The sequence below is a fragment of the Thamnophis elegans genome, chromosome 7 (assembly GCF_009769535.1).
Source record: "Thamnophis elegans isolate rThaEle1 chromosome 7, rThaEle1.pri, whole genome shotgun sequence".
NCBI lineage: Eukaryota > Metazoa > Chordata > Lepidosauria > Squamata > Colubridae > Thamnophis > Thamnophis elegans.
Window position 1 is genome coordinate 23,805,812 of NC_045547.1, and position 144,179 is coordinate 23,949,990.

General features: G+C 40.0%; 1 protein-coding gene across 6 annotated transcripts; it reads right to left on the reverse strand.

Annotated features, from left to right (window-relative positions):
* Positions 1 to 24,177: 24,177 nt before the first annotated feature.
* IGF1 (insulin like growth factor 1) lies at positions 24,178 to 97,602 on the reverse strand. 6 transcript variants are annotated; one of them, XM_032221675.1, is made up of 5 exons: positions 97,385 to 97,602; positions 90,930 to 91,092; positions 42,501 to 42,682; positions 36,787 to 36,842; positions 24,178 to 25,847 (listed from the first exon to the last, which is right to left on the reverse strand). In XM_032221675.1, exons 2-5 carry the CDS (start codon positions 91,084 to 91,086, stop codon positions 25,808 to 25,810), a joined length of 435 nt encoding a protein of 144 aa, XP_032077566.1. In that variant the 5' UTR covers positions 91,087 to 91,092; positions 97,385 to 97,602; the 3' UTR covers positions 24,178 to 25,807. The 6 variants fall into 6 exon arrangements, with proteins under 6 accessions (XP_032077566.1, XP_032077562.1, XP_032077565.1 ...); XM_032221671.1 differs by lacking the exon at positions 97,385 to 97,602 and adding an exon at positions 94,848 to 94,951; XM_032221674.1 differs by lacking the exon at positions 97,385 to 97,602 and adding an exon at positions 94,304 to 94,385.
* Positions 97,603 to 144,179: the final 46,577 nt, after the last annotated feature.

A 144,179-nucleotide genomic window follows, 5' to 3' on the forward strand; every position in this document is an offset into this window, starting at 1 on the left:
TACTAGTCTCCCTTTATTTATTTATCAGCACAAATGCAACACACACACACACACACACAATCCAAAATAGTTGTTGAATAATATTAGCAAGGTAGCATCCAATACTGGCACATAGGATATAATAGTTTTATCCCAGAGGTCTAAATAATTATTATTTAGCATAATTGCTTTTCCTGTTTAAGTTTCATAAATATTTTTTAGCATGAAGAATTCTAACGTTAAATATTAAACTAAAATTATCCAGTAAAAGTGAAGTTGGCATACTTTTTTTAAAAAAAAGGAGTGACCGTTTTCCTAAAATAAACAAGTAGGGAAAGATCAATATTAATAAACATAGTGTTTAAACAAATGTAGTCTGCATTACCATCTATAGTTTTGTATTTTTTTGTAATTCTTTGCAATTCCCTTTTCTCTGATTTAATCATTTATAGCCTACAACTCTTAACAGGCAGTTAGTACTTTGGAAAGTAAAATATTTCCAAAGTAAGCCCGTTTGTTCTAAGAATTTCTGTCTATGTGCTTATCACAAGTCATTCTTGGTAAAAAAGAAAAAAATCCCGCCTCTATTTGAACCTAAATTCATGGTAGCAAGATAAATTCTGAGTTCTTCTGTTGACGATTTCAAAAGAAACAAATCGGCACAAATGTCATCTCAAGACATATTTTAGGGCTCACTCTCCACCCCCTCCATAATTTAAATATCCATTTTTCTTGCAGTTACTTTTGAGAAGGTGTATTGGAATATGTAACTTATCTTGATCTTGGGCCAAACTGAAAACTGTCTTGCAATCAGTGAAAAACAAGCACTGCTAAAAAAGTATGTTCAGTTTCCTAAAAGTACATGGCAACTACTAAACAGTTGTGGCTAACTATAGTCATTAAGCAGGTCACCATATGACTGCATCCAGTTTTATGACCTTTTTGTGGTGGTCATTAAGCAAATCCATTGTCTGCAATGGGTGTTTTCTTTCCTAGAAACCAGAAGTAAGCATAGCTTTCTAGCCAAAAATTTTGTAATTTGCAATCATATGACACGTAGCAAAATGAGGGCTGGTTGCTGAGCGTCCGAAATGTGATCATGGGCAGCTGTCAGAGTTTTGAATTCAGGCTATAAGTAGCCCTGGTTCTGGTGGATTCCTCTGTAACTTCAAATGGCCATTAGGTAACCTGTCATAACTCAAGACCTACTTGTAGTCACTGCCTATTCCTTCCTGTTGGAATATAGACACACAAGACACCTTTCATATGTTATAACATTCACTAAAGGACAGAGAAAATTCCTTTCTTCAAATATCTACCTTTCTTTAAATATCTTTCTTTAAATATATTGGAATTAGTTTCCAAGAAACAATGGATGGAAACTAATGAAGGAGAGAAGCAACGGAGATACTTCCTAACAGTGAGGACAATTAACCAGTGGAACATCTTTGCCTTCAGAAGTTGTAGCCGCTCCATCACTGGAGGTTTTTAAGAAGAAACTGGACAGGCACCTGTCTGAAATAGTATAGGGTCTCCTGCTGGAGCACTGGGTTGGACTAGAAGACCTCCAAGGTCCCTTCCAACTCTATTCTGATTGAAATACTTGTTCTTTGAGAACTCATACTAAATTTCATATTGCTAAATGACTGAAGATAGGCTAATGTTGGGATGATTATAAGGAAACCTCAAGACGTCAAATTTCCCCACATAGTTTAATATTGCAAAAGCTCTGCTGAATTAAAAGCAAAGATACAACAGCATATTTCATTCTGGGAAGGTCACAAAAAATACTGACTGCAATTCCCTCTTCAGGCTATTGTCACATGCAACATATACTGAAATAGAAGTTTGTGAATTTACATGGCATTCTGAGGTTATGGTGACTCATTGGACCAGGTTTGTATTATATTTACTTTCTAATTAGGGACAATTCAAGAATCCATGTTTGATAAATAGGTCCGTATATTTTGGAGTATAAGACACACCTTTTTCCCTCAAAAAAGAGGTTGAAAATCTGGGTGCATCTTATACACTGAATACAGCATTTTTTTTTTTTTTGCCTCCTGAAACCCCGCTCCTTCACCAAAATGCCGTGCATAGCCTTTAGGAGGCTTTCAGAGATATCCTGGGGGCTGGGAAGGGCAGAAATGAGCGAAAAATGGGCCTTTTTTTGCTCAAATTTGCCCCTCCAGCCCCCAGGAGCACTCTATAAGAAACCTAAAGGTTATGCATGCCATTTTTTGGAAAAAAATAGGCACATTTTCACAAAAAACGGACCATTTTTTGCTCCTTTTTGGACCCTACCCCATCCCCCAGGAGCATTCGACAAGCCTCCCAAAGGCTATTCATGCCCTTTTTTTGAAAAAAACACAGCCCAGTTTTTGCAAAAACGGGCCATTTTTGGGAGGTCTGCAGAGTGCTTTTTTTTTAATTTGCCTCTTCAAAATCTTGGTGCATCTTATACTCTGGTGCATCTTATACTCTGAAAAATATGGTAAATGATTTGATTTTAATTAGGTCAGGAGACTCTCACATCAGAAAGAAGGAAGCAGGGTGAGAAAGGAGAAAAACAGTTCTTACAGACATGTTTTTCTCCAGCATGTTTGACCTGATAGATGTGAAAGTGAGAGACAAGTCATGATGGCAGAGAAGGTGACAATAAAATAATTTAAACGAGACCTAAGGGAGTATTTACAATTTGTACAAAAACTTCTATTTTGGCATCAAGGTTTCTAAGTGCCCACTGACAGAATCACACTGATTTAGCTGAATAGGAGCCATTGCAGATCAGGTCCATTACTAAAGCATTGTTTATTAACCTAGCTCATATGGCTATCCAAGTCGCACATGTCTCTGGCCAGTTTACAACATTAAAAAATCCATAATCTAAAACCTCTAAACCCCAACACCGAAACCAGCCACTTGCTCGGCCTGATGATAGAAACATGTGTTCAGGACCTTTAAGATTCAAATATATAGAAGGGACATTTTTATATCAGAGCTGTTGGTGTTGGGGCAATTTTAAGATTATTATATGTGGCAATTTACAGAATTCAGTCCTATAGTGATTAAGAAGGTGCCTTTTTTCTGTTTAACGTGTAAATTGTGTAATTATATTATTTAATGTATAAAATGTGTAAATTACAGAAAAATGTACAAATATACCTGCCACCAATACTGATTAATCCAGGACTACTTTGATTTGGAAGATGCAGTTCTATATAGTCAAGTCAGGATAAATCTGGGAATCAGATGTTTATCTCATTCCAAGCAGCTGCATCATACAGTATGTACAAAGGCAGTGACTAGCATACTGGGAAAGCTTTGATGAGACAAACATTTGCGGATGGGATAACACCAGTGGTGGGTTCCGGATCCCGTTCCATACTGGAACGGTATCTGGTGCTCCGGGTAGGCTCCGGTATGCCTGTACCAGGGTGTACCCCCTGCAACCCACCACTGGATAATACTGTCACATGGGCCCCCAGCTGTTTATTCTGTGAGGCACATTTGAAGAGGCAGCAGGACAGGGACGATCTCTTAGGATCTCTGTGGAGGTACATGAAAGCCAAGATTGAATTAGAAGTTGAAGGAATGCTTAACTTTTGCAAAAGCAGAAAAGGAGGGAAACTTCTAAGAAGTATAAATAGCAGATGCTTCATTTATTAAAAACTTATGATTCATGGGCATTTTACATGTTTCTCTGCCTGGAATTAGACTATCCTTGCCCTCACCAATTTTGGACAATTTTGAGAGGTTCACAGAATGGTTTTGTCTGCCAGTTACAAACCCATCTGATGGTCATGCTGTCTATCCCACATTTTTCTTGGTAAGCTAAAAAATATGGGATAGACAGCATCACTACCAGATGACTTTGTAATTGGCTAACATCACCACTAGATGGCTTTGTAATGCTCACAAATCATACTCAATGAGCAGTCCTACATCTACATGGAGGGAAGTAAGCAGTGGGATACCACAAAGTTCTATCTAAGACTCAGTACTCTTCAATATTTTCATAAATGTCTTAGATGAAGGAATAGAAGGGAAGCTCGTCAGATTTGCAGATGACACTAAGCTGGAGGGAATAGCCAAAACCCCCGAGAGGCAAGCTCAGGATCCAAAAATATCTTGACAGACTTGAACAATGAACTCTATCCAACAAACTGGAATTTAATTTGGAGAAAAGCAAGGTTTTACATTTAGACAGGAAAAACCAAAGCTACAAGTACAGATTAAGTGAACCCTAGCTCAGAAACAATAACTGTGAGAGGAACCTTGGAGACATAATAGATGATCACTTAAATATGAGCTAGCAGTGTGCAGCAGCAGCCAAAAAAGCTAATACAATCCTTGGTTGTATAAACAGTGGCATAGAATCAAATCATGTGAAGTATTGCTACCATTTTATAAATCCTTAGTAAGACCACACATGGAATACTGCATCCAGTCTTGGTCACCACATTACAAAACAAACTCTCAGACTTTAGAAAAAGTGCAGAAAAGAACAACTGAAATGATTAAAGGCTTGGAGACTAAAACACATGAAGAATGGTTGTAGGAATTGGGTATGTCTAATTTAATGAAAAGAAGGACTAGAGATGACAAGATAGCAGTATTCTAGTATTTGAGGGGTTGTCACAAAGAAGAGGGGGTCAACTTATTTCCCAAAGCATCAGAAGGCAAGACAAGAAACAATAGATGAAAACTAATCAAGGAGAGAAACAAATGGAATTAATGAGCAACTTCCTAATAGTGAGAACAATTAACCATTAGAACAGATTTCCCTCAGACATTGTGGGTGCTTCAGCACTGAAGGTTTTTAAGAAGAGCCTGGACAGCCATTTTCTGAAATGGTATAGGATCTTCTGCTTGGAGGCTGGAATAGAAGACCTTGAAGGTCCCTTCCAGCTCTAATCTGATTATAACTCTTTTTTTCCTTAACAATTGTGCTGAGGAGGATTTCACTGACCCTACTTTCTATTTCAAAATTAGGTTTCATGGCAGAATTTCTGTGCTGCCACAAATTTTGTATCAGGATTTCTTGACTCTGCTAGAGACAAGAGGTGGAAGTAGATATGTAGGAAAAAGCACCGACTATGAGGCACTTTAAAAAAATATATTTGGCAGTGAGGATCAATACTGTCTGATCCTCACTTTGATCTCTGATCTCAGACTCTGGTTTTCTACGATTTTCTTCAGAACTGATATCATCTATGTTGCGTATCCAATTTTACAGTATTTTCAAAATGTTATTGTTCTACTACGTCAAAACAGAAACATGATATATCACGAAATTCTTCATAATCTTCAGAGGATGTAGGATTTATAAAGATATTAAGAAAAAGAAAGGCACATATTTTTTGTGAAATATGTTCCATTGACTTCTCAGGAATCAATGATGGGAATTCAAATTATAAAACATATTTTTCTCCGATTCAGGATATTTAACCTAGAGAATTGTGTGGCTTTACTCTCAAATTGTGCTTAAGTAATGATTGGCAAGTAAAACAAAGTTCTAAAGCTGTTATAGAAAAAACAACATGGGAAAATTTATAGTGCTAGTTGTATATTTCATTTAGCAGATCCAGCAGCAAAATACGTGGCAAAGTTTCTTTCCTTTGATCCATTTTTTTTCTATTGGATCTTTATAAAGATTTTGAAATAAATGCTAAACAAAAATAATTTCCCAGAGAAGATATTTCCTTTTATAATGGTCAGAAGAGTTCTGAAAAATACTGCAACTTAATAGGTAAGTATGAAAGGCTTCATTCTTGGAAAGACTATTTTTCTATTTTATTGTGTTGAGGAATGAACCTATAGCACTAAATCTTCAGAAAATAGGAGAAATGGATACATATCATGGTACTATAGACTAGCAAATGTATCCAGGTTAATCTAGACTTAGTACCTAAACTAAGGTACATTTCTGAATGCAATTATAACTGATTTAGGAGCTTATACAACTTACGCACTACTCTATTTTCAGAACTGTCAGTACAGTATTATGAAAATCTCAAGCTCCATATGAGAAGACACTACCCATCCAGAATCAAAGAAGAATTATCTCTGGACACATATTGTTTCAGAATCTAAAATTTTAGAAGATGTTTCTTGTTTCTTCATATCTAGACCTCAAGATGAAGGCACCAAGTTACACCTTCTGCTTTATTTGGGATACTGCATTTTTGCTGCATTTTTTATCTTGCCAATGGATAACTTCCTTCAGAGGCCTCATGTAGATGTTAAACAGCAGCATAGAGTTTCCCTTGTAGCACCATGTAATATAATCCAAGGTCTTGATTTTTTTCACTCACCAAAAACAACTGGAATTGGCCATTCAGAAATGAAAAGAACCAGAGTGCAGTCTTCCACCCAACACATACACTTATCTAACTCTCGCATTTCATCCAGGACAATACCTTGGCTTATGGTATCAAGAGGTCCAGCAAAACTAGATCAGTCACACTCCATCCTGAGAAAAAGCACAAAGTAAGAGCAACCAGGTCTGAATCCTGACCATATTAGTTCTAGAACGGGGGACTGACTGACTAGAGAGACAAGAAAATAATTTGTAGAAGAAGATACAGGCAGCCTTCTAATTAATGACCAAAGTTAAATTGGATCCCTCCTTTCAAAGCTGCCTATGACAGGGGTCCCCAGCATCCAGGCTACGGTTGACTAATAGGCCAGGGCCTATTCAGAACCGGGCCACGCAAGAGGTGGGTGAACACACACGCCGCGTGTGTGTAGCCCCAGTTGACCGAGTGATGGGTGCTTGCACTTGCAGCGTCTCTCGTGTGAATGGTGGACAGTTGCTCTTGCACTTCCACTTGCCCGTCTGCCATGTACCCCATTGAAGCTCTGCACACATGCAAAACCATTCCCTCTCCCTCCCCTGCTGGGCCACCAACCACTTATGACACAATTACAAGGGCTGTTCCCCTTGCTGCGGTCATGTGATTGCATTTTGATTGCCTGACAACTCACCAACCTTTATAGCCATTTGCAGTGCCCTGCGGTCACATGATCATGATTTGGGGTTTTTTTGAGGGGGAGGGGTTTGCCAGTTTCTGATGTTTGCTTCCAGTTTCCAGCAAAAAAACACCTATTGGGAAAATGTTCAGGCTATAATTTGGAGTGTCTTTACATATGATTTAAGAGTAGGTTTTATTTTATGCCTCCCAGACACTTTGTGTGAAATGAGTGGCCTTAAAAATGTGACAACTAAGTTGGATCAAAGCTCCAGTTGGAAATAAAGTTATGCTTCAGGTACAGCTAAGGGGTTACTTGTCTCCCATAACATGTTTCCAGCTGATTTGATAATCTGCAAGCTTGGCTCACTTCAGATTCCTTCAGTTAAACAGTGTCATCTCTTAGAACCCTGGAAGCATGTCTACATCTGCCCTCTGAAATGAGATTCAAATAGAATCTGAATAGAATAGAATTCTTTATTGGCTAAGTCTGATTGGACACACAAGGAATTTGTCTTTGGTACATATGCTCTCAGTGAACATAAAAAGACAACATAAAAAGAACAAACTCCACTGTTGTTTAGCAGAGTCCTGAAGACCTGACTCTTCACCCAGACCTTCAGTGGGGGAGAATGACAACCTTCATTCAATTTTTCGTCTTTTTTTCCTTATTTGTTATTATGTTTTTATTATAATTTCTTTGATTGTTGTGAGCCACTCAGAATTGTTAAGAGTTGAGTGACATACACATTTAATAACTCCTCCTCCTTCTCCTCACCATCATGCGATCCAACATTGCTTTCTCAGGTGAATCTATGAGCAGAGGGCAACTGATAGTACTTTGTTGGGCCCTCCTCATAGCTGCCCACGCTGCAAGTTCCTGTTGGGTTACATGATATGCTTCCAGGTCATGTTTATGCATTTGCATGAGCATTGCAAACTGATCTGATGCTTATGGACTTGCATAATGTTCTTTTTTTAGACTATGCTAATTGTTCTATCTTTCCTTCAACCTGCAGCTTCCTTGGGCAGACACGTTCTCAACTGAATATTCATCTTCACAAACTACTTCACATGTTATCTTACATGTTACCTTGAATATTCTTTTTTTAAGATCTTCATACTTGCAATTCTTGTTGTATTTTTATTGTACTGAGCAGCTGTTTACATCTTGATCTCTGTAGTAAACAAACTTCAGTGTTATTAGATGATAGACTCATCACCTAGGAAAACTCATCAATTTCTAATTATCAAAATGAGTAAAATACATATATTGTACAAATACAAATACATATATCGTAGATTTCAAACATTTGTTCCAGATTTTAGTTATCATTCACTGAATGTAACTAAAGGCAAGTTTACTTAAAAGTAATTCCATGTGCAGAAACAGAACAGATAGAAAAAAATCTGGATCTTTTCCAGCTGAATTTTCTTTTTCCTCTACAAGGCCATCTACTACTTTTGATATAATTAAAGAAAGGAGATAAATGTTTAATAATTTCATGAAAATCTAAGCTGTTTTTTTTTAAAAAAAAGGAGGTCTGGTAATGTTAATCTGGCTGGTAGTCAAAGCTTCTCTATAAGCCAAAAAGAAAAGAAAGACCTGGCAGGAGTATTTCATTTTTCTACCAAAAACTCTAAAGACTAGAGTTGATTTTTTACAGATGATTTGAAATTGTGTTGAGCATTGCAAACAGCAAAGGGCAGCTGGGAATAGGTGAACAGTCCAGCTTCCAAACATAATTTATTTGAAAATTCAGCATTACTATGAAGAGTTCTTTGTCCTAAAAGCAACACTCTGATTTTAGTAGCTGATGAGTTGGGCTTTTCAACATTTTACATACTTAATTTATTCAGAACATAGGGGAGAGATTTTAATGTAAAGGCTTGCTACTTTTTTCACACCACATTTTAGGCAGTAAAATCAGCATTTCATAAGCGACTATGTAAAATTGCAGCTGACAGCTCATTTCTAACATTTTGGAACAGCCTCGTATTTTTCAGCAGTTTTGGGACATATTTTCTATTGGTCTAAATTTAAATGGCAAGAAACAGTAGCTTCTGTCTGCGAGAATAGGAATAGACAACGGAAAGAAGCAGTGGCATTATATAATTTGCCCAGAGTTGTCTGAGACTTGGGTGGCCTTCAAATTTAAATAAATAAGAAGCAATAGCACACATTTTGCAATGGAATAGTATAAGGATGGTTGAGCTTGAATATCTGCCATTCCAGTTATGTTTTAGGTAGAATAATAAATTGCAAAATTCTCATTTTAGTTGTACTTAGCCTGCTTCACATTAAATGAGCAAAGAAAGCCCATAAATAGAGATAAGTTTCTCAAAATTGTTAGATCTAGCATGAAGAACAAGATACCACCAGCAGGATAGTAAGTTACATATAAACATGCATTTGTAACATGTTCATTTTTCACTGGTTTAATGTTTTCTTTATATAGTTACATTTGTGTATGTGCAAAAACATTTTATTTCTAATATGTTTTTTTTTAATTAGGGTTTATAGATAACTTGCCTATCCTAGTATGTCATGATATGTGTACTGACTTAGTATCTTGGTTTTCACTTAAAGATAATGCTGAAGGGTCTTTTCGTTATCTTTAAATATCCATAGCTTTTTATAGAGATATGCTAATAAATAATTGTGTTTTGGAAGAAGTCTACTGTATGCTATTGTCTTCATATAAACAAAGCCTTCATTCTCAGGTAACAAAATCACAATTAAAGCCATCCCAGAATCTTCTGGTTTTGCTTAACTCCTATAGGTATCAATGTGTCTGCTGATATCTCCTGTTTTACTGCAAAGTTCCTGCCCCTCTCAATTTCCAAAGAGATTCACTCTAGACCAGGTTTTTTTTTCCAATTCTCTTTAAGCCACAGAAATACTTAGGAAAATATATATATATCAAAATCCCTGATCAAGGGGGTGGATTTCTGAATATTAGATGGCAAGCTATGCCTTTTCCGCTGTAATTTAAGGGTTAAAAACAAACAAAAACAAAAGGTCCTTTCTAGAGAGGTTTGGTTTTTTCACCATTTACTCACAAAGAGTTCATTCAAATCATCATGGAATCCCTGTGTGTTTAAACTTTGGCTATTTTGAGTCTGAATAGCTATATTTACACTGAACTATAAACCAGCTAATCACATTTTAGCCAAGTCTACTTTGTAGATTCAACCTTTGGCAGTTAGGTTCAGTGTGTTAATGAATACAGAAAATTGGCTTTAATTGGATAAACTAACGTTTGGCTACACACGGATAGTCATTCTGTGTAAAGGTAACTAATTGTTGTACAAATGAAATCAACAAGGTTAATGATGTGGTGTCACATAGATAATAATAATCAAAAGGAATTCACCTTTTGGATAGGAAAACAGTACAAAGGAACTTGAGTCATGTGGGATCATAAATCATCTTGTCTCAGGAGTTATGGAAAAAGTCAGGAATTTGGGGCTTTTCTCTAGGGCAAAAGACTTGAAATGATATGGATTTCAGGGGAGATATAATTTCATAAGTCATGACAGGCCATAGAGGAATAAATGTCTCTGAGATTCCCAAAATAATTTTGCTCTAATAGTGCAATATGAAGTTTTTGGATGTTAAGATAGAGCAGAACTGGGCAGAAACAACCAGAGAAAGTAGTTCCAGATCAAAGCTGTGAAAGACTTTACAGATGACAAGCAACACCTTGAACTGCACTCAGAAGCCAACAAGGAACTAAAGTGGGTTGAGAAGTAGAGGTGTCACATCAGTAAAACAACCATAATTGTGAACTACTGAATTCTGATTCATCTGAAGCTTCAAAGTGGTCTTCAAGGCAACCCCAGGTAGAGCATGTTGCAGTAAATCTAAATAAGAAGTGACTAAGACATGAGTGACTGCAAAAAGGGCCTCTAAGTCCAAAATCAATGAACCACGTGTATTTGTGCGAAGGCACTCCTGGCCAAAGTTGTACTTCAAAGTTCAACAAGAATCCAGAAGGACTCCTAAACTATGCACAAATTCCACCTGACAACCAATACTGGAAAGTTTCTGGGAACCAAGGGCCTTAATATTCCTAGCAACTCTTCTATGCAAGAACTTTTGTTTCTGCTCAAGATAAAATTAAAGAAGCTGTTGTCTGATCATGTTCAGCTCAGACTGAGATCAATGACACTACCATCAGCTTTCATCTCCTCCTCTGCCATTAACCGCAAAAAAATAATCTGGAAGCAACGGAAAACCTTCTGTTCAGAATTTTTACTTGGCACACTGCCTCTTGAGCCCCATAGATGCATTGCCGATTATGACTTCAGTGTCAGATGATGCTAATATAAGTTCACATGTTACATTAAATCACGAGGCAGTTTGCTTCTTTATGGCATATGTGTCTGTGTGTGTCCTGTATACAGGCATTGTGATTGATTGATCACAGTTTATGCTTAGAAAGTTGGGCACACTGCCAGTTACACTGAAGTTAAACAAATGAAGGCTTACATATAAAAAAAAATTAAAATTTTACCACCAAAGATAACCATCAAAGCTTTCAATTTATTCCTAGCTATACATCTACATCCTCGGTCCGTGATGGCAAACCTATGGCACATGTGCCAGAGGTGGCACACAGAGCCCTCTCTGTGGACACTTGCACCGTCGCCAGCTGCTCTTCTGGTTTTTTGGGCAGCTGGTCTTCCTGGGTTCCAGACCACCTGAAAATGGCCCTTTTTGGGGACAAAACCAGCCCCCAAATGGCCTGAAAACACACCCCAAATGGCCTGAAAATGGCCTAGAAAACGGCCTGAAAATGGCCTAGAAAACGGCCTGAAAATGCTCCAAAAACAGGCATGCATTCACCGACTAGCTGGCCTTTGGATTTCCGGTGCTCTCCTGTGCATGAAAACTAGCTGGCTGCACGCATGCACATGTCAGAAACCTAAGACCACCTTGCACATGCACCGGTCAGCTGGTCTTCGGGTTTTTGGTGCTCGGGCACATGCACATGTGTGCACGTACGTTCCAGTTAGGGCATTCGGTGCCAAAAAGGTTCGCCATCACTGTCCTGAGTACTGTATACATCCAACCTAATTCATAATAGCTGTCGTTTGTGCCTATAATGTATTATCTCCCTTTTATTCTAGTTATAAAGAAAAAATGCTTTGCTAATTGTTCAGGTTAGATTCCTCCTGCCCGGACAACGCATACAGTATATTCTCTAATAACGCACACATGCTGGATGCTTTCACCTTCAACAAAAGGTGCAATTTTATTTTTGTAAGTATAATTTAATCAGGGAAACCACAATGAATTTACTGGGTAGCTGAATCTTTCTAATATGTGTCTAGACACATTTCTGCTCGGTCCAAGCTTGACCTGAAATAACAATACAAATGGGCTGAAGAGGATCTGCAAAGACTTTACAGCTAAAGTTGCACAGGTAAAGCACTTTATCTTGGGGTTTTTTTTGACTCATGAGTTGAAATGCAATGAGAATAATCCTATAATCTTGAACTGAAGGGTTTTTAAAAATCATAAATGTACACTTTAACAAACTGTAGCCAGATAATACAATTGCTTAGTTTTGAAAGTAAGGTAATTAAACAACAGGAACATAGAGCTTGGTTTATTCTTTAATAGCAGCAAAGAAATCTCATTTAAAAGTTTGCTTTTCTTTCCCTAGGTGACTCAGATGACCAGCCATTTGAGGAAGGGAGAACATACAGATGTGCTATTGCACAACAACATTTCTGGACAATGGCCCTAATTTAAATTATATTTGGCAGGACCAAGATGTGTTTCCTGTTTGGTGAATGCAGAACATAGTGATGCCAGAGTTCTCAGTCAGCACTTTTCTAGCAGCAGTGGATTCTAGAGTGAAATGGAAGTGGCAATTGGCACCATAAAAAACAGGAATTTTGAACACTATTATTCCCTTGGTGCATCTCATCAGCAGACTACATGATGCAAATGAGTTTCTGAGGACCCATCTGCTGTAACCTTGTTGGGAAGTCAAAAGCATGAGAGAAGCATCTGGTGGAGTTTCCACCCCCACAATGGTTTCTTCCCAATTTTTGTATAGGGACATTGTTTTCTAACTATACTTATATTAATCTACAGTTTATAAACCCATTTTAATCAGAGTTACAAATTGCAGTTTGAGGTAAACCATGGTAAAATTGCTGGCACACAAATAATGATCGCCTTCTCAAAGAAGGTGCTATTAAAGTCCTGCTTTTCCAAAACAGTCACTTTGAAATCTGCTATGGAATCTCCTGGAAGGATGAAATGTTCTGATATTCAGATGTCCTTGTTTTGAAGGCTGATTTCAAATGTTCATCCTTTAATTCTTTGGTGCAAAGTTCACCCCATTTGTTCTATGCAGAACTCAGAGGGACATCGATGGCAGATGATGGTATGTTGAAGGTTCCTCTAATCTTGCCTGTGTATTTGTTGGGGCCTGAGATGGCACTGTGGGTATAGATGTGAGGCAAAGTAGTGATCTGGGCTTGTTGCTTACTCCAGTTCCCATGTTGGTATCATTATCCTGTTGTTGCTTGTTGCCAGGGGTGGGCTGCTGAGGGTTCGGAGGGGTTCGGGAGAACCTCTAGCTAAGATTCTGTGCAGTTCGGATAACCCCAAATCCCTCTCCTGGCTGTCCCCCCTGTTCCCCCTTCCCAGGAGTCCCCAAGCGGCCTGTTTCAGATGCAGGTAAGTGCAGGATGTGTGCGAAGGCTCAGGGAGGGCAAAAAACAGACCTACAGGAAGTTTGGGAAAGCTGAAAACAGGGCCATTTCTGGTCTCCAGAGAGCCTCTGGAGCTTGGGGAGGCTGTTTTCACCCTCACAGAAGCGAGGAAAGCTTCCGGAGCCCGGGGAGGGTAAAAAAGCCTCCCCCACCATGGTGCAGGAGGCTGACTAGGCCACGCCCACCATGGCCACACCCACCCAGCAACCAGGCAGAGAACCCCTTGCTAAAATTTTGAAGCCCATCCCTGCTTGTTGCTTTTGAGAATCTGCTTCAGTTTGTTTTGATGTGATATTTGCCTTCGTCTCAATGCTCAAGAAAGTGCAATGTCATTGCCCAGTATGGACTGTAGCTTTGAACTGTCTGAGCTGTATTTTTTTAAAAAATGCAGTACGTTAAAAAAGAAGATTGATTCAGTAAACCTTAGCTAATCAAATAAGAGTTTGACTTAATGTGTGGCCTATGAATCCTGATTCCCTGTAGCCATCTAAGACCATCTGCAACACTTAGGGACCTGGGAGATGTTCTCCTTCTATCCAAGGCAAACACTAGGCAGGAAAGAAAAAGTGGATAAACCAATGATTCAGAACAATAGTTATCAATGGTTATCATGGCCAGTGAGAAGCTTTAATTTGATTTCAGTTTGATTTAATTATGGCAATTTTCCTCTACTTTGTGTTCCCCAATTGTGATGAACTCTCTCTCCCAGAATTCCTGACCAGTTTTCCTTGTGGAAAGTTAAATCAAGATTTCTTAGCAGATATTTAAGGACGTCAATGCTTGTTGCTGTGGCTCTCTTGACAACCATTCTTTCAACCTCCTCTCTAGTTAATCTGGAACTGGCTCAGTTTGGCTCCAGTTGCAGAAAATAATATATGGTCATAATGCTTTGTGAGAACAACTTCTCTGAACTTATAGCCAGGTCAGTTTGACTTTGGCCACACACCAAATTGTTAAAAGCATTCTTATTACCGTGACAACTTCTTATAAACTCCATCCAAAGGAGAGAAATGGAGGGGAAAAGTAGGATAGCTAAAATAATTTTAGAGTTTATAAAAATCTCTTACTCGCCAAATAATGATGGTTGATGTCACATAGGCAGTTTCCAAAGTACACTGGTTCATTGGGGGAAGGCTTGACTTTCTAGGGATGCAGAATATTTTCTGAAAAAATAGATGAGGGAGAGGAAAACTGAAAAACCCTTTCTGCAACTGTTGTGGCCTGTCGGCCGCTGTTTCCCCCCTGGCACCCGAATCAGATGAGGAGGAGGCGTGGGAGTCAGAGTCAGCATCGGTAACCTGAAAACTCCGAGGGGGAAGAGGGAATGGAGCTGTCAGAGACAGAGGCAGAGCCTGGGCCGTCCATCAGCCCTCAGATGGAGAGTCAACAGCCCCCAGGTCTGGAGCAGGGGTGGGATTCAAATAATTTAACAACTGGTTCTCTGCCCTAAAGATTTCTTCCAACAACTAGTTTACCAAACTGCTCAGAAACTTAACAACTGGTTCTCCCGAAGTGGTGTGAACTGGATGAATCCCACCACTGGTCTGGAGGTAGCTGATGAGGAAGTGGGGGAACAGCTGGGTCCAGTGCCTGATGTGCAGATGCACAGAAGGCAGAGGAGAGGAGAGCAATGGAAATCTGTGGGCCGATCCTTGGGACGGAAGAGCCAGTGCTGCTAGAGAAGCCCCACCCTAGCTCTGGGGATAAAAGCCAGGGACAGAGATGAATAGGTGTGGCAGACAACTATTCATCTCAATGCTGGACAGACTTCAAGCCTGCGATGAGGACTTGCCGGGACTGCTGATGCTTCTAATAAAGCAATCATTGATTTAACTACAGAAGGTTTGTCATTTTTGGGGAGCTGGGTCAGAACAACCTTATAAGCACTTTGAGTGCAAAGAAATCCATTGACAACGAGATGACGGGAATAAGATATTTAGGTATGAAAGAGAATAGCATGTTTTAGTTTAGGTATGCCATTTTCTAATTAGCTTTGAGAAACTTTTTTACTTGCCATCTTCTTTTGTGTTTTTGATGGTCAAGCTAGGATTGTTGCAGAAACAGGCAAGATGGAGACATTTATGTACAACAAAATGCTGAGTCTCCTCCTCAAGTGTGTGTATCAGTGTGTATTTGTGGGGAGGACGCAAAGGATTTTCTAGCTCAGACCCGAGGCAACTGGGCGGAGAAATAAACCCCCGGAGACGAAACTCCACACGGAACACTTCCTCCCTCCCTCTGTCTCTCTTTGAGATTGATCAGATTGTTGAGCTGCAAAACACCACTGGTGGTGGAGAGAAAGTGATAAAAAGATTGGAAGAGCTTCATCTAGAACATTTCCAACATTTTGCTGGAAGACTAGGAGTTTCATCTACCCGTAGCCTGAGGCGTTGTGCCAGAAGACATAATAGAAGGAGGTCTATTTTTCTTTTTTTTGTAATAAATGGCACCATGTTAAAGCATTAGCATATTCTGGAAAAAATAATGGGAAGGCTAAGCGAACATTTGGACTTTCTACTAAATTGCAAGGCTCCCTAATATCAAAGCAGAAGGCTTTGATTTCCAAGCAGACTGCAAATGCTATCATTACAATCAGCACCAATTGTTTCTGGCTTATTCTGCAATTGTTCAATGACAGCTGGTTGTTCCCATTCCTCTACAAATAAGCATCAAAGTCATTTTAAAGACGATTCAGCAGTTTGTCTGCAAAGTGAACATGTCAGGCTTGAATGTCTGGGTGAACTCAGGGGAAATTAAACAGAAGAGCTAACAAAAGAGCTAATAACAGAGTAGGTCATTTAATCCAACCCCCTGTTCAAGCAGGAGACCCTTCACCATTTCTGACAAGTGGCTGTCCAGTCTTTTTTTGAAAGCCTCCAGTGATAGAGCACCCACAAATTCCTCTTTAAGGCATCAAGTCCTGACAGTCTATCTTGGAGAGGAATTGATAGTGCTTAAAAAGTACTTTTTCAATCCAGAACCTGGGCCCTGAAATCTTGCTAGCTAATGGCTACATGACATTAGAGAAATTAGGTTACACATGTTGAGAAAATTTAAATCATGACAGAGTTGGGTTAGAATGGCACTTTTAATTATGCATATTCTCCCTCTCTCCCTCTCTCTCTCTTCCTCCCTCCCTCTTTCTCTCTTTATCTAGATCTATACTATGTCTGTCCGTCTGTCTGTCTGTCTGTCTGTCTGTCTGTCTGTCTGTCTGTCTGTCTCTCTCTCTCTCTCTCTCTCTCTCTCATCTACCTCCCTCCCTCCCTCCCTCCCTCCCTCTACTTCTACCTCTACCTCTACCTCAGGGGTGGGTTTCAAAAATTGTTCGAACCTACTCTGTGGGCGTGGCCTCCTTTGTGGGAGTGGCTTGCCACCCATGTGACCGGATGGGAGTGGCCTGCCACTCATGTGACCTGGTAGGAGTGGCCAAGACGATGTTATTACTAGATATTACTAATTACTAGATATTATTAATATTACTAGATCATTATTAATGCGTAGATAACTGCGGGACATTACACACCCACCACGCACACACACAAACTATGACAGTGCCAGGAAAACACCAAAAAATAAGAATCCCCCCCCCAAGACTGCCAATGAAACCATTTTTTCCCCTAAGCCTAAGGATAGGAAAGAATACTGGAATAAAAACCATCAAGGCAATGTGGAAAATTATAAAGGACAGGCGCTCACAGAACCATCAACCACCTCAGAATTACCTAAACAACGAGGGTGAAACACAGAAAATCTAGCAAAGCTGCCTTGCACCAACTTAGCCTGCCCATAGAAAAGCAGCCACCTTGAGACACATAAACCATGCACCAACCTGTACATTTAAAACAACATATTGCATCACAAATAAAACATTTGCAAAAAGGAATAACATTTCTTGTAATAAACATTCCATAAACAATAAATAAAAAAAAATTCTCTAAAAATAATTAAAAAACCCACGTTCAGAGAACACCAAAGGACCCCACAGTCCTCTCCCTCCTTATCTTTTTCTTTTTTGTCCTAACTTTCTCCTCTTTCCTCCCCCCAACCCCACTTCCTTCTAGCACTGATGATCTTACCTAGTTTGGTAATGAAAAGCCTGTAAGAAAACCACCAGGCTCAGAAAGCAGCAAGGATCCCATTATCCCCCACCTCCTCTTTCTCCCTCTCTTTCTCCTTTTTGTCCTTTCTCTTTCTTTCCCCCCAACCCCACTCCCTTCTAGCACTGATGATGTTACCAAACTAGGAGTGCTGGAGAGGAGCTCTCACAGGGCGAAGAGCTTCCCACTACAGGCAATCTATCTGTAGCCGTAAATGACTGCAAGCAGCAGCTTCAGGCACCTGCTCGCAGATAACAGTTGCGTTTGGGAGCGGAGGTGGCGGCAGCGGAAGCAGGCACAGCACGGGATGTCCCAGAGCCCAGGCACTTTTGGAACCTTTGCAGGGCCAGGAACGACTGGAAAACAAGCCCACCGCTGCTTCCGAGTGCCACATCTTCGCTTCGCAAGTGGCAGACGCACCTGTTGCGAGGCCGTCCCATGCTCCAGCCTGGCCAGGGAAGACAGGAGCCCTTCATGCCCGCCAAGCCTCCACACGACGTGCCACCTCAGTCGCGCCAGGGCAACCTTCCGCTCACCTGCCAGTCTGCTTACTGAGTGGTGGCTGGGTGGGCGCCGGGTGAGCCCTGCTGCCCTGGCTACGTGGTGCCCACCGCTCACCTTGGAGGCAATTGTGGAACTTGCCACTGCTGCTGAGTGAGGACTGGCTGGGCAGCGCCCCCTGTTAACCATCCTCTCCTGGGCCATGCCTGCGCCCCTACCCCGCCCGCCTGCTGAGTAGGAGGCAGCAGGGATGCGTTGCTGGATGGGTGCGGCGCTGCCGCACTTGCCCTTGGGGCTTTTCTTATGGACATGTTGGCTGGCGCTGCTTCAGGGTGCCCCGGGCGCCAGCTCCTCTGAGCGCAGCCCATTCCTCTTCCCAAGAAGACCGTTTTCGTTTTAAAAATGCCTCTGCAGATGATCTTGAAAACCTGTGAGGTTGCTTTGGGAGGGGGAAGACAGGCAACATTCCCCCCACCCCATCACTGGTTGCCTGCAGCCTCAGAGCCTGCAGCAACTTGCACAATAAAGGCAATTAAGAACTTCTCTCGCTCGTGAGAAGATTTTCTTTGCTGTGCAAAGGCTTGCTTTAAGGCTGCAGGCTCCGAGGCTGCAGGAACCCAGGGAGGGGGGCATGGGGAAATGCTGCCCATCTGTCCCCTTCCAAAGCAACCTTGCAGGTTTTCAAGATCACCCGGAGAGGCGTTTTTTAAAAAGAAAATCCTGAAAAGCCACAAGATCTGGAGAGACGGGCAGCCGGTCTTTTTTTTGGAGGGGGGGGGGGAATCCCCAGAACCAGGAGCGCAACCCGCACAGCTTGTTCAAACAGCAAAAGAAGGGGACAGGAGAGGAGTTTGGCTGTTTGAAAAGCCCCGCTTGGAACTCCTCTCCTGTTCCTTCTTTTGCTTTCTGTACACGCAGTGCGGGTTGCGCTCCCTTTTCTTTCATAGCCAGCTCGTTTCCAATTGGGGGAGGGGGGAAGAAATTGACTTTTTCCAGCCCTCTCCATAGATCCCCATCCCAATTGGAAACAAGCTGGTATGAAAGACAAGGGAGCACAACCTGCACGGCTTGTTCAAACAGCAAAAGAAGGGACAGGAGAGGAGTTTGGCTGTTTGAAAAGCCCCGCTTGGAACTCCTCTCCTGTTCCTTCTTTTGCTTTCTGTACATGCAGTGCGGGTTGCGCTCCCTTTTCTTTCATAGCCAGCTCGTTTCCAATTGGGGGAGGGGGGAAGAAATTGACTTTTTCCAGCCCTCTCCATAGATCCCCATCCCAATTGGAAACAAGCTGGTATGAAAGACAAGGGAGCACAACCTGCACGGCTTGTTCAAACAGCAAAAGAAGGGACAGGAGAGGAGTTTGGCTGTTTGAAAAGCCCCGCTTGGAACTCCTCTCCTGTTCCTTCTTTTGCTGTTTCTACATGCCGAGTGGGTCATGCTGCCTTGTCGGCAAGGGCGCTTTGCAGCAACAGGGGCCAGGACCGGTACCGGCGTTCCTGGAAATTAATAACTTCTGGGTTCACCGACCATCCGGTCCGCGCGAACCGGGGCAATCTCTCTCTCTCTCTCTCTCTCTCTCTCTCTCCCTCCCTCCCTCCCTCTCTCTCTCTCTCTCATCTATCTATCTATCTATCTATCTATCTATCTATCTATCTATCTATCTATCTATCTATCATCTATCCACCCAATGCACCAAGAATTTGATCAGTTTAGGCAAAATTGTAATCCATTAAATAGATTTTATAACAAGAAAGAAGAACAAAGACAAAAATTAAATGCATAAAATGTATTTAAAACAGAAAATGTAATTTCTACCCATTCATATAATAATTTTCCTATGGGAAACTGTTTGGAGAATATGATGAATCATTGTGTTAACACCAAGATGAGTAGGGTCACTAACACTTTCGCTTCTGGGTGTTTTCTACAATTATGTAAAACGTGAAATGCTTTTCCATTTGTCAAAGAATTCTGGGCAAAGAAGCTGGACAAGGGGAGCTCAAATCATGCAGCCAATATGACCAAACACGAAGCAGAACTTACAACTTTATTTACATGGTGATGATGACGAGGGCTTACTTTTCTGATATTACTGAACCCAAGTGAACTCTCCAGCAAGGCTTTCTTGGGAGTTGTATAATACAATTATAAGATACTTTGAGAATGAAGTTGCTCGCATCTACTCCAAGTTAGTCATCACAATTGCTGGAAAATCTATTCAATTTAGGGGATTCTAGTAGGATCATTTTCAGAGTTGCCACCCAAGGAAGTAGACATGTTGCATGTGGGGATTAAATGAATTATCTCTTTTCTAGACCTTTACCCAGGCTTGTTGTTAAGCAATCATGCATAATTAGATATGTTTTGGAAGACTGCCATACTTACTTAGGTGAAGGAATTATGCCAATCAGTTTGAAAGTGATGATGATATGACCACTCTTGAAAAAAAAGAAACAAACACCTTAGAACAGGGATGTAAAACTCAAGGCCCGGAGGCTGGATCTGGCTGCGGGGCTGCCCTAGAAGCAGTGAAGGACCAGCCTGCAGTGACTCTTCCAGTGAAAAATTGAGCTTGGGATGGCTGCGTGTGGCCCTCCCTAGCTCCGTTTTCACTGGCAGAGTTTTAGGAGGTCGTTGCAGCCGAAAACGGAGCTCAGGAGCTCATTTTCACTGGCAGAGCACTCGAGCCACCACAGGTGCCCCTGACACGAGTGACATTGAGTAGGCCACACCCACCTGGCCACTCCCACCCCTGAGCTGTCTGAAGATAACATCCCTGAGCTGTCTGAAGATGGCTCAGGCCTTCACAGGTGACATGAGTGATATTGAGCAGGCCACACCCGCTTGGCCACGCCCACTCTGGCCTCCAGAGGTCAAACTGATGCGGCCCTCAATGAAATCAAGTTTGACACCTCTGCCTTAGAAGATACTGGGCTTCTGGGCAACCAATTAAAGGTTGCAAATATTTCTGTGGAAAAGAGAAAGTAGAGCTGCAAGTAGCTGGTCATCTTTAGGCTGGATATAATACTGAAGTCCTGGATATTGTTGCAGATATAATAGCCTTGTTTGTCCAAATTAATTATCTTTACTGGTGAGAAATGTGGTGAATGTCTTTTCTGGAAGCAAATTCCAGTCAATTTACCTCCCTTTTACTTACCTTCACAAAGGAGCTAATATAGTACTGCAACAAGTGGCCTGGATACAACTCTGAGGATGTATAAATAGGATCATACCCCAGATGGTCATGCTTGTATACCATTGATCACCATGCAATATTGCTAGAATAAGTCTCTGAGTTAGGAATAGGGCATGATATGTGGTGGTTCCATTCCCATCTACAAGCATCATCTTCAGAAGTAGAAAAGTTCTATTTGGAATGTTGCATTCTTGCAATATTATCCTGGGACACGTATATTTACCTTCATTTGTGACTTTTATTTGATCTCGTGATGCTTTATTGTTCCTCCTCTCCAAAGTCCTAGATTGCATATAGAGGCAGTTTCCCAAAGAGTTGAAGTATGTACTATCAGTATACTAAGGATATTTAATTCTGTCTGTCTCTCATACATGATTTTGTACATCTCAGCATGGATTGAATCAGACTGCTCTTGTAAGCTATCACCCTGAACATCTGTTCTGCTGAATTAAAAATGTGGAACACAGCTAACCCACTTGTGAAACTCATAAAGCCCTCCTGCTTTGCTGATATGGTTTATATGAGAAAAAAATGATTTTTAAGAGAAGATTCACCAATTCTTCATTAACCACAATGATTAATAAATTAGGAGCTTGTAGCCAAATTTTAGTAAAGAACAAAATAGGAATTGAGATAATTCCAGGGGTGAAATTCAGCAGGTTTTGACAGGTTCTGGAGTACCAATACCGGAAATTTTGAGTACGGTATTTTTCGGAGTATAAGACGTACATTTTACCCTCAAAAAAGAGGGTGAAAATCTGGGTGTGTCTTATACACTAAATACAGCATTTTTGGCCTCCTGAAACTCCGCCCCTTCACCAAAATGGTTGTGCATAGTGCTCCTGGGGACCGGGGAGGGAATAAATGAGTGAAAAACGGGCACCATTTTCCCCCCTCCAGCCCCTAGGAGCATCTACAAGCCTCCTAAAGGCTACCCATGCCCTTTTTTTGACAAAAAATGCCCCCCTTTTTTGACAAGAAACAGGCCATTTTTTGCTCATTTTTGCTTCCCCCCCCAAGCCCCTAGGAGCACTCTATAAGCCTCGTAAAGGCCATGGGCCAACTTTTGCAAAAACTGGTCTTTTGGGGAGGTCTGCAGAGTGCAATTTTTTTTTTAATTTGCCACTTGGTGTCTTATACTCTGGTGTGTCTTATACTTTGAAAAATACAGTAGTTTGGAGAATCAGCAAATACCACCTCTGGCTGGCCCCAGAATGGTGTGGGAATGGAGATTTTGCAAAATCCTTCCCCAAGGAGTGGGGAGGGAATGGGGATTTTGCGGTATCCGTTCCCTGCCATGCCCACCAAGCCACGCCCACAGAACCAATAGTAAATGGAAGTGCAATGGCTCAGTGGCTGAGCTTGTCAAATGGAAAGCTGACAGCCCAGGTTCAAGACCTGAGCATTGCATGATGGGGTGAGCTCCTGTTATTGTCCCAGCTCCTGCCAACCTAGCAGTTCAAAAGCATGTAAATGCAAGTAGATTAATAGATATCACTTCAGTGGGAAGGTAACTGCCCTCCAGAGTCAGACACAACTGTACAGGGGAAACCATTATCTTTTTATATGTTTTACAATTTGAAAAATGTTATCTTAAAAAATTGGGAATATATTTTAATTTTTAAAATCACATTAGGCTTCCCCCCCGTTGAAAATGTGTTGTATTTCTGCAAACCTTGGATTTTCCTAAAGCATGATGATACTTCTGAGGGCCTCTGTTTTGGCTTAAATTCTGTTGGCATTCAACCATTTGAATCTGCTTTTACAAAGAATAATGCGTTCTGATCCTTAGGAGAAATTGGCCTCAGATTAGACCTTGTTTGAATTAATTTCAAATCACTGTTGGTCACTGCTTCAACTGCACAGCTAACCTTTTCTAAATTCCAATCCCCAGTGAGTATAAATACAACCTTAGTGGAAGATGAAATTATGCTGACATAATAACAGTTCTTATCATCAGTTATTGCTTCCAGAAATGGTAAAACTGAGTAGATTAAGGTGGTGTCATTGGAACAATAGTGTTTAAGAAGAAATCTGTGCTATTTTAGAGCTTACATGAGCTGCGGTGGCACAGTGGTTAGAGCGCAGTACTGCAGGCTACTTCTGCTGCCTGCCGGCTGTCTGCCATTTGGTAGTTCAAATCTCACCCAGCTCAAGGTTGACTCAGCCTTTCATCCTTCTGAGGTCGGTAAAATGAGGACCCAAATTCTTGGGGGCAATATGCTGACTCTGTAAACCGCTTAGCGAGGGCTGTAAAGCACTGTGAAGCAGAATATAAGTCTAAGTGCTATTGCTATTTCTATTCCTATCATAAAAACCATACATTATTATGTTTATCTGCAACTTTTGATTAGAAAGGATAGGAAGCATCATACTCAACAATCACAGGTTTGGTGTGTCCCAGAAGCTGTCCTTCCTCTCACCGATAGCCAAAAGCTATGAGATCTAAATTATGTCACATTTCCCATGACCCTGTGCTTTTCCATCATCTTGAATGAAGGATTTCTAAGAATTGTTGTCCAACAGATCTGGAGAATACCAGATTAGGGAAGGCTGATTTGCAATAAAATCATAGTCTTGGCTCAGGCTTATGGGAAGCCAGAAATACCCCAAGTACAGTATGTTTTAAAGCAACCAGGTTACAAGTAAAGAGATCAAGAGTGATAGGGAACAGAAGATGCTGAGACAGAGATATTTATTAACCATTATTATTTATTCAACCTCACAGAGGTGTAAATTATACATACAAATACATTAGAAAGGTACCCTCTTACAGCAATGTTTCACATTTTGACTTTGTTCCAAGAGGGTTGCAAATATTTCCATACATTCTACAAACGGAAGATTGCTTTTGCTTTCATTCAATACAGTGTGACTGAGTCCATTTTTCTAAAAAAAGAAACTGCAGTCAATTAAAATATAGAGATACAATGCAAAAAAATAAAAAAAATGGAAATCAGAGTTAGCTTTTGAGAATGTTTGGACCTATCATGATAAGCACTAAAAAAGCATTTAAGAAGCATGAGTATGCTATTTGTTTATGGAACAATGTATACCGGGCTAAACATTTTGGACAGAGTTGGCACATGGGCTAAATGATTCTGAGTGACCTATGAAATGGTGAGATTTTTCTTCTTCTTCTTTGAACAAAACAATAAAACTTTGGTCGTTGGGATTTCCTATGTGTCTGTGTGCAACTAATGAATGCTAAATAAAGAGAATAACTGATGAGTAGTATTTGATAAGAGTCTTGGAATAGGAAATTCTGCAACATACTAATGTTACATACATAGTATGAAATATTATTTACTTGTCATGTAGTCATGACAGTTTTGTATTCTGATGGAACACAAGGGAGAAAATGGCAAACTAGAAAATCCAAAAATGAACAGCCTTTTGCACAAACATTTATGCTCATGCATTTTGCATGCACTTAGGAAGATCACCTGCACGATCTGAAGTGGAGTGGATTTAGGGGAAAAAACTAAGAACTTTTTACTGTTAAAAGACTAATAGAATAACAGAGTTGGAAGGGACCTTGGAGGTCTTCTAGTTCAACCCCCTGCTCCGGCAGGAGACCTACACCATTCTGGACAAATGGCTGTCCAATATCTTCTTGAAAACCTCCAGTGATGGAGCACCTACAACTTATGAAGACAAGTCGTTCCACTGCTTTATTGTCTTCCCTGTCAGGAAATTTCTCCTTAGTTCTAGGTTGCTTCTCTCCTTGACCACAAGGGAAATATATGATCACAAGGGAAATACATCAACATTAATCTCAACATTTAGCACCTTGGCAGTTAAAAAAATAAGTATGTTTATAAATCGGAGGGCTACTTATGATATATGCTAGATTTGTAAGAGGTCACCCATGTAGGTGTTAGCCCATCCTCAGTCATGTTAGCTTGCAGAGAAGATTATGCAGAACTTATGCAAGTGGTTAGAGGCAATTGACATTGCAAATATGCATCAAGTTTTGTTACCGAAACCTCTTGGGATGCATTAAAAATGCCTCACTTCAAACTTTCTCCAAAGTATGTAAAACATACCCCATAACATTCTGCTTTTTTCAAAAAATAAAAGAAATACAAATATTGCATTGAAGAATCTTTCTTTTAGGTAGCAATACTAATTTAAAAAAAAATGCTGTAAGACACCAGCTGGTAGTTTTGATATTCTTCTTGGGATGCAATTGAATTCGTGAGAAATGTGTCAAGAGTCACTCTGTCATACCTCAAAGTAAAAGTTGACTCTCTATTGTCAGGAAACTTGCCCCTGGGTTAGTTTGACGCAGGCAAGTTCCTTGCTTAAGGCTCTGGTCCTCAATGTGGCTTGTGTCGGTGGAGCGCTTTGGGGTTTGGGCTGCAAGGGGAAATAAACCTAAATTACAACATAGTCCGGAAACAGGTGTTTAAGTTAATGGAATGATTACAAGAAAAAAAAAGCAACAGTTCTTCAAATTAGGCACACAAAACCAAGGACATGAAGGGAGTTTTTCTTCCAAACCCCAGGCCTAGCAGAGAAATCTTCCAATTGGTATAATAACTAAACGCAATTGCTATACTTGCAGAGCAAAACATTGTAAACAAACAGCAATGATGTGTTGCTTTTTTTCCTTCTCAAGTTTTGAACAAAAAAATAATTAACCAACAGATGCACAGACTGCAATGCACAAACCATTTTTTCCAGATGGAATTTTCTGGGTTCAGATGAAACTTTCCTAAAACTTAAATACTATACAACTCCCTCTCTCCCCCTGCCCCCACATCTAGAGAATGTCACACAATTTGCAAGGTATTGACGCACAAAGAGATTAATATACTGAAGTTGCCAAATTGTCATCTAGTACTGATATGGATCAGCTTTTACACTAAATAAATTTATGTATTTGACTTAAGTAAGAGACTCAGCCTCTTTTGAATAATATTTCACTAGCTTTTTTTAGTAAATGAAATTTATCAAAGAAAGACTAAAGTAGATACTTTCATCAGTTCATTTAAGAAAGCATCCATCCTTCTTTCATATATTTCAGTTATTTCCTCAGTGTTTTTTTTCTATTAATTTTTTTAGTTTCATCTTTAGAGGAATCCTGTAATAGGTAAACACTCATTAAATAAGTCAATTTAGAAAGTTCATTGATATTGATGTTTAGTTGGGCAGTATCAACACTCGGCTATGTAGTACAGCAGAAAATAAGTGGCAAATATAGCAGAGTAACAAAAATATTCTGTGAAAAAGATATTCTATATTGTTCGTATTGGAATTTAGCCCAAGTTAATGACACTATTACAGGAAAATAGTGAATATGATATTGGTGCCGTAAAGTAAATAAACAGGGGATTGGATATATTATAGGTTGGTAGTCACAATTAAATATTTCTGAATTCAGTGGGATTTGTAGTTAGTCACAACAATCATTATTTATTTATAGATCTTTCCCCCTCTTTTTTCTATTTAAACAAGGATTCATGGCAGTTTATTGTACTGATCTCTAAGTAATTTTGCTGGGAAATACACATGCAAAAGGGTTGCTATAGCCAAGGTAACCACTTATACAGCTTCTAATGGCTTCATCAATATATGGATTTAGTATTACTGATTGACATGAGACCACATTACACTAGAAGATTAAGACAAACTGTCCTCTTCGTTTCTAACAAGATGTCACTGCAGTCAGGCACTTTTCCTAAATTTTGCATTGCTGTGTAGTTGATTTCTGTGTAATTAGGTAACACTCCTTGTTATGTCATGCTCTGCATCCAGACTGGCTAATTGTCAGCAACAATAGGTGCTACAATCATATAGTGTTTTGAATGCTAAGGATTTTCTACTCTTCATATTACAGCTCAAGGGTTATGTATGTTAACTATGGCAGTCCCAAAGAGGCTTTTTCAAGAGGCAACTGGACTTTATTGTTTTTCTTTGAAGACTTTTTGCTTCTCATCCAAGAAGCTTCTTCTTCTTCTTCTTCTTCTTCTGGAAGAGCTGAAAAAGCTTCTTGGATGAGAAGCGAAACATCTTCAAAGAAAAAACAGAAAGTTCAGTTGCCTCTTGAAATACGCACCTTTGGGACAACCATGACCTGGATGACTGAGAATCCCCATAGACAGTTAACTATGGCAAATTTTAAAATACATGTTGGAGGTATCCTGTGTGGCAAGCTAGACACCCAATAAAAGAGGCAATGAACAAATCATTTTTTGGGGGGAAAAAAAGAGTAATTTAAAATGGTAGGGAATTCAATAGGCAGACATACAAATGGGCAGAGAAGAAACTGTAAAGTTTGTAAATGCTAGGACTGATGATAAAACGACCATTTTAATGCTGTAGTACCCTGAAGCAATTGCTAAACAGTGCAGTTGTTAAGTGAGCTCTGCCGGTATATATTTTGCTGTCTTGTCCTCTTGTAACCTTTAACCTGTAGTATGGCCACGTGATCTCTGCTTCTCTCCTATAAGGGGATGAATTCTTTATTTCCAACAATTGTAGTGCTCATAGAGCCCTGTTTCATCTTCCAACAAACTTTTTATATCTAAGAAGTAATTCTGTAAAAATGTGAAACTGACATGCCAAATACATTTTCTTAGAAAATTATACTAGCATCTATAGCAGTGATGGCGAACCTATGACACGCGTGTCAGTGCTGACACGCGTAGCCATTTCGGGTGACACGCACATGCTCCCCAAACTTGTTTCAGCGGCAGCTCTCAGCCTGGGCGGCAGCGTCACAAAGGCTGTGGAAGGAGGAGGAGGAGGAGGAGGAGGAGGGAACCAACCAAAGAGAGGCTTTTACCGGGTCTGCGCCCCACAGCCAGGATTGTCCTTGCGCCTCAAGCCGCGTTTCTTCCTGCAAAGCCCTTCGGGCAACCTGAGAGTTCCGCTTGACGCCAGAAGGGCTTTGCAGGAAGAAACGCGGCTTGAGGCGCCAGGACGGTCCTGGCTGTGGGGCGCAGACTCGGTAAAAGCTCTCTTTGGTTCCCTCCTCCTCCCCCTCATTCCACAGCCTGCGTGACGCTGCCGCCCAGGCTGAGAGCTGCCGCTGCCGCTGCTGCACAACTGAGGGAGGGAGAGGGAAAGCAGAGGTAGCCTCAAATTCCACCGTTGGGACAGGGGAAAGGGCTTGTCCCTCAAGAGTGGGGGGGGATAGAGGTGGGAAGAAGGGGCCCGGCCTGTCCCCAGCGCCCCCCACAGACGGATTACGGATCGAACGCTTCTCTCTCTGCAGCCTTTTTCTGCAAGTCCCAGCTACTCAGCGGGGCATCATCATTTCCGGGGGGTTGCAGTTTTCCAGCTCAGATATCAGGATCCGCCGGGATTAAGTGGGAGAAAACGCCGCTGGCCGAGCGGAACAAACACATCCAAAGGTTAATCTTATTTTACGAAAACACAACTTCCAAAAGTCGATCGTGGCCTCCGTCAAGAAGCTCTTCCCCCACCCCCCACCCATTCTGGGGTCTTGGTGTCCCTCGGCTATGATCCACCCCGGAACGGGGGCAGCCCTCCTGTAATTCTGGCTGGGTTAAAGAGCAGGGATGGAGGAGCCATATCACACCTTCATTCAAAGGGTGGGGAGGGGGAGGCCTGATAAAGTCCCTCCCTTGGGGTGTCTGAAGTCCCAGCTGAAGCAGCCGAAGGAAAAAGGATAAGCATCCGTCGCTGCCCAATGGCGCTTGGGGTAACCCCGCTGGGCAGAGCCAGTCGAGGCTCATCCTGCAAATGAGGGTTTCCTTTGGGGAGGGCCAGGTGGTTTCAAGCACCCCAAACAGCCAATCTCTCTCTCTCCGTCCCCCTTCCTTTGCTCCTGGGGCTGCAGAACTTTCCATGGGCTCAACAGTAATTGAGTAAAATTCTAAGGCACTGCAGTAGCTGCTTTTTGGTTTTATTTTTTTTAATATTTATCAGTCTCTCTTTTAGTTGAAGAGTTGAAGTCCACAAGGCTTAAAGCTGTCAGGTTTGAAGACCCCTGGGGTTTTTTTCCTAAAGGGTTAGGGGTGCAAGGTTCTTGTAACTTGACAGCTTTAAGACTTGCACGCTTCAATGCCAGAGTTTCTGAGCCAACATTTTGGTTGCTAAGCAGGACCGTTGGTAAGTGATACTGATAATAATATCAAGGGCAACATACGAAATCGACTGATGAACAAAGAAGTTACTAAGCAGCTATGTTAAATAATTTATTTTTGGTTTATTAAATACAATTATATTGCAATTATATATTTTTGTAGTTTAAACTATAAATTGCGCAAAATTATGTTTTTGTCGAAGTGACACACAACGCGAGTTATGCTCGATTTTTTGCCGATTTTTGACACACCACGCCAAAAAGGTTGCCCATCACTGATCTATAGGATGGTGCTTTGGAAATATCTGTCCTTGGCCCAGGGCAGTGATGGCGAACCTTTTATACACTGAGTGCCCAAACTGCATGCGGATGCCCAAACTGAAAGGTGACTGTGCGTGTGAACATGTGTATGCATGCATATGCATGTGCATGGACGGACATGCAGCCATGCACAGGCATGCATGTGTGTATGTACGGACATGCACACATGCGCAGCAGAGACCCAAAGACCAGTTGGCTGGCAGGAGGCGGGCCATCCCAAGACTGGCAGCACAGCAAGAGGTAAGATCTATTTCATCATTTGTTTCATCATTTGCAGGGAAACAGAAGCTCAGAAAGAAACACCATGGGGATCTGACTTAGGGTGATGGCATACATGCCAGCAGCAGAGAGGGCTCTACGTGCCCCCTCTGGCACTCGTGCCATAGGTTCGCCATCACGGGCCCAGAAAAAGAATGGAAGCTAAAGGGGAATAATCAGCAATACTGGTAGTCCTCACTTAACAACTATTTCTTCCCAAGCATGTAAAGTTATGATCAAGCTGAACAAGTGGTAGTTCTGACTAGTCCTCAAAGGTACGGCTATTGCAACACATTAACCCCATGATCATATGATCAAAATCTGAGCACTTGCAGCCTTCCTACACTTAACAAGCACAGCATGCACTGCAAGTCCCTCAACCTGCCTACCTCTGCTCCTTTGCTTCCCCCGCTGTCACCTACTCCTGCCAAACATAGCTGACCTTCAATATCTTTCTCCTCCTGCGGTTGGGCTGAGGCATTGCTGCCCCTTCATGAGATCTCCAGTGGTGAGCAGAGTGCAAGGTGACCAATAGGGCAGGGATGGGGAAGTGATAGGCAGATGGGGGAAACTAAAGCAGAAATGAGTGTGGCGGAGCAGGAGAGTCATGAGGTCTTTGCTTAAATACAATTTAGGCAAAGGACAATTCAGTCCTTACCTAATGACCCCAACTGGAAATGTCAGCACTAAGCAGCATGGTCATAAGATGTTTTGTATAATGACTGCTTCACTTAGTGGTGGAAGTCAGGCTCCAATTAAGGTCAGTAGTAAGGACAACTTGTAGCATTAAAAATATGTTTTCTTATGGGCAATGTTACTTCCATAATTTTATCTTCACATGAAAATCTATCCAAGATGGTGCAGGGGTTTCAGCTGACTCCTAGCTGTAGTTTGGCAGTTCAAATCTCACTGACTCAATCTCAGGGTTGACTCAGCTTTCCATCCTTCCAAGGTGGGTAAAATTAGGTCCCAGATTGTTGGGGGAAATATGCTGACTCTGTAAACCGTTTAGAGAAGGTTGTAAAATCACTATGAAGCAGTATATAAGTTTAAATGCTATTGCTATTTCTATTGCTATCGTCCCAGGTCAGCTAAATTTAATTGCAACTAAATTGAAATCCACATTCAGTAAGAGGTAGCTACTAGTTCTTAGCTGCAATTTACTTGAATAGAAGGGAGACAGGAGAGATGATCTATCCATATCTACCCTTCCAGACAAATAAGAAGATTGTCCACTGTTGTTTTATACAGTAGTATCTCTCTATTGTATTATTTGTAGCCAAGTTTCAGGTAATCTTATAACTTACTTCATGTAAAAAATCAAATTAAAATGACTGTAAGATGCTGTATTTGAACAAAGGTAAAGCTTGTAGTGTGCTGATGAGCAAAAATGTGATAAAATAAAAATGAACATGGTCTGAAGATAGAGTTGCTTCTCTTTCAAGAGCAAAATGTGATGTGTATGATTTACTGAATATGATAGCAGTAGACTTATATACCGCTTCATAGGCCTTTCAGGCCTCTCTAAGCGGTTTACAGAGAGTCAGCATATTGCCCCCAACAATCTGGGTCCTCATTTTACCCACCTTGGAAGGATGGAAGGCTGAGTCAACCCTGAGCCGGTGAGATTTGAACCGCTGAACTGCTGATCTAGCAGTAGCCTGCAGTGCTGCATTTAACCACTGCGCCACCTTGGCTCTATACTGAATATGATTCAACCGAAGTAAGTTACTTCTGCAAAAAATTCACAAAGGGGGATTTGTGACTTATTATATAACTAAAACATTTTGACAACAATAAAGAATACCTGATCCCCCTTTTAAAAATAATCCCTAAACCCACAGGCACTTACATTAGAGTGCCTATTTGCAACTAAAACAATAGAATGTCTGTTTAAATAATCTTTAAAATATATATGGCATAGTTTTGCGTAGAAGTAGTGCTATTTTTAAAAGAGGAGTCAGTTTGTTGGTTTATTTATTTGTTTGTTTAATGAGTTTTTCAATTTATTTCCAGATGAAGAGAGCAATCCTATATAAACGTATAGTCACAATTCATATAAAAGGTCTTGGTCCCAAATCAGTGGGATGGGACTTCTGCTTTAAAAGTAGTTTTAAAAATGAATAAATGTTTATATTTTATACAAAAACATTTCCCTGCTTAGATTCAAATAATCTCTAATTGGGCTAACTTTCATTAAAAAAAAAAGAACAACCCTGGAAACTAAAATATTTTTTTTTCACGAGATAAAGTTTATGGAAATTACCATTTTAAATCGTATACATGGATCTAGATACAGGCATGTGCACTCACACAAACACACAAGCATACATAACTTAGGTTCCATAAAATATTAGCCATACATTTTCAACTCTTTGTCATAGAGCTGTCCCTTTCTTTCCTTATGTGTCCCTGCTTGAAGTGGAGTTCCATATAATCTTTTTCAGGACAGAAAATTTGAACTGAGAGACCTATAGATGTGGTGTCAACCGAAAACATTTCATTGTGAAATCATCTTGATAATTGATAGACCTACGTAAGTGTGATCAGAATAACAGAATAACAGAGTTGGAAAGGACCTTGGAGTCTTCTAGTCCAGCCCCCTGCTCAAGGATGATAAACAGTAGATTCAAGTCTTTCTGCTATCTCCCAGAGAAGAAATTCCATACTTGAAGCTCTACTCACACTTTATGTGCTGGTTTGGGACCTAAAGCAGTATTTTTTGCAGTGCAATATCTATTTATCCCAGATAAGTCAGATCTATACCATGTCCATTGCAACAAATGGAAGTTAAGTAAGTATTAATATCATCCTTTACCTCCTAAGAGTCAATATATGTAGCGGTAGTATTCATTCCAAATTTAATTTAATTTTCTTGTTTTAAATTAGGCTAGTCTCTCAGTTCATAAAATATTTCCTTTTTATAATCATAAAAAGTTGAAAAGTTATGGCTAAACATATTTCAATTTTACGTACAATCTCTATATGTGCAATTGGCTTATTAAAAAACCATATTTATGTTTTGTTCTATGTCTTTGTTATTCAAGTACTTTCTCAAGCAGAACAATAGCACCACTTTGCATTGTTAACCAAAAACAGTAACAGGTAAAGCAAAATTTTCCACATATTTCACTTTCCCACTCCGTGCATTTAGGCATCAACTTCATGACCACTTTCTAGGGCTGCATCCTGAATTGAGGACTCTGTAGACCAGGGGTTTCCAACCATGACAACTTTAAGCCTGGAGGACTTCAACTCCCAGAATTCCCCAGCCTTGCTTTGCAGGTTGAAGATCCCTGCGGAAGACCATAGTCTCTCCAAATTTCTTTTCGGTTCTAAGGTTTTAAAATATCGTTGGTTGAAATTAAGTTAAATTCAGTGGCTAATATTTGATTCTGACTTGCCCTAAACTAAAATTCCTGAGTATATTGCCATATAAATGCACTAGGTTGAATGCTCTTATCTTAGGGAGAATGGTGGAGGACTGTTTTCATATGACAAAGGAAGTCAAGCTACAGTATAGTGCAGTCTTCTTTTTCTATCACAACCACACTAGTTTTAAGAGTCTTGGAAATTCAATCTGCTTTTCCTCCTTGTTGCTGAAAAGGACCAATCTTTTCAAAGGTGCTTTTAAAGATGAAATCTTAGCTTTTTCACAGTACCATGAATCGTAGATGTCCCTTCTATTAGCTATTAGTACAGGTAATTGACTCTCAACCACAACTGAATCCATAATTTCTATTGTTAAGTAAGACAGTTATTAAGTAAGGTTTGCCCATTTTACAACCTTTTTTTTGCCAAAGTTGTTAAGTGAATTGACTTTCCTTGTCAGAAGGTTGCAAAAGGTGATCACATGACTCAGGGAAACTGCAACTGTCATGAATACATGCAAGTTGCCAAGTGTCTGGATATTGATCATGTGACCACAGGGATGCTGCAACAGTCATAAGGGTCACAAGCAGGGGTGAAATTCAGCAGGTTCCAACAGGTTCTGGAGAACCGGTAGCGGAAATTTTGAGTAGTTCGGAGAACCGGCAAATATGATCTTTGGCTGATCCCAGAGTGGGGTGGGGATGGAGATTTTGCAGTATTCTTCCCCTGCTACTCCCACCAAGCCACGCCCACAGAACCAGTAGTAAAAAAAACCTGAATTTCACCACTGGTCACAAGTCACTTTTTTCAGTGCCATTGTAACTTTGAACAGTCACTAAATAAACTGTTGTAAGCCGAGTACCTGTATTACTCTTTGATATTAATGTTTTAATGAATTATAAACCTTAAATCAATCGTGCATCTTTTAACAAACCCTTCTATCTCATCTTTGCCATTGTTTCCAACTCATTTCAAATGTGCTACTTTGCTTGTACCTCTTACTGTTTTGGTAAGACCTTTCATAAACAAGCTACAGAATAGCACCATTGTACCATTAAAGAGACTTTTTTTTTTTTTACATACTGTTGGTTATATGTGTATGATTAATAAATTTCTACATATTGCCTTATAGGGAAGAAAAAGACATTTATTTATATTGTTAATAAGTTATCTGAAAGAGTCACTGAGAATTTAAGAGCGCTTATATGAGCTCTCAGCTTACCTTGACAAAAATTATTATATTCTTCAAATTGCATATGCCATAATTTTCAGAGTATAAGACGCACCAAGATTTTGAAGAGGTGAATTTAAAAAAATAGTTTTTGCACTCTGCAGACCTCCCAAAAATGGCCCGTTATTCACGAAAACGGGCCCATTTTTCCCAAAAAAATGGGCATGAATAGTCTTTAGGAGGCTTGTAGAATGCTCCTGGGGGGTGGCCCCACCCCCAGAAATGAGCAAAAATTGCCTTTTTTTTTTTGCAAAAATGGATCTGTTTTTTTTGTAAAAAAAGGTGGGGCATGCATAGCTTTTAGGAGGCTTATAGAGTGCTCCTGGGATATGGGGGGGGGCAAAACTGAGCAAAAACCAGCCCGTTTTCACTCATTCCTACCCTCCCCAGCCCCCAGGAGCACTTTGTAAGCCTCCTAAAGGCAATGGACGGCCATTTTGTGAAGGGGGCAGTGTTCTGGAAGGCAAAAAATGCTGCATTCAGTGTATAAGATGCACTCAGATTTTCAGCCTCTTTTTTGAGGGAAAAAGGTGTGTTTTATACTCTGAAAAATATGGTTATGTCTATTTTCATCTGTAATGCAGGGGAATGGCATTAAAACCTAGACCCAGAAGCTTGCTGTAGATATTGGAGTTTGCACAGGGAGTTCCAATATATGCAAGTTGTTCTATTAATTTCAGTGGCAAAGACAGCTTGGCATAAGGATGAAATATGAATAGTAACATCCTCAATGGAATAAAATCATGTTTTGCACCTATGTAAGAACTCTCTGTGGATCCTGGAATATACAAGGATCTCTGAGTGAGATGAACACACATCAGGGGTGGGTTCCTGCCAGTTCTAACGTCTTCTATAGAAGAGCTTCCACAAATCTACAGTGCCGTTTAGAACTGGTTCCAGCTCCCTCCCCCCGCCCATCCGCACATCATCAAGATGAAGAGCGAGAGGAGGAATTCTGGAAGTTGAAGTCCACAAGTCTTAAAGCTGTCATTTTTGAACACCCCTTGGGTTTTTTTTCTAAAGGGTTAGGGGTTCAAGGGTCTTGTAACTTGACAGCTTTAAGACTTGCACACTTCAATGCCAGAGTTCCTGAGCCAACATGACTGGAGGAGGAATTCTGGAAGTTGAAGTCCACAAGTCTTAAAGCTGTCAAGTTTGAACACCCCTGGGTTTTTTTTCCCTAAAGGGTTAGGGTGCAAGGGTCTTGTAACTTAACAGCTTTAAGACTTGTGTGCTTCAAATGCCAGAGTTTCTGAGCCAACATTTTGGTTGCTAAGCAAGAGCGTTGTTAAGTGGGTTTCACCACATTTTATAAGTTGGTCATGCCTACCCAGTCACATGGCTGGCAAACCACTCTCACTCGGTCACATGGCTGGCAAGCCACTCCCACAAAGCACACCTACAGAAGAGGTTCTAAAAAATTTTGAGACCCACCACTGACACACGTGTGCTGTTAAAAAGCCACAACAGTAGTGAAATGAACATGTTAACTTTACTGCTGTCGCTACTGGGAATTCCAAACTATGTAAATATGGAAGGGAAATCAAACAGTGTTATCAGACACTGCAAGACAAACAATCTGTTGCTTATCTAGAAGTACAAATATTTTAAAAAAGTAAAAAAATAAAAAAATAAACTCCACTTAGATAAGGCTGGGGGAGTGACTCCCATAGCAGGGTTCATAAATTAATTTAGTGCAATTGAGTCCACTAAAGGTTTTTGCATTGGCTGCTGCCTTTGAGGGCAGAAGGCTTTTAAGAGGTGTGGGATTGGGTCTATGTGAAACATGTACAGTTTTTGTACATACTGGCGTGTGGCACATTTTATTGCAGGAAGTGAACAATTACAGTAGCAATCTACCAGTCTCAGAAACATTTGAGCACTGAGTTGGCTTTTTTTGTTGGAATGTTTAATTGCATTGTTCCTAGGGAGAATGCCCATTAGTGGAGAATTCATTAAACTTATTGAACTCTAGCTTTGTCCAATTTCTGACTATTTACAGCAAAGTATCCTGCAGGTGGCACATTCATTCTTCACTCTAACGGACGGAATTTTCTTACATTCTGTAGTTCTTGTTTCCTGTGTTTCCTCTACTTGTGTTCTTCAAGTGCACTTCCTGAAAATAAAAGACATATTATTTTGTAAGTGAGAGTGGTTGACAATCTTCGTCTCACTGAATGCTGCAATAGTTCTCTTCCTATTTTTTGAATGGAATGATGAGAAGCTAGTTTATATCAAGTAGAGGTATGTGGCCCAATTGAAATCCAGTCCATATTTAAATACTTAAAATTCTCTTCCATCATTTTCCTGCAAGTTAATAAAACACAGATTTAGAACAAACCATTCTGTTTCCTTTCATAGGTATTTCCCCTAGAATACATATGGCTTTTCTAGATACAGTCCCTATTGAATAAAATTGCCCTTTATGTACACCTTTTGGCATATAACATTTCATAATAGACAGCTTTTTGTCTGTAGTTTCAGAAATATACTCATTTGCATTAAAATTCCTTACTATCATTGATACTATGACAAATTTTGCATTGGTTGAGTATGGCATTTCATGCTAAACAGAAAGCCTTAATCATGAAACTGTAAGTTTATCTAGTGTAGAAATTTTGTTTTTCAGTTATGGTGGCTTGGATCTATGGAAGATGTAGTGGAATACATCTGCATTGCTTCAAGTTTGGGAAGAGTGTTGTACAACATTTTGTTTTTATAACATTTTTCTTGTAATGTTAATTTTTATACCTAGGTTCCCCTTCCCCAATTTCTCATTTTATTGTTGTTTGCCACGCAGAGTTGCTTTTGTGAGATGAACAGCTGTATAAATATGAGAATAAATAAATAAATAAATAAATACATACATACATACATACATACATACATACATACATACATACTAACTGGAAGCAGCTTCCTTGGTAGAGTTTGACTATATAGATCTTTCCCCATTATTTGGCTGTATGGCTAAACTATTGTCAACTCCCAATTTTTCAAAGGTAATTTATGGTATTTGGAAACACATCAACATTTAACTCAGAATTTGCGAAGGACAAGTTCCAGAATGCCAGTTTCAGTCCTATTCTGACTCCCAGATTGCAATCTAAGACGGTATAGAAAGCGTAGAACAGAAATAGATCCCTGGGGGTGGGGGGGCTACCAGACATTGCCAACAATGTGAAAAAGAATTTCTGACTCTTGTCCTAAGGAATGAGACTAGGCTGCGGTGGCTCACATGGTTAGGATGCTGAGTCAGAAGACCATTGAAAGGTCAACAGCTCAGCAGTTCAAAACCCAAGAGTGTGAGCCACATGATGGAATAAACCCCCATCAACTTATCCCAGCTCCTGGCTACCTAGCAGTTTAAAAGCATGAAAATGCAGATAGATAGATAGGGACCACTTCAGTGGGAAAATAATAGGGACATTAAAGGTATCCCTTCAGGTGTCCCATAGGCAATGGTGATATCTCTGGCTAATCCTTTCAACCTGGAAGCACTAGACTAGATGGGTCAATCTCATCATCAGTCATATGTCCCTGTGTTCCCACAAGAGATCTAAGTCCAGTTCACCTTGAATTTTCTTCTAATCTTACCTCCCACCAATATTCCTTGACCATGAGTAGTTCAGATTCTTGTAGAGAGCTTAGTCTTATAATAAATCTTTATAACTCTTTGAACTGCCTGGATTTCCCGATTTCCCTGGTGCTTAACATTAATCTGAACTACTAGAAAGGAATTCAAGGTGGACTGGTCTTAGATCTCATGCGCAGGAACTCATGATTGATGACACATTTGATTTCTCCTTTGGGCTCATCTCCTATAGTATAATAGGCCAGGAGGTAGGTAGATTGATAGAATGGGAGTTGTTTGTTAAGAGTTGGCATTTAAAAACCACTTACAGTATGTGAAAGATTTCAAGCTGCTATGCTCCAAATAAATACTATTACATATGATTCTCCCATTTCTGGATATATAGTTAAGGATTAGTTGAAAATGTGTAGAAAAATGGTTCCTTTGAAACTATGCCAATCTCCTGGTTGTTTAGCTGCAGCTATTTTTGTCTGCAATGGAAAATCTTGTACAACAAACTTTCTGACAAAGTTATAACAAGTTTAATTTGTGAAATGATATGACCAATGTGAGTCCAGCAATAACACTGTATTGAGTTTGAATGCTATTCCTTGGAGAATCTAAACTTAACCTGACAAAGCATTATATGTTAGCCACTAATAACGTAAAAGTCAGTGTAATATAATAGTTAAGGTGCTGGACCAGAATTAAAGAGATCTAAGTTGAAGCCTACCTCAACTATAGAAATTCACTGGACAATGTTCTCTCACCCCAACCTACCCCAGAGTCTTGTTGTGGGGGGAAAAAGAAAGAGAGAATGGTATGTATATCACTATATTCCTGATGGAAAGGTTTAATATAAATTTAGCAAATGTGCTTTATTTTATCCAGTGCTTTATTTTATCTTTGCCTTGGTTATCTTCAGTTTTGACACTGCAACATGATTCATCTGGGGCTGTCCTTCAAAACATGCAGAAGTTTAAATTGGTTCATAATATAGCACCTAGTTTGCAGAAGCCGAAGAAAATACAGACATCATATTAACTCTGAACTGAAATATCTTCACTGTTTACCAGATGCTTATCAGGCATATTAAGGTGTCGATATTAACTTTTAGAGCACTGCTTAAAATCTGATTGTACAAATTAAATTATTTATTTTTAGCACTTAGGAGAGAATTTTCACCTATATTAGTTGCTTTTGTCAAAATGGGTGGCATATAAGTTTGATAAATAAATCACTCCCACTTAATGAAATGAAGTCCTTTAGGTGCTTTTATCTTCACTCTTTCAGTGATTAAAAATATTGTACAGTGGCAGCTGTTTTGTCACATTTTTAATTTTTAAATAATTTAGCAATAATTTCAATTAATATTTTAACTTCCCCCTTTTAAAGAAATGTTATTGCCTTTTATTAAATTGGTAAGTCAGTTTGAGTGCTCGCTGGAATAGAAAGCAATGAGTAATTAGAATGAAGAAAGAAGCAAAATAAAAAAAGTGACTTTGGTCTAATTAAGGTGGTGCAGTGGTTAAATGCAGCACTGCAGGCTACTTCAGCTGACTGCAGTTCTGCAGTTCGGCTGTTCAAATCTCACCGGCTCAGGGTTGACTCAGCCTTCCATCCTTCCAAGGTGGTTAAAATGAGAACCCGGATTGTTGTTGGGGACAATATGCTGACTCTGTAAAACCGCTTAGAGAGGGCTGAAAGCCCTATGAAGCGGTATATACCGTATATACTCGAGTATAGGCCGACCCGAATATAAGCCGAGGCACCTAATTTTACCACAAAAAACTGGAAAAGTTATTGACTCGAGTATAAGCCTAGGGTGGGAAATGCAGCAGCTACCGGTAAATTTCAAAAATAAAAATAGATACCAATAATGTTTTTGAATATTTATTTCAAAGAAAAACAGTAAACTAGCGGTGTATTCAATGAAATACTTCACTCACCTCATGATGCTGATGTCCCGCTGTGATGATGATGTCCCGCCTCCTATGACACACGGCACAGTGATTCCTATCATTGGATCACTGTACCAGAGGAGGTGGGACATCGCTATGTGGCTGCTTGCCATAACAAGGAGGAGGTGGGACATCGTTGCAGAGCGGCAGGAGGGGGAATCGTAAGATAGCCCTGCATTACATTAGAACGTGAGGAGGGGGGATGGTGCGGTGCGCGCTGCGCGGCAAACTGACACAGAGGGAGGGGAAACTCACAGGGGCACTGGGCCATTCACGAGTGTCACCCAGCGGCATGGCCCCGCCCCTTTTTCTCCTCCATTTCGGGCAAATTTTCACTGACTCGAGTATAAGCCGAGGCGGCTTTTTTCAGCCCAAAAAGTGGGCTGAAAAACTAGGCTTATACTCGAGTATATACAGTAAGTCTAACTGCTATTGCTATTGCTATTAAGCCTGTTTCTGACTAACATTAGTACCTGAGACGGTTTGCATCTGGTTTGTTTTCTGGCATTATTCTCATCAGACTATCTGCTAATAGTATTAACAGACTACAATCCCTTCTGACCTTGGTCTTATGCCATCAGTTGATTTCCATAATAAGATCTCCTTGCACCCCAACTAATAAGTGAAGCCTTATTATAATGGTAGCCAAACTGCCCTAAAGGCCAAATCTGAAGCCTCATGAATTTGAAAGAATGCTAAAAGAAGCCAATTTATTATTTTACTAATTTAAATTAAAGACCACTCTAAAGCCTGGGGAAATGTTAAAAAGTAAAACTGACTCTAAAATGTTCAGATAAAAATCAGTTGTAAGATCAAGGCTTAATCCCCCATGTGTAGGCAGCAGAAGTAAATCCCATTGATTTTAGTGAGACTTAGTTTGAGATGACTACATTGGAGAGAAGCCCAAGAAAAGAACATAAGAACAGAGAGTACTAGGAGTTGGATCAGCCTATGTCCTTTCTAGTCCAGCATTCAGTGTCACACATTGGTCAACCACAGACATTCATAAACATGGAGGAAAGGATGGTGGCAATACAAAAATGAACAACAAAGTTCATGAAAGTTAGTTGGGACTAGAGACTTTTAGTAAACTATCCTTTGCAAAGTTTAAGGATGAGTACAAGCCATTAAGTAGCTAAAGCTGCATCACTTATACACAAAATATGACACCAACACACATATAAACCAGAGGTGGGTTCCTACCGGTTCGGAATGGTTTGGCCGAGTAGGTAGTAACTTGGCCGGATATGCACCTGAACCAGTTCTATCAGCACCGCCATAGGCGCCACCATCTGGTTTTTTGCTTCTGCCCATACGCAGAAGCAATTTTTTACTTCTGCGCATGCGTGAGTAGCATGCATCAAGCATGCCTACCCGAAGCGCAGCCCTGAGTGAACCGGCAGTAAAAGAAGCCGGAACCCATCCCTGATATAAACAATCCTTAGAGTTGAGGTTTCAAGCTCGATTTCATTGAGGGCCACATCAGTGTTGTATTTGACCTCTGGGGGGGGGGGTCAGAGTGGGTGTGTTCAGCTTGGTGTCACTCATGTCGGGGGAGGCGCCTGTGGAGGTCCAAGCACTCTGCTAACAAAAACAGGCTCCTGAGCTCCATTTTCGGCTGTGATGGCCTCCTGCAACCCTCTGCCAGTGAGGCACCGCGAGCCAGTCCATTGCTCTTTCCAGGGTAGCTCTGTGGCCAGATCTAAGAACCCCAGGGAGGCAGATCTATCCCCCAGGCCTTGAATTTGACATCCCTACCTTAGAGAGTATATCATAAGCAGAGGGCAACAATTTCTGAAGTACCCAATGACTTATTTCTCAGCAAAAGTATCAAGTCTTTTGGGATAGAAGAAAGCAAGCTAGATAGGAATATGGAAATAATGTGGCTAATTTTAACAAAGTGGGGAACTGCTGCAATAAGCCAGGATGTTTCAGAATAACATTGGTCATTTATCAGCAGCTACTAATAGAGAAAGAAAAAAAGAAGGCAAAGACGAAGATGAGATAAAGAGATGTGGAATATACAATTATCTCTATGGCTCTCTTCCTCTGGTGTCTTCTGTTCCATTTCTATTTCATATTGGAAGACTACAGTATTTTAGAAATGAAAGCTGCCCATAGATATCAAATTTGGATTTCTGGTACTGGGCAACCATATGTCCATCCCAAGCTTGGAGCAATGCTGAAAATCCTCATATGTAACAAATAATCAGATTAAATTTCATCACACTTCAGCTACCTTTTGTGCTTTAGGCATATCAGTGTGTCGCTGAGCACGTAGAGATCGTGCAGATTTAGGTGGCTTGACAGGAGCACAGTACATCTCCAGCCGTATCAGGTCACAGCTCTGGAAACAGCATTCATCCACTATTCCCCTAGTAGAAGAGGAACGCCTACTGCCTCCATAACCTGCTGGTTTACCTAAAGGGGACAAAAGTGGTCATTATAAAGGAACATAACAAAATCTTTCACATTCTGCTAATATTACAATATAATTAGGTGCATTACACTACAGAATAAGACACGCAGAGCAAATTCTATTGTATCCTTTACTGGATCAATGTGCTAGCAATATCTTACAGACCTACAGGAGTAGCCAGGTATCTTCATTTATTCACACATTTCTCTTCCATTCATCCTGGCTAGCAAAACCCATAGCAGTTAATAGCCAGAGCAACATCACTAAACTCACAGCTATAATAAAGTATCCAAATTACAATATAAAACAGGGATGTCAAACTTGATTTCATTGAGGGCTGTGTCAGGGTTGTGTTTGACCTTCTGGGGTGTGGGGCAGAGGGTGTGGTCTATGGTAACTGTGGTGGCCTGAGCACTCTGTCAGTGAAAACGGGCTCCTGAGCTCTGTTTCTGGCTGTGACGGCCTTCTGCAACCCTCTACCTGTGAAAACAGAGCTTGCGAGGGGCATGCGCTGCCCTACTGAGCTCCGTTTTTGTTGACAGAGGTGCCATGGGCCAGTCTTCTGCTGTTTCCAGAAAACAGATCTAAGCATCTCGTGGGCTGGATGCAACCCACAGGCCTTGAGTTTGACAGCCCTGGTCTAAAATAACAGATTCTGAGTATAAAGAATAAGTATTTAATGTTGTCTTCAAGCAAGCTGGAGAGGGACCCATCCTAATTGTAACAGGGAGAGAATTTTTACAAAAAATGATACCACTTTTCTCCTGGTTGATTTTTGACAATCATTTGTCTCTTGGCCACCACCATAAAAAGAGAACAATCAGACAATCAATAATTCACCACATAGGGGAAGGTTATTCCTTCGAATAGCTGGGTTCCAAAGGTTTTATATGGATTTGTATTTTTACACCAGCACCTTGAATTTAACTCAGAAATCTACAGAGGGTAATGAGTAGATATCACATATTGCTGAGAAACATCGAGCAAAGGTCCCACTGCTGCATTTTGAATTCACTATATGTCCAAGGGCAGGTCTTGGCAGATTCATTACATCAAGTTAACCTAATTTGGAGGTAATCAGCGGATGTTGACTTTATATTAAAAGGAATGATTCTTTGTTGAAGAGTAGTTCAATGGTAACCTGGTTAAAGATTAAAAAAAAACTATAAGAAGAAAAAGCAGGGCCTTGAAGTATTCAGACTGAAGTGGTATTTGTGTGGGAAAATGTGGCTATTCAGAATTCTAAATCTAAATTTTGGGAGTACGTTGGGCTCCTACTGGATCCAACACTTGTAAGACTGATTTTGTTGTGCCTGAAAGTGTTCCCACTTTTAATATAGTATGTACTAAACCCCTGTTAATCTGGCTTAGAAAATCCAAAGTGAAATAATTCTTACTTTGGGTTTGATTAGGACACTTTTTCCGAACAGCGTGAAAACACATTTTTTATCATTTTGTCTCATGTATCCACATAGTGGATTAAACTGCCATAAAGCAATCTCACTGAAAGGGTGGATATAAAACATGTTTTTGCTTAAATGATAAACAGCACTTCTTAGCAAGGGCACTGCCAGAGTACCCAAGATACTGTATTTTTGGAGTATAAGACACACCGGAGTATAAGATGATTTTGAAGAGGCAAAAATGGCCAGTTTTTCCTTCATTTCTGCCCTCCCCAGCCCCCAGGAGCATTCTGAAAGCCTCCTGAAGGCTATGCATGGCTATTTTGGTGAAGGGGGCAGGGTTTCAGGAGGCAAAAATGCTGTATTCAGTGTATAAGATGCACCCAGATTTTCAGTCTCTTTTTTGAGGGAAAAAGGTTCACCTTATACTCTGAAAAATATGGTAAGTGAAGTGGTTTTGGCCTCTGAGAATGAAAATCCCTCATATCCCTTCCCTTGGCAGTGAAAGTATGATCAAGTAAATGTTATGCTTTCATAAGACTTCAAATGGGCTAGAACAGCAAAGTTTAACAGCTTTATTGCTGCTAATGAAATGACTGGACCATGAGACAACAAACTGAGCTGTAATCATATGCGTATGTATGTATATGTGTATGTATGCATGTGCGTGTGTGTGTGTGTGTGTGTGTGTGTGTGTGTGTAAATGTATGTGTGTAGCCCTCAACTTATTGTACATCATGACCCATTGTATATCATGATGGTTGAAAGTCAAGGCACCTCTGTGACCAACTCAATTTTTATGACATTATTTTGTGGTTTTTGTTAAATTAATGCAGTGGAGGTTAAGTGAATAGCAGTTGATAAGCAAACCCATTTGCAGTGGGCATTTTTTGCTGGAAACCAGTAGTATACAATGGTTTCTGTCATAAATTGCAGTCATATAGCAATAGCAATAGCAGTTAGACTTATATACCGCTTCATAGGGCTTTCAGCCCTCTCTAAGCGGTTTACAGAGTCAGCATATTGCCCCCAACAATCCGGGTTCTCATTTTAACCACCTTGGAAGGATGGAAGGCTGAGTCAACCCTGAGCCGGTGAGATTTGAACCACTGAACTGCAGATAACAGTCAGCTGTAGTGGCCTTCACTACTGCACCATAACCACTGCACCACCTCGGCCCACATGACTATGGGATTCTGCAAAAGGTTGTAAATATGACCGCCCAAATACAATTATGTAACAACTGAAAGGAATGCTGGCGGCCAGAATTTTGAACAGATACTAAGTTGAGGATTACCTGCACATGCATATCTTTCTACCTACTCAGACCCCCCCCCCTTACATACATACATATATATACATGTACACACACACACACAAATTATGCAAACTGTAAACCCCACTGAATTGGGCAAATTTGTTGTTGTTGCCTGAACTTTGTTCGAGTTTGCACTCTTGTTGATTCATTTGTTCACATAATATGTGAACCAATAATATGTAAAGAGGGAGATGGATGGTTAAGAAATATGAAATACAAATAAATATTCCAAGAATATCTGTTGAATAGATCATAGCCTTTCTAGTAATAAAATAAACATGACCATTTAGTCAGCGGGGCCCTTCAAACTATTTGCTTGATAAATTCCAATAGATTTGAAAAAAGGTTTTCCCCAGGATATACATATAAAAAAGATATTTGTTTTGAATTTCACAAGTCAGTGAATTCCTCTAGTAGTATATAACATAACTTAGAGCAAAGCCATGCTCTGCTGTTAGGATATGTGCCATGATTATAAGAACAAAAAAATGGTATCAAATTAGTCACCTTAGCTAAGAGCCAAACAACACAAGGCATTTGGAAATCTTTCACTGGATTTGTTTTTAAAGCAATATTAGTGTGGGACTAAATCAAATTGGAAGGTCTGTTAGGAGCCACATTTTACTTCCAAACTTTCTTTGTCTTCTTCTTCCCTCCCCTCTTTCTGGAAGCTGCTATATGTCTCCAGAGAAAACTATATGTCCATTCAGCATGTTTTTCCACATGAACAAAAAAAGTAGCATGCAAAATTATTTCCAACCAGTAAACTGCAGTAGAATCTTGCTGTGACAAATCTTGCTGTTTATTGTTCCACTTAATTATGCCCTATTCCAGGATACTCTATTCCCATGATGGCACGCAGAGCCTTCTCTGTGGGCACGTGCACCATCGCCAGCTGCTCTTCTGGTTTCCCGTGCGCACATGCCCGCCGGCCAGCTGGTCTTCATGGGCACTGGAGTGCTGGAAAATGGCCTGAAAGCACCCCAAAAATAGCCAAAAAACAGACCCTTTTGGGGCTGTTTTCAGGCCATTTTTCAGGCTGTTTTCAGGCTGTTTTTCAGGTTTTTCAGGCTATTTTCAGGCTGTTTTTGGCCTGAAAAATAGCAATAGCAATAGCAGTTAGACTTATACACCGCTTCATAGGGCTTTCAGCCCTCTCTAAGCGGTTTACAGAGTCAGGATATTGCCCCCACAGTCTGGATCCTCATTTCACCCACCTCGGAAGGATGGAAGGCTGAGTCAACCTTGAGCTGGTGAGATTAGAACCGCTGAACTGCAGATAACAGTCAGCTGAAGTGGCCTGCAGTACTGCACCCTAACCACTGCGCCACCTCGGAAAATGTCCCAAAACCAGGCATGCATGCGCCAGCCAGCTGGTCTTTGGGTTTCCAGTGCATTCCGGTTTGGGCACTTGGTGTTGAAAAGGTTTACCATCACTGCTCTATTCTATGTCCCTTCCTATTCAATTCACATCTTCCCTGTTCAACAAATCCCTAAGCATTCTGTGTTCATTGTGTATATTCAAATGTCATAAATTTCATTGAACTTCCATTGGGTTAATAATATTAACCTACTGAATCAAACCTTGCAAATCTAATTCCTATTAAAACAATTCTACTTTGCAGAATTTTTGCAGCGTGTCCAGGATCAAGATCAATGGCCTTTGTCTGAGTTAATGTTTGTTATTCAAATCATTTATCTTGAAACCGGCTTTGCTGGGAAGGGCCAACTGGCTTAGGACATCACTGTCTCCGTGCCTAGAACCAATCTATGCAACTGAAAATTAAACCTGAGGTAGAAGCATGTTGGTTTAATGTTTATATGATTCCTCTGACATCTGGAGAGATCAACATTTTTATATCGAGATCAGGCACATGGAAAAACTGTTTGCAAGATGTAGTTTTGAATGATTGACCAGCTTTATTGTTCAAGGTATTCAGGCAATGGGAATTCAATATAAGATATTATATGTGTATAATTAAAGTTTTAGACTTGGATTTGGAGAGATTATACAATGGGATAGATATTCTGGTTATAAAATTGTAATACAAATAATATTTTGCAAACAACAACATGGTGTTCATGAAAATACATTAAAGTAAACTTGTTTTTTGTTCAGATTTCATTATTTATTTATTTGTGGAAAAATAAATTTCATGATGAATTTGAGCCTTTCTGTTTGTATAACATGGATTAATGGTGACAATTTTAATACCTATAGAGAATAAAAATCTTGTTAAAATGAATATTACATCAAGATTGGAATATATATTAAGAGAGACATCTATGTTAATTCCACTTAGATATCTTAAAATAATTATTGGTGTTTGGTAGGAAATCTAAATTCTGATTGTTATTCCCATGGTAAACTGATCCTTTGGAATAATTCTTATTTAAAATGGAAGGTAAAATCTCTTTTGAGTAAAGGATGAAAATAATAGATATTCTTGAGGTTCTTCAAGCTCATCCTGGAATGGGAAAATCTGGAGTAATCTGAAGGACCAATGAATATCTACATCTATGAAAAATTTGAGGGGTCCTTGGTGCTCTCTGAGCTTGCTTGCTTTCTTGCAGTTTCATTACCCAAACTAGGTAACACCATCAGTGCTAATTTTTTCATGGAACACGCATCTGCCCACTCTATCCCCCTGCCAAAAGGTCTTCCTGGGTGATCAGAAGAGCTAGTGCTTTGGTCAGCTTGATCAAGGTGTTGTGGACACTCATGGATGGAGGCCAAATGATAAAAAACCTTGCAGGCAAGTATGTAAAGGTAGAGTAGTTTTCGTCATTCTGACAACATTTCAATGTGTTGCACATCCTTTTGGAAGCTTCTAGGAAGCAGTTGTTAGTTCTTAGGATACCAAAATAATGGAAGTTCAGAAGATCCCTGTTGGCATTCACTGTCAACCATGGTATCTGTATGTCTAAGCTGACTTTGCCTGACACATGAATCCCTCTGCATATATCTTCAGAGAAATTATTTCCAGGATGGGGCTGGGGAATAGAGGAATTCCCTTGGTCATGTCCCAATAGGTGTCCTGTTATGTAAGTCAAGCTAGCTCCCAGTTTAATCTGTTGGTAGTCAACTCTCTGGACTACATTTGGACAGATTCATAAGATTGAATCATACAATTTCAGTAGCTTTGGGGAAAAAAAGAGTCAGGCTTAATATTTGACTCATTCAGTAGCTGGCTTCTGTAGCAAAGGGGCTTCACTTTAAATAGGGCAGGAGCAATGATGTAATTCAAAAGTGCTTTCCCTTGCTTGAAATATCCTCTTCACTATTGTCATCAGCTCATTTTTCTATCAGATATACGAGAGCCGAAGTTGTTTCCATAAAAGACATTTAAACAGCAGGTTCATTCTTCTGTCCACACATCTTAAATTTGCCAAGGTTGAGAAGCACTGCTCTGGAGAGTAGCTTTTATAGATTTCAGATATCAATCCCACCCACCCAAAATCTGTTTTTGGCTTCTCTTTACATCACCTATGAGAGTGCAAATGTTGACATGACTTTACCATTCATTAAAATCAGAAAGGGAAATCTGCCTTTTGAGACCTACCAGAACTGGACCACAAAAATCCAAAAAGTCACTTCATGTCAGCAAAATGTGAAAGTTTTCCATATGTCTGTGCTGTTATCCCATGGAATTTTGCAGTGCAGTTCTGGTACTCTTTATGGGGATGACTCAAAAGGATATCTGTTCAGTAGCTACTTTGGAAACAGGAATTAATACCATCACTGGTCATTAAGAAAGCTTTGAAAATACATTTCAGGCAAGCTTTTTTCATAGGGATTTTTGATAGCGTTAGTGTGCTGTATAATTTTAATATATTAAACTATTTAGCAATCCTTGATTTAGTGGATTATAGACTGTATAAGTGCGTAGGTCAATCCAATAGTACATAGAATTGAGTGAAAATGAGTAATCTGAGTATTATTTAAAAATGAGTCTGTCATCAATATCATAATAATGGTCATCTCATCATTTGAAAAGAAATACTAACATTTACTGCACACTTTTACTGCATTTTCAGTTGAACTATACTCTGAAGTATTTCTGAGAATATTTTTCCTTCCCGTTTTTCCTAGAAATGGTTATTTTGATGCCTGAGGCAAAGGGCAAACTTCAGGGAAATTTGTTTGAGAAGGGAAATGATGGCAAAGCCTGCGATTAGAGGAGCAAGGATTTTAAGAGAAGGCAACTTTGTACTTTCCAGATGTTTTGGATTTCTGCTCTCCTCAGCTCCAAACAGCAAGACCAGTGGCAAAAGATTCTGAAATCTGGAACTCTATATTTCCAGAACACATAAAATGTTGTTTATACTTTATGGTGACTTCAGTCTATAGTCTTTAAATTATTATTTGACTCCAACCGTGTGAGACATTACAGCTAATGGTTAGAATGGAGAGATGGCCACAAAGACCACAGATTGTTAACCTTTTATCATGGACTAAACAAGGCCTTTGTGCATTCAAAGAATGGCGGGTATTAGTGCCAAGATAGATAGGGTTACAAGATCTGAGCTGCAAATCTTGACCACCATCAGATGGCAGCAAAATGTTACAATTGATGCATCTTGTTATGTCCATTTTTGTTGTTGCACTCTAATGGTCATCCAGATAATTGCAACCTAGATCTGCCATTAGACAGATAGTTAGAAAAACAGGGAGACGAACAGAGATTTTATTTGAAAGTACGGAAACTGGACATTCTTCTAACATCTGACAAAACCTTGGCAATCTGGTTGTGTTACATAACCTTTTAACATTTCCATCTATCATCTATATCCATGATAGCGAACCTATGGCACGTATGCCACAGGTGGCATGCGGAGGCCTCTCTCCCAGCATGTGAGCCTCAGCTGAGCTCCACCAAGCATGGTCGTTGGCCAGCTGATTTTCGGGTCTCTGCAAAACACTATACAAGCCATCGATATGCATCCAATAGGAATAGGAAGTGCCTCACTGGAGCAGATAGAGGTAAATCCTAGAGAGGCAGGAATGCATCACTAAACAATTGAGACGAATGCTAGAAAGGAACAAAACTGCAAACAAGGCCGACATAACTCCTGTAACTGCGCCCTCCCTGCGCCCCTTTTTTTGTTCCTAGGAGGCTTCAGGGAGGCCTGCTAGGCGCAAAATGGGATGCAGGGTGGGTCGCATGCACATGTACAGCAGGAGGTGTGTGTGCGCATTGTATTATGGTTGTGGGCATGCGTACATGTGCTGTCATGTGCACGCATGCGCCTTCGGCACACAAGGACAAAAAGGTTAGCTATCACTGATCTCTATCTATCTATCTATCTATCTATCTATCTATCTATCTATCTATCTATCTATCATCTATCTATCTATCTATCTATCTATCTATCTATCTATCTATCATCTATGTAGCTATCTAGTTATCTATCATCTGTCTGTCTGTCTGTCTGTCTGTCGATCGATCGATCGATCTATTATCTATCTATCTATCTATCTATCTATCTATCTATCTATCTATCTATCTATCATCTATCTATCTATCTATCTATCTATCTATCATCTATCTATCATCTATGTAGCTATCTAGTTATCTATCATCTGTCTGTCTGTCTGTCTGTCTGTCTGTCGATCGATCGATCGATCGATCTATTATCTATCTATCTATCTATCTATCTATCTATCTATCTATCTATCTATCATCCATGTCTAGGAGGGTAAAAAATATAGGTATACATTACTTGAATGTAGCAGTTTTGAAGTTGGATGTTCAGGGTTTCAACTTGAAGAAGTTGGTGAAAGAAGATTTCCCAGTGATGTTTAAAAGTTCTCACTGTTTAAGGAATGTGGTCTCCCAGAGGAAACCTTGTAGTTTATGTTGGAATTAACTATGGTCCTTTGGAACCTGGCCTACTTTTACATAAGAATTATATCACTGCAATGTCTGCTTTAGGATTACTGTTGTGTAATTCTATGGAATTATCATAATTAGCCAGGCTTCTTCTGCAGACAAAATAATGTTTAATACATTAACCAGCTTGGTAACTTCTGAAAAAAAAATGGAGGGATATTGACGAAGAGACTCTACCAGGAAGAAAATAATCTTTCAGTGAAATCTCCATATTTGGGTGGGGATCAGACTCAACTTATTGGATAAAGGGAAGTGCGTGTCCTCAACCTTTCCTCGGTGATGGAAAAAGCCTGGAGGAAAAAACTTATGTTCACTTAAAACACAGTAGAAATTCACAGCTGGACACTTCAATTTCTATTCATATTAAAAAAAAAACCAAGTAATTTATTTTTAAAGATGTTATCCTCAATATCAGAAGGTAGAAGACCACTTAGAACAGTCTGGACCAGACTGTTTCTTTTAATCTCATGTGTAAAAGGAGGTACATTGATATTTTCTCTGATAACTCAGTGGTGGGATTCAATTTTTTTAAAACTACCGGTTCTGTGGGTGTGGCTTGGTGGGGGTGGCAGGAGAAGGATACTGTAAAATCTCCATTCCCTCCCCCCTCCAGAGCAAGGATACTGTAAAATCTCCATTCTCTCCCCACTCCAGGGGAAGGATATGTAAAATCTCCATTCCCTCCTGATTCCAGGGCAAGGATACTGTAAAATGCCCATTTCCCCCTCACTCCAGGGGAAGGATACTGTAAAATCTCCATTCTCTCCCCACGCCAGGGCAAGGATACTGTAAAATCTCCATTCCCTCTCCATTCCAGGGGAAGGATACTGTAAAATATCCATTCCCTCCCCATTCCAGGGGAAAGATACTGTAAAATCTCCATTCCCTTCCCCCTCCAGGGCAAGGAAACTGTAAAATGCCCATTCCCCCCTCACTCCAGGGGAAGGATACTGTAAAATCCCCATTCCCTCCTCTCTCCAGGGGAAGGATACTGTAAAATCCCCATTCCCCCCTCACTCCAGGGGAAGGATACTGTAAAATCTCCATTCCCTCCCCATTCCAGGGGAAGGATATGTAAAATCTCCATTTTCTCCCGATCAGCTGGGACTCAGGAGGCAGAGAATAGACTGGAGTGGGGCCAGTCAGAGATGGCATTTACCAGTTCTCTGAACTACTCTCCAGAACTGGTCAGAACCTGCTGAATACCACCTCTGTGATAAGTTAATAAATATTTATAGCAATAGCACTTAAACTTATACATTGCTTTACAGCCCTCTCTAAGTGGTTTATAGAGTGAGCATATTGCCCCCAACAATCTGGGTCCTCATTTTATCAACCTTGGAAGGATGGAAGGCTGAGTCAACTTTGAGCCAGTGAGAATCGAACTTCTGGAGTGAGCAGTGAGTTAGCGAGTTAGCCTGCAGTACTGCATTCTAACCACTGCACCACCATGGTTAGAGGGTTATAGAAAAAAGAATTCTTCCCTTCTCAATAATAAGATATCCTTTATTGACACTTTTTCTGTGTACACATTGGCGCACATTAAAAATGAAATTCTGATGCATGCTCTGAAAAGAATATACATATATGCCCTGAGAAAAAATGAGATTTTTATAACTTCTTCTGTGTTAGGCATTCAGTAGAGTTCATTTTCTCTCTATAGTTTGGCATCTTAAAAGTCATCAGAACACTTCCTTCTTGTTGCATTGTTTCTAGTCCAAGTTTTTTTGAAAGTTTAACATGAATCCCAAGAACAGTGAAAGATGTTTCTCACAGATATTTGTGATTATTATTTTTAACTGGCAGCTATCCTTTTCTCTTGCTGGATTCCATCTCTGGATTAAACAAACATAATAAATTATGGAATAGATGGATCAAGCCAAAGCCTGATCCAGAAGAACAGTTTTCACTTAATAATTGTTTTATGACTGATTTTATTTTCTCAGTCAATGTACCTATATTAAAATTGCTCAATGGTTTTTAGAACTTATCAACCACGTTAATGGAATGTATATTTTTTCAGTATGTAGAAAAACAGACAATTTCTATAGAAATGTTGTTGTTAGTTGCAAAGTCGTGTCTGATCCATCACGACCCCATGGACAACATTCCTCCAGGCCTTCCTGTCCTCTACCATCCTCTGGAGTCCATTGAAGCTCACGTCTACTGCTTCAGTGACTCCATCTACCTCATTCTCTGTGATCCCCTTCTTCTTTTGCCCTCAATCGTTCCAGCATTAGGCTCTTCTCCAGTGAGTCCTTCCTTCTCATTAGGTGGCCAAAATATTTGAGTTTCATCTTCAGGATCTGGCCTTCTAAAGAGCAGTCAGGCTTGATTTCCTCTAGGACTGACCACTTTGATCTCCTTGCAGTCCAAGAGACCCGCAGGAGTCTTCTCCAGCACCATAGTTCAAAAGCCTCAATTCTTTGGTGCTCAACCTTTCTTATGGTCCAAACTTCACAGCCATACATTACAACTGGGAAAACGATAATCCTAAAGATATTCATATTGCACAATAATGGTACAATATTTGTATCATTTTGCCATTATTACTCCATTAGTAATTTATTCTTCTATTGTTTCCCTAATCTAGTTTAATTTTCCTTCCATTGCCATTGCCTACAAAAACATTTCCAGAAAGTATGAACTGAAGTAATTGATACTTATCCATGTAGATATTAGTTAAAACAGTTATTAGAAGAAGAAGTAATACAGGTAGCCCTCAACTTACAACAATTCATTTAGGGATGAGTAGTGACCTTGAGGACACAGAGAAACCTTCAGGTGGCCTCAACGATTCTCTAAAAGGATGCAAATGACCAGCTGTCTGCAAGGAATATAAATCCTTCCATTTCCCACCATCCAGTCAGAGCCGAAGAAGCTTATTGGATGAGAAGTGAAATTTCAAAGAAAAAACAAGAAAGTCCAGTTGCCTCCCGAAAAAAAGCACCTTTGGGACGACCATGACCTGGATGATTGAGATTCTCTAACAACTGTAGTAATTTACTTAAAAAAAAACAGATTATGAAATAGGGCAAAACTCAGTAACTGCTTTGCTTAAAAATGGAAATGTTGGACTCAGCTGTGGTGCTAGATCAAGGACCAACTGTATATAATTCCTCTTTTTTTGGTCCTGGGTTCTTCTCAATGTTTAGCTTTCTTTTACTTAGAGAAGGGATCAAGTGGTCAAAGATGTTAGTTCTCATCCCTTTCACTGCAATTACTGGTGGATGTTTTCTTACCAACAGATAATGTGTGGAGTGGGGAGGATTGCCAAGTCAGAGGATGTATTGTGAGGGTACATTGCACCATTTGCAGTGAATCACAACAGATGCAACTGTGACAGGATAGGGATTGGCAATGGGGGCAACAGATGTCATGCCGGTATAGTTTACTGCTGACTCAAGCATGGGTGGATAGCACTTTAATTCAGCAATGGGGAAAGGCCCAAGGGTGCACATGTTCTTCTTGGCTCTATCTCTAGTTCTTGGAATTTATCAAAGCATCAAGAACAATGGGTCCTTTGTGCATGAGGGTGGCCAAAAGAATTATTTATTGTACAACATTGGAAGGCTAACGCTATACCTTATGTGTAGCAGTGGATTGCTGGTAAGTGTTATTGGAAATAAACCTCTGAAATAAACTTTTTTTTCTCTCCAACAGAAGGTCAAGAAAGAGAGCATTCTACTAATCGGCTTAATTTTTCTGGGGTTCTTTTGTTCATGATGCAAATTTCCAGGTTGTTTTTTTTCTGGGAAATTTTTTTAATGTGTAGTTTTGTTCAAAAACAACAAAACAACAATTCAAAGGTTGCAGAATATTTGGAGTGATAAAGTTTTCTTGAATAAAGTTTGAATCTACAGCTCTATATGGAACAGATATAAGTCTACTCCTGTTAAATTCAGTGTGTTCAGACTTATATTCACATATCACAAATTTATCTACTGTTCTCTTTACGGGCAAGAACAATGGGTCTTTTCCACCCGCTTTCTTTCTGTAATGCTAAATAAACATTTCAGAACAGGTGAGCCAATTAGGTGTAGAAGCCAAGAGACGGAGAGTTTTAATGCTGCTTTAGACATGAGAGCCCAATGGGTGATTTTGGGCCAGTCATTCTCTTGTCAGCACTCAGAAAATAACAATGGGAAATCACTTTGATGTTTATGTAGTCACCAGGAGTCAAGGCTAACTTGGATAAAATAAATTCATAGTAAGGAGGGGGAGTAACATTCTTATATACATATTTTATAGTGACTTTTTAATTATATGTTTCAGTTGGGTATATATCTGTATATTAATATTTATTATATATATAATGTATTCTGAGTGTAATGCTGTAATAAAAGATTAATGTAACAGAGCTATTATTTTTGAAAATATATTTGCAGCAGTCTTGCAAGTTTTGAGAACTCTTCAAAAAGTATTAATGCCTTTTTCACTTTAGGCAGTGGTAGAATAATACAAAATCTTTCTCTCTCTCTCTCTCTCTCTCTCTCTCTCTCTCTCTCTCTCTCTCTCTCCCTCCCTCCCTCCCTCCCTCCCTCCCTCCCTCCCTCCCTTCCTCCCCCTCCCTCCCTCCCTCCCTCCCCCCTAGATATGTGTATGTGTATGCACTCATCACTGTGTATAATAATAGCTTAGTTGTATTTCATTTTATTAGGAAAAAAAAGTTATTTTCCTTGTGTTAAGTCAGTGCCTCTTAAACTGCTGTGAAAATATAGCTTGTAAAATTCCGGCAGTCTCTAAACACCTTTTGATGTTCCGTGCACTCATAAAAAATAATTTGATTTATTTCATTTCCCTCTTGATGATTGTAAAATCCTGCCCCCTCTTGTAGAGTAAGGGTTCATCGAGATGGCTTTGCATAGAAGCCTTGAGCCCTCCAGGGTTGATTATTCCTTCTTTAAAAGGCAAATGAAGAAGATGAAAAAGGAAGAATAACAAGACTCAAGTTTAATTCAAGATTCTTAAACCTTTGTTTTGCATTCAGATACTTTTGTATCAAAGTGATAAAAATAAGAGTGTGAAGAAAATACTACCAGGTGACATTTCACATTTTGCAAGTTTTTAGGAGTCATACTCTAAATTTTGAGATATGCTACCTTAAACTACCTTTAAAGCATAATTAAAAAGGAGAAGTAAGTCTTAAAAGACATGAGAATCAGAAGTGGTATTCAGCCGGTTTGCACCGGTTTGCTCAAACCGGTGGCATAAATTTTGCCCAGTTTGGAGAGCCAGTAGCGATGGCCAGCTGCCCATGCCCCCAAACCAGTCCCCATGTCACTGGTTCTCATCCTGCCCATCTGATCACTGCTTGCTTGCATACTTTGCATACTGGCTCTCAAAGAGGCCGGCAGCTTGCCGCAGGCCACCAGAAAGTCCTCCAGTCAGCAAAAAAGCATCTGCCGTTGCCGCCATCTTCTTTGTGCATGCGCATCCCATTGCTTTACAAGTCCGCTTGCCTCTTTGAGAGCCAGTATGCAAAGAGGCGGCTAGGAGACTTCTATGCCAGCCAACTGCTTCCCAGTAGTGGCAGCTGGCTGGGGGCCACCGAAAACTCCAGTCAGCTTGCCTTCTGGACTAGACCAGCCACCACAGAAGGTAAGCAACCAAAGAGGTGGTTGATGGAGGGGGAGGAAGCAGGGAAATGTGGATGACTAATGAAGGGACGGCAGGGGTAGATAGGAAAAAAATCCTAAAAAATTTCCTACCTTTTCCTGTGGGTGTGGCTAGGTGGGGGGGATGTGACTGAGTGGGCATTCCACACCCACTCAGTCACATGCCCCCCCCCCACATAACCACGCCAACCAAACCAGTAGCAAAAATTTTTGAATCCCACCACTGATAAGAATGATAATCCACTACTGAAAGTTAGGGACAAATACTGCATCACTACATTTGATAGAACTATCAGTAAAGCCACTATAGATTAGTAGTGCAAGGACTCATGGGATACACTGATTGGCAACAATTCTCCATTATTCCAGAGAAGATTCATCCCCAACCTCTACTTAGAGAGGCCAGAGGCTGAATCTTTTATTATTATTTTCTTAAACTAGTTCTTTTGCTTCGCTACTACTTGCAAAGTGCTACAGATTTTGGGCTGCAGGTAGCACAAGTATAACAACCATGGATTGAAGCAAAGAATTAAACAGGCCTGTCAGACTGGCGACCAATGGGCCGGATGCACCATGTGCAGGCCACGCCCACCCCAGGTCCACAAAGGCAAAAAACATTGTGAAACATCACAATACGTCACGTGACATAATTGAGTTTGACGGCCATGAATTAGAGTATTCTGAATCTCTGTGCAGCATCTAGTAGTTCTTAAAATTTTTGCAGTCCAAATATGCAGCCCTTCTTGTTATCAGTGGCGGATTAAGGCTCACCGGTGCCCTAAGCTCTGACAAACCTTGGTGCCCCCCCCTCCTTTGTACGTACTGTACAACTCTTCATTGGTTTTTCTTTCTTTCTCAACTTTGTGGTGCCCCCTTGGGCCTGGTGCCCTAAGCATGTGCTTAGTCTGCTTAATGGTTAATATACACCACGGCTTGTTACACCGGCCATTTCATATTGTACTCTTTTCCTTTACTACCAAATTTCTGACAATAAAAAATGAATTATCAAATGTTTGATAAAAATGTTACAAATGTTTGATAAAAAGACACCCACGTTTTCATTTGAGCTACATGTGTCTTCATTTCCTAATAGTCTATATTGTTGAACCTCTTTTGGAAAAACTTCAGACATTCAACTCTTGAGACCTACGGGCAGGACTATCAGATTGGGGCTTAAAATTTTTGAATCTTTCTCAAATTGATTTGAACAAGTGATTGGTTTTACTCTTTAAGTCAGTGATGAAATTCAAATTTGTTTACTACCAGTTATGTGGGCGTGGCTTGGTGGGCGTAGCTTGGTGGGCATGGCACGGGAAGGATACTGCAAAATCCCCATTCCCACTCCCCCACTCTGGGGCCAGGCAAAGGTGGCATTTGCCTGTTCTCCGCTACCAGTTCTTCAGAGCCTGTCAGAACCTGCTGGATTTAACCCCTGCTTTAACTATAAGAAGTATAATAGGGATGTCAAACGCATGTTGTCACATTGTTGTCACGTGATGTATTGAGACTCCCCCCTTCGCTAAACTGGGGGTGGGCGTGGCCAGCATCTTAATTATCTGGCCTGTGGGCCGCGAGTTTGACACCACTAAAGAATAGCTATATACAAGATGCTATAGCTCAATAAATCCATTACCTTAGTGTTTATTATGTTATTCTCAGCAGTGTTTTGGATATTTGACCATTCCATTTTTTTTCCTGTAGAAACTTTTAAAACTGACATCTGATTTTGGAAGAGATTTTACCACTGGAGTCTTACTGAATATTAAAATAATGCTTGGAAAGTGTTGCTGGATGATAAGGCACTGAAATAGGGGAGACAAGTTATAAAAATTGTAATTTGTTCCTTATGTCACATAAACTCCCAGGTCAATTGTAATTTAACATGTGTGTGTGTGCGCGCGCATGTGCATGCGTGCGTGCGTTATTTATTTAATATTCTTTGTTATGAGAGATAATTCCAGTCTTTTTTCATGGTGACAAACTGATCAAAAATTAGGAAAGGTTTTATGTTGTGAGCCACAGCATTTCCAACTCTAATGCATTCGCTGTTGTAATAAGAGCCACTAGATCTTTACAAATTAATACTGGTTTTAAAATCAATATTTATTTTGAAGTGCAATAGATAAATCTTTCCTCTCTTGACTTTGGGAGGGGGAAAGGGGAGAGAAATAAAAGGGTGATCTAAGGATAAGCAAGCTTTGTGCTGCAGTGTTTCTTGCTTGCTTTGTCCCATCTGGCCAAGTTCTCTAATATTATTCAAGCTGATATGTTATAAAGTGCAACATTCGGGAGTTCAACAGATTGCTAGCATCTGAGTGCTAAAGCTGGCAATAATTACACAGCCATTCATTATTAACATTCTTTATTTCAGCTTTCAAACATCAGTTTCTCATGTCAGACATGGTCCCAAGCGATGATTTAATCCCCTTCCTTTACTACACCCAAGTATGTAGAAGATTCCTAAATGTCAGGCTGTTATTTAGTAGTCATCTAAAAGTTCTTTTGTGAACTTTTGTCTTGATGTAGCAGACTATGAGACATGTGCATAGTACAACCTGTACTTTCCTGAAGAAACCCTTGTGTGTTCCTCAGTTCCCCATAGTTTTCTTATTGTCATTAGCAAGCACCTTTGTGTAAGCGGTTTAACCTAACGCAATTCACTTCATGTTCAGTAATTGACGCCTGATTTCTGAGCCAAAGTCTCAGGGCCACCTGTTTGGCATTCTGACCATTCTGATTTGGCGGTGGAGGAGGCTTTGCGTTTCTTCGAAAAAATACCCTTGTTTTGAAATCAGAAGTGTACTTTATATTGGGAAAGAAAGAAAAAAATATTCAAGCCATCTTTCTCTTTGCATCTTATTGCTTGCAAGTACTGCTTAAATTCTGTTTCTACCCTATCTGACTCTGTCTCCAAAACTCAGCATTTTGCAAGCCATGTCAGCCCAGACTGGACAATAATAACTGGATTCTTAGATATTAGGTTTAGATTTAGATTCTAATCTAGATTCTTAGATACATATTGCCAAAAGTCACCCATCCAAATAATCAGAATCAGGTGTTCCAATCACTTCCATGGCCACATGTGTATAAAATCAAGTACTTAGGCATGCAGACTGTTTTTACACGCAGCACAAAGCTGTGGAAGAATGGATCACTCTCAGGAGCTCAGTGAATTCCAGCGTGGAACTGTGATAGGATGCCACCTGTGCAACAAATCCAGTCGTGAAATTTCCTCGCTCCTAACTATTCCACAGTCAACTGTCAGCTGTATTATAAGAACGTGGAAGTGTTTGGGAATGACAGCAATTCAGCCACAAAGTGGTAGGCCACGTAAACTGATGGAGTGGGGTCAGCGGATGCTGAGGCACATAGTGCGAAGAGGTCACCAACTTTCTGCAGAGTCAATCGCTACAGACCTCCAAACATCATGTGGCCTTCAGATTAGCTCAAGAACTGTGCGCAGAGAGCTTCATGGAATGGGTTTCCATGGCAAGCAGCTGCATCCAAGCCATACATCTCCAAGTGCAATGCAAAGTGTCAGATGCAGTGGTGTAAAGCACGCCGCCACTGGACTCTAGAGCAGTGGAGACGCGTTCTCTGGAGTGACAAATCACGCTTCTCCATCTGGCAATCTGATGGACGAGTCTGGGTTTGGTGGGTGCCAGGAGAACGATACTTGTCTGATTGCATTGTGCCAAGTGTAAAGTTTGGTGGAGGGGGGATTATGGTGTGGGGTTGTTTTTTAGGAGCTGGGCTTGGCCCCTTAGTTCCAGTGAAAGGAAGTCTGAATGCTTCAGCATACCAAGACATTTTGGACAATTCCATGCTCCCAACTTTGTGGGAACAGTTTGGAGCTGGCTCCTTCCTTTTCCAACATGACTATGCACCAGTGCACAAAGCAAGGTCCATAAAGACATGGATGACAGAGTCTGGTGTGGATGATCTTGACTGGCCTGCACAGAGTTCTGACCTCAACCTTATAGATCACCTTTGGGATGAATTAGAGTGGAGACTGTGAGCCAGGCCTTCTCGTCCAACATCAGTGTGTGACCTCACAAATGCGCTTCTGGAAGAATGGTTAAAAATCCCCATAAACACATTTCTAAACCTTGTGGACAGCCTTCCCAGAAGCGTTGAAGCTGTTATAGCTGCAAAGGGTGGACCAACGTCATATTGAACCCTATGGATTAGGAATGGGATGTCACTTACAGTAAGTTCATATGCAAGTAAAGGCAGGTGAGTGAACACTTTTGGCAATTTAGGGTATATTTTTTAAAATTCTAAAATACTTGGGAATAGCAACAATTCCTTTCTTCCTTCCTTCCTTCCTTCCTCCCTCCCTCCCTCCATCCCCTCCCTCCCTCCATCGTTCCTTCCCTCCCTCCCTCCCTCCCTCCTTCCTTCCTTCCTTCCTTCCTCTCTCTTTCTTCTCCCTCCCACTCCCTCCCTCCCTCCCTCCCTCCCTCCCAATCTTTGCTTTTCTCAATTTTATATGTATACACTTCTTAACTAACAGCTTATAGAAGAATGCACTTGGTCATTTTTAGATGCTTTCTCCTCCCCTTTGCAACAAATCTTCTCTAAGAAGCAGAAGAACCATTTAAGTTGATTTGGCTGACCATACAGGAAAAAGGAAATGACATTCCCTTGCAAAATCACCAATGGTCTCTTCATCTGTTTGGCAACTCCAGATGCTACATCCAAGCAAGTATTCTGGCTATTCTTTAGTAACTCACATACACATGCTCTGCTGAATTGAGATGGCAGTGCTTACATAGGACTAGTTTCCCTTGGAGAGGCACCACTAATTGTGCTTCTGCTTACTCAAATATACAAATGGAGTTAAGAGAATGATTCATAGCAGCAACATATTGGTAGATTAATTTTCATTGTCTAGATTCTCATTCTCTGCCAGATTTCTGGAGAATCCCTAGCATAATACAGTTTTTAGCAAGGGAAACTTCTCTTTGCCTCATACTCAAGACATCCTTCCTTCCATAACACATCTCATCTCTCTCTTTCTTTTGGTTCTGGCAGACTAGAATAGGAGTAGCTACCTATAGCTGCATAGTGGCTGCATATAGTCCCCAGAAATCTATTGGGTCATTTTAAAAAATGGAAATAGAAGCAGTTTGATGATTATTATGTATGGTTGTCTCTTTCAGACGCATTGGTAAGCACTCGACCCCTCAAAAGTTGTTCATCGGTATGCTAAGGTTTGAGTAATGTTTTATTCAATTAACTTCTCGTCCATGTTCAGTTTTCACATTTCTTAGGTAAGGGAGAGATGTTCATTTCGCAAACAAAGGCCATGGACATCTACAGGGTAATCAAGATAGAGTCTACAATTGTACAATTGAACCTTTGTCCCTATTTACTTGACATACAATGGTGGATACCCATTTCTAAGACAATTTATGATTGGCTAGTGTACCTATTTTAGCAGTTTCTATTTTCTTTTTTTAAGGGATGTGGTGGCTCAGTGGCTAAGCTTGTCAATCAGAAAGATTGGCAGTTCGGCGGTTTGAATCCCTAGCGCCACAAAACAGAGTGAGCTCCTGTTACTTGTCCCAGTTTCTGCCAACCTAGTAGTTCGAAACCATGTAAAAATGCAAGTAGAAAAATAGGAACCACATTTGGTGGGAAGGTAACATGCTCTGTGTGCCTTTGGCGTTGAATCATGCTGGCCACATGACCACAGAGATTCTTCGGACAGCACTGGCTCTTAGAGTCGGGAACGACTAGCACATATGTGTGAGGAAAACTTTCACCTTTACTATTTTCTTTTTTAACTACAAAGACTCTATTTTTAGGGGTTGGGTGGGAGTGTTTTGAGAAATAATTCATACTATTGAATAGTACCCAGTCAGATGCCTACTATAATGTTTTCCAGAAGCAGGTAAAAATCTGAATTATTCTGGGTAGTTTTGAGGAAACAAGGAAAGTGAGTAATGTTGGCTTGGTGGGTTAGATTATTTCAGTGTTATGACTTTATACTATTAATTGTGTTTCATTATGCTTTTATTTTTGTATTGTTATTTCTCAGGAATCTATTGTGTGATTAGATAAATGGATGGATAGGTAAGTAGTAGGTCGGTAGGTCGGTAGATAGGGGGTAAGTAGATAGATGATAGATAGATAGATAGATATTATCCCCTGATACTTACTACACTATTATTTATTTTCTATATTTAAAGAGGTTTCCAAATTCACCATTAGCATTCCTGCCACTAACACCTCTTGATAATCTTTGTGATACATTAGGGAAATAAAAGTTTATTCAGAAACTCACTACCTTGAACATTGATGTGATTTTAAAATACGGAATATATTTGCAAGCCTGACGGGAGTTACATAATGGTTTGATGTCAGCCTCTTGATTAGTATTGTACTATTGAGCAATTAAAGTTCAATTTGGATGAGAAAGTTCACACACGAGAACTGCCCAACAGTTCTAGGAATTTTGTATCTGTGAAGCATTAGTTTCCCCCTCCCCTGATGTTAAGGCAAGGAACAAATCTGGCTTGTTATTTTCCAAAAATTTTAGTGAACTTCAGGTCACTGAATAACTTTCTTATTGGTTGTACTGGACATTCAACTGCTTCCCCCCAGAAGATGGCATTAAAATAATTAAGTTTCATAAAAGATATTTCTTACACTTATTGCACAAGATCATCTGTCTTGGTGTAACATAGCTGGAAAGATTGTGACTTTCAAGATGTTGTAAAAAAAAAATCACTCTCAGCTCTCTTCTCTCCACTGCCCAAGCTGTCTAACACCATAGCACTAGGAATAGCACTTAGACTTATATACCGCTTCACAGTGCTTTACAGCACTCTGTAAGTGGTTTGCAATTAGCCTATTGCCCCCAATAATGTGGCTCCTCATTTTACTGACCTCAGAAGGCTGGATGCTGAGTTCATGTTGAACTGGTCAGGACTGAATTCCTGACAGTGAACAGTGAGTGAGGCTGCAATATTGCATTCTAACCACTGTGTCACCACAGCTCACGAATGCTTGGGAGCTGTCATCTTGTGAAATCTGGAGGGCCAGAATCTGGGTTCTTCATCCCTATTGCATTGCTCAAAGAGCCACTTGAGCAGTTGATAGTCCCCCCAAAAAATTGTTTGTACAACATAGTTCCCTCCAAATATATTGGAATTGCTTTGGTGTTACATTGAATATAATATTCACACAAATAAGACTAAAGAAAAATATGATGTGTTGCTGGTAAATCAAAGTATATTCACATTTGGAATTAAAGCATTATTTTCACAACTAGTAAAATCTTTGCCCGTCTAATTTTAAGATGCAAATTTTAACTGCATCTTCTGTAATAAAATTTTCCTTTTTTTTTCAAATTTCTGGCCCTGGATTTAGTAATTAACATTTAAAATCCTTCTGGATATATTCAAAGGCTATATTTTACAGTTCATTTATGCAGAATTAAAATGGAATAAGGAAACACTGAGCCACCTAAGCACTTTATATTGCGTGCCTAGAGGAGATTCAGAGTACTTTTCAAAATTTAGTGATGTGATTATTGAAAGCTGACATCTGGCAAATGCATATAATGCGTAAAGTAACCCTAACATAAACTGCCCACTTTTTAAAAGATAAAAACGGAACCGATTATTTGCCAAAAAGACAGTTAAAGAAATGATAGCTAAAGAAATGTCAATCTGCCTCATTTAAGTACGATGACTATAGCTTCCTATTGCCATCTAATTTATCAGTTAAGAAATGGAATATATACATATGCATATGTATACCTTGTTTCCTGAAAATAATGCACTAAAATAAGCCCTCCCTGAAAATATTGCAACACAGCAGCAGCCATGAGGTGACCACGCTCGCCACCTCCTGCATCTCAAAAATAATAAGATCTCCCCGAAAATAAGGCCAAGTGCTTATTTCGGGGGTTAAAAGAAAATAAGACCCTGTCTTATTTTCTGGAAAACACAGTACACACACACACACACACACACACACACACACACACAAACACACACAAATTTCCTTAGACTCTGACAAAGCAAAAAACATCTTGTCGTCTTCAATTTGTTGACTTCTCCTTCAACCAGTGGTGAGTTCCTACCAGTTTGGACCGGTTCGGCCGAACCGGTAGTGGTTTGGTGGCCTGGGTTGCTGGAACCAGCAGCGATCCAGGCCTGCCATGCCCCCGAGCCGGTTCCCCAGTCTCTTCTCCCATCGCTGGCATGTTTCTGCGCAGGCGCAGAACAGTTTTCACAAAATTTTTCCACGTGCGCAAAACACCCTTTTTCATCGAACTGGTAGTAAACCACTTTAGGAACCCACCACTGCCTTCAACCCTGCTTCATTGTTCCCATATCACCAGACATGCCATGAGACCTGGTAAAAGACAGTGGAGACCAACATTTCACATTTGAGCACGCTTTGATGATCAGTAAACTTGGTTATCCATACATTTTTAACTGATACAGTAACTTGCCAAGAGAACTCCAATCTGTTATTTTGTCTGTTACCATTTTGCATAGGAGACACAGGAGTGATCATAAGAAATTCCAGTCTTTGTACGAAGCAGTTATTTCAATGCATGGGTCGATAATCAGCCTCTGTGGATAACACTGCTTGCAACATTGCACTTATCCCTGAGTTCCTCTGGTATCTACACATACTAATGCATATATATATATATATATATATATATATATATATGTATATGTATATGTATATGTATATGTATATGTATATGTATATGTATATGTATATGTATATGTATATGTATGTATGTATGTATATATATATATATATATATATATATATATATATATATATATATATATATATATATATATATATATATATATATAAACTACATATATAAACAAAACCTTTCTGTAAACTTTATAAGTTTGGATAAAAGGGACGAATGTTACATACAATATGCAATATTAAAGCTGGAAATATATGATGCTGTTTTGCTTTCCGGATTATAATGCTTGAAAAAAATGCAGCCATGTTTGCACAATGCAATCTGCCTCTGTTTTCTGAGAATATAGCAGGGATTTCAGTACCTTCATCTGATATATTATAACTTATTTGTATTTATTTAAAATATTATAAGCTGTCATGTCATCTATGAACATCCATATTTAATATATTCAAAATTAACTAAACAAAAAAAACCCCAGCAACACAAAAATTCTCTCTAAAAATGGAAGTATAATTTGTGCATAGACATCACTTTGGCAATAAAGGTAAAGGTTCCCCTTACATATATGTGCTAGTTGTTCCTGACTCTAGAAGGCCATGCTCATCTCCATTTCAAAGCCGAGGAGCCAGCGCTGCCGAAGAAGTCTCCGTGGTCATGTGGCCGGCATGTCTAAATGCTGAAGTTGCACGGAACGCTGTTACCTTCCCACCAAAGATGGTCCCTATTTTTCTACTTGCATTTTTACATGCTTTCAAACTGCTAGGTTGGCAGAAGCTGGGACAAGTAATGGGAGTTCACTCTGTTACGCGGTACTATGGATTTGAACCGTCGACCTGTCGACCTTTCTGATCGACAAGCTCAACATCTTAGCTACTGAGCCACTGTGTCCCTTGTCATTTTGGCAATACTACCTGATATATTCATGATTTAAAAAAACATGCAAATGAAAGGAGACCTTTTATAGTAGTTTCTAATTTTGCAGAAATAGTTTAAATATACTAATAGTATATACTATAATAATAATATTATTATAGAAATAGTTTTGTAGTGATAGTTCCTAACATTTTATTTTCTATGGGACCCACTAAAGATTGCATCTCATTTGGGAGAGTGTATAAACTGTATGTTCTATGGAGAGTCTCAATCATCCAAGTCAGGCCTGTTAAAATGGCGGCCCATGGGTCGAATATGGCCCATGCAGGCTACACCCACTCCAGCTCCACAAAGGCAAAAAACATTGTGATATGTCACAATCTGGCCAGTGACATGATCGAGTTTGACACCTCTGATCCAAGTCATGCTTGTCCCAAAGGTGCTTTTTTTTTTTGGCTTCTCATCCAAGAACCTTCTTCCGTTCAATTTAGTTCAGAGCTGAAGAAGGACATGGGAAGAAGAGAACATTTGTGATACTTTAGAGACTTTAAGTTTACTTGTGATGAAGGGGAAAGTCAATTTTTATTTTTTTATATTTTTTCTTTTCTGTTTTCTTTTTCTTTACTGAACCTTTCATTTTATATTTTTTAGTTTGTATTAGATTTTAATTTTAGTTACAATTTTTAATAAAATTACAATTAAAACATAATTGTGTAAAAAAAAAGTCTGAGCAATATCTCTTCCAAGTAGCAATAAAGCAACATGCCTTAAGCATGCCTCTTAAGCAGGGCTATGGCTGAGGAAAGGTCCCTCCTCCCCCTTATACATACCTGAGTATCAGAATGGTGTTAATCCATCTGGGTTGTGGACCCAGAAATAACAGTAATATAATAGTTCTGTGCATTTCTATATTAATGGAACCAGGGAATCATGGCTGGGTCGTGGGCCACATGGAAGGGAATAGGGAAGGCAGGCAAGCGGGCCTGGCAATGGGGATTGCCAGGGAGGCCATGGGGAAGGCAGGCAAGCATTGCTGGCCCATGGGGGAGTGAAGGAAGACTCACCACACAGAGATCAGTTGGGTAGCATGGTCAAGGTAAGCAAGGGAACCAGACAGCAGCAGTAGCTATCCTGCAGGCATGACTCTAGGCAGGTGAGGTGGAGTGAGTGGGTGGGGCAGGGAGGGGCAGGGCCAGCCAGCGGTGACATTTGCTAGTTCGTTGAACTGCACATAATAGTTACTACCTGTTTGGGAGAACCGGTCCAAACCAGCTGAACACCTCCTCTGAACGGTACCATTCTAACTTCTTGATAACATTGGTTCAAAGCAAATATTATAGTTACATTTTTTTATATCTTGCCTTCTGACAATGTCCTATTTTTTTAAATACCATGTGAACTCAAAATCTGTTGTCTATTACTTAATAGTTAATATAGTTCCAGCATATTGGATTTATTTGAAATTTATAACCTTTTTGACATGTTTAGATTTCATCTGTTTTTAATCAGAGATGATCTTTGGGAAGGCTTCCATTGAAATCAATCACATAAAGCTGTGTAGTACTGCCAACATTTGTTCATCAAGACCTTAGTAACAGATCCAATGGTTTTCATGGTATCAACAACAACTACAGCTTTCAGAAATCAAGATAGGTTGCCATATGTACACTATCAAATCCAGAATACTGTTTAAAATAGCCAGGTACATTAATATTGTTGATTGCACTGCTTTTTCATGATTCTGTTTACGATATGATTATTGCCTATATAATTTGTAACTGTTCATGTACGAAGTGCCTTCAAGACTATTGTAGGGGGATAATACATCAAATATGATTTGTTATAATGTTTAGTACTCTAATAATCCAAAGGCGGAATGAGTGTATTTCATGAATGCATAGAGGTTCCTATGAAGTTGATAAGACTGTAGCAAATAAACAAATATCTAAATAGTAGTTTTTGTGCATGGGTAGAAACTTATGTGAATTGAACAGATGGGATCTTGTAATGTAATACATTTGACTTCTTAGAGCAGGGGTATCAAACTCAATTTCATTGAGAGCCACATCAGGGTTGTTTTTGACCTTGGCAGGCCAGGGGGCGTTGCCAGGGTGAGCATGACCAGCCCAACAGTCATGTTGGGGGCACCTGTAGTGGCCCAAGCACTCTGCCCGTGAAAATGGAGCTCGGGAGAGCTGAATGGGTCCCTCATAAACTCCAGTTTCATTGGCAGAGGCACTGCGGTACAGTCCTTCGCTGTTTCCCAGGCTGCATGGTAGGCCAGATCTAAGCACCCCATGGGTAGGATCCAGGGGCCAGCCATGAGTTTGACACCCCTGCCTTAGAGTCAAACATTATTTTGTATGACTACACAGACATGTCCATGTAGTTTTCTTAGTTGCAATATGGAAGTAGTCTTGTTTCAGCTTGCTAGCCTAGTCTACTGATTTGAGATTTTGTAGTAATCTGCCATCCAAATACTAACCAAGATCAATCTACCTTAACCTTTTTTCCCCTTTTATGATCAGTTAAAATCTGATAAACATTGCAACATTCCCGAATGCCTTGGGAATAATGTAAATAGAAATGTTCTCTTTGAAGAGAGACAAATCCCTTCAGCTGCACAATCTCCAGGAATTCCAAGGACCAATTAAAATAGGTTGGGGAGCTGAATATGGTTTGCAGATTTCTGTAAATTTCTCAACAGGTTCTAGAAGCAAGATGGTGAGATACTTTGTGTATGGCAGAGTAAAGCAAGTCAACATTATCCACATGTTCTGGACTCCCATCCGAATAATGCTACGCCTGAATGGCCCAAACATCCTGGAGATCACCTCCAGTATCAGACACTTCATGTGAATCTTCACTTCTCTTCTCTGTACAATATGTTGCTTTCAGGGGTGAGTTCCGGCCGGGACTATTGCGGGGTTTGCTCATGTGTGCATGCGCAGAACTGAAAAGGAAGATGGCAACGCCAATGGCGCTGACCGGGGAACCAATTCAGGGGTGTGGCAGGCTTGAGTCGCTGCTGGTTCCAGCGACCCAAGCCACCGAACCACCACCAGTTCGGCTGAACCTGTCCGAACCAGTAGGAACACACCACTGGTTGGTTTGCTTGATTTAAAATGAGGTTGACATTTATCAGATATGAAGCATATTTGAGAATGTAAGCTTGTGGTTAATAACCTAACTGAGCTCCTGGGTCATATTAGAATCTTGCAGTATAACAATTACATAGCTATCCTATCCAATGTGATTTTGGAACTGAGCGTTCCAAAAACGAAACACTATGGAAAGAGCTATGCATTGCCTTAAGAATGTGGTTTGAATTAGGAATACTTTCTTCCCATAACTGTACCTTTCGTTGGACTCCTTAGGTTCCTGTCCCATTTCATAGGTTGGGCCTAGTTCTAAAAAGGGAGGGTATGAGTTTGGATAATGGAGAAGTACAGCAGAACAATCTTATCCATCTTGGTGCCCTTCAGATGTGTTGCACTTCAGCACAAAAGTCTGGCTGGAGTATATGGAAATTAAAGTCCAATGCAGCTGAATGGCACCACAGTGGAAAATGTTTCTATTAGGAGAACTTCTGATTATATTGCTGTAACAGTAGATGGGCCACAACAATTTCCACAATTTATTTGGGGGAAAAAAGTATATGGCTAGGAATATGAGATACATGGCACCCTCAACAAGAAGTAGTAGGACAAAACCCCTTGCATACTCATCTATTCATTGCAGACATAAATCTCTGCCTTTATTTTTTCTTCATCTATTGTCATTTTTAAAACGCATCACTACCCAAACTTGGCAAAATCCACATTAAGTAAGGCTTAATGCCGCCAGTTTTGAAATTGCAACCACAGCAATTAGCTTTTCCAATTTCCAGTTCAAAAGAGGTCAGGAAATAAGATTATTCTTGGAGCAGAAGTACTCTATGTTACCTCAAAGGAAAATGTAAAATGGACAGGAGCAAGCAAAAGAGGCATTTCATTCTTGTCTTGAAATAAGCACTGACAAAGCTTCCTTCATTAGTTCTTCTCCTTTTTCCTCACATCAATCAGCTTTCTGTCTTCTGCACAAACATGGTCAAAGTTGCCCCTGCCTCTCATTTTGTTATATTTATTATTGTTCCATGAGTCATATTTAATGTTACTAATCAAAACCAGATTTTAAGGTTTAGCAAACTTGGGGAAACAAGTATTGGTCATTCTTTATTAAATGAACATCTTTTTCATTTTGTTAAAGGTCCAGGACCCATCACATCCTAGACATAAATTGTTTCAACTTCTACTCTCAAGGGCACACCAGAACAACTAGCCACAAGGACAGTCCCCCCACCCCAATGCCATCACTCTGCTAAACAACTCATTCCCACAACACTGTCAAATTATTTACTAAGACTATATTACTGTTATTCTTCTCATCCTTCCTATTACCTATCTCCTCCCACTTATGATTATAACCATGTTGCTTATATCTCTATGATTTATATTGTTTTATTTGTTTCCTAGTATGATTTGATGGCTTATTTGATTGCTTATTATGACTATCACTGTGTGTCTTATGATTCTTGATGAATGTATTTTTTTCTTTTTATGTAGACTGAGAGCATATGCACCAAAGACAAATTCCCTGTGTGTCCAATTACATTTGACCAATAAAGAATCCTATCCTATCCTATCCTATCCTATCCTATCCTATCCTATCCTATCCTATCCTATTCTATTCTATTCTACCTTTTCTTCCAATCCCCTATCGTTGTGGAAATGGGTAATGCCACCACATGGTTATACACAGTAGGTGGAGTGCAAGCGCCAGGCAACTCAATAGGACTTCCTTCCGAGTTCAAATACAAGGGATTGTGCTCTCAGTTACTTTCTGAATTGCATTAACACTGAATATGAAACGATGCCCCCTTACAACAATATTCAAGGCAAAACCAGAATCTACATGAGTACATAGCTTCAATCTACATGAATACACAGCTTCAACCTTAAACTGTCCACTGTGGACCTTACCCGATTCCTAAGAGGTCCGTAAAGGGGGCGTGAATAAGTGCACCAGCGTGCCTAACTTCCCTGTCGTACTATCCCCATCTATTTGTATTCATTTCTTTAGTTTATATTTATAACTGCTATCTTGTACATGTTTGACAAACTAATAAATACAAATACATTGACTGTGCAATCTCCATCAAATTGTAACCAGATAATCTCTAGATCAAAAAGTTCTGAATCTGTTTTCTTTCTAATGTTTAACTTTTAGGGGATATATATATCTCCCAGGGGTGGGTTCCTGCCAGTTCTAACCTCTTCTATAGAAGAGGTTCCACAAATCTACCATGCCGTTTAGAACTGGTTCCAGCTCCCTCCCCCTGCCCGTCCGTACCATGCTTGCCCCGCCCGCCGTTCACTGATTGGCTGGCTCACCAATCACCCTGCCCGCCACTAAGAGTCCTATCTAAATCTTAAAGTTTTAAAGCTGTCAAGTTTGAACATCCCTGGGTTTTTTTCCTAAAGGGTTAGGGGTGCAAGGGTCTTGTAACTTGACAGCTTTAAGACTTGCAGACTTCAAATACCAGAGTTTCTGAGCCAACATTTTGGTTGCTAAGCAAGGGCATTGTTAAGTGAGTTTCACCACATTTTACAAGTTGGCCATACCCACCCAGTCACATGACTGGCAAGCCACTCCCACCTGGTCACATGGCCGGCAAGCCATTCCCACAAAGCAGGCCACACCTACAGAAGAGGTTCTAAATTTTTTTGAAACCCACCACTGATATATCCCCTAATACACACACACACACACACACACACACACACACACACACACACAGACACCAGTGGTGCATGCATCCTTACCTCCATGCACTTGTGTGGAAGTGCCAAAGAGCTGAAATACAGGTAAGGATGGCGGGCGGGCAGGTAGGCCCTCCGGAGCACCGTACCAGAATGGTACCCAGTGCTCCCGGCAGACACCGGTACGCCCATACCAGGGTGTACCACCTGCAACCCACTACTGATACATACATACAAATATACATATACATACACACACACACACACACACACATACATATATACATATATAGACAAACACACACACATACATATGTCAAATATGGAATTTGTTTTCCCCAATTAAATAAATAAATAATTGGGGAGGGAGGGAGACTGTTTAAAGCAGTGGTTCTCAACCTGTGGGTCGGGACGCCTTTGGTGGTCGAACGACCCTTTCACAGGGGTCTCCTAAGACCATCGGAAAACAAATATCTTTGAAAAAATATAGAAAATATAAAATAATTTTATGGTTGGGGGTCACCACAACATGAGGAACTGTATTAAAGGGTCGCAGCATTAGGAAGGTTGAGACCCACTGGTTTAAAGGCTTTAGGCATTTCCCAATATTAAGGGATATGATAAAAATACATGCTTTTCTAAGCCTTTGTCACCTATTTTAAAGGTCAATTTTATTGTTGGTTTTTATTTTAATTATAATAACTTTATCTTGTTTTGTCCTTTGTATCATTATTGTACCTATATAGGAACAGAAAGGGAGGCTAAAATTCAGTAATAAAAATTTAAAAATGCTTTAAAAATCTCTCTGCTCAGTACTACTATAATAAAATCTTTGTGCACTAAGTTTGAATTATTTTTTTACTCATAACTACAGATGAAATATTGAGCTGGTGCCATACTTCATACTAAGCGTTATATGTAAAATGGAATCTTTAACAATATCCTTTCTGTACAAAATGTGAAATATACAAAAATTACATACTATTTCCCAGTCGTAAGCACTTTTCTTAAATTACAATGAAAATACTTTCATGACCATTGTTCAAGTACAAATTGCATACAGAAGCTTAAGATGTACATATTAAGCAGACAAAATAATTAGATTGGGAAAAAAATCTTACAACACATGCATTATAAGTTACTCAAGAAGGAAATAGTAACTTCTTGTTCTCTGTAATTTCCATGTAAATGTAAAACAACATTTTGCTAGATATTGGAAATTCATTGGGTATCTTTAAGATGGTGGAATAGCTTATTTCCTCAATTTTTATTTGCATTCCACAGATGTTAATGATGGCTCTTATTTCAGCAAGTTAATTTAAGACACCTCCCCCCATAGGTCTTTCAATAGCTAATTAAAAGCAGAAGGACCATAACTTAGGGCATGGGGGTCAAATTCCCAGTATCGTTTTCCGTCACGTGATTTTTCACAATGTCTTTTCCCTTCGCGGAGCTGGGGTGGGCGTGGCCTGCATGTAACGCATCTGGCCTGTGGGCCGCCAGTTTGACACCCATGACTTAGGGTAAATAGCTATGCCAAAAGCTGAGTTGTAAAGCAAGGAAATTATCTTTCTGAAATACTGAAGGAGAGCTGCTGATCAGTGCAGGCAACACTAAGATCTATGGATCAAATGAATGAATGATATAAGGCAGTTCACATATGTATGGTATAGATGAATTGAGATAGATATGCTCACAACAATGTTTTGACCTTCTTAAATTCTGTGCTCTGGAAGAAATAGATTAAAATAACCTAAAATAAGAAACTAGTAATAAAATAAAAAATGTAAGGTCACAGAAACATTAAATTTAATGGAAATTACCACTATGAATTCATCATTTTAGCAAAGCATATGAAAAGCTCTTCTTCACATTGAGCGGTATGATAAGATCATATTAGATATTGCAAGAAATAGATCCAGGCACAATTTAAGCAAAATTTAAGCAACAGCAGCAGTGGCTTTTATAATTCCACTTGTTACTTTTTGATTTTACCCAACCTGATTGCTGCTTCTTAGTTACACAAAGAGAAATTAGATACATTTTCAGTAGCTCATTCTCAAATCTTTTCTGTGAGTCACTGCTAGTGCTTTTGCCAAACTAAATATGTCTGAGCAAGGTTGGAAACATTAATGGAAAGAAACATTACACTTGCAATGTGTGTGTGTGTTGGGGCAGGGGAGTTGAGCAACAAAGGAAGCAAGTTCTACCATGTTCAAGCATAATTCAGCAATGTAAAGGATGCAGAAGTGAGATATATTTCGATATAAAGAACTATGGGAATGATAATAACTCTGAATTTGTTAAATTGAAAAAAAAAATGATGCAAGGAGTGAAGTGATATATACAGCTGCCTTATCATCAGGCAGCTAAGCTAAGCTAAGCCAAGCCAAGCATAACCATCCAAAGCATACCAAATCAAGAAAGCTTCTACATGAACAGAACAAACACCAAATCATGGATAATGCAATCAGTATTTTGGTATGATATATATATGTGATAAAGGTAAAGGTTCCCATCGCACATATGTGCTAGTTGTTCCCGATTCTAGGGGGCAGTGCTCATCTCTGTTTCAAAGCTGAAGAGCCAGCGCTGTCCAAAGACATCTCAATGGTCATGTGGCCGGCATGACTAAATGCCGAAGGTGCACGGGACACTGTTACCTTCCCACCAAAGGTGGTTCCTATTTTTCTACTTGCATTTTACATGCTTTTGAACTGTAAGGTTGGCAGAAGCTGGGATAAGTAATGGGAGCTCACTCCATTACATAGCACTAGGGATTCGAACCGCTGAACTGCTGACCTTCTGATCGACAAGCTTAGGGTCTTTGCCACTGAGCTACTGCAAAATCCTCCAAATAATGCTTAAAATTAGATCAGTGTGCCATACCTCTAATTTTGGAGGTTTTTATAATGACCAATGATCACTGAAGGTTTTGTTGTTCAGTCCTTCTTTAAACTCTTTTTACTTGAAGACAATTGCATATGTTTTGGAAATGAATCTCCTAATTTGATTATGTGAGGAAGGATTTTCCTTTGACTATCCTGAATCCTTCATTATAGGGAAATGAGACACAGAACTCTACTTTTCCATTTTATAGACAGCTCTGTTATGTCATCTCTCCATTGGTTTTTCCTTCTACACCAGTGGTTCCCAAACTTGGCAACTTTAAGAATTGTGGACTTCAACTCCCAGAATTCTCCAGCCAGCAGAGCAGAGCTGGCTGGAGAATTCTGGGAGTTGAAGTCCACAATTCTTAAAGTTGCCAAGTTTGGGAACCACTGTCCTACACTGAATGCTGTAGTCCCAAACATTTATGATTTCTTTGCATGAGAAAATTATTACACTTCCCTAAAAATTTGTTTTTCATTGCCTCCTGAAAAATAGGATGTTGATCAAAACGCATCATTGCCCCCTATGATTGCAGCTGGGAGAAGTACATTTTAAATATTAAATATTTTTTTCTTTATTCAAGGAAAGGCAATTCCAAACGGATTCTTTACACACCTATATGGTGTATAAAGACATTCTTCTAATTCCCCTATCTTCAACAGACAAGCCCATGTTCTAATAGTGTACGGTGAGAAAAAGAAAATTTGTTTTTCCCATAGTCCCCATTAGTTTACTTATCTCTTTAACTCATGATTTTTCTAAGCCAAAAAAAATATATAACTTTTCTCTTTCTTTCCATGAAAAAACGTTGTTGTTTCTGATAGCTTTGATCAATGTTTACTGAACTTTTAGCAACTGTACAACATTCTTTTTGTCTACAGGCACAAGAATTGTAGCAGGATTCTAAAGGCACAAGACCTTCCATTGGTCAAGCCTTCTGATTTTACTGTCGAAATGGGACAAAGCTCGAACAGGTTGTTCTGACTGTTGAACTGCCTAGGTTGGCAGAGGGATGAGCATTTTTTTTGGGTGAGTCTACAATATTCCAGCCAATTGGTGCTCATCTGCTGACCCCCTAAAGATCACATCATTTCTCCTTTTTCTCTGCACATAGTTTCTACTTGTTATAAGTCATGGTTGTCCCAAAGGTGCTTTTTTTCAGGAGGCAACTGAACTGTCTTGTTTTTTCTTTTGAAGACATTTCACTTCTCATCCAAGAAGCTTCTTCAGCTCTGACAGGATAGTGGGGAATGGAAGGATTTATATTCCTTGCAGACTGCTGGAAATTTTCATCCTTTGAGAGGGTCTTTAAAGCACTTGGAGGTTTATCTGTGTCCTCCGGGTCACATGAGTAATGCTCCTGGTCCTGTAGTCTGCAATTATTATTATTATTATTATTATTTTGGAATGCCATTCCTACTCCCACACCATTCAAAGGGTGTTCATCCCAAATTGTATAGCTAAAAGTCTATAGCTCTGTGGAAGTAGGAATGGATTTGCAGGGGAAACAACTGAAGATTACAGGAACCAGGAGCACTACTCAGGTGACCCTGAGGGCACAGATAAGCCTCCATGTGCTTCAATGACCCTCTAAAAGGATGCAAATGACCAGCTGTCTGCAAGAAATATAAATCCTTCCATTCCCCACTGTCCTGTCAGAGCTGAAGAAGCTTCTTGGATGAGAAATGAAACATCTTCAAAAGAAAAAACAAGAAAGTCCAGTTGCCTCCTGAAAAAGCACCTTTGGGTTCTACTTATTATGTTGGGAAGCCAAAATGCTTCTTCTGCTGTTGAAATGTTTGTTTTACCCTTTTACCCCATTCGAGAATGCTGCCAATTGGAAGGTGGCATGAACCAGATGCTTCTCCTGGCTGCCCAGACTGCTCTGGGCTAGAAAACGCTGTGGAATATTTGGATCCAGCAGCTGAGAAATGGCCTAAATATGATCCCACCATTGACGTACACAGAAACAGGGATGAACTGACAAAATGGATACTGAATTTTGTCCTTCATACATTCTAGCATAAATTGGCCTTTGAGTAGCTGGCACAGAGTTGATTGATATTTTCATTAAGCTTCCCATCATAATTGCAATATTTCAAGGGCTCCCAGTTCAATCCCAGTTATATATCAAAGGGTTTGATGTGGTGTTCCAGTTTTTATCACTTGTTTTGCTTGTACTGCATTTACTGCCCACTCACTCAATTTGGATGGCTCATTTTGGTCCTCTTCAATGTTCCTTGTTTAGTTTTATAATGTTAAATGATTTAATATAACTAACAATTTTAGCTACATCACTATGCAACCCCACTGTTTGATCATTCATAGCCAGGTTATAAAATATTAGTCCTAGTATAAAGGCTTGGTACAGCTTTGTAAAAACTCTGTCATTACTACCAGCCTAGTGCATTTTTAATAAGATGCCAATCTATAAAAGGATCTATACTTAAGACCTTGGTCAAAGGCCAAAGTTACTGTGTTAGTCATACCATTCCCATTCACTTGTTTCTTGACTTCCACAGACATTCAAGACTACCTAACTAGTCTCAGACTACAGTTACTATATAGTAACTGTATAGTAAATGTTTTGGGAAAAGGTTTTGATTAAGAAACTGTGTGGTCTTAGTTGACTGTATGATTTGCCCAAATGATTCTTGCTATCCATGCTCAAATATTGCAAAGCCATTAATAATATTAGGGCAAATAAAGGCAATCATGTGCAAACATTTTGGATGATTGCATAATGGAATATGCCAGAAATAAAACAAGTCAAGGATTTCTTGGTATTTAAGGTTTCATGAAAAAATGAATTGGGGCAGTAATGCCAAGAACTGATACTGGGCTTGCCAAGTGCTTTTTAAACTAACATTTGCCAACATGACATTAAACAATGGATAAACATGTGCACACACACGAACACACACACACACACACACACACACACACACACACAAAGAGAAAGAGAGAGCGAGAGCGAGAGAGACAGAGACACACAGAGAGAAAGACTATAGTTAAACATACCAGTGTTAAATAATTCTTCATTTTCCCTTTCTTTTCACTAAAACACTGATAAAATACCAGAAGCTATTGCAATGACTTGTCTAAAATAAAGGACAAATGAATTTTGGCTGTAAAACTTCTCATTTTCATTCCCTCACAAAGGCAGAACGTGAAGATTTATCTGTCTGAAATGTCACTTGGGACCAAGGCTCCAGTTCAAGCCATTTTTGGTAACTCATTACCTCTGTTGTGGCAGTGCTAATGTCACTAAATGAAAACCATAATTCTTGTCAAAAGGAGATGTGGCTGAGTTCAGTTTTATCTCCTTCAGATGTTGTCTTCTGCTGTGGCCAGCTGGTGAGAATTAAATGAGCCTTCCGCATTCTCCGAAAGCTAGTGATTTCCAGATATTTGGTCATGCTGATTGGAGACTATGAGAGATGCAATCAAATATTTCTGTATCGTGCCAGGTTGGGGGAAATTGAACCAGATTGCCAGAAAGTCATTTTAAGTAATTGGCAGAATGGACACCATTTAGATGGTATATAGGTATGAATGGTTGAAGGATACACATTCATTCATGCATATAGTATAGGCATAGCATGCTAGTTCTTACTAATTGTAAATGTACTTTTAGTTCTAAGCCATGATTACTAGGCTCACACAATATATGAAATCAAAACCAAACCAACCACATTGTTTAGTATCTTGTGTGATCTAGACAACTGGCTATTTATGAGAATAAAAAAGAAATGGGCTATCAATGCTTCACTTATGCATATGAAGGTGTCAGGTTCAGAACACTGAGAACTTTTATCCTTTGAATGTTATGCTGGAGGCTCTGTTCCTAAAATTAGCTATGCTGATAACAGAGAAACAGACAGAGGCAGTGATATTGTAGGGATTATTCTAGGCACCTGATAGAGGAAATCTTCCCAGAGTTGCATTCTGATAGGGGAAAGTTCCCACAAATTGACAAAGATATCACCATGCCCTATTATATTTTTGAAAGTGTTTGATCCTTGAAGAAAGAGATAGAATTCTTGGTCTTCTTGATCCAGCCTTATTCCCTGTCTATTTAGAGAAGACTTTCTGGGAGATAAACCTGAGGTTGGACCTGTGGTAAATGCTTCTTTGAGTGTGGAGACGATTTTGCTTGCCTTGAAGGATGGTGTAACACCTCTTGAAGCAATCATCACTGGGGCAAACAGTTCTGCCCAATTTTGTCCAATCTTTCCTTTCTGAAGAAAGTTATTGAGAGAATTGTTGGAGTTTCATAGGAAAAAGGAAGCAGATTATCTGGATGCTTAACAGTCCGGTTTCACACCAGGACATAGTACAGATAACTTTGTTTACACTTGTCAGTGACCTCTGGCACAGCCAGGATGGAGGTGATGTAATGTCCTGGTTTTTCTTGGTCTCTCATTGGCTTTTAATACCATTGAAAGCATCAATCAAGCTATTATCCTGGACTTATTGTGGGAATTAAGAATGGGAGGCATGTCCTCCTTGCTTTGTGACCAGTTCCAGTTCATTTTGACAGAATGGAGGAAGGTTGGGGGGGCATGACATGTGGTGTATCAAGCATTGGCACTTTAGCCCTTCCTGTTTGATATGTGAATGAAGCCACTAGGTGAAACTATCTGATGGCATTGGGTCATATATCATCAGGCTGATGATACCCAGTTCTAGAGCTCAAGCCCTTATTGACCAAGTGTGCTGTCAAGCTCTGGCTCCAGGATCTGAAAGAAACAAGCATACTTAAACTCAACCCCAAATGACCAAATCGCTTTGTGTTCCTGGTTCTTGTGGTACCATGCCATGTCCCCAGAAAAACACAAGTGCACAATTGAGGGCTCCTCAAGGTTCTGCTCTCTTGTGGCCAAGAGAGTCTTACCTCATATTCATTTAGTACACCAATTTCTCCTTTCCTGAACCAGATGTCTCTTTTCGCAATCACTCCTGCCTTAGTTACCTTTTGTGTATGAGTTATAAACAGTTTGAGTATTGAGTTATAATCAGTGGTGGGTTTCCATTTTTTTTTACTACCAGTTCATTCATGCACACTCAGGTGGCCAGAGCCCTGGCGGGTGGGTGGTGCCCAGCTCAGGTGGGAGAAGTCCAGGTGGGTGGGCGGAGCGTCCCGTCACTGCCAATACCGGTTCACCTGATCTGGGCCAAAACGAAACCCACCTCTGGTTATAATGGACTTTACATGTGGATGTTGTTAAAGCTGCAGTTGGCTCAGAATGGCACAGCACTTCTGATAAGTTTGAATAGACCCCTCCATGCTGTCTTCTAAACAGACGTGAAGCCCTGGATTTTTAACCTGGGCCCCATGTTAGGCAAAACATGTTGTCTCCTAAAAAAAACACCTTTAGGACAACCATGATCTGGATGACTGAGAATCTCCATAGAATTTGTGTCCTAAATACCATTGTGTTTATATTGGTGTATGTTGCTTTCCTAGTCATGTTTTTTTAATATAAGGTTTTTTTGTTGTGAGTTAGATGGCTTTATAAATTTAGACTATAAATAAAACCAAAATTTTATTTAATTGAATATGCAGTTTAATTTATATTTTAGAAGATCAGTTTCCATGTTTTTAATAATTTGCCTCTGGTGCGTTATTAAAAATTCTGAGATTTGCTTGCCTACCATTTCCCTTTACTCTTAAGACTTAACATCTTCATATTGATAAAAATTAGAAATACTAATATTTCTAGTATTAGACGCCATTAAACAAGAAAGAGTTTTAGTTCATTTACCTTAGTTAATTGTAAAACATTAAGGCCTACAAAATTGCCTATTGCTGGTCTGTGAAGAATTTGTGAAATGCATCCATTATTTTGGAAATAGGCATACCCTCTTTTGAAATATTATACATGATAACATTCTGTTTAATATAAAGTAATGATTTTTATTTTTATTTTAAGTAAATCCTCAAATGTTTCCATGTAAATTTGCTAGCAAGAAGGCAGTGGCTAAGTTCACATGCAATACTAAGCCATAATGTTTTCAATAACTATGTTTTTCATAATACTGAGCCATAAAAATTGGTTCAAAACAATTCACCCTATGGCTTAGTGTGCTGGGTCAACCAAGCCAACAAAAGTATCTGCTTCTAAAATACTGGAGTCTACACTTAATTAATTAAAAATGGAATTGAGAAAGTTTCTGGGTGGCAAAGCACGAATGAAATCAAAGAGGAATTTCCTGCATAGCCTGTGAAAAAATACATAGAAGGATAGAATCTAATAGCTTCCTATTAATACTTTCTATGATCTTGAAGAGCCAGGGCCAGATACCTTTATAAATATGCGGATATCACAAAAGTATGCAGATGCATTAGTGACAAGAAAAGCAGCAGTCAAAGGACATCATGGGTGGACACAAATAGCACCTAGTGCTGAATATCAAAGAAGAAAAAAAAAAACCCTATCAAATTCTTTTATGAAATTTCTTCTTCTAAAGCATGTGTATGTTAGATCATTCTTTTCACCCGTGCCAAGTCTTGTGGTTTTTCATTTTTAATGCAAGCAATGCCTCAGAAGATTTGCTTTAAACATAACAGTTGACTATTGTTAGTGGAAAAATGCATTCCATTTTGTGGCAGTCAAAAGCTCTAGGTAGTTTTTAGATTTATGGATGTTGAGTGAATAACCCAAGTATTCAATAATTTGGCTGTGACTCATTTCCCAAAGGACCATTGTTCTGTTTTTTATTAGCAAGTGTGGATTAGGTTGAAAATTTTCCATCAGTTTTCTTAGATGGAGGAAGTCCTCACAGACAGGGTGTCATAATTTTCTTTGAATTAATGACATGAATTAAGTGTTTCCTTTATAATTTCAAATACTGTTTTTTCTGGAAAATGGATGGAAAGATGTTATCTTTAGAAGGTCCAAAATATATAACTGGTCACACTGTTATTAGAGTCAACTAAAATGCCATAAGAGGGTGAACAGAGGTTCAGGTTTTCCGGAATATCTTGCAAGGCAAGCTCTTAGAAAAAACTAGTGTAGGAAAAAAATGAAAGAAATATAAAAAAACTAGGGCAGATAAGGTCTGCAGTTCAAAAACAATCTATAGAACTGTAGTCTGAATGTAGGAATGATGGGTGTTCATAATTGTCAATGTACGCAATGAAGGACAAAAAAATAACTTCAATCGCTAAGTTATGTGCGACTCTTTGTGACCCTATGTATCACAGCACACCAGGCCTCCCTGCCCTCTATTGTCTCTTGGAGTCTGCCCAAATCCATGTCCATTTCATCAATGACAATATCTAACCATTTCATCCTCTACTGTACCCTTCTCCTTTTCCCTTCAATCTTTTCCAACATTATGGTCTTCTGCAATCATTTGGTGGCCAAAGTATTCAAACTTTATCTTCAGTATCTGTCCTTCCAAAGATCTCCCTGTAGTCCAACGGACTCTCAAGAGTCTTTTACAGCACCACAATTCAAAAGCAACAATTCTTTGATGCTCAGTTTAACTCTCACAGCCATATTGTCAGTGGGGAAGCCATTTTTCCTTTTTGTAGCTTCCTGACTGACACATGTGTTAGCTTGGGAATTCGGGAGTGGAGATTTGGCTTCGAGCGGTATAATTTAGCCATAACAACATTCTTTCTTCTGGGAACAAAGGACACTTGCCTGCACCTGGATGGAAGTGGTTGGAGATTGTTTCTCGTTTAAGCATTGGATTGGACCATGTGATAAACTTGGGGGGGGGGGGGAAAGGGCTATGAACTTTCAACTGGGTGGAGTAAGCCTGGAAGCTTTCAGATTCAGGTTTCCCCAGATGTGCCAACATGACATCTCTAATAAAATGGAACTTTGAGGAACTTCAGGCCTTGGAGTTTTATTTCATTGGGCATGTTTCTTGGAACCCTGACACCAGTGGTGGGTTCCTACCAGTTTGGACCGGTTCAGCTGAACCAGTAGTGGTTTAGTGGCATGAGTCACTCAAACCGGCAGTGACCCAGGCCTGCCACACCCCCAAACTGGTTCTTCTACGGCACTGCCATATTGATTTTCAGTTCTGCACATGCGCAGAACAATTTTCATTGCAGAAATTTATTTTTTTTCTATTTTTTGCACATGCGCAGACTTATTTATATGCAAATGCACACATAATTTTTTGTGTGCACTGAACTGGTAGTAATGCCCAGCAGGAACCCACCCCTGCCTGACATATATTACTAGTGGGAAAGCCATAGCTTTGACTACATGGTCCTTTGTTGGCAATGTCTCTGGTTTTTAATATGCTGTCTAGTTTTGCCATAGATTTCACTCAAGGAGCAGGGGTCTTTTAATTTCATGGCTGCAGTTGCTGTCTGCAGTCTGAAAACACAAAAAGTTTCAATCTGTCTCCTGCTCCTCATTATCATTGAGTAGCATCATAATCCCATATCCTTGAAATCTGCAAAATATATTAGATAAAACATCAAGCCAAGTTACATTGTCTTACATAAAGTAATTCTTCCTCAAGCTAAGCTTGACTCCTAGTGCAGAGGTCCCTAATTCTCAGGCTGTGACCCATTACAGGTGGCCACTCGCGTTCTGTTAGTGCGAGCAGCATGTGCCTGCTGCTCACACAAATGGAGCCACACATGCTTGCATCTGCCCGCCTACCACTCACAGGAAACTATCCCCTGCTCCCCATGAGCCCACCAATCCAGAAAGGCTGGGGACCACTGTTCTAGTGAAAGTATGGATACCTTCAAGGGTGGGTTGCTGCCGGCATTACTGCCAGTTCGGTGTGCGTGCAATTTTCTGCATTCATGCTTGCTTCGCTCGCATGTGCATTTGACCATAAATGCAATGAAAATTGTTCTGCGCAGAATAAAAAAAAATATGGCGGCGCCTATGGCACCGCCGGGAGAACTGTTCTGGGGGTATGGCAGGCCTGGGTCACTGCCAATTCCAGTGATCTAGGCCACCAAACTGCTACTGGTTCAGCCGAACCGGTCCGAACCAGTAGGAATCCACCACTGGATACATCTATGAAATTTTCTGGAGGACAAGAAGTGGTTCTTCTGTGATTGTTTGCTTTCAGTTTTACAACACTGTGAGTTCCTGATGATGCTTCATCCAAATAATAGGCAGGTGTGGCCCTGCTTAGTCCTAATCAGCTAAGGTTTCTAGGTGTTGTCGCCAAATGTTCTTACTAGTACTTAAAGCTATTTCATTTCAGTATCTTTCACTTTAGTTAGAATATTTTCCTAATGTTGTTGTTAGCCCATGAAACCAACCACCTTTCTTTTTTTTAACCTTAAAATCACCTAGAGATCTACTACAAGAATCCAATCAACTTCTAAAACTTATAAGTATAACGTTTTAATCATAAGAAGGATGCCAGGAACAGAGACTCTGCTACTGTTTTTTTTCCTGAACAAGTGGCACAATTCCCCCACCCCCCAAAAAAGTTCTCCAATCTGGGCTCAGAGAAGACTTTGAGGATTTATAAATAAAGAGAACTATGATTCATGGAAGCTTATGAAATAATATATTTTACCCTTTAAGGTAGCACAGAACTGTATTGTTCTCTAATGAGTAGTAAACTTTTCAAACCTCACATTTCTCTCTAGCTAAGGTCAAAATGTGAGCTGATTTTCCATGTATCGGCCAGTCCTTCGTGCCCACCCAGATTCTGTCTACCCCCATCTTTGATAAGTGGTGGTAATGATCCATATGAAGAGGATTTAGAGAGTTCACTTCTTTACAGTCTTTTCACAACCTAGGGTAGAATAGAATAAAATAGAATAACAGAGTTGGAAGGTTCCTTGAAGGTCTTCTAGTCCAACCCCCTGCTTAGGCAGGAAACCGTACACCACTTCAGACAAATTGATATCCAACATCTTCTTAAAAATGTCCAGTGTTAGAGCATTCACAATTTCTGGAGGCAAGTTGTTCCACTGAATAATTGTTCTAACTGTTAGGAAATTTCTCCTCAAGGAGAAGTTGCTTCTCTCCTTGATTAGTTTCCACCCATTGCTTCTTGTCCTGCCCTCAGCTGCTTTGGAGAATAGTTTGACTCCCTCTTCACTGCAGCAGCCCCTGAGATATTAGAACATTGCTATCATGTCTCACCCTAGTTCTTATTTTCATTAAACTAGACAAATCCAGTTCCTGCAACCATTCTTCATTTAATGGGTAGCCCATTAAATGTTGCATAGAAAGCTCAAATATACATAGGAAATGAAATTCTTCTAAGACCCTTTTGAAATTGAGATATAATCATAAAAAATAAATAAAAGGGTATAGGAAAAAATAGCACTCCTCTGTTTTCTCTATTATCCCATTATTGTTCCCAATATTTTACATGCAAAGAGGGAAGAAGTTTTATTTGGGGCATATAGGAGATCTATGGGAGGGCATGGAGAATAGGGAGAGTCAGAGGAAAGGAAACTAATCTTTTATTCCCGTTGGAGTTTTTCAGAAAAAGATGTTGTACATCCTTTAACATTAAGCAGCATATGGGGTAGAAGTGATAAGGATACCTTTTCCCCTCATTTGTTTCAAGTTTCTTGTTACCTAACTTCTTTTGAATGCTGTTTTCTTTAGAAAAAGTAGAAATATGAATTCCTTGGCTGTTTGCTAGCATTGTACAATTCCTGGGTCAAGTGTAATGCATAAATTAAAGGTTGACAGCATTATTATTGTGGAAGGTTTTTTTTTCTCCTTTTACAAAAATGAAATGCCAAAGTCTTGTCTTAAATACCTGCAATTCCTTTTTAACCGAGACATAGGTCTTCACGTGATTTTCCAGCTGTTTGGATCCAAAGGACCATTACGCTCTTCACAGAGATTTCCCTTAGTTGCCAAGCATCTCATTGTGAACTTGGAAAGCCACAATTTTCCCCCTGCCATGGAATTTAGGCTACTAAGCAGCTTGCTTTAACAGCAGATGATGGAATGCTCTACAAAGAGAGAACCTGGAAACATTTTATGCTATTTGGCAACCAGTTCAAGATTACTTGACTCAGTGAAATATGACTTAGTCTTTATCACCTAGGTGTTCCTGGCCAGCTCTTTCTTCTGTTTTTTACATCTATCTTTGCTTCCTACAGCTTATTTTGTATGTGAATTCTTCCCCCGCCCCAAGCAATGGGTAAACATATTGTTTTTTTCTTTTGGTCTGTTGGTTTATATAGTATATAATTCAAGATCTACCGTGGCACTGCAGATAATAGGTTGATCTGTGCAATTGGAGGTCCCTGACTCAGCTGTTGGAATATGGGACCATAAGAAGTTGCTTTATATGGACAAAGTTCATATGTTGAATTATAGTAGCTATAATATATTTGTTTGGTTTTGCTGGGTTAGGAATTCTGGGAGTCGAAGGTTTGGGAATTCTGGGAGTTAAAAGGTGGGGAATTCTGGGAATTGAAGGTTTGGGAATTCTGGGAGTTGAAGGTTTAGGAATTCTAGGAGTTGAAAGGTGGGGAATTCTGGGAGTTGAAATCTATATGTCTTAAAGTTCCTAAGTTTGAGAATCATGGACATAACCCTGGCTCTGTGGAAGAGACTCCAGGAACTCTGTTGGAAGCAAAGACAGAGTGACGTATCAACACGCATACACAGAAAGTAAGTTGATTTTTGTATAAACTGTTATTTGAATATAATGTTTGGAAGGATATACCCAGAGAGTTCGCAGGAAGGCGGAGCAATATGAGAGGAGTACGGATGAATATAAATATATATATGGACACGGGTAGAGGCAGGATGAGAGGAGTTGGAAAAGGAAACCGAGAGAAGTATTTGAGATACTTGCTCAAATAAATTGCTTTATAGAGAAGGAGGTAAAAGGGACAAATTAAAGGTTTGGAAATGGACAGATATTTAGATAAAGAGATAAGGCCCCTAGCTAGAGTAGAATTCCATTTGATTAACCTACTTGGTTTCAACATAGTTTGAAATCCTGCAAGTAATAAATTAACTGAGATTAGGAATGATGTACATTGTTTAAGTTTTAATAATGATGGGAAGCTGAGCTCAATGTAGAGAGTTTATTGATTTTTCCCGTTTTTCTTTTTTTGGTTTTTTAAATTCCCTTCTTTTTCCCTTTATCTTTTATCTTTTAATTTCTAATCTATTTGGTTTTAATATACTCCAGACCGTGCTTGATAAAGAGTTATGCCGGGTAACACGCATACACTCAACATTTGGGCTATCATCCTACTTTAAGTTCATGTAACCTGCCACCCGAAACTAAGCCCAACACACGAGAGGAGGACATGGGATCAGACCAAGGTGATGTTGCTGCAGTGGCAGCAGAACATGTGCTACCTTAGCCATGATGGTGTACTAGTGATCTCTGCCTGGGCACAGGATAATCTTTCCTTCTGAGTCTGAAACTGATTCAGTGATTGTATCTCTCCACCAACTATTCAGTGTTCAGCTATGGCCCAGGGGTAACAGAAACTGACTGGAACTAGCAAACTGCTGCTGCTGTCACTGTTCTTCTAATATTATCTAATCATCTCTCTCTTGCAGTGTGTGTGCAGAATGTAAGACACTTTCTATTGTTCTTAATTGGGGCAGGTCAGCTTCTCCTTTTCCCTATCTCCTTTTTTTCCATCAGTTTTCTCTTTGATCTTGTCTCCTGGTGTTCCTTCACACTTTCTTGGGTGAACCAATTGAGAAGACAGAGAGTGCCACCTTCTTTCATCATCTGAAAGATGTGTGACCTGTAAGCCTTAGTTCTCTTCTACATATTGTTGCAAGCAGGGAAGAGCTGCTGGGGGTTTGCAGGGGTCCAGGAGAACCTCTAGATAAGATTCTGTGCAGTTTGGAGAACCCCAAAATCCCATTCCTGGCTGGCCCTGCCCACCCTTCGCAGGAGTCCCCATGCAGCCCATTTTGGATGCAGGTAAGTGCAGGGTATGTGCAGAGGCTCGGGGAGGGTGAAAAACGGGTCTACCAGAAGTTTGGGAATGGGCCTGTTTCCAGCCTCCAGAGGTTATTCAAAGCCTGGGGAGGCCATTTTGCCCTCCTGGAGCCTCAAGGAAAGAGGCCAGGGAGGGCAAAAATCTCCCTCCACTGTAGTGCAGGAGGTCAACTAGGCCATGCCCACCATGGCCACGCCCACCCAGCAACCGGGCAGAGATCCCCTTGCTAAAATTTTTGAAACCCACTCCTTGCAGGTCACCGAAAGGGATATGGAGCACCACAGATTGTCCATGAGGAAATAGCATGAGGGCCCTGATGCGGAATAAACTGGCTTTTTTGGGTCATTATGAATGCTATATTGACTCAACATGCACATCATCAAGTCCTTGAAGACATGGAGGCCTTATTTGTGCAGAAGGTGAAGGCATGAGTCACACTGAGCTTTCTTCTCTCTTTTCCCAGTATACTGAAACCAGGAGGATCTCAGAATCTTTCACTCACATTTTCAATGAATTATAGTTTATTTAGGATTAGCTATGAGTCAAGTAGGACTTCCAGGTCACATAGCTACTTCTTCAACAAGAGGGCCACCCAGTCAAGAGGCACATTGGAATGAAATGAGAATCTTTAGGACAGGGGTGTCAAACTGACATGTGACGTATTGCAACTCCCCCTCCCTCTTCACTAAATCAGAGGTGGGCATCACATCTGGACCATGGGCACCCAAGTTTGACACCCCTGTTTTAGAAGGAAATGGCAACATGAAGGCCCTTCCCCTCTTATTAAACTTTGAAATTATTTAATTTTCATTGTAATTGTTTTAGTGTAATATTTATGTACAGTTTTTAAAGCTTTTATGTGTTATTTGAATACTATCCAGAGTTGCTCTGTATGGGGGAGTATGATATAAATAAAAATAAATAAATTCTGTTGCCTTAAGACTTAATTGCAGACTGTTTTATTATGCCAAGTTCTTACAGCCTACACACACACACACACACACACACACACACACACACACAAATCAAAAAACAAAAAAGGACACCCATAGCATCAGCATCAAAACCAAGTGGCGATATATTACTGGGTATCATCAGGTTATTGATGGTCCAATGCCAAGTTGATGGATGACCCATGACAACAGGTTAATATAGCTGTTAAACAAAGTGATGAAAGGAGGAGATAAACATCCTCGAAGATATCCTATATAATAAGGTACTTAATGCCCAAATGTAAACATCCTCCAAGGGGCAATATCCATCACAGATGTCCAATAAAGAGGAGCTGAAAGTCAATGTGATCATCACAAGTTTTATTAAGGTGCTGTAAATACTTACAGGAGTAAACATGTTCCCTGTATCAGGTATACATGTTCTGTTTTTGCCATAGCACAACTGTGCCAAGGGGCTGGTTTATAAGGTTTTTGTAACCATTCACAAAATAAATTGTGTGAGAAGTTAGTTTAGTAAAATGTTATTTCTGTAAACTCTTCAGTATCTCTGCACCTGACGTTATCTCAGTGTGCATTTTAAGCTCTTCATTCACAATTTCAATTAAATATTTTTTTTAACCAAACAGTTGGATATTAAAATCAAGATTTCTTACAAACAAGCACAAAACATTCCATTACATGACAATCCTTCTTAATTCACGAAGTCACATTCATACAAAACTGTTCAAGCAGAAATTTATCCAGCCTTGTTCTCAAAATATCTTGAAGCCAAACCAATAGCAAAGATTGTTCAAAGCAGTATGCACCTCTTGATATTTGCTTTATATTACTATTTCCTACCTCCTGAACGTCCCACTTAAATGACAGTTCACATAACCACAAAGACTAGAATGTTGGAAGAGAGTTGTAATAATGATAGAACACCCATTTTGTAATTTGCTAAAAAGAGAAATTGTGCAGGACTAAACCATTTCCAGATGCAGCATCTTGTATCAGAAGAAATTCTTAGGGTGGAAAAGAGGTGAAAATGGTAAGTATAGCAAGAGGAAAAGAAAAAAGAATAGTTAGAAAGTATAATAATATTCAAAACACATTTTTTGAAGTGAGTAGAAGATGTTAAACCCACACAATGTATATTTTTGATCTATAAACTAGGATTTGAGAGGTCTATTACCGTATTTTTCAGAGTATAAGACGCACCCTTTCTCTCAAAAAGGAGGCTGAAAATCTGGGTGCATCTTATACACTGAATACAGCATTTTTTTTGCCTCCCAAAACCCCACCCCTTCACCAAAATGGTGATGCATAGCCTTTAGGAGGCTTTCAGAGTGCTCCTGGGGCTGGGGAGGGCAGAAATGAGCAACAAGCAGGCCATTTTTTTGCTCAGGTTTGCTCCCCCATCCCCAGGAGCACTCTATAAGCCTCCTAAAGACTGAATGTCATTTTTTAAAAAAATGGGCCTGTTTTTTGTGAAAAATGGGCCATTTTTTTGCTCATTTTTGCTCCCCCCCAGCACTGTACAAGCCTCCTAAAGGATATTCATGCCCCTTTTTTTGGAAAAAAGGCCCGTTTTTGTGAAAATTGGCCATTTTTGGGAGGCCTGCAGAGTGCAAAAACTTTTTTCTAAATTTGCCTCTTCAAAATCTTGGTGTGTCTTATACTCCGGTGCGTCTTATAATCCAAAAATATGGTATATTATTACTTACATATACTATTATTTGATAAATACCATGCAGATATGCACACACCATCTTCCACATACGCATGGGTGTGGAAACACTGAAAAAGCAGAGGAATTGGTGGTTGATGTGTAAGATCCCAAAGTTTACATTCCCCAGAAAAACAGTCGGAAAAACTGACCCAGCTTTTCAGCACAAAAAGGATCAATGGATGGTTAAACTTACTGAAATAAAAGCCTCTTTCTCCACAGACAAATTGAAGAGCATCAACCAACTCAGCACCACAAAGTGTTTCTTGGCCGGCAGCAGCAACAGAAGAGCTGGTTAATGTGAGCAAACATAGGCCAAAGTAGAAGAAATTAATGGATGTTGCAGTGAGCATTTTTACCTGTGAATGAAATAAAAACAAAACTCTGTCAGTGTTTTTTCAGATAATCCCAATAAATAAGGTGCTTATTTATGTAGAATCTACATTGATTGCATTATTAGCACAGAGGCCCATTCAGAAAGAATTATTACATATTGAGGAAAATTCTGATGAAATAACCATGAACCTTGTCTGCCCAGCATGTAATGTCTATGTGCAATTTCAAATTTCTACTTCTGATAGTTCTTTATTTTTAAATAGAATTGACTGGACAGCCCTTTATACAGATCAGAAACTTCATTCAAATAGATCCTGGACAACTGTGTAAACTAGGACAGTGGTCACCAACTTTGGTGGTCCGCAGAAAAATTATTTGCATTTTTATATTGCACTAATTCAGGGTCCTCAAACTACGCCCCCTGGGCCGGATACATGCAATGTGTTGCTGCAGAGAGTCTCCCACTTCAGGGTCTTTTTGTGCAGGTTGGAGGGGGGCATAAATTTCAACTTGGAGTCTTCTTCAGCTTCCTGGGGCGGGGCTTTGGGCAAAGGCTGGAGGAAAATGCTGCTGGTGGCAAACAGGCAGAGGGCTTTGTTCCAGTGGGACAGCATTATGGCTTGGAATTGGTTGACCATCTTAGCCCGCACTGGTACCTGACCTTGCCTTGCACTCTCACAGGTCTTCCCTCTGCTTGGAAAGCCTATACTCATAGTCCTCAGTGAGGTGCTTCAACTGAGCCTCCTTCTCGATCAGATCCAACAACTGCTTTCTGTTGAGGCCCTAAAAATCCCAGGCAGGAAGGTGATGAGTGGCTGGGAAGGGAGGGGTGAGTAGAGGTTGGTGAGGCAGCCTTCGATGTGAGTGACATTGAGTTGGCCATGCCTTAACAGTCATATGACCAGTTAGCCATGCCCACACAGCTGGTCATTAGGCAGATCATATTAGTGGTCCGTGGGATTTAAAATTATGAATTTAGTGGTCCCTGAGGTCCGAAAAGTTGGGGAGCCCCTAAATACAGGGCTACTCCCAGGTGGGAAACCCAGTTTTCTATTTCTTTCTGACCTCTGAGAATTGTTTGTTGTTTCACTTCATGCCTTTTCTCTGAGGTATACCCACATCCACTCCAAATTTGATTGAAGCAAAATCTGAAGCACCCAGGAAGATACAAGCATTTTGAGCAAAATAGACAAAGAAAACATCTCATTTTCAGATAAATCTTTTGCTTTTTGTGCATTTTTAAAAATCAGATACATATGTACCTTACTGTAGTTTGTATGTTGGTGTGGCAGTTGATTCCTATCCTGCATTCTTTCTTTTTCTTAAAGAAATCCATGGGTGATTGTGTTGGCATCCAGAGCCATCTCCCATGCCTTAAATTCATGTGAACCAGTACTATGAATACCTCTGCAGGATTTTGATAAACTCAACTCCATTAAAGAGTTGAGATTACTTAATTTCAGTTCAAGCAAAACTTCTGTGTCTTTTAAACTTCACCCAACTTTTCCAACTATTACAAGAAAATGGCGACATTAAAAAATGGATCTATTTTTCTTTTAAATGCTTGGTCCAAATTATTAAAAGCAGAGGGATTTCCCCACCTAAATGCATATTGAACCAGACAACTTATTTTTAAGTTTTCAGAGGCTTAACTCAACAGATATAGTGAGGTTCAACTGTGAAGGGCAAGGCCAAATAGATTGGGTGAGATCCAGCTACCAAAGCAGTTTTAAACCCCTATCTAACATGTTTAAATTAGGATCAGCAGCTGTGTTGTGTTACTGGAGCAGCACAAGGCAGCTGCAGTTTGCTAATCTTTTTCAGACATCTAAGACAATTAACTACCGGGAGAAATGGGCAGGGATTACAAACACAAGCACCATCAAATTCTGGAAAGTATAGCATGCCTAGATGAATTCACTAGGAATTGGGAGTACCCCAACAACTGCAGCACAGAAATTGTTACACTTGTAACAAAATATTGTAAGGAATCTTTCAGTTCTATGCTTAACCCAGGCAGCTGTGCTCTCTTCTAGGATGCTCCATTCCATTTCCCTGTCCATGCTACATATTGATATGAAGTATTTCATGACTACTATATAGCAATCCTGATTGGATTAGGCTTATTTATTTATTCATCATACTGGTATGCTGCCCATCTCACAATGAAGTGACCCTGATTTAGACTTAGAGGTATGGATGTGTGACTCTACTTCCCCAAATATTCCTGTATACTTGTGATAATTCAGAAACCTGTGCTAATAGTACATGGATTTTTCTCCAAGTAATTTAGCAATAGCAATAGCACTTAGATTTATATGCCGCTTCACAGTGCTTTACAGCCCTCTCTAAGTGGTTTACAGAGTCAACATATTGCCCCCAACAATCTGGGTCCTCATTTTACTGATCTCAGAAGGATGGAAGGCTGAGTCAACCTTAAGCTGCTCAGAATCAAACTCCTGGAGTGAGCAGTGAGCTAGACCTGCAGTGCTGCATTCTAACCACTGCGCCATCACGGCTCTTAATTTATCTCCAAGATCAGTTGCTAAATGAGCTGTATCAGCATCAGCATCATGATCAGCCCTTTTTCTCAGCCTCCTGAAATTTTGCCACATTATAGGATTATTGAAAATTACAACATTGCCCAGTAAGTAGAAAAAGATTTGATTGCCAAACACTTCCTTGGCAGTGGCTGGAAGGATTACCTAGGTTACTTGTCTTAATATCTTTGAAAAGCAGGTTTTCCCTCTATGAAGCTTTTTTCCCAAGAGCATTCCTTTTCCTTGAGCCAGCCAGCCAGGCAGCCAGATAGACAGATAGACAGACAACACATACTATTTATTCTGGGGGAGGGGCAATCAGAATCACAGACAGAAACAAGTCCTTAGCAATGCCTAGCTTGACCCTCACATTAAATGTAAAACACTTTTCTACAAAAGCCCATCTAAATGACTAGCTAACCTAGCAGAGAACATAATCAACTAGCCAACAGACGAGAGTAATAGGGAAGAGCTTCATTTATGTAAACATCCAACATAAAGATATAAAGATATTTAAAAGATTCAATGAAGATGAAACAACCATTTAGCATTTGCAAAACATGACAGTCCAGAATAGTAGAAAGGCAAATATGAGTGTGACTTCAGAAGGAGAATCAAGGTTCACTATATTCAATCATGAAAACTAAGAATAGTCCCAGTTTTCATAATGCCATTTCCCTCTATTTAATGATACCTCAAAGGTGTTTAAGGCAGAGGTAAGTCACCTGCTTTCACAGGCTTTATCTCCAGGGTGCAATTCAAAACATTATCCCAGCATTGTCCCAATGAAATGGCATTGCATACCTGCTGAAGAACACTGTGTATTCAACACAGTGTTCTTTGATCCCAGTTGGCTTTGCCTCAAACATAAACTTCATTTAACAATGTTATTTTTTTCTGAGACTGCAGCAGACTTTTTTACACACTGTAAAAAGAAATATCAGATCTAGGACAAGAGAATGGGACTTTTTGTGTTATTCCCACTCCTTATGTGAGCCAGAATGTGACACCATACACTTGCCTAGAAGTTCAATCTTTTATCCTAGATTGCAAAATCATAATCTCTTTAACCAAGTTTGGAAAGAGGAAATAATGGTCAAATGGACCAAAAATCCTATCCCATCAATCACATAATAGTGTTTTTGAAGATTTATCTGTCAGAAAAAAAATCTCTGAGATACCTTAATATTTCTTCTTCCTTTAGATGGGAAGACTTGAGTCATTAAAGGAATACTTACAGTAATTAACAATTTGACTGCTGGTCTTTTCAATAGATCGAGTGTCCCCCAATTTATTGTCTGTCCCATTTGAATTGGAGGCAGAGGCCTTTAAAAGCAAGTCCTGAAAGTGGGTGGGGTTTATCAGAGTGTCTGATTAAATTTGGACTCTGAGTCCAGCTCTGTACTGTGCAGGACTGGCTAAACAATGTGGTAATGAATGACCAATTAATGTTTCATATGCTAGCAATTTCGACAGATCTTCTCCTTCAGAGAGGACCCAGGATCTTCTGCATCTGGAGAGCAGCAGTCCAAAACAGTGGCTCTTAAGTAGCCAGCAGATGGATTGCTCCTTGGCTTTAACACCTTCTTTTGCCCTCCCCCAACTCCTCCCCTTCGGCAAGCTTCAAATCAAGCAGCGCGTACAAAAAAAACCTCCGCTTGAGCGAAATTTGGGCGCGCGCCGGTTTGGTGGCTATCTAAAATAACAACGCTTCGGGGTTACTGAAAGTGCTTTTCAGAGACCCTGCAGCTGGAATAGTGTACACAGAAGTCTCAATTCTGTGCTAAGGAAATACATAGCAAGCTGCCAGACATATCATTAGGTAAAATAAGGCAATATATGCAACCCTCATGATAACCAAGGAAGGCATTGAATAAGAAATCAACATACTGTAAGTACCCTGACTATCTGGACAAAGTGAGTGGTTCTGTCCTGTTTGGGACTCATTATACCTAGGTAGCCAGATGTTATTCTATGGAGTTCAAATCCTGCACCATGACTCATGGACCTTTGCATTTAAAAGGTTATATGCAGTACATGACTTTAGGAGCTTAATCCAGAGGTCCTGGCACTCAGTAGGTAGAGAAAGTAGATATATACTATCCATTAAATCACCTTTCCTTCAAATCTCAGAACAGAGAGATACAAATGGATCTTGCGTTGCCTTTGTGTACCAGGTATGCCTTTTCTATCTATTGGCATACACAACAATACTGAAGACCAATTACTTTCTAGAAGCTATTGGAGAAGTCTAGCAGATCAGTGTGGGCTAGCGTTACCCAGAAGAAGTTGAGGAAAGTTCTCATGGCACTAAGCTCAAGAATATCCTTATCTCAAGGATAGCCTTAGGAATTGAAGAAAAACAATATTTGGAATTAAGGTTGCAAGTTTATGAACATTTACAGGGTAATAATCCACATTTAACCTGTTGTTTTTTCTCCCTGACATGCATGCATGGGATTCAGCTACAAATCCTTCTAAACTTAATAGGATTTGGTTTTCAGCTAACATGTTTAGTGATTTAGCACTGCCTTCTTTATAAATTCAATTTTGCTACACTCTGCTAATTAATGTGATTTGGTATCTACATTATGTTGGGAAGCTTATAATAATAATAAAAAATACCTTCCTCTTTCCGATAAACTGAGCATTGGATGCTGTCCATAGTTCTGCAGTTATAACCATGACCCTCCGATAGCTATTGATTTCAGCAATATTTGCATGACACTGTTTATTCTTACTCCAAACATCTTATAAAATCATTTCTTTCAAGTAAAGTAAAATGGATAAATCATACTCAGGCAAGGTAGTTTTTTTTAAAAGTAAAAAAACAAAGCTAAATTGGCACCTACAGCTTTGGAGATTGTCAGCTGCACACAACTCTGCCTACAAAATGGAAAAACAAAACTTTATTCTTGAAGGATATAATTTTGCTGAGAATGGAAACTTGAGGCCATCTGACAAAAACAGAGGTCAGTAGATCTACTGAAGTCAAATCTAGCTAAAAAGGAGTTATGTTTCCAAGAAGCAGTGAATACAGGATACTATTTTTTTAAAAAAAAACCTATCAAACTTTGCTTAACAAAAGCTGCTTTGTGAAAGTAAAATAAAACTGCATAAAATAGTTTGTTCACTTTTCTTACTGCATACTTGCTTAAACTTAGCAGGAATCTGAAAGATCAGAAAGCTGTGCATGGTTTTTCTTTCAGAAAAGGAAAAAAAAAAACCCTTCACTTTCACAGGAAACCATTAAAAAAAAATCTAAATGCAGATTGATGCCAATAAGCAGCTGCTATAAAGAACTATACTGTAATCTCTGGGTTCCTTCTGTGCTTCTGGGTACATAATAATCCTAGAGAACTGAATCAGCTACTTGATGTCTAATGGGTATCACAATGTCAACATTGCACCTGCAGTGCAATTCCAAACTGCTTGGATCCAACTCAGCAGTTATTAACCACAGCAAATGATGTAAGTGGGAATTTTAAATGTGACAGAGCAAGAATTTTGCAGAAAGTTTTCCTAATCCAAGTTGAATTCTTAAGTACCTCCACCTTCACTGTTTTCTAAACTGTCTTCATTCCATGCAGGCATTTTTCAACTGTGCTAAAATTGTTTAGCAGTTAGAAATAAAATCCCAGTGCAGAAATAACGCCACTGAAAGTGTCTATAGCAATTTTCAAGCCAAAATCTGATTACACATACAGCAAAATTATCAATTATATATATATTATATATATATTTCAAAAGAAGTCAAATAGGAAGAAAGATTTACCTTCAAGAAATCACAAAAGCAGCACTTAAATAATAGTGTTGAAAGACTGTTGGTTTTCCCATTGCTTCTTAAGTGCAAACTCTGGAAATGAATTGGTTAGCAGAAAAATAATGAGGGGGGATAAAAAGAAAAAAAAAGAAATCCAGGAGATGTTCACATATCAATATTGAGGAGTTTTATTCCATTGCGCAGGCTTGATCTGCTCTGATTTGAGAGTGAGATTTAGCAAACAGAAGATTTAGAGAAAATCCTCACATTTATCTACATTACAGACACTGTAGACAGGAAACAGCTGGAGGAGCATTTGATCTCTCTCTCTTCTCTCCTTTCTCTCTCTCCTCTCCTCTCATCTCTCTCTCTCTTTCTCTCCCTCTTCTGGCAGAGTTACTGAGTAAGGATTTTTGGGCACAATGACAAATAACATCATACCTTTGCATTTTGAAACTGGAGCACTGAAGTGTCGTTGGGTTTTTTCCACCCAATCCCCCTCCTTCTTTAAAAGAATGCATGCTTCTGAATGGAAGACAAGAAAATATACTTGAAGAACTCCGAGAAGCTGAAGCTGCAATAAGAAATGAAACATGTAAATGGACATGTTTCAGCTGGCTGCAATAGATACCCAGAGATTAATTCAGATACCTTTGCGCTGTGTTGTCCAAGAAGCTGCTGGGATTTCTGCATGTTGGCCATTGTGAGAACCAGCTCTTCTTAATATCAATGCTAAAAATCACCTTTTGCCATCTGATTCCTACCAGAATGGCTAATCCATATACAATGCACATCCTCGTGCCTTTTATAAAACCCGCTGGAATAAATGCATCTTGACAGAAGTGGAACATTTTTGTTTTTTTCCTTCTACCCAAGGGGTGTCAAACTCACATCATTGCGGCGTCATCAGGGGACGTATCACAACTTTTTTCCTCTTTCCTAAACCCGTCGTGGGCATGACCAGCGCGTGACGTATCCGGCCCGCGGGCTACAAGTTTGACAGCCCTGTTCTATCGCACCTATTCATTGATGTTCCACAACACTTTGCTTTTTGTTTTGTTCTGTTAAAGCAAGCTTGATGGTGTGAATGGGCAAAGAATTGAGTGATCATGTAAGATGGATACATGATCCGAGGTGGTCTGTTTTTTTCAAGAGCTAATCTGGGTCAGTCATCAGAACTAGAGATTTAGTCTTTTGAGCTTTTGTACTCGTGCTGGAACTGATCTTCAGGGAATTTCTCGCCCATCGTCAAGGAAGTCTCCTGAGGATGGGCTCCAGCATGAGTCTGAAAGCTTGGAAGACTAAAATGAGAAGTGTTGGAATATAAAGTTGTATGTTCCACTAGGCCTGAACTATCTCATTTCAAAAGGCAGTTTCCTTCTAGTGTGTGAACAGTACTGAAAAGCTGAAGAAACTGCAGTAATATGGGCACAGACCTCATTAAAGCACCCATATCTTAAGCTGCCGTGCAAACAGCAATATTTCTTAATGCAATTTATTAAAACAGTCATAAGATTCAGGTTTGTGATTTACCAAGGCAGTAGTTGCCTAGGTCAGGGGTGTCAAACTTGTGTCATCACATGACGTATCATGACTTCCCCCCCTTTGATAAACCAGGGTTGGGCATGGCCAGCATGTGACATTTCTGGCCCGTGGACCGCACATTTGACACTCCTGGCCTAGATGGATCCATAGGAAGGGATGTTTTTTTAAAGAGGTGCTACATTCATGCTCCTGCATATATCTAAGCATGTTTGAAGTAGGCACAGCCCTACTATGCTATGGTCAGCATAGAAATAAAATTAAGCTGCCAACCTGGTTTTTTTTAATGGGAGATTGAGGAGATATTCTTTCCTTCTTCACAAATAGATGGATATGCTGGAAAGGGCATGTTTTAGTCCATTTACAGATGACTCAAGTACTAAAGCCGAGTTCGTATGTTTCCCATATTGTATATTATAGTCAAATATAAGAATGACTGCCGTCAAATACAACGCTATGGAAAGCTAGGCAAAGTTCACACATTAAGTCAAACTTCATGGATTGGGGCGCTTTTCATTCACAGTGTTCTGACCTAGGCTTCCCAAGATCATGAAGCAGACTCCTCGTCCCGATAAAACCTATTTTATTTAGGTTAAAGGGGATTCTTCTCCAGCAAAGTCCCAGCAAACAGTCTTTCATGAGATTTCACAACTGCAGTCCTTTATCAGGCTTGGAGAGTTGCAAAAAGGGGAAATGGTTAAACACCAAGACATATATTTTACTTTTTCATGAAACGTGTAATATACATAACAAATCTATGTGCAGTGCAGTACAAATCGGGGAAAACCCCACTATTTCTTAAGTGGGGAACAATTCACTTCACCAACAGTTCAAACCAAAAGTTAAGTAGTGGTGTGAAAAGCTCTATATTGCCTACAAGCTGAACACTGTTTTGCTAGTCATAGACCCTTATACTGAATATTAGGGTTGGATTCACTTTAAAAAAAAAGTGATTCATGACGTGTGTTTGGCCCTTCTGCAAGCACAGCATCCCTCTGCTACCATTGATCCTAAAGGATAGTGGTACAAAAAAGTTTCAAGACAGGGACATCCTCAAGGGGGAATCATAAAACCAAGGTGATGAGTACACTGCAGAATTGAAGGCCCTTTCCTGTTTACATGCAACATATATGAAATTGGGCTGGGCTTCAGTTATGTCACCATAGCATATGACTTCCCCCTGCGGAAACCTCTACCCAGGCTGGAACATGGCCAACAGATCCCTAGCATGCTTCAGCCAAGTGGAAAGAAGTGTCTCTGTAATTTCTCTCCCAATTGCTTTAGCAACTGGCAGAGAGCTTTGCTGAGGACTCAGGGGTAAGCAGAGCTCGGGATTCTATGTTGTTTTGAAGTCTGTGGATAGGATAGTAAGGGCAGGGAGAGCCCTGTTCCAGAGCAATGCTCATTGGTTGTATAGCATGGAGGATTGGGTGACTGATAGGCTGGTCTTGGGGATATTATGGTGTGTGTGTGAGAGAGAGGGGGGGGAGAGGGAGAGGGAGGGAAAGAGAGGGGGGAGAGATGGGGAGAGAGAGAGAGAGAGAGAGAGAGGGAGAGGGGGAGAGAGAGAGAGAATAGACCTTGGGGAGATGGTGATGTTGAAGAACACATTGCCATGTTGACAGACAAATGGGAAGAATAAAAGAAGATGTTGCATGTGCTGCTCCAGGAAAAGCAGGACCTTCAGTTTGTGGCAGGGCCTCACATCTATTGTAAATGTTCCAACACTGGAAGTTTTAAAGAAGAGATTGGATAGCCATTTTTTTGAAATGGTATAGGGCCGTGATGGCAGATCTATGACACATGTGCTGGAAGTGGCACACAGAGCCATCTCTCTGGGCATGCCAGCTGTCGCCCATTGCTCTTCTGGATGATGGAAACGGGAAGAGCAGCTCCCAACGTGCATGCACGCACCGGCCAGATCATCTTCATGAGCGCATGTGCGCCAGGAACCAGAAGACCATGTGACCAGTACTCATGCTCATGCCAGAAATCAGATGTTCAGCTTCCTGGCATGCACATGCATGCTGGAGAACTGCTCTTCCAGTTTTTGGTGCTCCCCTGCATACATGTGCATGCTCCCATTTTGGCACCAAGTGCCGAAAAAATTTGCCAAAACTGGCATAGGATTTCCTACCTGTGCAGGGGATTGGACTGGAGGATCTCCAAGGTCCCTTCCAACTCTATTTTATTCTGTTCTGTTCCACTCCAATCTGCTCTATTTTTGCCTTACTTCTGGATCTATGTGGTTAGATTGCTGGATGCCTTGGTCTTAGGCTGCTGCTCTATATGAAGTTGAACCAGGACTGCAGATGCATTGGGCCATCTAGTTTTTTTTAAGTGATTGAATTGTATTGGCAGAAAACAGCAAGTAAATATTATTGAAATAATTATGATTCCATGGTCAGAAAGATGTTAAGAATGGCAAAGCATGTATATATCTCTGTTATTATTGACTCCACAAATTATTGTCCAACTATACAGGTCAAAATAACCTGTTTCTGGTATAGGGAGGATCAAGTTGGAAGATAGTCCGGCTGGAAGTGATACCAGACACTTGGAAAGAGACAGGCATTGTTTGACCCAACTGCATTGGGCAAACGTAATCTCCAAACAGTTGGAAAAAGGTTATGGAGAATGTGTTATGTTTATATCCATGAACTTAAACCAGGTGTTTGTGTTGGTTGGGATCATCTTCTTGGAGCAGGAGAACATCAGTCTTCATCACCAATGGCAGTTGGCAGGTGAATGATGCTTTCTATGCAAACCTTTAAATGGAAGAATTTTCTCAGGATATACTCTGTCCAAAATGAAAGAAAGGGCAATGGTTTAGAACTGCAAATGTTTTAACTTTGCGGAAGAATGGTTTACATATTTTCACAGTAACAGCATCACAAGTTTGGCAAGTTTTCTCACTTTTTATCTTACAATGACCTGATAAGAAATTTATTTACACATGTTTGAATGTCTGCATATTTCCTAGAAACTGCTGTCAGACTGGAGAGAGAGAGAGGGAGAGAAGGAGAGAGAGGGAGAAGATTTAACAGGGGCAAATTAAGGCCAATCTAGTAGTTGCTATCGAGGAGTTAGGGATCTTTCCTACTCCTACCTGGAGTGGGACCACCTTCCGTATGCAAAACATCAGTTGTATCACAAAATTTCTGCACTACTGCTCATGAGATGGAATCAAAACCAATTGAGTAAAGCAGAGTGGAGGACATTTACGTTCCTTACATGTCATCTGGTGGAAAGAAAAATGAACCTTAGCCATCCAGAATATGTGCTTCCTTTTATGCGGAACTGCCATACCAAAGATATCAGAAAGCAAGCAAATGTGCAGGGCTGTGACAAAACTCTTCATTACGATACTGATAAGTTCTAAAATGTTGTCTGATTTTTCAACATTAATATTGAACCATGTTACAACTCTTAGATACCTTAGTTCCGTGATAGTGAACCTATGGCACATGTGCTACCTGTGGCACACGGAGCCCTCTCTGCGGGCACATGAGCCATCGCCTATCTCAGTTCCACTGCACATGTGCATACGTCTTCCACCGGCCAGCTGATTTTTGGGCCCGCGAGGAGGATCTGGGCAGGTGAAAAATAGGCCGCCTGGAAGTTCTGGAAGTCCGGAAGCAGGCCTGTTTACAGCCTCCAGAGAGCATCCTGAGCCAGGGGGGAAGCTGTTTTCATCTTCCCAGAGGCTTGAGGGGAGCCTACAGAGCCTGGGGAGAGCAAAAACGCCCGACCCCGCAGTGGTGCAGGAGACTAAGTAGACCACATCCACCATAGCCATGCCCACCCAGCAACCAGGCAGAGAACCGGTTGCTAAACTTTTTGTGTGGAGGGGCAGGGGATGTGTGATGGGGTCTGGGATTATTGCATTACGGATATGGGGACACACACACACACACATGTGCTGTTGTGCGCACATGATTTTGGCATGCAAGGACAGAAAGGTTAGCCATCACTGTCCTAGTTATTAGTTGGCAATTTTGAGTGCCAAATTGCTGCCAAATCAGCAAGGTGATTTCTTTTCATTATCTCTCAACTCTCAGTCTGTCCTTATGTTGAGTGGCATATCAAAAATAGACCGCTGATGGAAATAAATATAAGCAATGGAGACCAAAAAAGCTACAGTTTCTACTGAGCAGTACCATGAGCAGCGAATTCTCCTACTCCCCCATTTTTTTAAAAATCCTCATAGAAATTTCTTCCGGTAAATTAGGCTGAGAAGTTCCCCAAAAGTTGCTTAGCAACTTCCAATTCTTATCCTGTTATATGACATTCCAGTAGAAGAAATTAGTGTAAAATTTGAGTTTCTGTCTGCTATTGGGTTGATTTCTCTTTTCTCTCATAATAAATATGAAAAATTTATTGCCATAAATGATTGGCTGCAACTTCTAATTTAGTGGGCTTTAGAAATGGTTTATAGCCCAACCCTACACTTATACACTTGTAAATTCCACTGAACTCAGCTTATTCTTCAAAAGATATCCAGTACTTCAAATTGCAACCTTGGACATGCATGTGAGATACATACAATATAGGGATATATGAACCTGCAAACTCCTATCAGTTGTGGCTTTAAAAAAAAGTATATGCAAAAATGTATACACCTTTTCATGCAACTTCCATGTACGCATGCTGTACATATTTTGCTAACATGCACATTGTTGCATGCAGTTGTTTTGACATGCAATATTCCAGCTGTTACTTTCGCTAATGCAGTGTCTGTGTCTGTGTTTTCCCCTATATATTCTTTTTATCTGTGAAAATAGTTTTGCAACATTCAGGACAGCTTGACTATTGAATAATAGTTGCAGTTTGAATCATGTACAATTCAGGAAGTACAATGTAGGTATACTTGAAATAAAATACCAAGAACATTTATCTCCATTCCCTTGATAGAATAATATAGAATAATAGAATTACGGAGTTGGAAGGAACCTTGGACGTCTTCTAGTCCAATCCCCTGCTTAGGCAGGAAGCTCTACACCACTTCAGATAAATGGTTATCCAACATCTTCTTCAAAACCTCCAATGTTGGAGCATTCACAACTTCTGGAGGCAAGTTGTTCCACTGATTAATTGTTCTAACTGTCAGGAAATTTCTCCTTAGTTTTAAGTTGCTTCTCTCCTTGATTAGTTTCCACCCATTGTTTCTTGCCCCACCCTCAGGTGCTTTGGAGAATAGCTTGATTCCCTCTTCTTTGTGGCAACCCCTGAGATCTTGGAACACTGCTCTCATGTCTTCCCCTAGTCCTTATTTTCATTAAACTATACATACTGAGTTCCTGCAACTGTTCTTCATATGTTTTAGTCTCCAGTCCCCTAATCACTTTGTTGCTCTTCTCTGCACTCTTTCTAGAGTCTCCACATCTTTTCTACATCGTGGTGACCAAAACTGAATGCAGTATTCCAAGTGTGACCTTACCAAGACATTATAAAGTGGTATTAACACTTCTTGTGATCTTGATTCTATCCCTCTGTTTATGCAGCCTAGAACTGTGTTGGCTTTTTTAGCAGCTGCTGCACACTGCTGGCTCATATTTAATTGATTGTCCACTAGGACTCCAAGATCCCTCTCACAGTTACTATAACTGAGCAAGTTCCACATATACTGTACCTGTGCATCTTGTTTTTCTTGCCTAAATGTAGAACTTTACTTTTTTCACAATTGAATTTTATTTTGTTAGATAGAGCCCAATATTCAAGTGTGTCAAGATCCTTCTGTATCTTAAGTCTATCTTCTGGAGTGTTCAGTATTCCTGCCAGTTTGGTGTCATCTGAAAATTTGATGAGTTCCCCATCTATCCCCTCATCCAAGTCATTGATTAAGATGTTGAAGAGTGCCTAAAATAGAGCCTTGGGGTACTTCACTACGTACTTCCTTCCATGTAGGTGCAGTTCCATTGAGGACTACATGCTGAGTGAGGTTGATCAGCCAGTTATGAATCCATCTGGTGAAGATGCTAACCCACATTTTTCTACTTTATCTAGTAGTAGATTATGGTCTACTTTATCAAACGCCTTACTGAAGTCAAGTAAATTATATCATGATATATATGTTGATAACTGTAATATCTATTTAATATCTATTCTTGCATATAAGGTGTGAAGAAAATGAGGGAAAGCTATTGGGATCACATTCTTCTTATGGTTCCTGGAAGTATCCGGTTTGACTACTGTGAGAAACTGGATATTGAATTAGGCAAACCTTCATTCAGATCCAGTAGGACCCTCCATATGTTCTTATGCACAGTGTCCAGTACTCTTGGATTGTTTCTCAGTAGGACATGACAACCGAATAAACAATCGCAACCACATTATTTAGAAAGAAGCTTCAGCTTACTCCATAAGACTTTATGGTGTTTGCTGTAAGGGCCTTTAAAATACAGTCCTGTTTCTATAACATTTTTTAAAAAAAATAGAAATTGACTTTTTTCATAGACTGCTTTTTAATAGGTTTGTGCATGGTGGCTTTCTATTGTTTTTTTTGAATGTCTTCTTGCTTCCACGTACTTATATGTTTGGAGCACGGTTGAAGAAATGAAGTCCACGAAAAATAAAATAAAATAAATGGTGAGCCCTCTGGTGGTCACGTTGTTTATTTCGTTACAGCCGGTTCACATTATTCAGGGATCTGCCGTGAAGTTAAGTAGTGTGTTCTTTTCCCTCCTGAGAAAAGTGCTCCAATCTGGAGATCCAGTCAGCCATTGCTTCCAAACAATCGTTTTACTGCCTTGTTTCTTTTTTCCAACCAACACTCCATGTTCTGTGGCTCTTAAACCTCACTAGAGGTTTTGAGAAGAATGTTTCTGCTTAGATATTTGCTTTCCTGAAAAGTCCTTCTGCAAACCTCAGTTTTCTGCTCTAAGTAAGCTTGCTTTTAGAGAACCCAATTGCAGGAAGGAAAATTCTGATAAGGGGTGTCCTTGAGTTTTCTGTCCTGAAGGAAAAATGTGAAACCATGTGCCACCATGGTTGGCACATGGCACTATGTGCCAACCATATCAAGTTTGATATGAGGGGGAAAATAATTCTGTGAGTCCCTTGGACTGCAAGACAATCAAACTGGTCAGTCCTAGAGGAGATCAATCCTGACTGCTCTTTAGAAGGCCAGATCCTAAAGATGAAATTCAAATACCTTGGCCACCTAATGAGAAGGTAGGACTCACTGGAGAAGAGCCCAATGCTGGGGAAGACTGAGGGCAAAAGAAGAAGAGGATGATAGAGCATAAGGTGGCTAGATGGAGTCACCAAAGCAGTAGGCATGAGTTGTCCATGGGGTTGTGATGGGTAGGACATGACTTCGCAACTAACAACAACATAAAAGGAGCCCTTAATTGTTTTAGGATTTTCAGGGTGGCTCCAATGTTGAAGAGAGTACAGGAAGATGTAACAGAAAATGTGAAAGTCCTCTTCCTTCAACTTCTGGCCAAGCCAGCATTGCTTTCCTGGAAGCAAAACCTCCTTCACCATTCAAAGGATTCCAATATTACCTCCATGGGAAGAATCCATGATGTAGCAGTGGTCATATTGAGAAGATAATATGAAAGGACCTCAAAGTCTTCTAGTGATTAGTTCTACTCAGGTCTGTACTCAGAATATAGTCAATATGGCGGCTGCGATGGTGTCATAGAAACACCATCCATTTTTATGTGTGAAGTTCATAAGGAAAAACAGGCAGAGTTTCAACTGGACCATTGTGGCCTCCATCTTGACTTTTTGACCATTGGCCCTGGAGACTCCTGGCTCTAATTCAGGCCAGAGGGTTGGAATAAGCTTGTGCATCAGAAAGAGTACTTCACTACAGTTTTTCTTTGATTTTACCACTTTACTACCGGCACTTTCTATATTCAGATAAGTTTGAAAAATGTATTTGAAAACATATTTGGGAACATTTTTAATTGATCTGTTCCAAAGTTCTGCCAGAATCTCTGGCAGATATTAAGGAAAACTCTACCCTGACTTGTCTTATTTCTTCTATTGCACCTATAAATATGTCAAACCTTGAGAATGGGGTCTGTAGAATCCCTGGCAAGTTTTTAGTTAACTTCCCCAATGAGCCTTATCAGGGGTGGATTTCGGCTTCTGTTACTGTCAGTTCACTCGTGGAAGCCCTTGAGGCGTGCTATGTGCACATGCACAGTAGTAAAAAAAAATGCTTCTTTGCATGCACAGAAGCAAAAAACAAAATGGCGCTGCCTATGGTGCTGCCTATGCCGCCGCCGCCGATAGAATCAATTCAGGGGCATAGCTGGCCAAGTTACTACCTACTCAGCCAAACCGGTAGGAACCCACCTTTGGGCCTCAGTGTTGGAGAATGACACATCTGTTGAAAGGAGAACTGGACTTTCTTGGTTTTTCCTTGAAAACATTTCGCTTCTTATCCAAGAAGCTTCTTAATTAACTTCAAAAGAACTGAAGAAGCTTCTTGGATGAGAAGTGAAATGTGAAAAAAAACAAAGTCCAGATGCCTTTTGGAAAAGCACCTTTGAGACACACCTGATCTAGATTATTGAGAATCTCCATAAACACATTCTTTGATCAGTGAGGGCCAGTCCTTGTTTCTAATGTTTTGAAGAACCATTTCTACTAATACGTTCTCAGTAGCTTATTCCTGAGACTGAATTTCCCTAACATTTACGGAGTCCCTCCCAGAAAAGCACAAATAATGTAGATTGCTCTTAATTTGAGACTAGATGTTTCTGCTAGGTGTAGTTTCTAGGTTGTTTGAAGAAGTTACGCTGACATTTCTCCTGGCTGAATTTTCTCAGAATTGGGCTCGGTGCCTTCTTGAGGCTTTACCTCAAATTCACAGCACAGCTTCATGCTTATTTCACAAACAATTCTGGTTTCCACATTCTCTCTGAACATATGGCAGATTGCTTGCTGAGCTCCACTTTCTTCTGCCACAAATAACTGGCTTCAACTGACAACCTTTTCTTTTTCAGAAATTCTTGGCTAGAACCGGGAACTTATCCCTACCCCACCCCCATTTATCATCCCCCCCCCCCTGCATATAGTAATGCATTGCATAGTTCTTAGAAGTGCAATTTGCAATATACATTCTAGAATATAATGTTACACAGCAATGGTATATGAGTCAGCTTTTACTATTCTCATACCACCTAATTTTTATGAGTATGGTAGCTTGCCCTTTCTGTAGTTCCAAAAATGAAATTGAAGACCACATGAACTGAGATGCAGTGCTCCCCCCCAATTAATATATACTTTTCTTAACTGACATCAACAAAATACTGTAATTAAAATATTTTTCCCAGTTTCATCATAAATTCCTTCTAACTGTTTTTCATACAAATCTAGACAGCATACTAAAAAGGAGAGACATCAGCCTGCCAAAAAAAGTGTGTATAGTCCAGGCTATGGTTTTTCCAGTTGCAATATATGGCTGTGAAAGTTGGACCATAAGAAAGGCTGAGCGCCAATGAATTGAGGCCTTTGAACTATGGTGCTGGAGAAGACTCCTGCGAGTCCCTTGGACTGCAAGACCATCAAACCGGTCAGTCCTAGAGGAGATCAACCCTGACTGCTCTTTAGAAGGCCAGATCCTGAAGACGAAACTCAAATACTTTGGCCACCTAATGAGAAGGACTCACTGGAGAAGAGCCTAATGCTGGGAAGGATTGAGGGCAAAAGAAGAATGGGGCGACAGAGAATGAGGTGGCTGGATGGAGTCACCAAAGCAGTAGACGTGAGCTTAAACGGGCTCCAGTGGATGGTAGAGGACAGGAAGGCCTGGGGGAATGTTGTCCATGGGGTTGCAATGGGTCGGACATGACTTTGCAATTAACAGCAATAACAACATTCTCACAAGGTGCCCAGTGTTCTCAAGCCATTAAAGACATTCCCTACTTATTGGACATATTATGACCCTCAGTTTATGTTTTTCCTCTTTCCATAAGATTTGTATACTATATCTTGTGGCTTTTTGAAGCCTTCAGATTTATCCATCATTTATCCTTCAGATAGGTAGTACTACATAAGCGAAAGCACCTTCAACAGCCAAAAGAAAGATACTAGCAATTGTATCAACTGAAGTATATATTTGTGAATTACATGAACCAGCTGACATTTATGATGTAACCATGTTAATGCTTTCTTGAGTTCTGTGCAAATGCACAACATCTTGTTTAAAATAAGACAATTTAATGAGGGCTACATGTATTCCAGATGTTGCTCACAGAGTATGTCTCATGAGCAAAAAGGAAGTTTCTCTGTAGTTATATATAATGTTTATGTTCTCCTGACACCTTTAACAGAATAAGAAAGTTGAAAGGGGTCTTGGAGGTTTTCTAATCTATCCCCCTACTCAGGCAGGAAACCCTATACCATTCAGACAAATGGTTGTCCAATCTCTTCTTAAAAACTTCCAGTTTTTGGAACATCCACAACATTTGGGGAGGGAGTTGTTCCATTGAGTAATTGTACTTTGCACTTCTCTTTTCCATTTGGACCAGAAAGTCTACTGAAAAACTATAGTCAAATGAAGTTTATATATGCACAGAAGACATGGAATGAGAGCAATTTTGGGGAGGGCAAGAGGAATAGGTGGTTTCTTAAAAAGAGTGATACTTAGGGAAGAGGATATGGTTAATAACTGGAGAGTAAATGTATTAACTACTTTTAATGATCTTAATTTAATCTTCATAATATTAATATGCTATGATATTAAATCTGATTTAGTCTTTGTCCTGCACTCAACTGTTTTAAGGGATGTAGCCACTGACATATCACTAAAAAGTTCGGTGTTTCTCTCTCTTCTTATATCTCCTCAAATTGTGCATGTCTACTCTACACCAGGGATGAACTATTAACTGCAGTTACTATGGGTTGGCTAACTGGCAGGACAAATAACGAGGAAACTTAAGAATCACATACCAAGAGTATCTAGAAGGCTAAACATTTCCCACACAACAAGATGGCAAATTAAATTCTAGCATTCTCAAGGAAGCTCATTTTGATCCCAACTCCCACCCAGTAAGTATCTGTGGGATGTTTTTCCCTCTCAGTGCCCCTTCACAATTTCTCATGTCTCAGCTTTATAGAAACCCCCATCACCATAGTGGCTGGATGTTTATAAAATAACAGTGTGATATAGCACTGAGTGGACCAGATGTTCCAGATAATGTGTTGACAGCAAAATTTTCATCCTTGAAGAAAATTTTCTGAGTTATCATGACCCACTTGGTCATGGTAAGATTTTTTTTTTTAAAAAAATGCTAATTGTTGTTGTTTTTCCTTCTGGCAAGGTACCACATGCCCTAAGACAACTCTTCATATTTGATTAAGAATCTGCTTTGAGAATCTGTTTGACACAGCAATACTCCCACTCCTCACGATTAATATGTCTATTATGTGCAGGAATTTAGATAGGAATATTTTTTTTTCTTTAGTTTCTTCCTCACTGAGAAATTTAGTTTGGTTGATTAAGACACGGCATTAAGTATTTTTGAGCCATTTGTGAAGCATCTGCTCAAAACAGCTAATCACTAATTACAAAATGTCTGATCAAATTCATCTGAGACAGCCACCACATAGAGAAAGACTGAGATACAGATTCCTCCATTCACAAAGCAGGCATGTTTTAAATCAGTGAATGTCTATTCTACAGCAGAGCAGTCTTATGAGATTCTTAAGAGTCTGTTTTTGTAGTCTTAACTCCTTTAGACTGACAAATGTTTCCCCTGCGTAGTGATATCTTGCCTATGAGAGAAAAAAAGATGCATTAATTGGCTCCATATTTAATCTCTTCTTTTATGGCCTTGGGGACAGGTCAACCTAACTGATGCTGAACTTCCAAATGCCTGCAGAATTGACTGTTTGTACCTGTCTAATCAATACTTGTTTTGACTCTGTGTTCTGAAATGTTTAATGTCTCAAAATCCTAATTGGGGCAGGTGTGTGTGTGTGTGTGTGTGTGGCATTGGGAGAAAGGGAAAAAAAGGCCTGATTTCAGTCGCTCATTGTTAATTGGATTGTTGCTATGACTACCAAAGCTGATGAGTAGAAGATGGTGTTACCTATATTGATTTATTAAATCATATGTCTTTCCATCACAAATGGCATTCAGAGTAACTATCCATGAGAAATCTAGGCTCTGCAAATGTAACATTTTATAGAAGTATACAGGTAAATCAGTTTTTAAAAACCCATATATGAAGCTCACTTGTTGATTAAGCAGCGATCCATTCATTTTCTGTTTTATTCTGACTTTACACTATTTGATTTTTTTTTAAATAATCACTTTGCCTCATTACAATGCAAGACTTAAGGTGCATTTGTGAATGGTTAACACAGTGTTTTTCAACCTTGGTGACTTTAAGTCCTGTGGACTTCAACTCCCAGACTTTAAGTCCTGTGGACTTCAATTCCCAGAATTGGGAATCTGGGAGTTGAAGTCCACAGGACTTAAAGTTGCCAAGGTTGAGAAACACTGGGTTAACATGACTTATTTCCAAAATAGTAGATAAACTATTGTGTATCATTGCTATTTGTTTCCTTGCATTCCAGGGCTGTCAAACCAAGGCCCACGGGCCAGATATAGCCCGCGGGGTGCTTAGATCTGGCCGACTGGGCTGCCCTGGGACCAGCAAAGGACTGGCCTGCTGTGGCCTCTGCCAGCAAAAATGAAACTCTGGAGGGCTGCGTTCGGCCCTCCTGAGCTCCATTTTCACTGGCAGAGCACTCAGGCCACCACAGGTGCCCCAACACAAGAGATGTCAAGCTGGCCACGCCCCCTTCCAAGGTCAAACACAACCCTGATGCAGCCCTCAATGAACTCAAGTTTGATACCCTTGGCCTATTTTATTGTTTCCTATATATAAGAGAACACCTATTGCAGAATGGGTTTGTATATGTGGTAAAGGAGAAGTGGAAGATAATTCACATGTTCTATTACACTGCGAGCTATTATACAGAGCTTGTAGGTCTGCACATATTCTCCCCTTATTAGAGAGATTGCCAGGGAGGGCAGACAATTTTTATCTAGGCTTTCTCCTTCAGGACACTAACCCGGTTACCACCTATGCAGTGGCAAAGTTCTGTGTGGCTGCAATGTCCATAAGAAAAAAATTGGCTACAGAAGTATGGTTGTCATCTGGTACCAATTATTTGGACATATCTCTAACAATCTTTGGACCATTGTACTTACTCCTATACTTAATAGCGTTGCACCCAGGTAAACCAGGGAGTGACCCGAACAATCTGAGAACATGTATGTTATTTTCCACTTTTAACGTCAATACTTTTTAACTATGTCTTAATGTCAGTACTTTTTAACATATTGTAAAAACTAATGTGTGTTGCTGGTCTTTGACCGTAATAAAGATTTACTTACTTACTTACCTATGTGCCAGGGTGGTTTTTATGGGCTGTCAAAAAAAACCTACTTAATAAACAGAATGAGTAAAGGGCACCTCATGAACATGCAAGAGATGGAGATTAGAGATTCTAGAAAAATTAATATTTTCGCAAAAGCTTTCTAATTCCCTTTGTAGCCTGTACAGTTTGGAGGTAACTTTTGCCTGCCAAACAAGGAAGATCTGGCCAGTTTTTTAAAGGTAGCTAATTGGAAAGAAACTATGCCAAAGAATAACAGTTATTTTGATCAGGAGCAACTGACACGTAGATATTTTAGAGCGTATGGAAGTTTTGCCTTATTGATGCCATATGGCAAGTCTGATCAATGTCCAATTTTCCTATAATGAGTATCGCAGATGTCTGCATGGATGGCGATGCTTTCCAACCACAACTCTTTCTGAGCTATATAAAATGAAAGGGTTGTTAATATACTACTCAGTTATCTACATTAGACCTCCTCATGTTCAACTTCTGAGAGCCAACAGAGCACTAGGCATATTTTGTTTAGAAATATATGACCACTTTTTAGCCTGGTCATATTAATCTTGATGACTCATGTTCTCCTCCACAATACTTCACTCTATTACTCCTCCCACCCACTCTTCTGCTTTTAGTGACTACTGAGCTTGTTCAATTTGAATTATATGGCATGTTGAAATTTCCATTCCCTTAGGATTTTTCTGCTGAAGAGTTTTGGCTATTGGATAAGTTGGAGTTTCTCCAACTCTGGTCTACCTCCCACCTCTGGTGTTATTTTGACTACATAATCAATGATAGCATTTATATCTTCACTGCAGGAATAGAGAGAATGATTAAAATTTTGCAAGGACAATCCAATGGTCAAATTCCTGATGTCATCTGGGAGATACCCACTGATTTATTTCTGGGAAAGCTGGGATGGGAGCCTTTATTTAGAATGTGTACAAATAGGGATAAAGTTAGAAGTCAGAAATAAAGATTCTGTCCCTCTCCATGGACTTTCCCATTTGTGAAATTCTGGGCTCTCTTTAGAATCCCCATTTTTGTCCAATATATTTTTCAGGCAGTAATATATGCTCCAGAGTCCATTGGAGTTGAGCAGCCAAAAAAATTAAAAATACTAATAATAATGCAGAGAATTGTAAAATGGTTTTACCCAACAATGGGTTCTTCCTCTCTCTCTCTTGTGACCACTTCAGGCCTTTCTAGTTTTAACTGCTAAAACTCACTGCCATGAAATTTTACCACAGTACCATAAGCGCTAAAATATATTTGAGAGATTATTTAAAAAAATAAGATCCCCCCCCTTACCATATTTTTCGGAGTATACAACACTCCAAAGTATAAGATGCACCTAGCTTTTGGGGAGGAAAACAAGGGGGGAGGGAATCTGCCCCTGTCTCCCAGCAATTTGCCTTCTTGCACCAAACAGCAAACAGTACAGATGATATTCATTGTATGTGGTGTTACATTTCAGACTATACTTGTACAGATGCTGTTAAAATTGATGTGGCTTTCTGGAAGTATTGTTATTCTCTGCTATTTAAAAGAAGATACAATAGCACTGGGCCTCTTCAGATCAAACATTTGTTTTAAAAAGCTTCTTCATTTTGTTAAGTTGTCTAGAATAATAAAAAAGCTGTCTTTAAAAAATAAGTCTAATAATTTGAACATTCTATAGGCATTTATAGTTATTGACTTATGGTCAGTGACATGCGGTGAGGTTCATGGCCGGCTTTCGGAAAGCCCCGCCAAAGCCCCGCCGCCACGTCCACCATAGAGAGGGACGCATCCCGCTCTATGGCAGATGTGGCCCCGGGACTTTAAAGCCCTGCTGCCACTCTAAAGCCCTGCCGCCTCATCCGCCATAGAGCAGGACGCATCCTGTTCTATGGCGGACGTGGCGCTGGGACTTTAAAGCCCTGCCACCAGGACCTTGCAGCCACTTTAAAGCCCTGCCGCCACTTTAAAGCCATGGGACCACCGTTCCCTTCTTCCAACCTCCGAGCCGCGCCTCCCTCTCTAAACTTCCAAGCTGTGCTGGGGCCAGGAAGCAGGGCTGGCCCGCAAAGGCCTGGGTGTGGGCAGAGGAGCTGGCAGCGGAAGCGGGGCCTTGGGCGAAGTGAGATCAAAGGGAGGGCAGGAGGAGGCCACCTCAGCCTCACCTCCTGGCCGCAGGTTGTGGAACAAACTGGAAGCCAGCAACTGGGCCTGGTGGTGGCATTTGGGGGGAGCTGCCCCTCCCAAATGCCGCTTTTGCAAGGTGGGAGAAAAGATTTTTTGCAACCATTTAGAGGAGATGGCGCAAGCTTTACTCGAATTAATTGGTCGTAAATTCACAATTTTCTTCTCTTCCTGCCTCCCCTTTGTGTCCCACATAAAAAAGTGCCAGGAAAACACACACACACACATTACTTACAATAATAAAATTACTTACAAATTACAATAATTTTGAATTCCTCCCCCTCCCTCCTACCCGCATACCTTTTCCAGCTGTTTCACAGAGGATTTCAACTCTCCTCTTGCCTGCCATGATGAAAATGTAAAAATGTAAAAGGAAAAAGGCAAGAGCTGCTGAAGTAAGGCTGGGTTAGCTGCTGCCAGAGTCCCCAATGGATGACTCTGCTTAACTGTTTAAAAAATCATCTAAAAAAAGTGCCCTCTACAGCAGTGGTCCCCAACCTTTTTATCGCCGCGGACCAGTCAGCCTTTGATGATTTTACCGTGGCCCGCTGAGCGCGCGCAGGGGTGGGGGGGCGTTGTTCGCGATGACACATTGATTGTTTATATATCATATTGTTTTGATTAAACAACTTTTATTTTATTGTATTTAAACATGCCTTACAAAATAAAATACAATTACATAAATATAAAGTGCTTTAATATGCCCCCCCCACCTGGACAGACTTATGTTCCTCAAAGACCATCCTGAACCCTCAACCCGGACCAACCTTTCTGCCCGCCCTCCCCCTCCCCACCACATTCGGCGGGCAAAGAACAGAGTGTGCGCGCGCGAATGCTGTGGAGAGAGAGAAAATAAATATATATATAAATATATAACTGTTTGGGAGTAAAAGCGGGGAGGCGCACCCGGCCGGGGGGGGGGGGAGGAGGAGGAAGGAGGGTGGGAAGGAAGCTGGCAAGCGAAGAACAGAAAGTAATTAGCAAGGATTAAAACGACCTGCCGGAAAAAGGAGAGGGGAAAAAAAAAACACCAGATCTGACGGCTAGTGCAGCCTCCACCAGAGGGGCTGCAGAAACACACACCGCCAGTCCTGTCCTTCCTTTCCAACCAGTCTCTCTCCGCGCGCGCATACACACACACACACACCACACAAACACACACCCGCCGGCAGATATGCACGCACACACACTTTTTTTTTTTGCAATTGGCAGAACTACGGTTTTCTTTCTTTTAAAAAAAAAAATTAAATGGAGGTGGGGTGTGTGTGGAGAGAAAGGGAGAGAAGCGGACACATAAAACCGAGCTGCACTCGCGAACCACAGCATGCATCTGGGTGACAAAATTGCAGGGAGAAAGCAGGAAAAGCCGAGGAGAGAGCAAAAAAAGAAAAGAGCCAGACCAAGCGCGGCAGGGCGGGAAGGAAGGAAGGAAGGAAGGAAGGAAGGGAAGAAAGGGGGGGTGCGAAGGAGAATGTTTCTTTTGGGGGGGTGAGAAAGCTTTTTAATTATCTGGGCGAGGCAGAGGGGTGAAGAATACATCTCGGAGCTTTAGCGGAACAAACGGTGGTGGTGGAGGAGGAGGAAGAGGGTGGCGATGATGATTGGGGGAGGTTTGAAAAAGCAGATCCAAGCGCAAAAGTTACTGAGTCTTTTCAGCGGTGGCCGGAACAGTTTTCTTGACTCCCTCCCTCTCTCCCTCTCTCTCTCCTCTCTCACTCTCTCACTCTCTCTTTCCCTGGCGATGGATCAGTGCGGGAGGGGGGGAGAGAGAAGGGAGGAGACGGCGAGGGAGGGAGGGAGAGAGAGCCGAGGGTGGGACCAAAGGGGGGGGGAGAGAAATGCATTTAAGAGGAGCGGATTTAAAAGAGCGATCATGGCCCACGGCCGCTGCGCGGCCCGGTGCCAGGTACTCCACGGCCCGGCACCGGTCCGCGGACCGGGGGTTGGGGACCACTGCTCTACAGGAGGAGGTGAGAGAACCACGTGCCTCATCTACATAAGGAATTTTTTGGCTTTTAACCCTTGCTTAACTCTGCTCAGGTGATCATAAAGATAGACTAAATGAGCCACGTGGTTCTCCCGCTTCCTCCTGCAGAGGGCACTTTTTAAAGAGGCTTTTTCAAACAGGTAAGCACTAAGCAGAGTCATCCACTGTGACTCTGGCAGCAACTACCTCAGCCTTTTTCCTTTTATTTTTTTTTCTTTTCATGATGACAGTGGTGAGGCCCTGTCTCCCCTGCCTCCCCTGACTGCACATCACTGCTTACGGTGTCTCCTTGCAACATCCAGCAAACAGCCTGTTTCAGTTTAGCCTGATTAGAGGAAATAAAAATCTGCCTCTGCCTCCCAGCAATTTGCTCATTTATTTATTTATTTATTTATTATTTATTTATTTATTTATTTATTTATTTATTTATTTATTTATTTATTAGACTTATATACCGCTTCATAGGGCTTTCAGCCCTCTCTAAGCGGTTTACAAATTTTTAGCAAATTGAGTCAGCAAATTGCCCCCACAGTCTGGGTCCTCATTTCACCCACCTCGGAAGGATGGAAGGCTGAGTCAACCTTGAGCCGGTGAGATTTGAACCGCTGAACTGCAGATAACAGTCAGCTGAAGTGGCCTGCAGTACTGCACCCTAACCACTGCGCCACCTCGGTTCTTTCTGCCCCTTGCAGAAAACAGCTAATTTTACTTTCAATTTCAGCACTGGCCTCCATTCTCTCCATTTGCTGCAAGGAGATAAATTGCTGGGAGGCAGAGGCCAAAGGGTTGGGCAGGGCTACATTCAGTGTATAAGACACACCCAAATTTTCACCCTCTTTTAGCGGGGAAAAGATGTGTCTTATACTCCGAAAAATACGGTAGGCTTATTACCTATAATGATTAGGTTTGCAAATTGCCATAAGACCAATTGAGTTTATTTTAATCATCGTTTGTTGAATAAGTCAGAAGCGAAAAGTCCACACATAACATTAAAGCAGAAATGATAATAGCTGGGCTTAAAGAATACACATACATACATACATACATACATACATACATACATACATACATACATACATTACCTACCTACCTACCTACCTACCTACCTACCTACCTACCTACCTACCTACCTTCATTCATTCATTCATTCATTCATTCATTCATTCATTCATTCTATACTCACCTATCTTACATATATGATGTAAACCAAACCCAAAGCAAGCAAAGCATATTTTCCCTTCATATTGCATTTAAAATTAGCTAATATCTAAGATATTTCTTTGGATTTTTTTTTTACAGCCTTCCCCAATCTAGTTTACTGTGGTTGAATTTAGCCTATGTGTTTAGCCTGTGGTTTTTGCAGTCATCATAACAAATGTAAAGAAGAAACAGCAAGAAAAATAAGTTGTTTTTTTCAGTTCTCTGGTATAGGATGATTGCGCCTTTAGAAAAGTGTTGGATGCTGTGTGTTTCTCTCCTCTTCGCCATTTCAAACCAGAAAAAAAGGATACAATTGGGCAATCAGAATAATTGTCAAGGGAAGCAAGCAGGGGTGGGATTCAGCCGGTTCTGATTGGCTAGCAGGTGGCCCCGCCCATCCACTCCTGCTTTATTCTGTCCTATATTTCTTTTGTTTGAAGCCCAGCTGATCGGTGTGGCAGAGCAGATTGCCATGTCTCAGCTGTTTTACTCACCGGGGCTGCAGGAAAAGGTAAGATTTAGTTCTGATTTCAAATGCAATGTGAGCACGAAACACGCGAAGTGAACCAGTTGTTACATAGGTTGAATCCCACTACTGGAAGCAGATTGAACCCAGTGTATGGTTTCATAATTGCTTGTTATAACTTAAGAAAGAGGAGATAGGAAAGGGCGAGGGTGCCTGGGGCTTGAAGCCAATACTGTACTTTAGGAGGGAAGCTTTGGCTGCAGAAAACTAGTTCAACTCAGTTTCAACACTTCGTTGGAAAATGTCTGTTTATCTTTGACAGAATTGAAACCAAATGAAAAGAAGGCTTTTTAAAAAAAAAAAAAAAAAAAAAAACCACCAACCTTTTCATTTAGAACCTAACCTTTGGGGATATGTGCTTGTGTGTAAAAATGTGTTTCTGTGATCTGCAAAACTAGACAAGATGTACTGGATTTTCTTAACTTCTTTCCCCGAAGCAGTTGTTACAGCTGATGTTCAGCAGTAAATCAAATGGTACTCAAAGGCTCACCAAAGGAGGCCCTGATCCTATCATTTTCCTTCTGCTTGACTTCATTGAGACTCTTCCAAATAACCCCAAAAGACAAGCACTGGCGGTCATCAATCCAGGTCACAAAATACATTTGCATGAATTTGAGAACAGTACAGTGAAAAACTGAAGCCTGCTCTGAAGGAAGGTGGGGAAAGCAGTGTTCTCTTAAAATCATTCATTCTATTTGTATTATAATTTCTTAGTTGACTGCAGTTGATACCAGAGTGGCATCTTTTTGATTTTTTCCAGTTTCCCAACTTAGTGCCATGCGCATGTGCCGGACTACGACCCCCATCGTCTTCAGCCAACATGGTGAATGTCATCAGATAATGCTAGGCTGAATTTAATAAGTAACAAGTCTCTGTCAGAGTTGGTTGCAGCAATCGTATCCAGAAAGCACACCCAGGTAACTGATTCATCAGGATTGTTTAACTTCTCTTTATATACTGTATAATATAACACATGAAATAAGTATACAATACCAAAAGCAGGTTTTCCAACGCAGTAGCAAACACAAGCAAACACAGGCAGAGGGGAGAACAGTTTCAGTTTAGAGCAGTAGACTAGTTTAGAGCTCAGCACAGACTCAGAGCTACGGAGCCAGTTGAGCTAAGCCACGCCCAGGCTCCTTGCTGGCCCCTTGTTGCTCACACAGCAAATACTGTTTCAGTTTCCAAATAGCCCTCATTGGCTGACCCAGTTGCCATGTCTCTTCCAGTCATGAACTCTCAATACACTGACAGTCTCACCTGGCGATTGGCTATATGGAAGCACATTCAAAACGTATGTCTAGAAGTCACATTAAACATAACTACTCAAGAATCATTCCGGGGCAAAATATGAACCATTCTGAATTTTCTCAGATCCAAATTACAACATGATCTTTACTGGTTCAAATGACTGGTTGTTCTTGTCTTGGCTTTGAAGCAAAGTAAGTTGGAACCAAGGGAACCAAGGCTATCAACTATCGATACAGTCGTTAGCAGTCACACTCAATTTGAGAGTACAGTTAGCCAATTAAATCTTACTGAAGGAAGACAGTCGCCATGGCCATTTTGGGATGAGAGATTTTTGAATTTTAATACTTCTGATAAGGGCTGCTTTCTAGCTCTGACCATATTTTATTCTAGACCAAATTTCATCCCTTTCCGTATACACAATGAAAAGGCAATGACTGTATGGGTTGAGCATCTCTATAACTGGAATCAAATAAATGAGAAATGGAAAAACCAGTGCTAGATTATTTCTCCTACTAAGGCAGGCATTTTACTGCTGAACAATTCCTTCTTGTCCAAAGCCACAAAAGATCTGAAATGAGAGCCAGGATTAGAACTCAGGAGTTGCTGGCTCCTTCTGTTCTATTTAGACAAAGAGAACATGCTGCAGTAAAACAACATTTTCCAAACATTAATAAGAACCATTTGAAATGACCTGAGTAAATCATTATTTGTTGCTAAGATACCTTTGGTGGTTTGGACCAGCCTCATGGATCTGCAAAAGCTCATGGGAACATATCTTCTCATCAACCTCTGGTTTAGTTTCCATCAGCAGTTCTTTATTTTGATTGCTTTAAAGGGCAGAGTTTATAAAACCATGACACAGTCATACCTTATTTCATCTAGTAATTCTAAAACTACTGACTCTTGTAATGGCAAGCATCCCTTTTAGCTGTTAAAATGCCAATGGTGACTTATGAATTTGAGGAAGAAAGGTTGACAGTCATCGTGTGTGCAAGATAGAAATAATGCACTGTATAGGCATATCCTTTAGTTTAGTTTAGTTTAGTTTATTGTCATTGCACATTGTACATTAAATGCCATCTTCAGTGTACATTATAACTATAAAAATAAAAACACAAAGACACATCCTTCTATATAATTGAAATTGAAAACCCGATATTGCATTAATATTGCACAATTGCATAGCATTTAATATAGTTTCTGCCCTGGGATCGAAGCAGTTTTTCAGCCTATTTGTCCTAGCTTTTATTATCCTGTACCATCTGCCAGATGGTAATAGTTAAAAAAAAGGGTGCCCAGGATGAGATGGATCTTTAAGAATGTTTTGAATTTTCTTAAGGCCGCGGGAGCTATAAAGGTCTTCCAAAGAGGGCAGAGTGCAACCAATGATCCTCTGGGCAATGACTTTGACCCTCTGGAGTGCTGTCCTATCTGCCACTGTGCAATTGGCAACCATACGCATGTGCAGTAAGTTAAAATACGCTCTATGATGCAGCGGTAGAAGGTCACCAGCAGTTTTCCATTCAGTTGTTGTTTCCTGAGAAGTCTCAGGTAGTATAATCTCTAATGGGACCTTTTGACAAGTGCTGCAATGTGAGTGTCTCACATTGCAGCAGGTCTTCTTTATGATAACACCCAGAAACATAAAACTGGACACTTGCTCTACTCAGTCTCCATTGATAAGCAAGGGCTGGATGTCTATTCCTTCTATAAGCTCCTTGGTCTTATTGGTGTTAAGGATCAAGTTATTGCCTCCACCATGAAAGCAACCGGTCCTCCTCACCTATAGGCAGACTCATCCCCACTGGAGATGAGTCCCATCTCCATTTGGAACTATTATTTATACATGGATGAAAGACAAGTAAATAAAGCAAAATCTGTTCAAATGGGAGGAAACATATTTGGGTTTCTTTATCTATGTCAATGTGCTGCATCAGAACCAAGGAATATTCATATATGCTTTGGTTGTTATGGTTGGTTGCAAAGTCAGTTAGATGTTAGACTGGATTAGGCATTTTGTCCACCTACTGAATCTATCCCAGAAGCTGGGATAGACAGATGTTACTGTTTGATGGGGTTAAAGGTATTGTTGCGGGATGTAAGCTGTTCCAATTACAGCTGCTTTTTACCACTGATTGATGGTCTTCCTATCCATTCATCCATCCATCCATCCATCCATCCATCCATCCATCCATCCATCCAGTCAGTCAGTCAGTCAGTCAGTCAGTCAGTCAGTCAGTCAGTCAGTCAGTCAAACATGTACAAGATAACAGGTATAAGTATAAACATGGACATGAACACAGGAAATGGGTACGAATAAATGGGACAATAGGACAGGGATGGTAGACACACTGGTACGCTTATGCACACCCCTTACAGACCTCTTAAAAAAGGGGTGAGGTCCATGATAGACAGTTTAAGGTTAAAGTTATGGGGGTTTGAGGATGTAACAACAGAATCGGGTAGTGCATTCCAGGCACTTGACCACTCTCTTGCTGAAGACATATTTTCTGCAATCAAGTTTGGAGTGGTTTTACCTTGAGTTTGCATCTATTGTTTGCCTGTGTATTATTGCAATTGAAGTTGAAATAGTCATTGACAGGTAGGACGTTGTAGCAGACAATTTTGTGCACTACGCTTAGGTGAGACCTAAGAACTAAGTTTTCAGAACTAAGTTTTTTAGTTCTGCCTGAGTCCAATCCACTATTCCAGCAGTGTGTTAACGACTATTAGTTGCTTGATGGTATTTCCTCCCCTGATTTTGGATGTTCAGAACTTTTTCATTCACATCATGTATTCACCTCTAGCCTTCTTCTTGACTTCAGTATGCTTGGTCTTGTCAGCTTGAAGGATGCTCATCTTCTTCATCCAAATTCTTGATGTGATTTCTGTAGGAAATCTTTTAATTCTTTCAGTTTTCATTCTTTTCCACTGTTGATGATAAGGATGGCTTGTTTGTCCAATCCAAACTCCATTGCAATATCTTGGTTGTATATAAAGATAGAGTTGAACAGTGGTTTTATTTCACATACAGTATTCTATGCATTTTTCCCATACAGCTTCAGAGTATTCATATAAAGGGGGTGGAATAGCTTGGCAGATGTTTGTGATGTTTGATAGCCATGGCCTGACGTGTTCAGTATTGCTGACTGAGGAATCAATAATTACTAACAATGATAGTGAGTCTCCTTGAAATTATTGCAGATAATCCTTGACTTACCAACATAATTAATTAATAACCTATCTTGCTACAGATGTTAAGTGAATCACTGCAGTTGTTAAGTGAGTAACATGGTTGTTAAGTGAATCTGGCTTCCCCGTTGTCTTTGCTTGTTAGAAGGTCACAAAAGGTGATCACATGACCCTGGGACACTGCAACCGTCATAAATATGAGTCGGTTGCCAAACGTCTCAATTTATAATCCCGTGACCATGGAGATGCCGCAATGGTCGTAAGTGTCAAAATGGTCATAAGTCAATTTTTTCAGTGCCATTGTAACTTCAAATGGTCACTAAATGAACTGTTGTAAATTGAGGACTACCTGTGTTACGATTTGTCACACAGTCATACAGATATTCAGACTGGAGTTGGCATTTTTGTCCACCTATCGAGTCCACAGAATATAAGTTAGTTCTCTAAAGACTATTTTGAATTCATTGCAGGAAAGTCTAAATACAGAAAGTCCTCGACTTACACAGTTCATTTAGTGACCATTCACAGTTACATGGTTGACAACCAGGGGTGGGTTCTGGCCAGCTTTATAGCCGGTTTGCTCATGCGCATGCTTTCCGTGCACTGCGCATGCATGCACAATTCAATTAAAATTGTTCTGCACATGTGCAGAACTCAAAAACAAGATGGCAGTGGTGACAGCAGCGACCAGGGAACTGGTTTGGGGGTGTGGCAGGCATGTGTTGCTGCCGGTTCCAGCAACCCAGGCCGCCATACCATTACCAGTTTGCCTGAACTGGGCTGAAGAGAGCCGAGGTGGCACAGTGGTTAGGGTGCAGTACTGCAGGCCACTTCAGCTGACTGTTATCTGCAGTTCAGCGGTTCTAATCTCACCGGCTCAAGGTTGACTCACCTTCCATCCTTCTGAGGTGGGTGAAATGAGGACCCAGATTGTGGGGGAGATATGCTGACTCTGTAAACCACTTAGAGAGGGCTGAAAGTCCTATGAAGCGGTATATAAGTCTAACTGCTATTGCTATTGCTATTGCTAACTGGTAGGAACCCACCTCTGTTGCCCACAGCAGTACTACTGAAAAAATTCCACCCCTTGTAATGTTTTTCTTGGAAATGTAATGGAAATGTGAGGTTATTAATACCAAGAAATACAAATGTAGAATGAAAAAAAAGGATATCCATAACCACATCCTTGGTTACCCCACATCTAAACAAGAGGAAGAACACTACCCTGCTCAACTTTCTTTTCCTTTGGAAAAAACATTCTACACCAAATTATTCTTCATCAAGATGAATGGAAATTGGTAGGCAATTCAGGGGAATTTCTCTGCTGAGGAGTAGTACGAAATGAATGTTCATCCAGCTAGAATATATTCCATTAACTTTTGCACAATGGTAGGAGCTTTAGGAGTAAATCTATAAATATGAAAAAGTTTCTGAAACCGGAAATGTTGAAAGCTGCCAATCTCAACCATGTGATTATTCCCCATTAAGCAGAAAGTTCTGAAAGCAATAAACAAAACTGCAACATTATCCGAAGCTCAATGGAGTGAAATCCTCAATGAAGTTTGTTGTGATTGAGCAAAGATCTCTATGGAAGACTGCCCATTCATTATCTACTCACCTCCCAACAGCAAGGGAACTCCACCGAAAGCAGGTTTAAGAATAGTAGCTCATGTTTAAAAAAAAAGTTATTTCAGATAGTGAGGGTGAGTTAAGGACATCTTTTCTAACCTCAGCTATAAATTTCTAGCTGTTGCAGGCTTTAAGCTATCCTCTTAATGTTGTCTGAATATTTTTCAGAGTGGTTGAATCTATACTGGAATTTGTTCTTTTATAACAGGATTTATTCTGGTTTCTTTCGCAATACCACTCAAATCTGGAGCAGTCTCAGGAGTGTGTGAGTAAAGATATTAAATGTGCGGCCACCATTTTGTCGCAGACACAAAATTCGTAAGTAAAATGTGTGCATTAATTTGAAAGATGCTCATTTTGTGGTTTGCACAAAGCACCCATTATACAATGGCTGAAGAAATATTATTGTCAGGGTTCCAAGTAATACACCCATAACAAACAGAACTCCAAGACAAGCAGTTTCCTCGAAGAACACATTTATTGTATATATCATATTGGCACAGGGTGGTGATAACCGACTCTAAAAGTTCCCATGGTTTTCACTTAATTAAAGTAAAGGTTTCCCTCCCTTTCCCAATCAATCAGTCATATGGTCCAATCAAGATGCTGTCTGGTTGCCTGAAAACTTTACCCCTCCTCTCTTCAGCCACCTGTGGGAATGTCCTTGGATCTCAGGGGAAACTACTTTGTTTTGACTACAAAACCCCAACTATCTCTATGTGTATTTTATAATATGACCAGATTATGATTTGTACATACATCTACAGTATACACAGAGATGCATAGTTTGCATACTGGAAATATTATTTTTTTAAAAAATGAGTAATTCCAAAGTATTTTCTTCTCCTAATTAACTTTATTGTACAATACAAAAAGCTGCACCTCTATGGTGTAATGAACTGTTACCAAAGTTTTGGAATGCTATTTTTTTCATAAAGATATGACTATGAGACTTTTTAATCAACAGTTCTATAATATTGGCTGGACTTATATGTCACACTGAGCCAAAATGCAGGATTTTTTTAAAAAAAGTTTTGGCTTAGAATGATGTGTGACCTAGCTATTGTGGATCTAACCCATTATTTATGGCTTAGCATTATGGGCAAAACCAGCCATTGTGGTGTAGTTAACTGTCTATGGCTGAAATAATCAACCAAAGCTTAGTATGATGCATAAATCCAGTTGTTGTAAGCCAGACATCTCTAGCTTGATATCAGTGGTGGGTTCTGGACCCCATCACAACTGGTATGCTGCGACGGGGCAGGGAGTCCAGCACTTGCACACGCACTGCGAACACATGCTCACCACTGCTCCACGATGCTCCAGCTGCTCGGTGGAGCATCACGCAGGCAGCGTACCCTGCGTGCACCTGCACAAATGCCCCAGTCCACTCAAATAGCGGTAAGGAGAGTGGGCAGGTGGGCCCTCCACAGCACTGTACCAGAACAGTCCCTGCGGCTCCCAGCAGGCATTGATATGCCCGTACCGGGGGCATACCAGCCAGAACCCACCGCTGCCGGATACTCTCCAGATGTGGTAAATTATCCTTTGAATCTCCAACTAGTGTAACTAGAGGTTGAATTCTGGAGGCTTTGACATGGAAAAAAAGCTGTAAGTGATTCTGAGACATGCATCTTTAAATGAATATATTTTGATGTTAAATAAACTCCTTTACTGCTGAATTGGACTAATCTAGAATACTTTGTATCTTCCTTCCCTAACCTAGATTCTAGAAACATTTAGATTCTTTTTAGAACATCAGACCTTTTGAGGTCTTCTAGTCCAACCCCTTGCGCAAGCAGGAGACCCTATACTTTTTCAGACAAGTGGTTATTCAGTCTCTTCTTAAAAGGCTCCAGCGATGGGGTACCAAGAACTTCTGAAGCCAAGCCATTCCAATGTTCACACTATTGGGAAATTAAAGATTACAATCAGAAAACATAAAACGAATACAAACTAAACTAATTCAAACTAAAAAAATAAGAATAAAAAGAAAAAGTGAAGAAAAGAAGAAACCATATAAAGAAGCAACTTCCTCCTCATAAGAAATATAAACAAATGTCTTTCTGTGTTTGTGTTTATCACCAGCTCTTAAAATACAACACATGTTGTCTTCATCCCATGTCTCCTCTCTTTATTATAAGCAAAATCCAAAAGCTTAGTCATTCAGTCCTTATCAGTAAAAGTCCATTAAGGATTACCAGGAATAACAACAAATCTGTTTTAACTTTAATCATATAAGTCAACTCTAAGTTGCTACCATAGACTAAAACATAAATATATAATTGTGCCTATAACTGCTGTAAAACTATGCCTTTGTATTTTTTTTCATCTTTTCTATTTTTCTTTCGCTGTACTTCTCACTTTCTCTTTGATTTCTTTCTTTTTCTTTTATTTTCTTAGTTTATACAAGTTTATATTAGCTTTATAGGGACACAGTGGCTAAGACACTGAGCTTGTTGATTAGAAAGGTTGGCAGTTCTGTGGTTCGAATCCCAAGTGCCGCATAACGGAGTGGGCTCCTGTTACTTTTCCCAGCTTCTGCCAAATTAGCAGTTTGAAAGAATGTAAAAATGTAAGTAGAAAAAATAGGAACCACCTTTGGTGGGAAGGTAACAGCATCCCGTGCACCTTTGGTGTTTAGTCATGCCGGCCACATGACCAGGAGACATCTTCGGACAGCACTGGCTCTTCAGCTTTGAAACGGAGATAAGCATCTCCCCCTAGAATTGGGAATGACTAGCAGACATTTGCAAGGGGAACCTTTACCTTTACCTATATTAGCTTTTATCCTCCTTCTTTAAAATCTTTAATAAAGATTATATATTAAAAATGTAATTCCAAGTCCAGCCATATAGAGGTAGAACAGGATTTGTACTGATCACCTTGAAATAATACAAATATTGCATTATGTTTTGGATAAAAATGAAAGCAGCATATCAACAATGTAAAAATCAAATGATTTATAAACTTTGCCCAATGTACTTATTTCTTCATATTTCCACTCCAAGGATGTTCCAACATTCCAGTGATACTCTTTATAGGATACTCTTACAACTGCTAAATTGTGATTCCTTTGTGGAATACAACAAAGAAAGTTTAGCAACAAAGCATTTGCCACAAAAATACCCTGGTTTGTCAGAGTAGCTTAATCACATGCACAAATTATAATGACACCCTACTTGTGTTGCATGCTGCCTTTCTTTCTCTCCCACACATGTATTGAACAATTCATACAGATATTTACAACTGCTTCCATGTGGATGGAAATATGCCTCTTGGACTTTTGCACAACTGAATCACATAATCTGTGCCAACCATGGGGAGGTTCTCATATCACCACCTTTAGTCCCATGTTTGGCACTGCTCGACTAATTTGAAAATTTCCTATGTGAGTCATCTCTCAAATTTGCTCCAGCTATCAAATATTTCTTAGAAACTAAAGAACATCTCATATTAATAAATCATGTTCTGAAGAAAATTAGTAAAGGCAGGTGATAAAAAAAGAAAGGAGGGGGTTAGCAGATTTAACTATTTTTAAATAAATCTGGAAAATGGAAAGTAGAGAAAATTAAAGCCAAGTGAGTCAGGATTAAATATTGTTGGAACAATAAGTTGACATAAGTGTCAATTATACCAGAAAGTCTCAGATCCTTGATAGTAGATATAGTATTTATGTGGTCCACACATGGTCTGCTTCAGAGTAAGCCAACAGCAGAACGAGTTATTATTTAGCGTAGGTGTAGAGGAATATAGACATGGCCTTGAAGAAGGAATTCAACAGCCATTAGTAACCATCAGTTTAGCCACAGGAAGGAGAAGGAAGTAAAAAGAAACTCAAGATTTCCCCTTGACATGAAGTTACAGAAAAATGTAAGTAATGAAAAATTGTAGAGAGAATGCAGTAGCTCCATCAAATTTGCAGTAATTCAGTATGTATATAAACCTTCATTACAATTCCAATGTATGAAACTCTGGGCTGGATGTCATCATGTTTTTCATGCTATGCATGGAAATTCATGCTATCATGTGGCTGGACAAAGGCATGACTTCCAGAATACACATACATACCATAAATATAAAAGCTCAGCCTTGCCCATTTTTATCATGCCTGTACATATAATCTTGCTGTCATTCTTCTACAATGCCGAAGCCACCAAACCCTGACATGAAGGATAGCCCGTCTCACTCCTGCTTCTGTGATGGGGGAAAATACACCATTTTTCGAATTCGTATATTTATGTGCCTAGGCAAGATCTTAAACTTTAAAGTAAAATGTCAAGGTGTTCATATTATCAATTATTTATCTTTGCTAGGATCTCCTGAAAAGCATGGTTTTAAACAAAATGTTCTAGAAGTATAAAAAGGTAAAGGTAAATGTTCCCCTCGCACATATGTGCTAGTCGTTCCTGACTCTAGGGGGTGGTGCCCATCTCCGTTTCAAAGCTAAAGAGCCAGCACTGTCCTAAGATGCCTCCGTGGTGATGTGGCTGGCATAATTAAATGCTGAAGACGCATGGAACACTGTTACCTTCCCACCAAGGGGAAGGTATTTTTCTACTTGCATTTTTACATGCTTTTGAACTGCTAGGTTGACAGAAGCTGGGACAAGTAACAGGAGCTCACTCCGTTACGTGGCACTAGATTCGAACCACCGACCTGCCAACCTTTCTGATCGGCAAGCTCAGCGTCTTAGCCACTGAGTCACTGCATCCCCTTTCTGGAAGTATACACTTTATTTCACTTACCAGAGCAAATGGAGAGAGCAGTAACATGAAGAATGAATTGAAAACAACTCAAAATATATGTCACTTTGTCATTGGCAACTTAAAGTGTACTTATAGCATCATTCAAGTGATCCAAAGACATTACTGTTACATTGACACAATAGTGGTTGTATGGAGAGATTCTCAGTCATCCCGGTCATGGTTGTCCCAAAGGTGCTTTTCCAAAAGGCAATTGGACTTTTTTTTACTTGAAGATGTTTTGCTTCTCATCCAGGAACAGAAGAAGCTTATTGGATGAGAAGTGAAACATTTCAAGGAAAAACAAAGGAAGTCCAGTTGCCTTTTGAAAAACCATCTTTGGGATAGTCAAGTGATTGGATGATTCTACAAGACAGCTAACACTACCAGTAGTGTTGAAAGTAAAAGAGGGAGGAGATACAACCAAAAACAAATAGTGGTTTATAACAGACTAAAATCATTCTTCATTTCATTCCAAACTTAGGGTCATGCAATGAAAGTAATTTGAAGAAAGTTAAAAACAAATGATGTCATTTGATAAGGAATATATAGAATTCATAACTATCATACAGGTGCATTGGTGGATTGTGCAACTATAATGGAGATGACTCTTGAAACAAAAGACTCCGTCTTTGAGACAAACATCTCTTGGACTTGTACTGTTAAGCATGTAATCAGAGATGAGGAAAATATTATTGAATATCTACGGGGATTATCTAAGAATGGAAGTTCTATTTTGTATGTTTATTCAAGCTTTCACAACCTTGGCCCCCCAATGCTATCATCCCTAGCTAGAAGACATGATAACAAATGGAATTGGGGTAGGAAAAAATCAACAATCCCTTGAGGTTGGCAAAGACTGAGACATCCTTTTTGTTCTAATTAAGTAGTTGATTCAGAGTTGAAGGAAAAATAAACCAGAGTTGCATTACAAGAGTGGAAAAACTATGGCTTGTGTTTCAGTTGAGGTGGGGAGAATGTGATTTTCCATATAAATGGGAAGCTACCTGGCTCGTGTGTGTATATGGGTTGGAAAATCCCATCCATTTATGACAAGAAGCTTAAAAAGAAAAATATTTAGAGTATTGTTATAGCACATGCTACTTTTTTGCCTAGTGCTGATATAACACAGAACTACCCTGTAATCCAAAAACTGAAATTGGTGGCATCCCTCCTCCTAAACCACCAAATCAATCACTAGATTTCCTTAGCATACATTAAAAGTAGTGCTGTTCATCCCATTCTTGCTTACTATAAACCTTGGTGATCCAGAACAACTTAGGTTTATTGCTGTTATACTTCAAGAAAGTAATAGGATACCAAGGTGAGTTCTTACAAGGAGCAAGACAATTATTCATGTGGTCTCTTGGATTCAGAAGAGCTACGTGCAAGTCCAACCTGACAAGAACCCTTAACTCAGGACTAAGAGTAATAAAAGTAAGCTTTTGTCATTGTTTGAAAAATTGGTATTCCCAATGATTAAATCATTTTAAATCTGGAGCAGCATTAAAAAGTTATCTTTAATTTTCTAGAATCATAGCATTGGAAGTGGGCATTGAGGCCAATCTATGTTTCATGCCGAAATCCAAATTAAAATATTGCAGCCAAATGATTTTTTTTACTTCTGCCTAATGCATATTTTAAAAAACCTTCCATTTTTCCATCATGTAGTAATACATATAACTCCCAATAAAAGGGAGCTATCATCTCCACAGAAATTGTGAATGTTGGTTTTGTTTTTAATATGTTGTCTTTGTCTCGTTCCCCCCTTTCCCTTGTCTTTTGTGAGCCGCCCGGAGTCCTCCGGGAGTGGGCAGCATACAAGACAAACAAACAAACAAACAAACAAACAAATAAATAAATAAATAAATAAATAAATCTTTTCAGATAATTTGTCTCCTTCAAACTGTCCTTTCTATTCAGAAGTCATTTTTTAAAAAAGCATTGCGTTGCAATCTGCCTTTCCATAACTAAAATTCATAGTTCTGTGTCCTGTTTTCTGAATTGCATGAAAACAAATCTTGACCTCCTTTGTGACATCCTGTCAGATAGTTCAAGATCCTAACATCAACAACCCCTCTCAGTCGTTTTCTGAATTTAATTTAAATTATTCAATTTAGACATTGCCTGATTTCAACCAACTCTGGGTGGCTTTACAGTAAGAGAGACAACATAAAAACAGAACATGTTATTATAAAACAATAAAAGAGGCTAAACATATCCAGTGCTTTCAATATTTTTTCATAAGGTTTAGTTTCTGATCCTATCACCCAATTTCTCTAATTTCTTTTCAAACTCTGAGGCCCAGAATTTGTCCAGAATGGCATAGATTCAAAAGGGCAAATATATAATACATTACTAAAACTTTAATTTTATCTTAATTTCCTTATATTGTAAATAAGTGTTTTCTAACCTTGTTAACTTTAAGATGTGTGCACTTCAACTCCCAGAATATGCTGGCTGAGGAAACATCTTAAAGATGACAACATTAAGAAGATCATGAATTTTATGACTCAGTGTTCTTTCTGTACTTTTTTTCTTTCTGTGTTTCAAAACATTCCAAATTTCAGCAATAGGAAAGTCCTCATCTGAAGTCCAGTTACAGGATTCATTTTAAAGCCCAACTAATCAATTTCTCAATGCTTCAGCTACATCCATTTTTATTAGCCCTTATGGAAGCCAATTATCTCATGTCACAGCCCATCTCAGTGACTCAGACCAGGAGCTTAGAAAATTAAATTTGTCTTATGGAAATCATTTGTAAAACCAGCATTGATTTAAAGTATTCTTGTTTCTCTTTCTGATTCTCTTCTGCCATCTAAAAGAATGGATAAGAATACTACTTGTGCGATCAGGGGCCTGTGCTGCTTCTGATGTTTTGATATTACTCTTATATTGGTTCTCTGCAATATTATTCACCCTGTATATTAGCAAAAAAGGGATAATTGTTGCTGGACTTGGTTCTTGGCCCTGGAGGCAACATATTTCACAGCTTGATGGCTTTGATTAACATATCCATGTTTCAGGTTTGGTAATGCTGACAAATTCTTTTTGTCTTCTTACAGGACATAGCAATGGCAACAGCATTTAGACTTACTGGTATATACTACTTCACAGTGCTTCACAGCCCTTTCTAAGATGTTTACAGAGTCAGCATATTGTCCTCAAAAATCTGAGTCCTCATTTTACTGACTTTCGAAAGATGGAAGGCTGTGTCAACCTTGAGCCAGTCAAGATCGAACTGCTGGCAGCCTGCAATACTGCATTCTAATCACTGCCCCATCATGACTTAATGACATAACTGCTCTCACTCTCTGCCATTTTCACCATTCTCTTTGCCATTCTACAATGCTCTTTTTCTCTCCCTTTATACTCTTGGCCTTGCAGGAAAAAATGCTTTAAAAAGTGGGAGGGGGGGGGAAGCTTCCCATGATTGTGCAGCCCACAGCTGATCTGCGCAATCATCGGAAGCTTCCCCACCCCACTTTTTAAAGCATTTTTCCCCCTGTCGGTTTGGTCAAATAGGCAGGAAAAAAATGCTTCAAAAAGCAGGGGGGAAAGCTTCCGACAATTGCGCAGATCAGCTGTGAGCCGCACAATCGTCTGAACCTTTTTTTTTCACTTTGTAAAGCATTTTTCTCCTGCCTATTTGCCTGAACCAGGCAATTTCCCATGATGCACAACTGAACCTTTTTTTTTTCACTTCTTAAAACATTTTTTACTACTTGTTCGGGCAAATAGGTAGTAAAAATGCTTTAAACATTTTTAAAAAGTTGGCCACACCTACCCAGTCACATGACACCCCCCAAGCCATGCCCCCAAAGCCACGGTCAGAGAACCCGTAGCAAAAATTTTTACATTTCACCACTGATTTGCTCCTTTGCTTGCCTGTCTTTGTGGTAGAAAATAATTCTCCCACTCTCTATTTCTGTTTGCAAAGCCTCATCTGTTCTCATCAACAGAAATACGGCCACATGCTGCTCTGATCCTTTGGTGTTTTCTTCAAATATTCCTATGATATTATATTTGCTGCAAATATAAGCCTGGGTATTTTTAGAAAGGAAGACAAACATGCAACAAACATTATAGACCACAATTGCATATCTCTGGCTATTTTCACTTTTCCTCTTAGAAGACCACCTTTTACTCCTTTCACAGGAATTCCTCTTGCTTTTGAAAGGAAGTTTATTAGAAAGAGTGCAGAGAAGAGCTACAAAGATGATCAGGTGACTGGAGGCTAAAACACATGAAGAAAGCTTGCAGGAAATGGCTATGTCTAGTTTAATGAAAAGAAGGACTTGGGGGAGACATGATAACAGTGTTCCAATATCTCAGGGGCTGCCACAAACAAGAGGGAATCAAACTATTCTCCAAGGCACCTGAGGGTAGAACAAAAAGCAATGGGTGGAAAGTAATCAAGGAGAGAAGCAACTTAGAACTAAGGAGAAAATTTCCTGACAGTTAGAACAATTAATCAGTGGAAAAATTTGCCTCCAACACTGGATGTTTTAAAGAAGATGTTGGATATCAATTTGTCTGAAGTGGTGTAGGGTTTCCTGCCTAAGCAGAGGGTTGGACTAGAAGACCTCCAAGGTCCCTTCTAATTATGTTATTCTATTCTATTCATATGCTCAATTCCAACTTTGTAGAACCAGACTCGTTTTTATTCCTCTTACACTCCTGTTTACTCAACAGGAATCAATCACGCAACAGCCCACAATGGACAATCAAGAGGTCTCAAGACATATCCATTGCTATCAGCAATTGTTAGGAACGTGGCTTTTTTTATCCCTCTAGTTCAGGGGTGTCAAACTTGCAGTGTCACATTACGGTGATATATCGCAACTCCCCCCCCTCCCTTAGCTAAACCAGGGATGGGCATAGCCAGTGCATGTCTGGCCTGTGCGCTGTGTGTTTCATGCCCCTGATTTAGTTCAACAAACAGCTTCTTTGAACATACTGCTTCACTCTTCTCTCTTCCACCTGTTCAATTCCACAGGCAAAATCCTATTGCTTGCTCAGTATGTGTCAGGTGCTGCTTCATTTAATAATCAGGAAAGAAACCACTCAACTCCATTTTTGAAATTAAGTGTACTTTTACTAATTACAAATGATAAGTAGCAAAGCAAAGCTGAGTCTGGGTAATTTGGCGCGAAAGCAATAGATATCATGTATAGTTCAATCCCCTCCCCTTGGCACCCCATTCCATAGTCCAATAATAATTCACCCAACTGTCAGGTGGGAGATATCTTCAAAAAGCATCATCAGGGTGGAATTCTGGACAGTTAGCCTTGGCGGGAAACTCCCTTTCTCCACATGTGCAAAGAGATGGTCAGGACAGCTTCTAGAACACTCCTCCAGCACATAATGATTCCCCTCCCAAATACCATGCCCCCCTCCCCATTTCAATGGCAGCCGAAGCAGCAGCAAAGCAGAGGTTGACATTATGGCTTTTTTCCTTCTAAAAGCAGTCCAGAATCTTTCATATATTTTCTGAAGAAGCTATTCGCATGTCTCACATTTTAGTAATTACAGAAATAATTCCACTATGAAATGATGTGACCTTTAGTGCAGGTAAAATCTAAAACAGGCAAGTTTCAATGAAGGAGAATATTTGGAGTACTCAGGACTGGAGTGAGGTGTCTTTGGTGTTCTCTAAGTTTGCTTGTTTTCTTACAGACATTTCATTACCCAAACTAGGTAACATCATCAGGGTTAGTCCTAGTTTGGATAATGAAACATCTTCAAGAAAACAAGCAAGCTCTGAAAGCACCAAAGACCCCTCATAAGCAAGTTTAGTTTAGCAATTCAGAAAAGAGGTATTAATGTTTAAATACGTTTACTTCATTCTTTCCCTCTTTAATTGTGTTCTGGCTCCCAGAATGATGTGTGTGTGTGTGTGTGTGTGTGTGTGTGTGTGTGTGTGTGTATAATCTAGAAATATTTTTGAGGTAGGGGTTTGCATCCTGTGAACATAAAGCAATGATGTGACCTATTTTATGGGCTGAATGTAGACTAGGCCAGAGGTGGATTGCTCCTGGTTCGGACAAACTGCTAGTGGTGATTTGGCCTGGGTCGCAGAACTGGCAGCAACCCAGGCCGGCCACGCCCCAAAATCAGTTCCCTGGTCTCTTCTGCTGTTGCTGGCATGTTTCTGTGAATGCGCAGAACAATTTCTAGTCAACTGCGCATGAGCTAAGCAAGTACCCACTGGTTCAGGAACCCACCCGTGGACCCCTTTGTATCATATGCTGAGGGTTGCATTCCAAAAATCTGTAGATGTCCAGGACAAAAATTACATTTGCTTTCATCTCCATACATGTGCATTTAACAAAAAACCAAAAACAAATCTAGTTAAGATAACAACTGTATTTTTTCTCCAGTCTAAATAATTTGGTGACAACTTTTGCAAGTCTGTTAAAGTCTGTATGTTTTGTTGTCCTGGAAACCTAAGCTGTATCTCTCCAAATTAAAACTTTTTTCCTCTGAGACTCTCTTTTCCTTCTCCAATGTTATACAAACAAGAGATTGGGATTGGAATGGATAATCAAATGTAGATATCTCTGTCTAAAGCACCTTCCTTCCTTCCTTCCTTCCTTCCTTCCTTCCTTCCTTCCTTCCTTCCTTCCTGCCTGCCTGCCTGCCTGCCTGCCTTCTTCTTATGTTTAATGATATTTTGTCATGCATAGCATTTCTTTTAGAGATTGTAATAATAAATAGCATCAACAAATATGTTGTTGAAAGGAATATGTTCAAGCAAACATGATATTGTTAAACTTTGGTTACATCTGGCAGTAAAGTCTGAATGAGATAAATAATAAATGAATTCAATGAAGATGATTATGATTATGAGAGGTATTGCTTTACTGATATGTAAAGGAACTAGAATGCATCATTTAAGAAAAAAGTATACTTCTGAATATTGTATACTTTAAAGTTGTGAATCACACTACAAAACCAAGAAAAGTGCAGATTTTCATTTCCCTGTAGATTTAAAAAGCACAAATGTGATAAACACAGCTAGAACAATATAATTTCTCATCATTTCCTAATATCACTTGTTTGAAATATAAGAGGCACTTATGCATCTTATATCTCAAACCAAAGTGTTCATGAAAGCTAGTTCTGGTGTCTACTGTTCTGAATCCTAAATATATATTTGCCTGAAACATAGATGCTAGGGGAAGGCAAAAGGTTTAATTTAATTTAATTTAAATTAATTGTTTTGTTTTAAAGCTGAATATTTATGTGTGACAAACAGCCAGCCAGCAAATTCAATCTGGCCACTAAGAATAAACAGGTGATGAAGCGGTAACTCCTGGCAACAGACAGAAAATACTTTGGAACTTACAATGCTGACATGCCATTGAATATGATCTTAAACAAAAGCAGTGGGAGCATCAGACTGGGTCACTGAAGGGGAGCTCAGACTTCAGAAGACAGGCTGAGAATGTAACATCTGCAAGCAGCACCAGTGAAGAGAAGCAGGAGAAAACCCACTCGCCCGGCCTTCCAAACAGTCTGTACTGAAAGCCAGAATTAACCCCCACCCCTCCTCCATCCTTCTTATCCCATTCTCCCCCTTATCCTCCCTAATGCTTCCTTCTCCTGCTTCAGATCAAAAAGACAGCAACAGCAAAGCAGTTTGCCAAGGCAAAGTTCCTGGAGCATCTGTTCTAAGGAGCCACTTTAAAAAAAATAATTGCATGATCGCATGGGGAAAACATCTGGTCAGCGTGTAAAGGACCACCAGTAACACAGGGGTGGAAGACGGGATAGGAAAGAGGAGGGACAGGAGAAAGTCAGAATTGGGGATGGTGGGAGGGAGAGCAAGATGCCCTGTGGGGTGGCATGACCTTAAGAGAGGAACTGCTTATTTGGTGTCTTTAATTTTGAATCCTACACCAAAGGGAGAGAGACTTCTCGCCTGCTGAGCTGTGTATATTGGCAGGTATTAGCCAACATGTGTGACTTTGAAAAATCCCTAAGGAAGATTGCCTTCCAAACTATGTAACAAAAAGGATTTTGACTAAACTTGGATTCTACTTCCCACCAATACATTCCAGACGGGAGTGAATTTGAGAAAGTCCATCATGGAGACAACATATAGGAGTAAGAAAGCTGACCACCATTATCAAGGCACTAGTCAGAATTGCATTGGGTTGCTAGATGATCCATGCTAGCTAGATAAGGGAGTTGACAAATTCAAAAGCAGAGGCTGCTTCAATCTGGTTCCACTTGTAGGCAAAACGAAGCAGTTACTTCAGGTACTACACTCGAGATGAATGCTAGATGAGGCAAAGCTTGCAGCAATGACTTGATTGCAGTAAAATATACAGCATTTCCCAGTTATTGGCTTGATACAATCATCATTCAAAGAATTTTAACAATTGAGGCATATGAGCTATCTGGCTATAGGGCTATGGTGGAGAACCGATGGAACGTGTGCCACGGGTGGCACGTGAGCCATTGCCCCAGTTCAGCTCTGCCGCGCATGCATCTCCCACTGACTAACTGGTCATCAGGTTTCTGGCGCCCATGAGCAGGGTGCATGCACATTCATGGGGTGCGGGGTCAGGAATAACAATAGCACTTAGACTTTTATATATCACTTCACAGTGCTTTTACAGCCCTCTCTAAACAGTTTACAGAGTCAGCCTATTGCCCCCCAACAATCTGGACCCTCATTTTACCCACCTCGGAAGGATGGAAGGCTGAGTCAACCTTGAGCCTGGTGAGATTCGATCTGCCAAATTGTAGGCAGCCGGCAGTCAGCAGACGTATCCTGCAGTACTGCACTTTAACCACTGCACCACCATGGCTTGATGGAATGGCAGATCTACAGTTGCAAGTTGTAGCCTTTGCCCACACTGTATAATAGTTCCTCCAAGATAGGGAATTGGTATCATTGTAATGTGCCATATTCCTGGACCTTCCACAGAAATTGAATCTACCATCAAAGGAACGAAATGTTGAAACTGGAACGATTTGAGCACCACATAGTTCGCATAAGTTAACATTTTGAAATTTTCTTCATGAAGCTGATTATTTTTGTTGATCCAAACATTTTTAATGACTACATGCAATATGCATCTCATTAAAAAAAACCAGAGTACAGAATAATAGAATTGGAAGGGACCTTGGAAGTCTTCTAGTCCAGCATCCTGGTCAAGCAGGAGAACCTATATCAGGGGCGGCCTGCAGGGCAGGTGTCACGTGCTGGTCCCATCCACCCCCATCTTAGCGAAGGGGGAAAAAGGGACGACAATGTGACAACACGAGTTTGACATCCATGTCCTATATCATTCTAGACAAGTGGTTGTCCAGTCTCTTCTTAAAAACCTCCAGAAGCACCTACAATGTCTGAAGACATTTTATTGGTTAATTGTTCTCACTGTCAGGAAATTTCTCCTTGAGTCCTAGGTTGCTTTTCTCCTTGATTAGCTTTTGTCTTGCCTTCTGGTGCTTTAGAAAATAAGTTGACACCACCCCGTCTTCTTTATGGCAGCCCCTCAAATATTGGAACTATTGATTGCAATACTAATCAATCAATAAAACAAGCTATTCTATCTCTTATATTCTTTTTGTTCTAACAAAAGCTTTTCCTAGCTTTTTGCAGGTGTTCATTTAAAAACGCAATTTGGAGTATTTTTGAACAGCCAAAAATGAAATTTTACTCTTCCCTGATAATCATACTCTCAAGAAGAGTGACTCTTCTTGAAGTATCTCGTGACGTTTGAGGAGACTTTCTTTAAATCAGGGGGAATCAGATTTACAACGTATGTATGCATTTTTTTGCTTGCCAATAAATATATTTTGTGATGGCTGGTTCTTAGAAAGTTGGGTTGGGGGGTGGGGAATGGCATGTTTGAAAAATATGATGATTGCAACTCTAAACAGTGGTGCTCTAGAGTGCAAAACATTGCAGTTCCCATTTGTGTAAAGAAATACCCACAACTTAAAAATTGAGTCATTTTCATTTAATGATTATTGAATTATGCAGTAAGGCCATCTGACTAAGCAGACTTTTTCAGGTGAATATATTTCTGGCTGAGTCGTGTTTTATTTAAATCATTTCCTGAAAATTGTTTCATGTGATTGCTGTCCCCATCCAGACAGAAAGCTTGTTCTTTTGCTGTTTGCTTTTGAAGAGAGATTAGTTGGAGGTCTGAGGGTCCTTTCTTATAGCTCATGTTGAGAATGACAATCCAAAGAGGGACTCAATAAAAGGTACGACTTCAGTAAAATATACACGCACCAATATTATGAGGTAGAAGAGACATCTTGGAAAAAGAGAATCTTTTTCTTAGAGCGCTAATAAACCTCTATCACTCTTTTATCGACAAGTCACCATGGCAACACACAGACAATAAGAACACATGTTCAACCAGCATTGCAAGCTAATTTGAGTGTCATGCTGGTTTTGGTGTAGGGTTCGGTACCATTACATTTGAAGCACTCACCTTTGTCAAATCTGTGACCTTCTGCAAATGTAAAGTATCACATAGGAAAATAGGAGCAAATTTAAGTATATTATGGAACATTAATTTTGCAGGGAAGGGTTGCTTCCAAGTGTCCAAATTACATCATTCATAGTGATGTATAATATAAATGTATAATAATATCATTTTGCAAATGATATAAATTGTCATGAATGATATAATTATGCAAATGAAGTAAATGTCTATGAATGATCTAAAATTAATATAAATTTAACTGCCTTGTTCAAATTGCTATTGCTATTGCTATTGCTATTGCTATTGCTATTGCTAAATTATTTCGATGAAATACGGACCACCATATCCAGTCTATTTCATGGATGTCCACTAAATCAAGATTTCATTGTGTTTATTCTACCTACTGATTATCAGTTTTATTTACAAAGCCAACACACCTGCAGTATAGTTTGTAAAGTGAATTGCCATGCCTATGATGGCTGAAGAGATCTTGGCCCGATTCCTTTTGACAACAGAAGATCATAAGAGATTGAATCTATAGAGGTGAATAGTAAAAAAAAAAAGGAGAGCGATGAAGCATTTTCTCAAACCACTTTCACTGAACCTTAAGTAAAATAGATATCTCAGGATTAGCTAACAGTCTAAGGAACATATACAGAGGTGTACTTAGCATATTATTGTGCAGGAATGCCACAGGAATTACAAACTATTTGTTATACAAGTGCCTCCAAAACTAAATGTGACCTGAACTATCTTGACCATGGCCAAGCTATGACAACTGACAAACCAGGCTCTTGGTTGGCATTGGCAGCCATTTTGAATAGCACTTAGACTTATATACTACTCCACAGTGTTTTACAGTACTCACTGAGCAGTTTACAAATGTCAACATATTACCCCAACAATCTGGGTCGCTATTTTATCAACCTCAGAAGGATGGAAGGCTGAGTCAACCTTGAGCTAATCAGGATTGAAATCGTCGCTGTGGGCAGAGTTTGCCTGCAATACTCTATTCTAACCATTGCGGGACTGCAACATCAAGTGTGTAGTTTAATGCCAGAATTTGTTCTCCCTCTCTCCCTCTCCCTCCCTCTCCCTCTCCCTCCCTCCCTCCCCCCTCTCTCTGTCTGTCTGTCTCTCTCTCTCTCTTCTCTCCCTCCCTGTCTCACCTCTCTCTGTGTGTTTTGAGCCTACTGATTACATAGGCAGTTATATATACATAAGATTTTTTTTTAAAAATCTAAGAAATATAATAAATATTAATAAATAAATGGCCTGATGCCTGCAGTAGTATAACCACAGCTGGTCATTTGGAGGTCATATCTTAGCACCTGACAGGGAAGGGCATTTCTCTTTACATGAAGGTGTCCACTGCAGTTTTGAACCCTGTAAAGTTAACATTCTGCAGGCCTGAACTGGGGTCGAGAGTTGAAAAATGTTAAGGAGTTACCCTTCCCAGAAATTAATCTAATCTAATCTTAGCATAATATTTTCCAACATTGCATCAGGACCAAGGCATAACTATTTTTTATTTTATTTTATTAAATAAATTCTAGTAGTATAATTAATCCCATCCCCCCTTCTATCTCATTACATCATTTGGAGGAGTTCTGGGGCTATACATCTAAATATCTTGGAATTGTAGCTCTCAGTTTTTCTCCCCCACCTTCTAATTCCATTTTTTTCATGTATTTTTAAGCTATCAGCATGTGTGCAAACACTCTCCACTTTGTATTGTTCTCTAATGCCGACTGGAAGCCTTTTGGATTGCAGAACAAGTTTTTTGTCTTAAAACAAGAAACAGGGGGAAAAGCCCTTTTAAGGCATGGAACATTAAAAGATGATTGCCCCATCCTTGCTTGCATTATTCTGCTACAGAAGAAGAGCAAAGAAGCATCCCTGTTAATCAGCTGCTGAATCTCTTCCGACTTAATGATTTAATTTTTTTGTCTTGTTCTTTGGGTCGTAGATGATTGACTGATGTTGGAAGAGAACCAAGGCAAGGTCTTGTTTGATTTGGACATCATATTTTAAATTATACTTCCTCATTGTGTAACAGCCATTAGAACTGACCCTGAAAATGTTTCTGCATCCAGCTAGGTGATTTTGGACAGATAGTCTAAAGTCACCTAACAAGCTCTCTTCATGATTGCTAAGGAAATTTTGCAACAATTCTGGAAGTTTTCTGTTTGGAATATAATTAACTTTATGGGAAACTTTGAGTGCCACAGTTGTCTATTTCCTCTCACAGGGCTGGCCAAAGCAGCTATGGATTCCTCTAATACCCTGGTAAGGAAAAACCAGCACCAGATAACAAAAAATTAAGAAATAAATAATACTCCACCCAAAAAACAAGGAAGAAACAATGCCTCAATCCAGGCCAGTAAGACAATTTATCACATGTAGACAAGCAGAAACTCCATTGTCCCATTCACTGGTAAATTACCTAGCCCCGTAATGGCGAGCCTATGGCACGTGTGCCCAAAGTGGCATGCAGAGCCGTGTTGCCTGGCATGTGTGGTGTCACCCATTCCTCTTCTGGGTTTTTGGTGTGCATGCATGCGTGACGATCAGCTGGCCAGCGCGCATACTCACACCGGAACCTGGAAGAGCTGGTCTACTGTTTTCAGGTGTGAGCATGCGTGCCGGTTAGCTGATCATCACACACACATGTGCACCAGTAACTGGAAGACTAGCTGGCAGGTGAGCATGCATGTGCTGGAAACTGTAAGTTCATTTTTCGGCATGTGCATGACACCTGGGCAGCTCCTCTTCCAGGGTTGCGGCCCCGATGAGCATGCGCACATGGGCTTCCTTTTCAACACTCGGTGCCAAAAAGGTTCCCCATCACTGATCTAGCCTGTAACTGAAATGTCAGAGAAAAAGAGAAACAAGCACAGAGAACCAAGAACTCTCATTTATCACACATTTTTCTGCAAACATTCCTTGGTCAAATTCACCAGGAGTTTTGCTGGCAACATTGCCAGTGCTGTTAAGTAGATAAAGGGAAAAGGTTTCCTTGTCCTATCATGTCTGAGTCAAAGGTATGTGCTCATCTCCATTTCTAGGCCAAGGGAGCTAGTGTTGTCTGAGGACATTTTCTGTAATCATGTAGCCAGCATTGCTATATGCCAAAGGCACACAGAATGTTGTTATCTTTCCATCGGAGTGGTACCTATTCATCTACTAGCATTTCCATGCTTTCAGGTGGGAAAGAATGCGGGCAAGAACAGGAGCTCAATGTGTGGCGCTCAAGTTTCGAACCCGGGCTATCAGCTTTGCAGCTGACAACTAAAGATCCTCTTTAACTACTGAGCTGTGCACCCCCTGCTTTTAAGTAGGACAACATAAAAAAGAAAGAAGCAAAAAAGAAGCATCAGTTCCTGAAAAATACAGATGATGATGATGATGATGATGATGATGATGATGATGATGATGATATAGAATCTTTTAATTGAACTGGAATGGAGAATGATATTTGTTAGATTGGGTAATGGAGAGGCACCACAGGCTTAACAGTAACAACAACTCTTTATTGAATACAACAAGTGAGAACAATCCAGCTTTTATAGGGAGCTGTCAGACCCTTCAACCAATAGGGTCTGGAATAGAGGACCTTGGTGGAAACCACTGTAGATAGGGTGAATATCTAACAATATTTTTAATTTAATTGATCTAATTATACTCTAACAGCTGATCATATCTTACTGTCCCATTGTGGCAAATATTTAAAAAGGAATGCTGAAAAAATGAGGTGGCAAATTACGTAGAACTGAATCTCAATTGGGCTTTTTTTTTCTTTTTTGAGTAGGCATCTCTAGGGCTTTGCTATAAAAATATCCAAAGTAATCAGATCTAGGAACATAATTCAGTCATCCTTATCTATGTCTATTTGAAGTTTAAATAAGAAAAGTGCTTTTTTTTTTTAGAATAATGACATCCATGCCTGTATCAGAGAAACGATAATAAGATTTTTAAATATCCACATCAGTTAACTTTGAATGTGGCAGAACACCATGTAGTTTGGGAAATTTGGCAAAATTTTCTGGGAAGAGCAGAGATAAATGACATATAGGACAAACGAATTCTGAGACTATCGTCCAAACAATTTCACAAGACATTATTTCCTGGAAAGTAACACATTTTTAACCATTGTTCAAAAAGCACTATGCAGACTCTATTTTGTGAGTCATAATATCCACATTTTTTTTCACTTCCTAATATATTTAATGCAAATTACCAATTTATTACTGAGGTAATACAATTGGATCAGAAAAATCAATAAACTCAAGGAATTTCCAGGTTCTGTTCCTAACTTTCTTGTCGTCTTCATCCTGAAAGCATCAGATTTTGGCCCTAATTTATAAGCTTCTACCCAGCCTTCGTATCCTGGCCTGCGTCCAAAGGAACAGCATTCCTGAACAAAAAAAGTTGGCAATCCAACCAATATAAAAATCATTAAGTTAGTGGCTCCTTCTGGAGCTATTTATCTAAGGAATTCCAACAGATAGTTCTTTGACGAAGAACATTTTGCTCAGAACACAGCTGGTGTCTCTAAAGCAATGGTACTTCTATGTCCTTCACCACCCACACCACTCTATGTTGCTTTGCAGTTGCCCTAACCCTCACTCATTGTCTAAGTCCTAGTCAGGAATTTTGATTCATCAGATGTTGCTGTTAAACTACATTTCCCAGCATTCTTCGCAAACAGCAAAGAGTAGCA

Bases quoted from the DNA above. Each gene is read 5' to 3' on its own strand.
- IGF1 (XM_032221671.1), bottom strand. From the start codon at position 94,916: ATGGGACAGACAATAAATTGGGGGACACTCGATCTATTGAAAAGACCA. The intron at 91,093-94,847 runs GTAAGTATTCCT...TTTCATTCACAG, and splicing joins CAGTCAAATTGTTAATTACT to GTAAAAATGCTCACTGCAAC. The intron at 25,848-36,786 runs GTAAGAAAATTC...TTCCCCTTGCAG, and splicing joins GGAAACAAGAACTACAGAAT to CCCAAACCCCAAAGCGCTCC.